This window comes from Balaenoptera physalus (assembly GCF_965194825.1).
Source record: "Balaenoptera physalus genome assembly, chromosome: 1".
Lineage (NCBI taxonomy): Eukaryota > Metazoa > Chordata > Mammalia > Artiodactyla > Balaenopteridae > Balaenoptera > Balaenoptera physalus.
In genome coordinates this window covers 95,022,993-95,144,888 of record NC_138882.1, presented here as the reverse complement: position 1 = coordinate 95,144,888, position 121,896 = coordinate 95,022,993, and the positions used below count along the sequence as shown (strand labels likewise).

Below are 121,896 nucleotides of genomic sequence, written 5' to 3'. Positions count from 1 at the left end.
AATTCTCTTAAAACCACTAACCATGAAAAAGACCTTGGGGAAACAGAGAAGGCTTTGCAAAGGGGTTCTTTATCCATTAAGAATGAGCAGGAGGGACTTCCCTGGTGGCGCAGTGGTTGGGAGTCTGCCTGCCGGTGCAGGGGACATGGGTTCGAGCCCTGGTCTGGGAGGATCCCGCATGCTGTGGAGCAACTAGGCCCATAAGCCACAACTGCTGAGCCTGCGCATCTGGAGCCTGTGTCCCTCAACGAGAGAGGCCACGATGGTGAGAGGCCCGTGCACCGCGATGAAGAGTGGCCCCGCTTGCCGCAACTGGAGAGAGCCCTCGCACGGAAACAAGGACCCAACACAGCCAAAAATAAATAAATAAATTAAAAAAAAAAAAGAAAGAAAAAAAGAATGAGCAGGAGGGACTTCCCTGGTCATCCAGTGGTAAAGAATCCACCTTACAATGCAGGGAATGCGGCTTTGATCCCTGGTCAGGGAACTAAGATCCCACATGCCACGGGGTAACTAAGCTCGTGCGCCACAACTACTGAGCTTGCGCATCTCAACTAGAGAGCCTGCTGTGCCACAAACTACAGAGCCCATGCTGTCTGGAACCCGCGTGCCACAACTACAGAGCTCATGTGCCCTGGAGCCTGCACACCACAACTAGAGAGAAGCCTGCATGCTGCAACAAAGAGCCCACATGCTGTAGCGAAAAATCCCGCATGCCTCAACGAAGATCCCGCATGCCGCAACCAAGACCCAATGCAGCCAAAAATAAATAAAATAAATAAATAAATAATAAATAAATCTTAAAAAAAAAAAGGAACAACCCATTCAAAAAAAAAGCATGAGCAGGAGTTGGATAAGATGTGGCATAGAATGAAGGATCAGGCAAATGTTCCAGATAGAAGGAATGACATATGAAAAGACTTGGAGGCAAGAAAGGATGTGACTAATCTGAGGAACTCATGCAGTGTGGCTGAAAAACATAGGAAGTGGAGAAAAGGTAGGGAAGATAGGGGGAAGGTGGGAGATGGTGAAAGATAAAACCAGAGAGGTAAAATAGATTGTGAGGGACTTGGTAAATAATACTAAGGAGTTTGGACTTTTTGCTGAGGGCAATGGGATATTCTCATTGAACTTTTGGCATATTACTTTTGTTACAGTGATGCAAATGGGTTAAAAGGGGTAAAATTGAGTTACAGCTATGGAATGGAGAAAAGTGTATGTTGGTACCAAAAATTCAGTAATTATTTATTCGTGCACTCCCTCAGCCATTTATGCATTCAACAAATGTAATAATTGCCTACTATGTACTAGGTTCTGTAACTAAATATTTTTTAAATAAAAAAGTTGAGTTATTATAGATTACCTACCATTTATTGAGCACTTATTATATACCAGACACTGTGTTAAATGCTTTACATAAACACTAATATTATCACTTTTTAAAATTTAAAAAATTTGTGAGCTAGTTTTTTTTTATTGGAGTATAGTTGCTTTACAATGTTGTGTTAGTTTCTACTGTACAGCAAAGTAAATCAGCTATATGTATACATATATCTGCTTTTTTTGGATTTCCTTCCCATTTAGGTCACCACAGAGCATCGAGTAGAGTTCCCTGTGCTATACAGTAGGTTTCTATTAGATATCTATTTTATACATAGTATCAATAATGTATATATATCAATCCTCATCTCCCAGTTCATCCCACCCCCCCTTCCCCCTTGGTATCCATACATTTGTTCTCTACATCTGTGTCTCTATTTCTGCTTTGCAAATAAGATCATCAATACCATTTTTTTAGATTCCACATATATGCATTAATATATGATATTTGTTTTTCTCTTTTTGGCTTATTTCACTCTGTATGGCACTCTCTAGGTCTATCCATGTCTCTACAAATAACCTAGTTTTGTTCCTTTTTCTTGCTGAGTAATATTCCATTGTACATGTGTACCACTTCTTCTTTATCCATTCCTCTGTTGATGGATATTTAGGTTGCTTCCATGTCCTGGCTATTGTAAATAGTGCTGCAATGAACATTGGGGTGCATGTGTCTTTCTGAATTATGGTTTTCTCTGGGCATATGCCCAGTAGTGAGATTGCTGGGTCATATGGTAGTTCTATTTTTAGTATTTTAAGGAACCTCCATACTGTTCTCCATAATGGTTGTATCAATTAACATTCCCACCAGCAGTGCAAGAGGGTTCCCTTTTCTCCACACCCTCTCCAGGATTTATTGTTTGTAGATTTTTTGATGATGGCAATAGTAAATATTTATACACCCAACATAGGAGCACCTCAATACATAAGGCAAATGCTAACAGCCATAAAAGGGGAAATGGACACAATCAATCACAGGGAAAAAAACATAAAAAACACAAACACATGGAGGCTAAACAATATGCTACTAAATAACCAAGAGATCATTGAAGAAATCAAAGAAGAAATCAAAAAATACCTAGAAACAAAAGACAACAAAACACAACAACCCAAAACCTATGGGATGCAGCAAAAGCAGTTCTTAAGAAACTGGTATTATCTTTAAATAGGTAAAGAAACTGAAGTAAAGAGAGCTCAAGCATGCTAAAGTCATATAACTAGTAAATGGCAGAGCCAGGATTTGTGCTCAATCATTTTGACATCTCAAAATATTTGGCCATTTACTTAAATGACTGTTGTTTCCCACATGTAAATTTTACTTATTATTTTTTAAATCCAAAGAAAAAACAAATATTTTGAACTAATTTTGGGGAGGTTTTAATCAGCAAGATGTATGCCAATTGTCCTGGATTACCATAAAGAAGTTACCTTTGCTTTATAGATGAGCAATAATTGTATATACCTCTAGATGAACATTTAGGTAAAATTTGGGGCACTCAAGCCCCCCAAAATTTTCATTCCCAAGACTTACTCAGATGATGTTTAAGGGTTTTTTGTTTTGAATTTGTTTTTTATCCTTCTGTGTTTTTCTCCTTTATTAATAAATATTAATAAAGGATATATTTACAAGGGTAATTTTATTTTGAAATAGGAGAAAAGGAAATTCATGCTGCAATAATGTCAGAGTTTCCAGAGGAAGATGTTGTGAAATTGTTTGTCTAAACACATTTTATTTGGGGTTCAGTATGAATTTTCAATAGATGGTTTTTAGATAAGGAAGCAGTAATTCAAACGTGATTATATAAACAAGAAGATCAGAGAGGAATTATCCTGAAGGGTATAAAATGAACCAAGAGCTTTTAGTCTGGGTCATTACAGCATCAGCTCCCCAATGCAAAGTAAGGTAGGTGTCTACACTGAGAAGGCATTGTGAAATGAAATGTTGTTATTCTAAATTATTTTCATTTTCATCATTTTAACGTTTATTTAAAAATGGCAAATGCTGAGGGACAATTTGCTTTGCTAGGCTCTAGAAATTCTAGTTATTGCTCCAAAATTGTTCAGTAATAGGTGAAGATGAATGAACTACATATGTAAGGATAAGAAAATATTCTACTGACTTCAAAGAAAAGGAAAAATTGGTCAATTCCCTAATGAAGGCTGATTGATATTCATGGCCTTCCCTTACGATTTACATGTGATTTAAATGTTTTAATCAGTTAAATCATCTGTGTATTAAATCCTGTCAATTACTAATGGTTATCTTTGATGATAATGTACTTTTGAGAAAAGTTGGGAATAAATTCAGTTTTGGGTACCTGCAGAGGTAATTTACTCTTTATTGTTTTAGTTATAGCTAAACCCCCTTGGATAGTTTCCAAAGCACACACCTGACTTATAGTACATTTTGCTCTCTAGAAAAATATATTGCTTTAGTGAACTTCCTGGAGTTCACAGGGTGGGCAATTGATTCTTTTCATAGCACAGTAAGGGATTTGGGGAGAAAAGATTGGTGAAGGCAATTAGCAGAGAAGAGAGAAATGTGCTTAAGAATGAAGGTAGTGAGAACAAAAAGATGAGAGAAAAGGCTGGGTAAGGGGCAAAGGACAGAGGATATCTTGGAATAAGTACAAATGTTGAAAGTGTAGACATAGTGGTCATGGCACTGAAAAGGGCATCTCTCATTATTTAGGGCCTAAAATCACACCTCTGTGTTTAGGTGCTCAATAAATCATTTATGAATGATTTTAAAAGAGGCAATTAAGTTGCAGAGGATGAGAATCCAGGTGACAATAAAGGAGAAACTGTGGCAGATCATCTAGGGAGGTATTAACTAACACTGATTTATATACTCAATATTATATAGTTACATAGTCTTCTGTAGCATTCCAAGTGCTTCACATGTATTGTTTTATACTTATTATGATTTTAGGAAGGAGTATATGGAAAAATGAAGGTCAAATTTCTTAATTTCTCAGTTACACACAATTGCAATAAAATCTGAAAGCATAATTCTAGATCACTATCTCTTAGACCAGGGACCGGACACTAATTTATCACATAGGATCATAGTCTATTTGTGCTGAAAAGTCCTTCCTGATCATCTTGTGGTTCTAAGCCTTTTCTTTACAGCTGAAGAAATTGAGCCCCAGAAAGATTCTTTGGGTGAAGTTTTACTATTTGCAATAAAGGAGAAAGAATAATTCTTACTTTCTTTACTAAGTTATATAGCTACTGCTGATGATGATTCAGCACTTTTAATTTTTCTTTTTGTTAATTTGGAGTTTTACATTTATAAGAGGAACTTCAGAACAATGTAAAGTGGCCATAATGAATATGACAACAATGGGTAAAAGTTCCAAAACTGTTTTTTATTCTACAGTTTTAAAAAGGATCAGGTGTACTTGTCTTTTTCTGTATTGCAGATGGGGAAATTAGGCCCAGATAGATTCAATATTTTAGTCGATTTCTCATAGATCCATGGGAGATCTTGAAATAGAATTCTGTTCCTTAACTCCAGGACCAATATTCTCACCACTAGGTCAGCACATATCTATTTTATATAGATCATAGAGCTAAAAGTTAAAATATGTGAAGTTAATTATTTCCTAAGGCAAAAATTCAGTAGCTGGCTGGCTAGATGGGCAAGAACCATATGATCATGACAGGTGAATATTTTATATCATTTACTCAGTCAATTTTTTTTGATGTGGACAATTTTTAAAGTCTTTAGTGAATTTGTTACAATATTTCTTCTGTTTTATGTCTTCTGGCCGCAAGGCATGTGGGATATTAGCTCCCTGACCAGGGATCGAACCCGCACCCACTGCATTGGAAGGTGAAGTCTTAACCCCTGGACTACCAGGGAAGTCCCTCAGTCGATATTTTTAAGATCCTGCAGAGGATCCTCTAAGTCTGTGGCTCTAAAATAATGGAACCAGCTCTATACCACAGAGGGAGCTCACATTTGTGAAGCACTGAGAAAACCAGACTCCATGAGCAAGGAATTCTTATAACTTTGCTCCGTGATTGGAATACCAAAAAACCTCCAAGGAATGCTTAAATATGCAAATTTTATTTGAAAGTATTCACCAGAAAACACTTCTTAATGGGTTAGTTCACTTCCTTGTCTATATAGGAAAAAAAAAATCTTTGATTATTGTGGGTGTCAGTCATAATTTCAAGTCGTTCAGAGCACTTAAAACACTACCTACTTTTTGTTAACATTTGTTCTTATTTATCTTGAGTGACTATCTAGGAATAGAATTGCTGGGTCATCAGTTAAGTGTATGTTTAGTTTTATAAGAAACAATCAAACTGATTTTCAAAATATTTGTATGTACCATTTTACCATCCCACCAGCAACATATGGAAGTTCTAGTTGCTCAAAATCATCACCAACATTTGGTGTTATCAGTCAAACAATATGTATTTTTATTATTAGTTTTCATAGTTATCTCCTTCACTAGACTGTCAGCCCTTGAGGTCAAAGACCATAGCTTATCCATTTTGTGTCTGTCAGTGCCTACTTTAAATGCTCAATAGATGTTTGTCTAATTTATCAGCAATTCTCATTCTCCAAATAGGAGACTGGTTGGAATGGCCACTAATCTCTGGAAGTTGACATTTAAAATAAATACCTGGTAGCTTGTTGTATGTGGTTTCATTTTTTTCTATGAGCTGATTAAAGACAAAAATTCTTGTTAACTGAGGCAGAGTCTATGAGATTTCAGTTAATGGAAGTTTCAGTGTATGTAGCTTAAAGATGCTCTTGGGATATAATTGATAGATTTGAGAAAAAAATTGAGAAAAATCTTGATACATTTTTCATGATTGAATAACAACATTTAATGAATTATAATTTATTTAATAGAATAATAAAACAAGTTTGTGTTCAAAGGTAATACTACTCCATTAAGATATGTATTTTCTTTTCTGACAATGATACTTGAGAAGGAAAAAAATCCAAATATGCCTAGCTAACTGTACAATCTTTGAAGTGATCAACTTACATCCAAAAGTCTGAAACTTGATTACCCTCTCTCAGTAGCAAAACTTAAATAATTATAAGTCATAACATTATCCAACTCATTACAAAGTCCAGTTGATAGTGAACACACTCTTCATCAGACAGGCTCTATAGAGATACGTGTTCTGCCTGAGGCACAGTGGATCCTCTGTTGTCTTCCGTGTACCCAAAACTTATTTTACTTTCCTGGCTAACTTACAGTGGACCTGTCATCCTTGATTGTATTACTCTCATTGTGTCAATCTGTATTTTTTGCCTCCACAATCTTTTTAAGATAATGAGTTCCATACAACTTCTGAGTAAAATAATTTTATTTTTCCAACTCTAATTCTTTCAACCTTAAAGGATATCCTAAGGGTTGAGAAGAAGGGTTTTTAGATTTCTGGGTTAGCCCCTTAACACCAGTGGTAGTTTTAGTTGACCTTTAGCCTTGTCTTTCTTGACAGGCATTGGGTAGAATCATATGCAAGACTGTTTGCATTGAGCTGGTACTGAAGTTTGATTATGCACTTCCTTGATTTCTTTGCCTTTTCTTATTATGACCAGTTTGTTGGCCTTTTAAGCTATTGAACCAAAGTTTTTAGAAAAGCACATTTCTGGGAAAGCCCTTACTGAAGCCTGTTAACTCACTTCTTATAATGATAAAGGCAGGTATTTTGATTGTTTCCATTGAATGAATTATTTTGTACTTAGTTGACATATGTGTCCCTGCCACTTTTCTGTTATAGTGTTTCAGGCTTGCCATTTCACTGCCCAGTGGAGCTAAGTGGCACTTGCAAGCAGGATTTTCACTATGTGAGCTCTGTCACTATGGGGTATGTGGATCATAGCCACATCTAAGTGTATAAAGAAAGGTTACTGAGAGTATTAACTATGTAAAAACACCTAATATAGGGCCTAGGACATAGTAGGCATTCAATAAGTATATATATTTATACACACACACACATACACACACATTATAGCTCTTTCTGAATGTCCCTTCTGAATGTCCTAAAGGATACATGTAATAGATTCTTTAATTTTATCTTTGATTTAGCATGACTGCTATCTTCCTGATGTCCATGCTTTTTGGCCTTGCATGTGGGCAAACAATGGCTTTTTGTATTCCAACTGAGTATATGATGCATGTCGAAAGGAAAGAGTGTGCTTACTGCCTAACCATCAACACCACCATCTGTGCTGGATATTGTATGACACGGGTATGTAGTTCATTTCACTTCTTTTAGCTGAAAATTAGATAAACCTAGACTCAGTCCAATTCTATCCAGAGAGAAAATGAGATAAAACACAACCTCATTTCCAAAATCTGATGGTTATTGGCTCTGTAGAGGTAGAGTACACAGGTTACAGTATCTACTCAGCAGAGTGGATACAGATAATTTTATAACAGTTTTACTTCCAAAATTTATTTAAAACTTATCTTGTTCTCATGATGTAAGGTAAAAGAGGGGGTGCCACTTTTGTCTCTATGGGATTTAGTGTGGATATGTTGAGTTAGTACCAGGGAATGGAACTAAGGAATCCTCCTCCAGTCCTGTTTGTGACAAAGGAATATAAGTGAATTGATTTGTATCTGTTTCCATTATCTATATATTTTCTAAAGTCCTATCACAGTATGCTCCTTTTTTAATTCTTTCCTCAGGACTTCAATGGCAAGCTGTTTCTTCCCAAATATGCTCTGTCCCAGGATGTTTGTACATATAGAGACTTCATGTACAAGACTGTAGAAATACCAGGATGCCCACGCCATGTTACTCCTTATTTCTCCTACCCTGTAGCTATAAGCTGTAAGTGTGGCAAGTGTAATACTGACTATAGTGATTGTATACATGAGGCCATCAAAACAAACTACTGTACCAAACCTCAGAAGTCCTATGTGGTGGGATTTTCTATCTAACTTCAATTGCGATGTAATTTGCAATTTGGTTAAATGTGTTTACCTGGAATAAAACTAATAAAATATCCATATATTTCACAACACCATGTGTACATTTGAGTATTATTTCATCCATACTCATACCCATTTATGCATTAGCGAGCTTAAGGGCTTTAGAAGAAAAAGTGAGTGAAAGAGAATTTCCAGCTCATATGAAGGATGGTTTCCACATGAAAGGGCAGAGTGCAGGTAAAATGGAGAACAGGAACATGAAATACTAATGAAAGACAGCCTTAATCAGGCTCTCTTAACAGAGGGCCACGAGGTTTGTCTTGACATAGAAAATGAATATGGGAAAGCTACAGAGTAATGTGATCAGCGGCTGAAGGAACATATGGCGTCAGCGTACTGGAGACACCTACTTCCAAAGGCTGAAACGGGGCTGGAGTAGAGAGGGAGAGTAAGGAATATATGAAATCTGCAATATACTACTTTATCCTGTCATTCAAATACACAAGATAAAACTTCACTAAAACTCAGTAAACAGTATATTTTAATCTATTTAATTTAATTACTCTGGTGGGCCTACTGACTTATGAAAGTTATACTCCAAAAGCCTAGAAAAGAGGCCACGATCATTTTACATGTAGAAGTCTAAATCCTTTGTAGTCTTTAAGGTAATTTGAGACACTTTCCAGCAACTTACCCTGTTTTGGCTTTTGATGTCATGAAAAACTAGTATGATTATGAAAGATTTTAGGAATAGTGGTAGAGTGCTAAGGGATCTAACAGAGAGGAATCATCCTAAATTCTAACCTAAACCTTCAATAGTTAAACACTGTTTTCCAGTAAATGTGCTTAGTGAGTGGTTTATTTTTCTCTTCCTTCCTTAGGTACTCTTTCATGAGAGTTTGGTTTCAATAGCTGTGTGAAGTGAGACAGACCTAGTGCCCTGCAGACTTGACCTCAAAAAAGATGACTTATCCTATATTTTCCCATTTCTCTCCATCCAAATTGCTGCCATTGGGTAAACATCAATTGTCAGCAGGGCCGGTTGTCTTTGTTATATCCTAGTCATTGGTTGCATTCATCTGGGCACATGTTGTAAATGCCTGCAGAGTGACAGTGTCCGGGGGGGATGCTAAGGTGGTGTAGATGGATTAGTACCAAACCCGTGTTCTGCCAATGGGGACAGAATAGTTGTACATTTATATACAAAGTCATGAATCCACATTATTCTTACCTTAATATCTGAAGTCAATGTTATCATGATCTCCAAATATTAATCTGGGGTTTTGGGTTCTCATATCACTTGACAACATGGACACTTAAATCTGTAGGATTAAAACATTCCCTCTGAAAACTGTATATCAAATATAGATTTTTGATTAATGAGTAAAAAGTCTAATGTTCAAACCTAACTGGCACTAATCACATATGACTTTCACAGAATCTGAAAAATGTTTTCCAAGGACTTGAGCTGTGGAAAGGCTATGGGGTTCAGTGAGGCCCCTTATAAACAGTCCAGCTCAGAAGACATTAATTAAATGGGCTTCCTCAACCTTCAGGGAGGAGGCTAGGCCTGGACATGGGTGTGGTGGCCTGTACCACCATGGAGCCCTAGAGTGGGTGCATTAGAGACAACTTGTTTCCTTCCACTGAAGGCAGTCCATTTGGATTAGATGCATATGTAAATTATATTAAACTACTTTTGAAAATGGAGTTGTCCAAGGCAAAGAAGCCTTAGAAAGGAGCTTAGGAATTGGCATGACCAAAAATTTACCTCAACTGGATCCAGAAACTTGGGTATATGGAAATGCTATTTTGGAATGTATTAGTATTCTTTGGGTTTAGAAGTGGGAGAATGAATAGAGAACTTAGAGATGGGGAAGTGAAGAATTATTGCTTGTGTGAGAAGAAAAAGATGGAAATTTTGGAACATCTTCTGAACTGGTCTTTAATTCAACCTGAAGTTTAATAAGTCAGTTTTGGGCAGAGGAAGTTTGAGATTCAGTTCTTTAAAAAGAGTCCCTCTTGTTTCTCATTTAACTTTGAAATATAAAGAGTTCTTTCATAACTAAGTGGATTTGGGATTGGTGCAGCAGCAATCTCTGCTTTTCTAATGGCCAAACTCTTTAGAAGTAAGTGAATGTACCAAGATGATATATTGGCAGGGAACTGTGTGATGCTTCCTGATAATAGGAACTTCAAGTAATAAAAGTTCTCTTTTAAAGGGAATGTACCTCAACATAATAAAGGCCATATATGCAAGCCCACAGCTAACATCATACCGATGAAAACTTTTTCTCTAAGAAGAGGAACAATACAAGAATATTCACTCTTACCAATATATTGGAAGTCTTAGCCAGAGAAAGTAGGCAAGAAAAAAATAAAAGACATCCAAATTGGAAATGAAAATGTAAAATGGTCATTACTGCATGATACTGTATATAGAAAACCCTAAAGACTCCATCAAAAAACTGTGAGAACTAATAAATGAATTTAGTAAAATTGCAGGATACAAAATCATGTACAGAAATCGGTTGCATTTATATATACTAGTAATAAACTAACAGAGACATTAACAAAACTGTCCTATTTACAGTTACATAAAAAATAAATAGGAGGTAAAAGACCTGTACACTGAAAACTATAAGACACTAATGAAAGAACATGAAGAAGACACAAATAAGTGGGAAGATAGTCTGTGCTCATGGATTGGAAGAATTAATATTGTTCAAATAAATGTCCATACTACCCAAAGTGATCTACAGATTCAATGCAATCTTTATCAAAATTCCAATGCCATGTTTTACAGAACTAGAACAAACAATTCTAAAATTTGTACAGAACCACAAAAGACCTCAAATAGCCAAAGCAATCCTGAGAAAGAAGAACAAAGCTGGAGCATCATCTGTCCTGATTTCAAACTATATTACAAAGCTATAGTAATCAAAACAGTATGGTATTGGCATTAAAAAAAGACACTAAATCAATTGAACAGAATAGAGAGCTCAGAATAAAACCATGTATATATGGTCAATTAATATACAACAAAAGAGCCAAGACTATACAATGGGGAAAGGACAGCCTCTTCAATAAATGGTGTTGAGAAAACTGGACGTCTACATGCAAAAGAATGAAACTGGACTACTTTCTCACACCATATACAAAAATCAACTCAAAATAGATTAAAGACTTAAACGTAAGACCTGAAACCATAAGACTCCTAGAAGAAAATGTAGGCAGTATGCTCTTTGACATTGGTATTAGCAATAATTTTTTTTGATCTGTTTCCTCAGACAATGGAAACAAAAGCAAAAATAAATAAACTACATCAAACTAAAAAGCTTCTGCACAGCAAAGGAAACTATCAACAAAATAAAAAAGGCAACCTACTAAATGGGAGAAGGTATTTGCCAACAATATATCACATAAGGGGTTAATATCCCAAATATACAAAGACTCATGTAACTTGACATTGAAAAAAACAGAAAAATGAACAGCTTGATTTGAAAAATGGGCAGAGGACCTGAATAGACATTTTTTCCAAAGAATACATGCAGACAGCCAACAGGTACATGAAAAGATGTACAATATCACTAATCTTCAGGGAAATGCAAATAAAAACCACAATGAGATATCATCTCACACCTGTTAGAATAGCTATTGTCAAAAAGACAACAAATAACAAGGAGAAAAAGGAACCCTTGTACACTGTTGGTGGGGTTATAAACTCGTGGAGCCATTATGGAAAACTGTATGGAGTTTCCTTTTAAAAAAATGGAAAATAGAGCTACCATATGATCCAGCAATTCCACATCTGGATATTTATCTGAAGAAAATGAAAATATTAACTGGAAAAGATACATGCACCCCTATGTTCATTGCAGCACTATTTACAATAGCCAAGATTTGGAAACAACCTAGGCGTCCATTGATAGATGAATGGTTAATGATGTGGTAGATATACATAATGGACTACTGCTCAGCAGACAAAAAGGAAATCTTGCCATTTTCGGCAACATGGATGGACCCCGAGTGTATTATAAGTGAAAAAGTCAGATGGAGAAAGACTGCCAATCACTGCCATTTGATTTCACTTATATGTGGGGAAAAAAACCCCAAAAAAGCCCATAGAAAAAGATAACAGGTAGGTGGTTGCCAGAGGTGGAGGGTGGGGAGGTAGGTGAAATGGATGAAGGGGGTCAAAAGGAAAAAACTTCCAGTTATAAAATAAATAAGTCATGGGGAGGTACAGCATGGCGACTGTAGTTAATAATACCGTGTTGCATATTTGAAAGTTGCTAAGAGAGTAAATCTTGAAAGTTCTCATCAGAAGAAAAAAATTCTGTAACTATGTGAGATGACAGATGTTACCTGGACCTATTGTGGTGATTGTTTTGAAATATTTACAAATATTGAATCATTATTTTGTACACCTGAAAGTAATATAATGTATGTCAATTATACCTCAATTTTTAAAAAGTTGTTTTTTTATAAAAAGAAATTACCTCTCCCCCCTTTATTGAGCAGCAAGTCTGAGTTTAAGTGCCATAAAAATTCTTATATCATGGTATCTTCCACTCTAGTTCTAATGTTCAGTGTTGGCTTCTTCCTTACCCTCTCATTTCTTTTAGCCGATTCTTACTTATATTTTAACACAACTCTGTCTCACTTTCTCTACTTCTATTACCCTCCTTTCACCTACCATTTTTGCCTGGCTAACATCCATGTCCCTTCTTTTGGTAGCTGCACCTTGATTTTCCTTTGGGGGCTCTCCCCCCACCCTTTTCCAAGTCAAATGGTTTGAGTGGAGCTGATGGAGGTAGGCATGCTACTTAAGCTCAACCAAGCCTGACTGATTAAGGGGGGGACATATGACCTAATCTCTTCCAGTAGGAGTCAGTCTCAGGGCTTTAACTGTAACTGTTGGACAAAGAGGAGTGCTTGGCCTGTTGGGGTTTCTAAGCTGCTAGAATGTGAACCTAGAGCCACTGCTAGCCATCTTTGGCATCTCCTAGAAACAGCCAGCCTGAGAATAAAGCCAACCCAGAGAAGAACAAGAGAGTGAGGAAAGGGAGACCTTCTGATATCAGTAGGTCTAATGTGAAGCCAGCTTCAACCCTTAAAGAAATCATAACTTTCCTGTTCTGCTTAAGCTAGAGTTGGGTTTCTGACACTTTTTCAACTGAAAATTACTGATTGCTTCAGCATCTTTTCCACTAGTTTCAAAAGATGCTCCTCATCCCATCCTCCATTTCCTCCAGGACCTTGCTGTTTCCTCTTCTATCTTCTCTTGCTTCCTCTTTATGGACTCCTTTGCTTCAGTATAAAGCATCCTTGAATGGCTTCTCATCCAAAAAAAAAAAAAAAAAAAAAGCAAAAGCAAAAACAAGCAAACAGCTCTCTCTCGACCCTGTGCAACCTTATATTTATTTACCTCTCGCTCCTTGAATTCTTATTCCAGGTTCTTTGTGAAATAGCCCTGTCTTTGTTTGGGCTGCTATAGCAAAATACCACAGATTGGGTAGCTTATAAATGACAAAAATCTATTTCTCACAGCTCTTCCAGCTGGGAAGTTCAAGGTCATGGTGCCAGCATGGTCATGTTCTGGTGAGAGCTCTTCCTGAATCATAGCTGGCTCCTTCTTACTGTGTCCTCACTTGGTGGAAGGGGCAAGGGATCTCTGTAGGGTTTCTTTTTATAAGAACACTAATCCCATTCATGAGGGCTCCACCCTCATGACCTAGGCACTTCTCAAAGACCCCACCTCCTAATACTATCACAATGGGCATTAGGATTTCAACATATGAATTTTAGGGAGAAACAATCAGACCAGAGCAAGAACCTTACACTAAATATTTACTTCCTCACTTCTCATTCTCTTCTTAACCCATTACAATTTGACTTCCACTCCTATCTTCCCTTGAAACTGTTTTCAGTAAGGTCAACAAAGACTTGTTAATAGTCCAATATTCAGGACAATTTTTAGTCCTGATCTTCCCTGACCTTTCTGCTTCCCTAGAGGGCCCAGTGAAGGTCACATATCTGGAGTCTCAATGTAATACATCCATGGCATTTATAACCAGTCCTAATGGTTATACATTAGGTCATACATATGACCTAATGAAGTCAACATTTTCTCCTGTCATGCCTTTATACCCCTTTTCTCTAAGATGACTCAAAATCTATGCTGTGGTGTTTAGCAGGCAACAGTAATATAGTTCTGGACTATACTTCCTTCTGGGAATGTAATTTTGCTTGGTGCTGTAGGGGTGAAGGTTATAAACTTTGTGAAGGAAGGGCTAGTGTTGTGATTATCTTATGTGTCCTGTTGACCTTGTGGACACTTAAATGTAGAGCATATGAGAAACTTCAATTTGTATTCATTCGACCTTGGTTGTCCTAAGGAATTACACTCATTGCATTAAAAGACAGTTTAGATGGCAGCTATTGAAGGAATGCAGGTAGCTAAGAGACACTCCAGTCTGAGATTAAGAAATGCATGGGGAGTAAAGAATTGTTTGGGGCTTTTATCTTACTAGAGTAGGAGATTATAATTTTTTAAACTTTATCACTGAAATCTTAAATATGAGAGGTGGCTCATATTGTTCAAATCTGGGCATTACTACTTTTATGTTGCAGATTCCTCAACTACAGTTCTAGTCTAGACTTCTTTCCTGAGCTTCAGAGTCATATATCCAGTGCCTGTTTATATATCCTCTTGGATGTCCTGTAGTCATCTCCAACTTGCATCATCACTACAATCTGCTTTTCCTCCTGTACACCACTATCTTCCAGCTGCCAAGAAACCTAGGCATGACTCTAGGTTCCTCTTTCCCTCAATTTCTCTTGCATCTGTCTACTACTTCTTGGTAGAATTTGCAGTTCATTAGTTAGAAATCCTCATGACTCTAGCCTTTGCCCTCCAATCATTGTTTATACTAAAGCTGAGTAATCTTTAAAAGGCTGAAATTTGATTTTGTAAAAATTAATTTGATTAAAATCAATTAATCAAATTAATTTGATTTTGTTTAAAAATTTCCCAAGGACCTCTGTACAAAACCTAAGACTCCTTAGCACAGTTTAACAGGGCCCTTTATCAACTCAGTTCTTGACATTCCCTCTTTGAATGTTTCCATGCTTTCTCTGTTTCAGGGCCTTCTTCATACTGTTCCTCAGTAATCCCCTTTTCTTTTCTACCTCTATTACTTTTTACTTGACTCATTTGTATGGGTTCTTCAGGACTCAGTGTGGTGACCTCAAAATTCAGGAAACCTCTTTCCTCTGACCATCCTTCCCAAGGTTGAATGGATCCACTCTGGGTTAATGATTATCATAGCACTTACCTCATGGTAATTATACTTGCCTTTTTTCCACTCTAACCTCCTTGAGGACAGAGACTTGTCTTGTTCATCTTAGCATATCAGCATTCTTATAGTTTTTTCAAGTGTACAAAATAGTAGTTCCAAAAAAAAGTAAGAAAACAATTCTAATATTAGAATGGGTTGCATCTTACAAGGCAGAGCAGGCCCAGAGAATTACAAGGCAGAGTAGGCCCAGAGAAAAATATAGGAACTGTAGCTATGGCTCTTGATATGTAGTCTTTAAATTAAAATAGAATTGGGAAATATATAAAAAACTATTCATTAATTCAGCAAATGAATGTGTTCAAATAGGTATTTGGTATCATGCAAAAGTATCTTTAGTTATACACAATTACACATGTTTGATTTATAACTAACAAAAACTCATAAACATAATAATTGTAACAATAGGTAATATTCATTAGTGCCAGGCATGCTAGGCACTTTGTTGGTTATTTCTTTTAATTTAATTTAAATTTCTTCTATTTAATATAAGTAAAGCCATCATAAATTATACAGGACAAAAACAAAAACAACACCAAAGTTTTGGAAGTGTTTCTGGCATATTAGCTAAAAACTTTGTGAAATCAGCATAGATTTTGCTTTGCAACATTCAGGACATATTACTTCTATTCTTCATGTATTCCATGTCTGCAGGAGATAGCCATCTGAATAGTGGATTCCTGAAATGTATTTAGTGGTTGTTGTTAAAATGAGAAAACCAACAAAATGATTAATAACAACATTTTGCATTGTAGTCTTTTTACCTTTCAAAAGACACCTACATACAGTACCTCACAAGTACATTTTATAGAAAAAAAAAATTCTTGTTGAAAGAAAATAGAAACCATTTGTCTGTCTTAAAATATACCTTAACACAAATTTGATTTTGATGAGCCCAAACTAAGATGATGTAGTTAAATGACTAGCTTCAAGGGTTCACTAGTGCTCCCTCCTAGGGGTGGGGAAAATGGGGCTGCTGAAATCAAGGGGCTGGTGGTTACATGGGAGTGGTGAACCGGGAAAGCTGGGGTGCACCTCCTGAATACTCAAGGGCTGCCCTTGGGGCCATGGAAACCACATTTTACCCATGACACGGAGGGGGTCTCTTCCTTTTAATCTCTGATAAACTTACTTCAGAAAGGAAAATATGCTATCTCCTTCACTGCCATCTTTCCAGGAGCCTCATTCTCACCACGCCAAACCTACTGGCACTGCTCACAGGGGAAAGAGAGCACCTGTCATTGATGACTGTACGGGCGGTTACACTGGCCTCTGTATCTGTGTGTAATTTTACAGGTTGTACTATGGATGACAAAGGAGCTACTCTGGGGAAAAGAGGTGTAATTCAGGTGAAACAATATCAATTGAAATATAACTATATGCAATAACTTTGTTAGAGTGTTGTTTTTAAGCCCAGCTGCTATTAGTAACACTATAGAAAGGTTACTACTCTTTCCTTTTTTCACCATATTATTTGGGTTGATTGATAGTTAGGCATTTAGATAAGTTGAATGAGTGTGTATAAAGATATAACAGGATTTTAAGATAAATCAAACAAGAAATTCTGGTACATAGAAAATTTAATTTGAAATAAGTTAAAATATTTCATCAAGAAGTTTTAATTCTGTGCCTTGGCACCATACATTTAAGAAAATCTTTGGGCCTGATCTCAAATTAGGTCAGGTAAAAAGATATAACCAAAACTTTATACGTGTGTGTATATATATGTACACATATATGTATACATGTATGTGTGTGTATATACATATATATACACACACACATATACATATGTTCAAGCTATATATGTATATATATTCAAGAGATATATATTCAAGATGCATATGTAGATTCAAGATATATATGTATATAATTCTACCCTCACTCAGAGATGAAATTCTCTAATTTTACTCATGGCACATATTTTCGAAAAATTACTCCCAAAAGTCACACTTTAATCACATATGGAACAAATCTCTACTCTTCCACTTTTAGCTAGACTTCTTTAAGGTTAATTCAGATACAGAATGAAACTCACTTTTGTTGAATCCCAGAAGATTCTGATCTGGAAGAAACCTAAGTATGCCCTTAAGCCTGTTTCCTGTCTTCAGGCAGACAGGTGAAATAAGCCACCAAGAGAGATGGTGGCTTTTTGTTCTTTACTTAAAAAGCTCTACTTCTCAACTACCAGGGTAGAAACATCTATTTCATGAAGTGAGTTTCTTAAAATAATCTTTCTGTTAGCTACAGACACAGCAAAGTAGCCATGCACAATTAAATTTTTGGCTTGCTTCCAGTCTGACTTTTTTTCTAGAAATCTTCCTCCACAGTTAGTAGCAGTAGCAAGTATGGCAGGAGAAATGTGGTTCCCTGTGGGAGTGAGATTATTTCAAATGGTTACGTGTTCTCAGCAAAATGTTTTGTAAAACTTTCTCGGAGTGCACACTCTCCTTTAGTGCAGACCCAAAGATTTGTGTTCTCACATGAGTACAAACTTACTTGGGGGTTTCCAAAAGTCCCCCATACTTTCATTTTTGTGTGGCCTTTTAAAATGTAATTTGAAAAAAATCCATGATTTACTAAATGTACCAAGTTGCTATTTAAAAATGGACGTATATGTCAATTTAGATTGTAAATTTGGGATTACAATGAAGCATCAAGACCATAAAGAACACAAACATTTTATTTTTATAGGAGACCTGCACAGAAGGAACATATTTCTGTTGTGTGTGTATTTTTGTTTCCTTAGCTTGTCTCTGTTGTGTGCACAAAACTAGGAGAGGATGTTTTTCTTTATTTTGGTTTGGCTAAGGATGCTCATGATATAGTATATTTTAAGTGGCAAAAACTGTAGTTCTTAATCTATAAAGAAGAATTCTCTAGGTGAATAAATAAGAAAAATACCAAAAAATTAGGAAAATATGTAAACTCAAGTTATGAGGTATTTCAAAGATACAGTGCCAGTAAAAATTCTCTTTCCCACAATTTGCAACTGCCAGATCTCTTGCTTTAGTCTTTCTATGCTTACATCTGAAGAAACACAGAAAAGTTGGAGATAAAAGCCCTTTTGTGTATGTGGGGGTTACAGTAGTTCAGAGAAGAGTCAGAAAAGGAAAGTCATAAAGCAATATTTAAATGTCTTTATATAAGAACAAAAATATTTCCTTAAAAAGTTGTTAAAAGATTTTCTTTCTAGTCCTAAAAACACTCAGTTTTATAGGGCATGTGATTGTCTGTGTGACACCTCTTTCCAGAGCAAGGTTTTTTTTGTTTTGTTTTGTTTTTTAAATACTAGGAAAGTATGACTTAGTCAAATTAGATTTTCCAAGCTATATTTAGTTTTACAGATGTGTTTAGTCCTAAATTCTGGGGAGAGTATGTATATAAAAAAAATCCCAGGAAACCCTTACACCTAACCCAAACACAGTTACTTTTAACACTGCACCATGATCTCTCAATTCCTGTAGCTTATTGCTTCCATAAACTAGAAATCCCTGAATTCTCTGTATCTAACTTCCTATGGCTAGAGTCTGAGAAACTGACCCACTATCATATTTTTTTCCTAAATAACCAAGTTTTTAAAGTTTATCAAAGCTCTTTGATCTTTTTCTGAGAGTTAAATATGTGTTTCTCTCACATAACAAGAATCAGGAATTCCCAGCAAACAGATTTCATTATGCATATACCAGAAACATGCAGATCACACATGAATATGCTTCAGTCAACATACATAGGCATTCACTCAAGGGGTAAACCAGTAATGAGCCAAACATACATACATGTGCAAATGTACAATTAACAGCAAATTATTTTAGATCCTAATGTCCTTTGAATATTAAAAATGAGCCAGGAGACAGCTCCTGTGACATTTGTATGCTCTAGATTACAATTTTCATGTAGAAGTAGCTTCATATGACATCTCGTGAATTTCGTATCGCACAGCAAAGGACCATGCTGAATATCATGCCAAAGATCTGAAACAGAAGGAACCACTTGTTAATGACTTTCAAATGATGAAAATTGATTTAAGAAAAAGGCCAGCAAACTGCTTGCATGTTTAACTCATGTTAACAAATAATTATAACCAACAATTACTGAATATAAGTGGCACTTTCATATGTGCTATTTAATTATGGCTACTGGTTAGACTTCTGTTAACTGCTTAAAATACATTCCTATTTTATTATTGTTAAAAAATAGCAAGACTCTGCTTTAAGAAAAGGGCTCTATTTCTAGCTTATAGGGCAGTTCTTAATAATTATAAAAGACTCATACACTACTGGTTTTAGAATTTTATATTTCAGGTTAATCCCAGATCTAATTTATATATATATATGTTTTTGAAATTTTGAATTTTATTTTATTTATTTTTTTATACAGCAGGTTCTTATTAGTCATCCATTTTATACACATCAGTGTATACATGTCAATCCCAATCTCCCAATTCATCACACCACCACCCCCAGCCCCCCACCACTTTCCCCCCTTGGTGGGCATACATTTGTTCTCTACATCTGTGTCTCAATTTCTGCCCTGCAAACTGGTTCATCTCTACCATTTTTCTAGGTTCCACATATATGTGTTAGTATACGGTATTTGTTTTTCTCTTTCTGACTTACTTCACTCTGTATTACAGTCTCTAGATCTATCCATGTCTCTACAAATGACCCAATTTCATTCCGTTTTATGGTTGAGTAATATTCTATTGTATATATGTACCACATCTTCTTTATCCATTAGTCTGTCGATGGGCATTTAGGTTGCTTCCATGTCCTGGCTATTGTAAATAGTGCTGCAATGAACATTGGGGTGCACATGTCTTTTTGAATTATGGTTTTCTCTGGGTATATGCCCAGTAGTGGGATCGCTGGGTCATATGCTAATTCTATTTTTAGTTTTTTAAGGAAACTCCATACTGTTCTCCATAGTGGCTGTATCAATTTACAGTCCCACCAAGAGTGCAAGAGGGTTCCCTTTTCTCCACACCCTCTCCAGCATTTGTTGTTTGTAGATTTTCTGATGATGCCCATTCTAACTGAGGTGATACCTCATTGTAGTTTTGATTTGCATTTCTCTAATAATTAGTGATGTTGAGTAGCTTTTCATGTGCTTCTTGGCCATCTGTATGTCTTCTTTTGAGAAATGTCTATTTAGGTCTTCTGCCCATTTTTGGATTGGGTTGTGTGTTTTTTCAATATTGAGCTGAATGAGCTGTTTATATATTTTGGAGATTAATCCTTTGTCCATTGATTTGTTTGCAAATATTTTCTCCCATTCTGAGGGTTGTCTTTTCATCTTGTTTGTAGTTTCCTTTGCTGTGCAAAAGCTTTGAAGTTTCATTAAGTCCCATTTGTTTATTTTTGTTTTTATTTCCATTACTCTAAGAGGTGGATCAAAAAAGATCTTGCTGTGATTTATGTCAGAGTGTTCTTCCTATGTTGTCCTCTAAGAGTTTGATAGTGTCCGGTCTTACATTTAGGTCTCTAATTCATTTTGAGTTTATTTTTGTGTATGGTGTTAGGGAGTGTTCTAATTCCATTGTTTTACATGTAGCTGTCCAGTTTTCCCAGCACCACCTATTGAAGAGACTGTCTTTTCTCCATTGTATATCCTTGCCTCCTTTGTCATAGATTAGTTGACCATAGCTGCGTGGGTTTATCTCTGGGCTTTCTATGCTGTTCCATTGATCTATATTTCTGTTTCTGTGCCAGTACCATATTGTCTTGATTACTGTAGCTTTGTAGTATAGTCTGAAGTCTGGGTGCCTGATTCCTCCAGCTCTGTTTTTTCCCCTCAAGACTGCTTTGGCTATTCGGGGTCTTTTGTTTCTCCATACAAATTTTAAGAGTTTTTGTTCTAGTTCTGTAAAAAAATGCCATTGGTAATTTGATAGGGATTGAATTGAATCTGTAGATTGCTTTGGGTAGTATAGTCATTTTCACAATGTTGATTCTTCCAATCAAAGAACATGCTATATCTCTCCATCTGTTGGTATCATCTTTAATTTCTTTCAACAGTGTCTTATAGTTTCCTGCATACAGGTCTTTTGTCTCCCTAGGTAGGTTTATTCCTAGGTATTTTATTCTTTTTGTTGCAATGGTAAATGGCAATGTTTCCTTAATTTCTTTCTGATTGTTCAGCATTAGTGTTTAGGAATGCAAGAGATTTCTGTGCATTAATTTTGTATCCTGTAACTTTACCAAATTCATTGATTAGCTCTAGTAATTTTCTGGTGGCATCTTCAAGATTCTCTGTGTATAGTATCATGTCATCTGCAAATAGTGACAGTTTTACTTCTTCTATTTCAATTTGAATTCATTTTATTTCTTTTTCTTCTCTGATTGCCATGGCTAGGACTTCCAAAACTATGTTGAATAATAGTGGTGAGAGTGGACATCCTTGTCTTGTTCCTGATCTTAGAGGAAATGCTTTCAGGTTTTAACCATTGAGAATGATGTTTGCTATAGGTTTGTCGTATATGACCTTTATTATGTTGAGGTAGGTCCTTCTATACCCACTTTCTGGACAGTTTTTATCATAAATGGGTGTTGAATTTTGTCAAAAGCTTTTTCTGCATCTATTGAGATGATCATATGGTTTTTATTCTTCAATTTGTTAATATGGTGTTTCACATTGATTCATTTGCGTATATTGAAGAATCCTTGCATCCCTGGGATAAATCCCACTTGATCATGGTGTATGACTCTTTTAATGTGTTGTTGGATTCTGATTGCTAGTATTTTGTTGAGGATTTTTGCATCTATATTCATCAGTGATATGGGTCTGGAATTTTCTTTTTTTGTAGTATCTTTGTCTGGTTTTGGTATCAAGGTGATGGTGGCCTCACAGAATGAGTTTGGGAGTGTTCCTTCTTCTGCAATTTTTTGGAAGAATTTGAGAAGCGTGGGTGTTAGCTCTTCTCGAAATATTTGATAGAATTCACCTGTGAAGCCTTCTGGTCCTGGACTTTTGTTTGTTGGAAGATTTTTAATTACAGTTTCAATTTCATTACTTGTGATTGGTCTGTTCATATTTTCTATTTCTTTCTGGTTCAGTCTTGGAAGGTTATACCTTTCTAAGAATTTGTCCATTTCTTCCAGGTTGTCCATTTTATTGGCATAGAGTTGCTTGTAGTAGTCTCTTAGGATGCTTTGTACTTTTGCGGTGTCTGTTGTAACTTCTCCTTTTTCATTTCTAATTTTATTGATTTGAGCCTCTCCCTCTTTTTCTTGATGAGTCTGGCTAATGGTTTATCAATTTTTTTTTATCTTCTCAAAGAACCAGCTTTTAGTTGTATTGATCTTTGCTTTTTTCCCCTTCATTTCTTTTTCATTTATTTCTGATCTGATCTTTATGATTTCTTTCCTTCTACTAACTTTGGGTTTTGTTTGTTCTTCTTTCTCTAGTTTCTTTAGGTGTAAGGTTAGACTGCTTATTTGAGATTTTTCTTGTATCTTGAGGTAGGCTTGTATTGCTATAAACTTCCCTCTTAGAACTGCTTTTGCTGCATCCCATAGGTTTTGGATGATCGTGTTTTCCTTGTCATTTGTCTCTAGGTAGTTTTTGATTTCCTCTTTGATTTCTTCAGTCATCTCTTGGTTATTTAGTAACATATTGTTTAGCCTCCATGTGTTTGTGTTTTTTACATTTTTTTCCCTGTAATTGATTTCTAACCTCATAGCGTTGTGGTCAGAAAATATGCTTGATATGATTTCAATTTTCTTAAATTTACCAAGGCTTGATTTGTGACCCAAGATGTGATCAATCCTGGAGAATGTTCCATGTGCACTTGAGAAGAAAGTGTAATCTGCTGTTTTCGGATGGAAAGTCCTATAAATATCAATTAAGTCTATCTGGTCTATTGTGTCATTTAAAGCTTCTGTTTCCTTATTAATTTTCTGTCTGGATGATCTGTCCATTGGTGTAAGTGAGGTGTTAAAGTCCCCCACTATTATCGTGTTACTGTTGATTTCCTCCTTTATAGCTGTCAGCAGTTGCCTTATGTATTGAGGTGCTCCTATGTTGGGTGCATATATATTTATAATTGCTATATCTTCTCAGATTGATCCCTTGATCATTATGTAGTGTCCTTCCTTGTCTCTTGTAACATTCTTTATTTTAAAGTCTATTTTATCTGATATGAGTATTGCTACTCCAGCGTTCTTTTGGTTTCCATTTGCATGGAATATCTTTTTCCATCCCCTCACTTTCAGTCTGTATGTATCCCTAGGTCTGAAGTGGGTCTCTTGTAGACAGCATATATATGGGTCTTGTTTTTGTATCCATTCAGCAAGCCTGTGTCTTTTGGTTGGAGCATTTAATCCATTCACGTTTAAGGTAATTATCGATATGTATGTTCCTATTACCATTTTCTTAATTGTTATGGGTTTGTTTTTGTAGGTTCTTTTCTTCTCTTGTGTTTCCCACTTAGAGAAGTTCCTTTAGCATTTGTTGTAGAGCTGGTTTGGTGGTGCTGAATTCTCTTAGCTTTTGCTTGTCTGTAAAGCTTTTGATTTCTCCATCGAATCTGAATGAGATCCTTGCCGCGTAGAGTAATCTTGGTTGTAGGTTCTTCCTCTTCATTACTTTAAATATGTCATGCCACTCTTTTCTGGCTTGTAGAGTTTCTGCTAGAAAATCAGCTGTTAACCTTATGGGAGTTCCCTTGTATGTTATTTGTCATTTTTCCCTTGTTGCTTTCAATAATATTTCTTTGTCTTTAATTTTTGTCAATTTGATTACTATGTGTCCTGGCATGTTTCTCCTTGGGTTTATCCTGTATGGGACTCTCTGCACTTCCTGGACTTGGGTGGCTATTTCCTTTCCCGTGTTAGGGAAGTTTTCGACTATAATCTCTTCAAATATTTTCTCGGGTCCTTTCTCTCTCTCTTCTCCTTCTGGGACCCCTATAATGCGAATGTTGTTGCATTTAATGTTGTCCCAGAGGTCTCTTAGGCTGTCTTCATTTATTTTCATTCTTTTTTCTTTATTCTGTTCTGCAGCAGTGAATTCCACCATTCCGTCTTCCAGGTCACTTATCCACCATTCCGTCTTCCAGGTCACTTATCCGTTCTTCTGCCTCAGTTATTCTGCTATTGATTCCTTCAAGTGTAGTTTTCATTTCAGTTATTGTATTGTTCATCTCTGTTTGTTCTTTAATCCTTCTAGGTGTTTGTTCTTTAATTCTTCTAGGTCTTTGTTAAACATTTCTTGCATCTTATTGATCTTTGCCTCCATTCTGTTTCTGAGGTCCTGGATCATCTTCACTATCATTATTCTGAATTCTTTTTCTGGAAGGTTGCCTATCTCCACTTCATTTAGTTGTTTTTCTGGGGTTTTATCTTGTTTCTTCATCTGGTACATAGCCCTCTGCCTTTTCATCTTGTGTATCTTTCTGTGAATGTGGTTTTTGTTCCACAGGCTGCAGGATTGTAGTTCTTCTTGCTTCTGCTGTCTGCCCTCTGGTGGATGAGGCTATCTAAGAGGCTTGTGCAAGTTTCCTGATGGGAGGGACTGGTGGTAGGTAGAGCTTGGTGTTGCTCTGGTGGGCAGAGCTCAGTAAAACTTTAATCTGCTTGTCTGCTGATGGGTGGGGCTGGGTTCCCTCCCTGTTGGTTGTTTGGCCTGAGGCGACCCAATACTGGAGCCTACCTGGCTCTTTGATGGGGCTAATGGCAGACTCTGGGAGGGCTCATGCCAAGGAGTACTTCCCAGAACTTCTGCTGCCAGTGTCCTTGTTCTCACGGTGAGCCACAGCCACCCCCTGCCTCTGCAGGAGACCCTCCAACACTAGCAGGTAGGTCTGGTTCAGTCTCCTATGGGGTCATTGCTCCTTCCCTTGGGTCCTGATGTGCACACTACTTTGTGTGTGCCCTCCAAGAGTGGAGTCTCTGTTTCCCCCAGTCCTGTCAAAGTCCTGCAATCAAATCCCGCTAGGCTTCAAAGTCTGATTCTCTAGGAATTCCTTCTCCAGTTGCCGGACCCCCAGGTTGGGAAGCCTGACATGGGGCTCAGAACCTTCACTCCAGTGGGTGGACTTCTGTGGTATAAATGTTCTCCAGTCTGTGAGTCACCCACCCGGCAGTTATGGGATTTGATTTTATTGTGATTGCACCCCTCCTACCATCTCATTGTGGCTTCTCCTTTGTCCTTGGATGTGGGGTATCTTTTTTGGTGAGTTCCAGTGTCTTCCTGTCGATGATTGTTCAGCAGTTAGTTGTGATTCCAGTGCTCTTGCAAGAGGGAGTGAGTGTACGTCCTTCTACTCCACCATCTTGAACCAATCTCTCTCATTTATATGTTTATTTTGGAAAATGTGTTTGTAACCACTTGTTTAAATACACTTGTGGTCTAAATAGTTTTCTATTGCTGGCAAAGCTGTGAATTTTTGCAACAGTGACCACATATTAAAAAGTGGAGCATCTCTTCATTCCCAGTTCATTTTTAAGTGTACATTATGCTTTAATATTTAACTCAATAGTTTTACCAAAGCATAAATTGAGGTGTTTGTACTATGGTATTACTGACATTTTCTACCACTTGGATGCTTCTTTGAAAAGCCAAATATTTAGCAAAATTAATAGCTACTTAAATGGTTTGAATAGAAGGATGGCAAAAAATCCTTCTTGTCCTCAATCTCTTCCCCTATTAATTTTGCAGAGCCTATGATATGCCATCTGTAGGTGCGTTGTTCATAGACTACTATAATGTTTGTTCAAAGAAATCAGTACCATAACTCTCTGATTCTCTACTCAATCCCATCCTACATTAGACTAGGATCTGTAAATGCTGAATTTAAAAAGGCATGTGTTATCAGTTATTGGAAGGGAAGGGGCAGACTTAAGGGAATAGCTGGGATCATGGCTCCAAGCTTTTGGCTGACAGAACTCAGTACCAGTGTGTGGCAGGGGAGACACCTAATGGACATTTTGTTAGCTGATTACATTGTAAAACTCTTACCTTATGAAGAAAAGAATTAAAGAAGGAACTCTGGGGGTTTCTTATGAGTCAAGATGGCCAACACAGGGCCTTCCCCTTTTCTGTGGTTGTAAGGTTGGATGCAACCCCTGCTTAGACCTCTTTGTACCTAAAGGGATCCCCTCAGACAGAAACTTTTTCAGTCTCATCCTGCCACTGTCATGAGTCAGGGATGACCACTTCTAGAATGCTCGTTCCTTGAGATTGTAGAATTGTTGGGAGGGTCTATTTGATACCTCTGTTAATGCAGAATATTTTCAAATCTTCTGCCTCAGAATTGTCCTTGGGAAGCTGCAGACTGGCCATCAGGCTAGCCCCAGGGCGGGTGGGGAGGCCCTGAGAGAAGTCCCTGGATTGGGAGATCCTCAGCATAGTATTTTCACCCACTGCCCCAGTCCTCTGTGCTCTAAATACAGAAAGGAGGGAAGATGATTGTGTGTCCCCTGAGAACTGCCAATTCATTGATTTCCTCACAATTCCATTGCCCCTGCCTCAGCTTAGGCCATGAATTAATTTACACAGGAGGGCTAGAGGGTAAGTACTATCTTAGCATTAGCTATTATCACTCAGCCCCTGGACAATGGGAATCACCTCTTTATGGGCTTACCTGACTCCAATCTTACTTCCCTCCAACTTTATCTCCACACTGCACTACAGGTCCTTCCAAACCTGGGTGGCTCCCCTCTACCTTAAGGATAAAGCCCAACCTATCAAAAAGGCACACAAAGAACTCAATTATGTGGACCCTCATAACCCTCTCCAGTGTCATCTCTTGCTACACTTACCATAGCCTTCTGCCCCTATGAACTCTTTCACACTCTTCTTTTGTACTTTAGAAGTACTGAGCTACCTACAGGTGCAAGGATGCACTATGCTTCATACTTCCATATATGGTTTGCCTGGGTTCTGGGTTTGGGAACACTCAGATTCTATGTAGAGCTAGCATTTATTGAGTGCTATGTTCCAGACCCTTTATATGAATTAATTCCTAATAATACTTTATATGTATTATCCCACTTAATTGTCACAACAATTTTCTGAGGTTGGTATATTAAAATCCCCATTTTGCAGATGAGGGAATTGAGACATAGAGAAATTAAGAAACTTTCTAGTGACCCCAGGGCTTGTAAGTAGTGGAGCTAGCAGTTGAATCCAGACAGTGTGATGCCAGAGTTTGCACTGTTAATCACTACACTGTACTACCTCTGTAAATCATAGGTGAGAGAGTTTAATCTATGTTATCTTAAATATCTAACAAAGGAAGAGACCCAGAATTAAAAATCACTCATCTAGTTTAAGCTTGGTGGCCTTAAAATGGGAAGTTACTGCAATGATAAACTCAAAGTCATAATTAGCTTAAAACTGAAATTTGTATCATATTTGAGAAAACTAAGTATTGATGTATTTAATTAGCTTTGTTCTTAGATACTGTCAAAAACATCTTTGTCTTTTATGAAAAATCTCTCGTAAGATACTGCCATATCACACTTGAAGAGAAATAAGATACAAAGGTTCAAGGCTTCTTAGGGGTCAAAGAAGGTATGTTCTGGAACTTTCTCACCGTGAGACCTGCGATTCCAATACCGACAATTCCGATGAGGTGGAGCTTAACACTGATTATGCTCTCAATTTCATCAATGCAATTCTGTTTTGGAAAAGAAAAAGTCAGGAGTAACAACTGATGGTATGTGTGAATCATCACCCTGATTCAATCCTTTCCCTCTCTACAGAGCATCCTGTGAGAGTTAACCCATGTCAACTTCTGTTCATATTTAAACCATTCCTCCCAGATATCACTCTCCTAACTTTAAAGCAAAAATGTTGTTGGGGGGGGGCTTCCCTGGTGGCACAGTGGTTGAGAATCTGCCTGCCAATGCAGGGGACACGGGTTCGAGCCCTGGTCTGGGAAGATCCCACATACCGCAGAGCAACTAGGCCCGTGAGCCACAGCTGCTGAGCCTGCGCGTCTGGAGCCTGTGCTCCACAACAGGAGAGGCCGCGATAGTGAGAGGCCTGCGCACCGCGATGAAGAGTGGCCCCCGCTTGCCACAACTGGAGAAAGCCCTCGCACAGAAACGAAGACCCAACACACCCAAAAATAAATAAATAAATTTATAAAAAAAAAAAAAAAAATGTTGTTGGGGGAAAAATGATAATACTTTCCTTTTGGTGGAATTTTCCTATTTAGGCCAATGGCTGCTTCAAAGCCCTGAAACCTGGCTGGATGAAGCTATTCTGGGATCTGAGGCATTAAAAATTGGGGGCCTCTTCTTACTTTCAGCAAATAAAAAAAAAGTAAAATATCCCCAAAATAATAGCCCCTTGCTTTTGGATTGTTATTTATAGTTTAAAAGACTTTCTACATACTTGGTCCAATTTACTATGCAAGGTAGGCATCACGTAGTAAGAAGCTATAAAGTCTGTATAGGTTCAAATTTAAAAAAGGAAAGCCAAGTGTTGGGGGCTGGAGGACTGTTCTCTTCTATGGCGGCTGGGCTGGGTGGCCCTATTCTTTCATCTGTGTCCCATAGAGACTTGTGCAGTGTAGGTCCAAAGAACCTTCATGGATGGAGGAATATTGGACAGGGGGCAGAACAGATCACTTGTAATTGCAATTAGTTTCTCCAACTTCTATTTGGTCCTCTTAAATACAGAGGTATTCTCTCAACCCAATTTTGTCCTTAGGCTGCCCAGGTCCTTTTACTTGTCAATGGTCAGCTCTCTCTGATACCCACCTAAGCAGTATGCAACTCTTACTGCTATCCTCACATCTCCTGTCATACTTCATTCATTCATCATTCATTCATTCAACAAACATTTCTTGAGCATCTGCCTTGCATTAGTCACCAGAATGGCATGGTGGATATGGAGAAAATAAGACATGGTTACTTTTGCCCTCAGGGTGCTCATAGTTTAGAGAAGGACACAGACTCACAAAAATAATTACAATACATTCTGGTAAAAGTTGAGAACCACTGCTCTAGATAGTGGCTCCCTTACTTATTGGAGTCAAGCCGTAGAAATTCTTCCAACCTTCCTCACCTGTACCTATAAACTTACACACTCCATTCATCAGGTGCCAGGTACTGCTGTAGGCAGCGAGCATGCAGATGAGAAAGGCACACTGCTTCTTACTTCCCTCTCTCTCATTACAGCCAAAGAAGTGCCCTGCTCTGTTGAAAGTCAACCTCTTTACTGGCTCTGGATCTTATTCTCTCATCTCCTCAGGAAGGCTGTGCTGTCACTTATCTCCTTTCCTTCCTACACACTCAGCCTCTCCTTCTCTGTAGCCAAGCAGGCATCTGAAGTCTTAGCTTCCTCCCTTTCACTCCCCACTCACACCCAGTCAGTCACCTGTGCCTGTTGATTCCACCCCTGGACGTCTCTGAATCTGTCGCTTCCTCTCCCTCCCCACGGTATGTGACTTGCTCTAGCTCCTCATCCTCTCTTACCAGGAAAAACATAAGTGCCACCTAAGCGGCCTCCCTCCATTGGCCTCCAGCTTTCTGTTCTACCAGTCACACCCAGCAGCCTGAGTGCTCTTTCTACAATGCAAAACGGATTATGTTAATCCTCTGCTAAGTGCAACGGCTTCTCTAAACGTCCAGGTATAAAACCATGCCATTGCCTGCCTTTTCAAAAATGTCCCTCACCATTCCCTCTGGACTCCCTATTCTCTTTCAGTCCTGGAATTTCATGCTTCTGTTCTTGCTGCTTTCTGGGCCTGGAATGACCTTCCTTTGTCAAAACTCGGCTCAAGGATTCATCCTCCGCAAGCTTTCCTGACTCCACTGTATTCTGTACAGATACTCTGCTCTGCCGAGCATCAGCTCCCTTGACTAGTCTGTGAGGCCACTGAAGCAGGGACCATGTGTTTTTCACCTTAGAGTTTCCAGAACCTGGCATACTGCCTGCCATGCAGCACTTAATAAAGGAAGCATTTATCAGTGTGATGACACCCATGGAAGGGTACGGGGCAACATCCTTAGAGTGCACACCTCTGGCCCTGGTGAGCTTAATTAATGCCACTGCATTTGCATCATTACTGGCAAGTCAGCACACCATTACTCCCCAGGGTACCAGGAGACTGGGACTCATCATTGCTTCACTTATTCTACATAGAATAAAGCTGAGGCTAGAAGCCACTGGCAGAGGGTCTCCCAGAATCACCCCTCCACCCCGAGGGCAAGAACCATCTTAACACCACAGGCAGGATAGGAACCTGGTAGAGATTACCTTGTGTCCTAGGAGCTCCTTTGGGCAGGTGGGTTGGACCTGTTCAGAGCTTTCTTTTCCACAGCACTGAAACTAGAGAGTCAGAAAAGAGATTTTAGGACAAGGAGGGAGAAGCTGCAGCTACAAGTCTGGGTATCACTGCTAAGGACTGGGTGTGCTGAGGCCGGAAAACAGCTCTGAGGCCTGACACTACAACCCAGTGGCCATTCTGGAGACAGTATGAAGAGTCACGTAGTCATGCTAGCAAAGCAAGAAATGACTTCACCAAATTTGTCCAAGTTTTATAACAGGAGGTAACTGAAGGCAATCCAAACAAGGCAAGAAGCTAGCTGACAGTGTCTGTGTAACTTGCTGTTTTTTAGACAGGAGTTGGGTCTTTAGACTCTTTCTCTCAGCCTTGCTGAGTAGCTAAAGTTTTATGAGCTTCAGGAAAGGCTCATTAACTGAGGAGAGCCTGGGACGGACAGGAGAAGTGGCCACAGCAAACCCCAGGGGCTAAAAGACTGGGGCTTGAATACTGGCCAGCCAACAGGTGTCCTGCCTTAGGGCTACCCTTCAAAGACAAAGGAACCTGTGTGCTGTCTGATGTCCCTGGGGCAGCTGAAGCTGAACAGGATAAATGGTTGGTACCTTCCAGGACAGACCTGTGACAGACAAGAACTGGGCTACCTGAAAACACCCGGCCAGGAGTTCATAGCTACTTCTCCATATCACGGTGGTTGAGAAATCAGGACGACACTGGCCTGGCCCATCTCCCCCGGGGAGCCTTCCTTGATTAACTGCCTGTAGCTGAGAACACTGCACTGACAGCAGGTTCTCACAGGATGTCCCGGGAGAAAAGGAGCGTGCCTGTCTCATGTGCCCCTTCATTTTACAACTGAGGGGGCTGAGTGAGGATCAGGAAGGCAAGGAACTTGCTTCAGGTCACCAAGCTGTTCCATGGCACAGCTGCAGCTAGAGATAAGCTTTTCTGACTTGAAGGTCACAGTTGTTTCTGTTACACCACAAGGCCACTCTTGAGAGAACCTGATATTTACTTGGGCGGCTTTCTCGATGTTCTTGTTTGTGTGTGCTCTTTTGTCTCTTTGGGTGCGTGTCCTGACTTCCTCCTGTCGACTCTTTCTCTTCTAGGTTCTACACATAGTGCAAACCATGGCTCCTACGAAGGCAGACATATAGTGCTGTTGCCTGGCTTCACTCAATTTATTTTTATGTTTAATCTAGGTGATTACAGAGAACCTGGCTCATGTATAATCTTTAGAAGATTCAATTTTAAGGAAGAAGTAAAGTCACTTACTGTTGAGTGGAAGGTGATGAGAGTCCCATTTCCCTTTTCCCTGTCTCTAAGGTAATCGTTATAAGCTTCTTCATACATGGTCTGAACATGTCGTATAGCCTGAAAAAAAATACCAGGAAAACAAGAGGACGTGAGTGAGAAGTTTCAAACGTTCTCCTTTCATCAAGAAAAAGCTCCGCTTCCCTACCCTTCAAAAATATGGCCTTTCCATATGTTTATCTGGATTTAAGGGTAATTCTGCCTATATGGAACAGATTATAGATTCTGGAGTTTCTAAGATGCTTCTGAAGATGGAAGGATAGATTAACCAAGAATAATTTTCATAGACTAGAAAGATTTCTTAGAGTGGAGGTTCTCAACCTTGAATTGACATCAGCAACAGCTTAACCTCAGTCAGATTCCTGGGCCCCAGTCAGGTGATTCTGGTGCACAGCCAGGGTAGAAACCTATGTATTCTTGGGACTCCATTGGTTACAAGTACTCAAGTCTTTTCATGACATGGTTTAAAAGGTGTTCACGACCAAGGAAAACTGCTTCAGCATTCAAATATCATAGAAAACGTAGAGAGTGCTTTTTCTAGTATTATTGCACGTGATCCCCAAATCCATAGGCTCTCAAGAAGTCATAGGATCCAATTCCTCTAACCTACAAATATAACCAGCTACTTCAGAAAAATTCCAGAGGAGGTGACATTTACTTATTCTACATGTTTACCGTTTTTAAAATCTAAAATAAGTTCATAAGCATAATATTGATGGCACATGAATTTATGTAAAATACAGTAAACTTAAGATTCCATTCTTCCTCCTTTTCCATTTCTCTCCTCTCTTCCCCACTGCATGTTTACACCTAAAAAGGCCCCTTCCTCTGTGGATTCTCCTGATAACCTATTCTGCTCACCTATAGTTTGAGCAAAAATCTTAACAAACTGGCTTCACTGGCACCCAGGAGGCTGGCTATAGCCTTTGAGGATGACCTGGCCTCTGCCCAGGCCAAACCCTAAGGACAAAGGACAGGCTAACAAGGGATGAGAATGCGAGTTCTTCCCCATCCTTCTTTCTCATATCTGCAGTCTAACTCCTCCCACATTCCAAACGGGATCATCTTAAATTAGAGATCCTTTTGTTACAAAAAAACATAGGCCCCTCTATATATCTAATGAAAGCTATGAACTGTCTCCCCAGAAATATGTGTGCACCTATATGCACGCACACACATACACACATATGCTAAAGTCCACACCACACTCCTAGGTTAAAAAGTTCTGCATAAATGATTATTGTGGGGGTTATTTGGCTTTGGAATATCACTGTGGGTACCAATATTCTCATGTCCTTTGCCATAAAGAGAGCACTTTAACCATCGTTAAAAAACAATTATAAGTAATATTTACTTACTACATCCTTGCCTATAAAAGCAAATACTCCAGTGGTTATTTCAGCAGCAAATATCACCAATAGGCAGGTAAAAAACTGTAGAGGAGAGAAAATACTAACTTCATTAATTCAGCACCTTTTCAGTTTACTTAACCTCTTTGACTCTAGTTCCTTTTGCAAAACACTAGGCAAGGTTATTAGTTTGAACAGATCTAGCAGGAAGCATTTGGCCCCTTAGTTCATTTGTAGTTTGTTCATACATTCATTCACTCATTAATTCATTCAGCAATTGTTTATTGAGCATTTGCTCTGTGCCAGGTACTGTCCTTGGTGCTGGGTATACAGTGGTGAATAAGATAAGATCTCAGTGCCTCTGCTCTCAGGGACCTTATAGTAGAGAGAGGAGGACATGATAAATGAGTAAGCAATAAAAGAGTAAGTTAATTTCAGAGAGTGATATAGAAATCCCACAACCTCGAACAGTGCCCGGCACCCATATGTTCAGTGACTACTTGATGAACAAAAGAGATTCTATAAAGATATAAAATAAGACCAGAAGATAGAGGGTGGCTGGTGGGGCTGGGTTTGGGGAGGGGGGTGACCTGAGACTGCGTGGTCTGGATGGCTTCCCTGAGGAGGTGGAAGTGGAGGTGAAGGGTGTCCTTCTGGACAGATTTCTGTTCCAATCTCGGGGTCTGCTCTGATTAAACTAAGTTCAGTGATAAACAAGACCTGAGATGCTCAGCAACAGGGGAAAGAGAAAGAATAGAGAACTGAGGGAATGAGTTAGAAACCTTACATGGCAAGAGATCAGGAGAAGGGCTTCCCTGGTGGCGCAGTGGTTGAGAATCTGCCTGCCTAATGCAGGGGACACGGGTTCGAGCCCTGGTCTGGGAAGATCCCACATGCCGCGGAGCAACTGGGCCCGAGAGCCACAATTACTGAGCCTGTGCGTCTGGAGCCCGTGCTCCGCAACAAGAGAGGCCGCGACAGTGAGAGGCCCGCGCACCGCGATGAAGAGTGGTCCCCGCTCGCCGCAACTAGAGAAAGCCCTCGCACAGAAACGAAGACCCAACATACCCAAAAATCAATCAATCAATAAATAAGTTTATTAAAAAAAAAGAGAGAGAGATCAGGAGAAGCAGCCACAGTTCAAACACCAAAGGTTGCAATGAGTAAGGAGAGGCTGCCTAATAAAAACTGCCATTCCTCCTCATGCAGAAACGCAACAAGTTTCTTCCTGCTCCTCTTCTTTCTCAGGTCACACCGGCACTGGATGTAGAGCAGTTAACGGAAATTATTTCATTTTTTTTTTAAAAACCAGAGGCTGCTAAACTACATAGGCTTAAAATAAACCACAAGAGATATGTTTGTTTAAATTGCTGATCTCAAACAGCAGTACTTTTCTTATAGATAACAGTACTTCCCTGACTATGGGAATCTTGTAGCTGCCTCACTCACTGTGAAATATTATTAGGCACTTTTTCTCCCAAAACATCTTCACACTAATGACCTATTTTTTTTGTTTGTTTTCACATTTCCCACAGAGGTAGGGACAAAGAGCACGTCCAGCTCCCTTCAGGCCAAGCCCCTCCCCACCTCGCCCCACTTACAGATCCGAGAACGCACTGGGACTCCCGCGTGGCTCCACAGCACCCGAAGAAGCCCACGGCCATCATCAGGGCCCCCGCTCCAACCAGCACATAGAGCCCTGGGGGGAAGAGGCCAGAGAAGATGCTGACTACTCGGGATCGGCCCTCTCCCCGGCACCAATGCTGCCAGCCCAGCCTCTGCCACCACTGCCCCAGGCGTCCGGCCCGGCAGGGCCTTCAGTTGTTAATACGATAAAGGTAACCCTTGTGGAACGCTTCTGGCTGAGAGCTTCATACCCCTGACTTCATACATCCTGCACAAGGATCCTGAGAGGTAAGGGCTGCTGTAATCCCTAGGGAACAAAGAAAGTCCATGCGTACAGAGGTGAAGGAAGCCGCTCAGGCTCACACAACCAGCGAGGATCGGAAATCGCCTCTGTCCCCCAGCTTACGCTCTTGGTCATCTGCAAGTGCCTCCTACGTGCCAGGCACTTCACCTGCCAGATCTCCGCCACCCCTGTAAAGTGGGAGTTAATACCATTCACAGAGATTGATGACAGTGGGTCCAGGGGCGGTGAGGAGCCAGTGCCAGAGCTGGGACGTGAACCCCTACCGTCCTAGGAGCCCGTGGCCCTCGTGGCACTCTGGAATTAGTGGCTGTCCCCATCTCATGAGAGGCCCTGAGGACAAAGTGTCTGGGAGGGGAGGGGGGCCGTTGATCTGCCCAGGCTCAGATGGAGAAGCAGGGAGGGGGTGGAATGGAAGAGGGGAGCTTTTCGTCAAGGAGAGGGGTGGAGGACACAGCGATAAGACAATAAGGTTTTGTGTGAATGATAAAGTTTGGAAGGCAGTACCATATATACTGGATGCACGCAAGGTGGTAAGTGTTACAAGAAAATAGCCAGTGAGGGGAGGTGATAAGGTAATATGCACCAAGTAATATTCTTATTAATATAATATTAGCTACATTTATTTTAAGGGCTTATTTTCTCCAGGCACTGTTCTAAGCACCTAGCACAGATTTATTAATTTAATCTTCATGAAGCAGGTACCATTATTATCTCCATTTTTTTAGACAGAGAAACTGGGCCCCCAAAGGTTAAGTGACTTGCCCAAGGTCACAGAGCTGGGATAAAAATACCCGTCTGCCTCTAAAGCCAGCTTATCACCACTATCCCATCCTGCCTCTCCAACAATAACGGCGGCCTTAATTCGGGCGGTCGTTTCACTTAGTTCTGAAGTCAAGCCACAGGAACAGCTGTTCCACAGAGAAGGAAAAGGGCAGAGATGTCTTGCTCTGAGAGAAATAAAGGCAAGCCAGGTTCTTACTTCCTTTTCTGATCCTGAGATAAGTTAGAACACAATATGGGGCCTGGCACTCTACTTGCTTAGAATAATGCCAATCACCTCAACTTTATTTTCTGCATTTTATTCACATGAGTCACCTGGGAACCACTCCCATTCATGAGAGGGTGGGGAGCTGGCATCCCACCTCTGTGGGGAAACCCTGAGGCTGGCCTGCAGGGCGCCTCCGGGGGCCCCTCTCGCTGCTGACAGGGGTTTGTGGGCAGACCTCTCTGTTCCCTGACAGACTAGGCGGCAGGCTGGGCTCTTCTGCTCCCTGCACCAGCCAGGCTGTTCTCAGGGCCCTTTTCAGGGTCCGGGAAGCCCTGCTCTTCCGAAGTCCTGAGATGGGTATTTATTTATTTCCCAATAGGCAGGCTCAGCCACTTCCTCCCTTTTCCTTTTCTCTAAAAAAATAATTTCATGCGGAATGGAGGTGGTAATGAGAGAAATGATACCATATTAAAAATAATACTATTGTTGGTCCCACTGTCGAAATACCTTATTGTTTTAACATTTTTCTTTATTTTTCAAAGCTCTTTTATTTCCATCATCTCTTTGGCTCCTCAAAACAGCGCCACTAAGTAAGGCAAGTATTATACGCATTTCTATTTTACTAATGGGGGTCAGAGCGGCAAGAGGGCTCCAGGCTGGACACACAGGCCTCGAGCCCCGATTCCCACCCACTGGAGCAGTTCCCTCACAGAAAGTCTCCTGGGTGGGCCACCTTCCTGTATTGATTTCCTACTTACAAGGTTCATTGCCTCTTCACTGCTACACGATACAGTCTACAGATTCTGCTTGGAGTCACTAGAGACGGACCCACTGGGACCCTTATCCATCCTACACTCCAGCCACATAGGAATTCACTATGATGTGACCCAGCCTACTCTTTTCCATTTTGTACCTCTGTGGGTTCTCATCTATGTCTCTCTCTGTAGATGTTAGGTCCTTAAACAAACCTTATTCACCCTACCTAGAATATGCTAGGAACAAGACAGAATTCTCGGTTAGTGTTTGTTGGATAAGAGGATAAAGAGAGAGCAAACTAAATCTGAAGTTCTGGACTGGCTGTCTACTGTTGCCCATCTTTGCTTAGAGATACATGCTGGGGATACATCCCAACAAGCATCCGAGAAGCCACCAGAGGGCTGGGCTCTCCCAAGTCAGGTAGCTGAGGGCATGGCTGCACACCGTGGGAAAAGCCTCCTGAGAGTGTGGAGTCTAGGAGAGGGGGCTGCTTCTGAGGAGGCTGGGGTATGGTGGACAGAGGCACCGGGGTCTGAGGAGGACAGACCTGCTCCCCACTGCGAACAAGCTAACTCAGCCCCTTGCCCTTCTGAAATAAGAGCTCCCCAAGAAAATTCACTTATTGGTACAATATTCCATTCTTAGGCTATCAGAATTCCAGAACTCACAGCAAACACCCTGAAAACTGCCCCAGGGGCTCTGATTCCTGAGGCCTCTCCCCAGCAGATCTCCATGTGCACGTGTGGCCACAGGACTCAGTTCAATACCAGATGAACACTGCTGGTTGGAGCTGATGGGAAAATCAGAAGAAATTCTACACATGGCAAATTTCTTGGGCCTGCTGATTTCAGTTCCAAATCTGGTTGTAATACTCTGCACACCACAAGGCCACTTGTAGCTTCCAAGCATACCTTATCCTTTTTTTTTTTTGATCTGGCCCTCAAAACATAGTTGTTGAATGAATACATTTAATTGGCAGTCACATTTTAATTCCAAGATGGTTTCTGTAGAGCCCTCTCGCCCCCGAGGCAGCTTTGTGACAAGTGTATGACCTATTTCCCAACCCCCTGTGCTTTCTGAGTCCTATTTCCCTTGATTTGAAAAAGAGAAAACACTTTGATATTGCATTTTTAGCATTAGTAGCTGGGTCTTGCAATGCCAGTGATCTCCAGGTGACATGCTACCACCAATTTCCTGACGATTCCATCACTTGTCTCTGGTTTCCGATCCTTCTTTTGAAGCTAGAAGTATCATTTCAGTTAACACAGAAAGGAGACAGTGACATCCTGAAAGCCTTGTCTGCATCAACTCATTTTTAAATGGCTCCCCTTTTAAGGACTGGATAGTGACACGTTCATCAATTTCAGTGGCTTTTTGGCTGCAGATGATTTTACATACCCGCCTAATGACCATTTTTCATCTGAAAATATTTCTCTCTGCCTCTGTGCAACTTTCCCTCCCTCCCAGCTTGCCCTGGACACACATAATTATATATGTATTTAGAATATTGGATGGGACTTAGTTTATGGGGAAGGTAAGGACTAGGGTCCTTGCTAAATAACAGCAGCTGTTAGTTATTGAGTGCTGTTCTAGGAGCTTAACATATATTAGTCATGGAATCATTCAACAGTGAGTAACCACCACCATTCCCAGTGCCTCAGCTGCTCTATGCAGCATCTGTCCTTTGCCCTAGACAGGCATTATCTCAGGAACCTGCCACCTGGAAGCCTCAGTGCTACCAGTTGGTGTCTCACCCTGACTACATGGCATCTAAACCACTCTTTTATCTTCCCCTCTCTTACTCTCCCACATCATTGTGCCTCTCACAGGCTGACTCCTTCCTCAGCCTACCCTCACTGCTGTAATAGCAGCTGACATTTATTGAGGGCTCGCAACACAAGAGGTACTGCGCTCAAGCACATTCATAGGTTAAATCATCTCACACATCAACCCTATGAGGTATGTAGAAGTGGTATTCATATTTCACAGATTAGGAATCTGAGACACAGAGAAGTAATTTACTGACGATTGCACAGCTAGTGAGGGGGGAAACTGGAATTGAACCTGGGGTTCTATTCCAAAGTGCACACCCTCACTCCTATGCTGCACTTTCAGTAGGAACTCAGAAGAAACGTGATTTTCTTAGCTAGAAATCTGTGAATTTTGCAATTTACAAATGGCAGGAGGGTTCTTTTCCTTCTTCCTTCAGAAAAGTGCCCGAGGGGTCTATCATTGATGATTTCTGGGTTTTCCCTTCAAACCACATTGGTGGGAGCTAGAAATCCAGGCCTGTCAACTGTGCCTTTAGGTAAGTCCTCTTATTCCTCAGTTTTGTTATGTGCAATATGGCAATAATTATCTCTTAAGTTCTTGTAAAAATGCTTTGGAGAAATTGTCTCAACAATGTAAGCTATGGCACGTGTCTGTTCTGCAACTACTATGAATCTCAGGTACAACTAAAAATTGAGAAGTAAAAAAAATATTACCAGAGTGAGTCAGAGTTTTTAAAAAGTCAAGCCAGCCCCTCAGCACTCAGCACTGGAATGCTTTCCTCATGCATAACGTCCAGCCACCATCAAAGCCGGGCTCTGCGGCTGTGGATTCACAGGGAGGGACGGCCACAGGCAGCCTGCGATCCCGGAGAGTGAGTGGCCGCAGTCTGTGTGGGCAGCCCCTTCCCCGTCGTGGAGAAGCCCGATGACGTCCTCTGTCCCCTGCTCACAGACATGACTTCACGTGCTCCAGCTTTCTGAGGGCCGAGGGGATCGCGCCTCTCTCTGCCTCCTGGAAAGAAGACCCCTGTGCTGCCTGTACCCCTAAGGGGCAGCCCCAGAGACAAGTTGTAACAGGAAAGCAGAGGGGCACATTGGTGGAACCTGGAAGACACTGGGGCCTTCTCCCAAGAGTTCACTGAAGGAGACTAATGTGGAAAGGGTCTGGGAAACACCAAGTCACCCAGCCTTTCTTGCTGCCAGCTCCACTCTTGCCAGGCTCTCCTTTCTCCACGATAGCAGCCAGTGGACACGACAGCCTGGGTCAGCCTCCAGGTCTCGACCTGAGCTCAGAGGTCCTTGAGAAGAGGCGGCAGGCGCAGTCGGTCTGACTACCCTGGCTCCCTGGCCTCATTTCCAGCTCCCCACACAGCTGGATCCTCTCCACGCTGGCCCCTGGCTGTTAAGTCACCTCCAGATCTTTATTATAAGAAGGGACTTTCTCTCCATCACCAAGGAGAAAGACCCAAGGGTCTCAGAGAGGAAAGCATCCCCCTAGAGGCGGCAGTCATCTGCCCAGAAGCAGGGAGCTAGACCACGTGCCTTCCTGAGGTCCCTCTCAGGGAGAGGTGGTATTTCTTTAAGAGTGCTTCAACGGGCCAAGCCTATTCTCCAGGGCTCTTTAACAATGGGGTGATAAGAGTTTAATGGGCTGATTGCTCTGGAACCTATTCTGAAAAGGAAAACACACAGATCAGTGCACAGTACCCTGTGACATGAAGTGAGATTTTCCAAAAACTGGGCCTGCTTCTTCTTTAAAGTCCTGTTACCTCACACTGTTGGCTATGCAAGTCCATAAAATGGCATCCTGGTGTACTTTTCTTCTCGTTTTATTGCTAGAGAACTGGTGTCTTTCCTATTTGGAAAATTCCTTATTGAGGAAAGAAACATCAATTTCTGTAAACATGTATATTGCTCTTTCTATTTATATTATAAGAAATATTTAAAGTGGAGAAAATGTTCCTGACTTCACAAGGACTTTTTCTTGTTGGCACTCTCCAGAGAGACAGCACAGGGAAACAAACAGAACAAGCACAGGCCTGGGCGTTGGCAGACCTGGGGTGCAGGCTGAGCCCCACCCTGAAGGGCTGGAAAACCACGGCTGGCTGTCAGCACCCCTCCTCCTCTGCTTCAGCCCCTGGTCCTCAGTTTCCTTATTCTGTCTAGTGCTAAGACTCTATGATAATCCACTTCTCTGGACTTCAAGCACTGACCGTGAGCATTCTCACCACCAGCCACTCCAGGGTGACTCAGAGAGGGGAGGAAGAGCCAAGGGTGGGCAGACCCACGCCCACGCCCCCAGGCTGCCAAGAACAAGCGGGAAGCTTTCAGGCCCTGCTGTGAGGGCTGTTGTTTTCCCCCCCGCACAGAGTTCACTTCCTTTTCTTTTCTATTAGACAAAGAACCCCCTCCACTCTCAGTCCATGTGGTCTGAGAGGGCTGACTCGCCTCAGCTCCAAGGCAGGTGTGAAGCCCGGGCTTCAGCCAACAAGCCCGTCCCAAGCAGCTGGCCACGGTGACTGGTGTGGGAACGGGCACTGGACCCAAGATTGCCAGTGACAGTGAGACCCAGGACTTCGGTTGGATCAGTTGGAATGAAAGAAGAGTGTACTGTTGCTGAGGTTACCCGGGAGATGGCGCCTGGACCATCTCCCGGGTGCGTGGAGATGTGCGTGGACATTTTATCACGTCTAAGGGGAACCTGCTCCAAACTGGAGCCACAAGAAAGTGGAGCTAAGAAGTGGCTACAGACTGGATTCCAATCACATCACTTGTGTCCCTGAGATGAGAACTAATCCTGACTTTTCAGTTATGTGAGTCGAGAAAGTTCTGTTTTGCTCAAGACAGTTTGAGTCAAGTTTCTGTGATTTGCAATTAAAAGAGTCCTGACCGATATGTCCATAAATATATGATATTTCTTGCATCTTGGGCTGTTCATATTGCTTTAGTTTAGATTAGGAAATAGGATCAGGAATGTCTGTATAGAGCTAGTTCGCTCTCCTATTCAATGCAGGAATCTCCTGTATTGATAAACGCTCCATTCTGATTTTTGGTTAAATACCAAGGTATCAGGAGGGATCACTTTCATCTGTAGAAGTCTGCTCAGCTTCTTTGATTTACCAAGTCATTAGAAAGCTTTTCTTATGTTGGACCCAAATCTACACCTGTGAAATTGCTATCAGTGCTTTGTTTCTGGAGCAACACAGACAGAGGCTGCCCCCCAGACTGGCTTCCATCTTTCCTTCCACATACCCGCCCCTCTCTCTAACCGAGCAGGGCCCCTTACCTCCGTAACTCAGGTTTCCTTCTGAAAACCATGAGTTGTGACGTCTAGGCTTGACTCTGTCTATCATTGATATCTTTTTTGTTTTGATTCCTTCTGTCCCTGAGTTCAACGATGTTTAATAATAATATTTAATAATGCTTAATAAAGTTTCTTGTCTTTCTGTCCTTTTCTTTACAATTCCTACTGCAACCACCATGGGTTATGCCCTTATTTCTTCAGGCCTGACTATATCAATAATCTAGCATGGTCTTTTTCTGTCCTCCCCTCTCATTCCAGAATAATCTCTTTAAAATGCAGTGTAGGTCGTACCCTCCCCCAAACCCTAAATTATCCTTCTATTGTTTATTAAACTAACTAGCCCTGACATTCAAGGCCCTCTATACTTGTCCTCCGTCCCTCCCCAACTTTTCTAATCTTAATTCCTACCATGCCCACATCCTTTACATTCTTGTAAGAGTCCTCTGCCCAGCCTAGGCTTGCTAATCACTATCCTATAGACACACCTTGTGCCCCAAACCTCTGCAGTCCCTATTCTTCCTTTTCTCTCTTGATTATGGTTGGTCTTTCAAACCTAACTCAAATCCTTCTTGCCTCACCAGTTTAGAATGACCCCTGATGCACCAACTGCAAATACCACTAAGTCAGCACTTGGTTACACACTAGTTTCTCATCCCCTACTTAGCACATGGCCTCAGAATTGGAGGCTACGTCAGCCTCCCACTCCTCACCCCTTTCCCACAGTTGGAGGGAGACGGCTATTACCCCACACACACTGAGGCCTCTCTCCATGGCAGCCCTCCCTCCACCCCTCCCTCCTCTCCCCACCCCCCTCCTCTCCCCCTTCTCTCTCCCCTCTGCAGTCCCTAGTCATGGAGGGACTGAGATTGACCCCTCCACATCTTGAGATGTCTCTCTTCATTTTGAATTATGTGTCTCTCCTAGACAATTTAAAATACAAGATCACAAATACACAAAACCAGACCCTGACTGGGCAGGGGTCCCCTGTCACCCCAGATGGATGAGTGAATAACTGACTTTGTGGTGTACCCACTTCACTCAGGGGGGCAAAGGGGCTTTTCCAATTCTTTGGAAATGGATTGTGGTTACATGCTGGGCTTCTTTTCTGGAAGTGGCTGAAAGAAGCACAACAGTTCAGTCCCACCTGGTCTTCCTTGCTTTTAGAAGCAGAGGGATGCACCATGTGTGGGGTGGGCAGGGTAGGGGTGGCAGGGCCCTCTCCTCTCCGCTTGGACCACACATCCCTACCCCAGGGCCAGGTGGGCATCTGGGGCTCACGTTTGCCTCCTTTCTCTCCCTCCATCCCCCGTCCCAGAAGTCCAGGTGCAGGTTCCACTCGAAGCCGGGGCAGCCCCAGCTAAGGCGGACGAGAGCTGAAGTCACTCACCCATGTAGAAGTACTCTGGGGAATTGTCCTCCGATGAGAAATCCTTCATGGTGCCTCCAAACCGAAACCACAGTCCAAAAGCAATGACAGCCGACCCTGCCAGCTGAAAGGTAAACAGCCTGCATTTTACAAGGGAGGGTAAAGTGTGTGCAGGACCTGGGAGGCCTGAGGCCACAGAATCTGAGGGTTGGAGGGGGGGCCCCTAAGAAACCAGCCCGTCTCCTCTTCACACTTCTTATAATAGGAGTGGAATGATGTGCTCAAAGCCCCCAGCCCACCCCAGGTCCCTGATGTGATATTAAAACTGGGGTTTCCTGATTGCAAGCCCGGAGTTTCTCCCATTCTGCCAGGCTGCCCCACGGTTATGGGACATACACAGCACAGCCCAGAAGGCGTCTCAAAAAGGGTATTCCCACAACAGCCCCCCGGGAAGGTATCTGGTTCCTGCCCTATTGTCCCTTGCTGGGCACTTGGGATTTCCTCACCAACACCACAGTGAGAGGTCACCAAGAGCAAGATGAACTCCAAGACCGGGGGAAACCCACTGCTTTAAATGGGAAGAAAACACGCCAACCTCAGAACCTGCCCACACCTCCTGAGTGCGCAGTGCCCAGTTAGAAAGCCGTTTTAGAGGCGTCTAGAAGCCGTCCTAACCCCCAGGCTGCCACTGTCACTGCGCCGCACTGCCTGGGGATGGTTTTGCAGGCAGTGAGGGAAACTGGCCGGGGTTGTTTTGTTTCTTTTTTTCTTTTTTTTTTTTTTTGGTTGCTATTTTGGGTTTCCATGGAAAGCAAGAAAGGAAAAAGTAATTTTCTGAAAAAGCCTGGTCTGCGTGCTGTGTGGCTCAGGGAGAGGCTGAGTGGCCGGCGCAGGCAGCGGCTGGGCAGGCTGGCGGCTGGTAGACTCATTGCCCTCTTCTTCCCCGCCACTCTGAGGGCTTCTGTGAGGCTCCGCACCTGAGCTGGAAGCCTTTCCTTCGCAGGACTGTCACAAAGGCCCGCCAGCAGGCTCCAGCCATGGTCTCCTCTCTCTCCACAAACACCCATCTCGAATTTCATTGTATCAGTCAACAGATGTTCACTGGCACCTTCTGGACTCAAGGCACCACAAGTGAGCAGAGATGTAAAAAGAGCCTCCTGGTTCTGCCAACCCATCCAGTTAGTGTTGGGCTCACCTAACCCATCCCCAGACCAACAGTTTAGAGGCTGCCCCTGCCCCAGCAGGGAAGAGCAGACCCAGATGCTGGCAAAAGGGAGACAAGCACACAAGTCAGAGAAGTAGAGGTTTAATAAGGAAAAATGATGTCAAAGTCGGGGTCAGACCAGAGGCCTGTTTATACAAGATCCTTCTGTCTGTGGGCTATTTGTAAAGGGCCGGGGCTATCTGTCTGAATATATATGAGGACTTTGTCTTTCTTCACCCTGCATCTCCCCAAGGCCCATTCCCTCCGTGGCCGGCTTCTTCAGAAGAGCGGCATGACTGCTGCAGGGGGAATTGGAGGGGCAGAGTTCTACCAGCTGGACTCTCTAAGGTGGAACAACTAAAAGTTTCCAGGACTTAGAGGAAAGCACTAATTAGATAATGTGAGGAATAGCTAAAGGAACTGGGTTCAACCAGCTTTAAAAGATTTTTGCATTTTTTAAAAGGGTAGCAAAGCATGGAAAAATATTCAAAGAAGTCATGTTAAAACATTAACGATACTTTTCTTTGAAAGGTAAAATTACAGGTGACTTTTCTCTTTTCACTATACTTTCTAAGTTTTGTGCGTGAAGCAGGTATTACTCTTGTAAGTTTAAAAGTGTGATACGGTAGTTTAACTGATCAGTCCAGAAAAAAAATGGGGAGAGTTTTCTTGGGCTGTGCTTTAGTTTGGGAGGAAATCAGCTTTGAGGTCATTGCTGTTTCTGGTGCAGGGAAGAGGTCATTGTGAGGTCATTGCCGTTTTCTGATGCCCTTGGGAAAGCCCCATCCTCGGAGCGCTAGGGGCTGCCTGGGACAGATGTGCCCAGCAAAGCCTCACAGGCAGCCCTGCCTACCCCGCCTCTGCAGCAACTCGGTGGAAAGAGTTTCCAAGTACAAAGCAAAAATCTGTTGACGGAGGCGTCAGGCCAAGGCCTGTAACCACCGAGCAGACTGTGGAGGAGGTGACTGGTCCCAGGGACACCCTATCACGAGGCCACATTTTTGGCATCTCTGTACACAAGCTCTAATTTATAGCTGTCTGGGATCATCCTCCCAGACGGAATTCATGTGTCCATTTCTGGCACAGATGTGTTTGATGCATAATGGAAAATTAGAAGAGAGGTTGCCTTTTAAAGCCAAGGGGCAATGAGGAAAAATCTGCGCCTGCTTATCCACACCCCCCAGCCCAAACCCAGGCTTTCCTCCCGGGTCAAGGAAACCGTGGTGTAGCTGAATGTCGTCACTGCGGAGGGAATCCTCCCAGCGTGCCGCCGGATCAGGAATACTGTGGGCGCGGGCCGGGTCAAGCCCGAGGCTGCGCCCGATGACAGCCAACACCGATTTGGAAAGTGGCATCAACAGAGACAATGAAGTCCTTTGGTCCTTTTTAACTCACTGTTCTTTCAAGACTCTTGAAATACTCTGTGTTCGCTGGACTTGGGTTGCTCTATCACACACCTGAAACTGCTTGAAAAAAATTCACACCAAGTCCAGTCCGGTCAGGGGCAAAGAGAGCAAGTCTGGTGTCAGTAAGGCCCATTGCTCTGTGCGTCCCATACCCGGGAAGAGAAGTCTCACTGAGTAGCCTCCAGTGCTAAATTTTAACCCTACTAGACCAACCCCCCAACCCCACCCCATGCCCCCATTCTCAGCCCCTCCTTTGCATTCAGATACAACACTGTACCTCTGGTTGCACCTCAGCACTGCAGCCAACATGAGAACAAGTAAGGATGGAGAGGCCGCCCCTTCATGTTGCTTTCCTTCTCGTGCCCCTGCCCGTCCTCATCTGCTTTCCTTCCTCCCTTTCACGGAGGAGGTAACTATGGTCCTGATTGGGTACCGCGTTAAGCATTAGGGAAGCAACGATGAAAAAGACATGAAAAGTCTGACGTGGAAAATCCCGTAAACTAATAAATGCCACAGGACGCAGGAAGTGTGCTCCGCGGAACTGCTTCACTGCCCAGGGATTAGAGCAAAGCATGATAACCAGTGTGCAGCAGATGTTCCATTTTGACTTGCAGCTTGAAGAATGAGTTAGAAGTGTCGGAGCAGCGAGGGACAGGAGGGAGGAGTGAACGCCAGGCAGAGGGAACAGTGTGGGTAAGGGCTGTGCTTCCTTTCGTGGAACACTGTGCCGGGGAGAGAGAGGAATCTGGGGAAGGTCAGAGTCTGGGGCTTGAAACAGGAGTTAGGGCACATGGCTCACAGCTTGTACTAAGCTTGCTACCATTGTGGAAAGTCCATGGCAGGGCCTTGAGGAGAGGGGAGGTGGGAGCCCTCATTCTGATGGGGACGAGTGCTGCCTGATGCCAGACACGATGAGAAGCCAAAGGTAACGACCTGAGTGGTTGAAGGCCAGAGGGGGGATGTTGGGGGCTGGACGCGGTGATCGGCGAGGACCATGATGGATCCACTCTACCAACCAAAGAACTTTGCTGAGGGCTACTCTGCATCCGCGACTAGTACCAATCCCCATGCCTTTGGAACAATTACCATTAGAAATACTGTTTTTCCAGGGATGGACTTTTTCATACAACAGCATGAGTAGGGCTTTGATATTAATCATTTAATAAACATTTGTTGAGCATCTGTCGTGAGCCAGGAGGCAAGGATTCATAGATAAGGAAGATCCAGTTCCTTCTGCAGAGGATCTCAGGGGCTAGTGGAGAAACTGATCCCGCCTCTGTGGCCCAAGAGGGACGCTAACGATGCAGGTCAGAGAAGCAGCCCCTGAGAAGACTCCAGATGTCATCATTCTTTGCGTCACCATTTCTCTCCTGCGCACCAATTGTGCGTTAAGCACTCAGAGAATGTGATGCAACAGGATTTTGAGGGCAAAAGTGTGTACACTATTTATAAAGAAGAGAGAAGTAAAATAGAAAAAGAAGATAGAAGTGAAAGGAATAGACAATGACATTAGATCGGGGATTACCCGGTACAATGACATTATGCATTTTCATGGACAAGTCATTTCAGCAGCTAACCATATTCCAGAGAGTCTGCAGGACAAAGCTGCAAACTGTAAGCATATGTCCATGGAGAAGACTGTGTGTGTTCTAAAACTAAAGCAGCAGAAAAGGGGACTACAGACCCAACTGGAAAACTTTTAAAGCAAAGTGGATGAACAAAAAGTTTCCTTTAAGTAATGCCTATCTGCCAGAAACAAGTCATTTAACATGAAGCAAAGCTTGTTATTGGATTTCAATTTTATTGTGCTGTATTTATTTCCACTTTCCTGGGACTGCTGATGAAATGTTGTATCTTGAGGACATATTCTTTTACTTAAAAAAATTTTTTTTTCATGAATCACAAACGTGGTTCTTAGGAAGGCACCAAATTGGAGGGAGGTGAGTGCTGAGATACACAAAAATGCGAAGATCACTCCCCAGGCCTGGGTCCTCAGCTCCCCCCACCCCAACCCTTGCCTCCAGCAGAAGGTAGCCCACCCTGATCACAAAGAGCAAATACGTGCTACTCTGCTATCTGATGACTAAACCCACCAGAAAGCTCCCTTTCTGGGTAAAAAGCATCACTTAGGGATGTTCTCAGGCAGCTCACGTGCTTTTCCCTAGATAGGAGACCCAGTTAGTTATCCTCAGAGGCTCTAGCCGCACAGTTTCAGTTCCTTCTCCCACTTGGGGACCCTGCTCTTGCTATTTCCTTAGCTTACAAAGTTCTCCTCTGCTCCCCCTCCACCTGGCTCACACCCACTCACAGCTGTCAGCTCTCATGTCACTTCCTCTGCGAAGCCTCTACCCTAGCCTAGGTGTGTGTCTTCCTCCATGTCTCATATAACCACTTCTGTTTAAATATTTCTGTAATTAAAAAAGAAAAATTAAGTCCTGAGCTATGTGAGGGCAGGGACAGGGTCTATACTGCTGTGTCCCAAGCACCTACCCCTCTGCCTTGCACAGACATCTGTTAAATGAATGAATGGAGGGCCTTCACAAAGGTACAATTTAGGCTGTGCTGTTGACTGAACTGTGTTCCCTGCCACAATTCATGCGTTGAAGCCCTAACCCTCAATGTGATGGCATTTCAAGGTGGGGCCTTTGGGCGGTGATTAGGATTAGATGCGGTCATGAGGGTGGGGTTCCCATGATGGGATTCCCTCATAAGAGACACCAGAGAGTGCTTTCTGCCATGTAGGACACGGGGAGAAGGCAGCTGTCTGCAAGCCAGGAAGAAAGCTTTCACCAGGAACTGAATTAGCTGATACCTTGATCTCCAGGCTTCAGAACTGTGAGAAATAAATTCCTGTTGTTTAAGCCACCCAATGTATAGTATTTTTTTTTTTATGGCGACTTGACCTAAGACAGGCTGATAGAAGCAATTGTGAACAAACTCCTTCACAGCCCTCCAAGGGAATACTTCCCAAAGTACTGATTTCAAATTCATCTGCACCTGGGAAACACTGTGCAGACACCTCAGATGGCACTGTGTGAATACACTGTTGAATATACTCAGCAAAACACTTTCCCACAGAAAAACAAAACAAAACTAGATGGAATCATGTAATGAACACTCACAATTCTTGATCTGATTGCAAATCACATTATGATACCATAAGGGTAATGGGAGTTTCATCCTTTTAGCAGGCAAAAGTCGGAAGCACATTTGCTCTAGAAGATGATACTAATTTTCTCAAAGAGGTAAGCCAGCTCCCAAGATTTTCATCCGATTATGCAGTGAAAGCGAGGCAAGGATTGAGATGGCACTTTCTCAAAATCAAGGATTTTGTCAGAAGAAATACAAGAGCCAAATGCCATATGACATCCAGGTGAAACCACCTCTGAGGAAGCTCGCTGTCCTTGCCTCAACATCAGGACCAGGTGAGGTGGAATTGGGAGGCAGGACTATGGCAGCACATGATGAGATGGCTGCTAGGTTGGAAATGCATGGCTGTCAGTCTGGAAACGCACTGGTTAGATGCCAGTGTTTCTGATTTCCCCTATTATTTTCCTCACAACAATTTCATAAGAATAAGCTCATGCTAAGAAATTCCTGAAAGACTTCCTTCAGGTAAGGATATATTTTAAAAATCAATGCTTAATTCTCTGCACTAATGGACGGGTTCTGCAATTCAAACCACAATAGAGCAGGAGCGTTCTATGCATCTCCAGAAAGATAATCGGGCTACATATTTGTCCTAATTATACCTTCTGCTGTTTGCTTAGGTTGATATAGTTAACTTGTGTGGATCAATTGACATTGCTGGGGGGTGGGGGGGGGATACTACAAAAGTGCTGGGGGGATACTAAGCTCAGGGGAAGGAAACTGAGCCAGGATGAAAAGCTTGCTCTGAATGATAAAGCAGATAAATATAGATATGGAAAGTGTATGTATTTATTCAGTGGTTGTACACAATGCCTTTTTCTAAAGGAATACAGGGAAAAGGAGAGGAGAGATCAGTAAGAATTAGGAGAAAGATGATGGCTGTATAGTTTTCTTCATACAGTAAAACAAATGCCACAGACTACTGGCTAATGATTCCAGTGAGCAGACAGCTTTATCAAATGAAGATCAAATACAACTAAAGTAAAATCCAATCCACCAAGTTATCAAAGTGATTTAAAGCCAGTGTCTCTCTCACCTGACCTGGGGGACGAGCTCCAGGAGGACAATAATGGTCTTTTCTATGATCTCTGAACTGCCCCCTTGCAGCATCCAGCTGGCTCTTCTCCCAGGCTTGCCCTCTGAGTAAACACTCCTTTGAGGGCTACCCTGACTTCTATGACATCTCAGCCATATTGAGGTTTTACATAAGCAAAGATGGAATATTAAACAATATTTATTTTACAGCCTAATATTTTTGAAGGTAGTTTGAGAGAACTACTCTTGAGCAGATAAACAGGATTTTTGAATATCAATCAATAATAACGATCTTCACCCGGTTTTAGTTGTTACAGACAGACGATGGGAGAAAAAAAATGTTTCAGGTAAAACTCAGGTTAGATTGGAACAAGCCAAAACACTTTGTTTATTAAAAAGTTAGCTTGAATGGAATCCTGAAAGTCTTGTATTCTAGAGAGAATTTTTCTTACCAGCAATTTGACCAGAAATCATTTGGGGTCAGGGAGGCAGGCAGCACTGGGCCACTTACAGGGGACGAGACAGGTACAGGGAGACCACGTGGGCTTCCTGGATGAGCGGCAGCAGCTTCCAGGCCCCGACCCTGCCCCACTGGGGGGCTCTGTTGTCCCTGCCCAATTAATTCCCTTGCCCTGGTTTATAAGCTGACTCTTTCCCAGTCACCATTACAATGGGGAGGGCAGACACTTTGGAGCATTCCCCAACTGCTCTTGTAGAAAATTTTACCTCTTCTGAGTACTCAGACTGAATAATGATGCTCTTGGACAGGATAGTAATAAAAACAATCCAGGTGTACACGCTGCGTTGTCGAGGAGTTGTAGCAGATAAAAACGGGGGTTCTAGGCATCCCGGGTTTGAATCAGGCTCTGCCACGTACTAGTCCTGTGATCTCGGGCAAGTCCCTTAACCTCACTAACCTTCAGCTTCCTCAGCTGCAACGTGGGGGTAATAATGGTGCCTCCCTAAGAGATTAAATGAGTTCACCTTACACACTTAGAACCACTCAGAACTGTGATTGCCCAGCACTTATTGTTATTATGGTGGTAGACTCACTAATGTTATATTCAAACTGAAAACTTAATCCCACTCAAGATAGGAAACACCATGGCCATGATTCTAATGACTTAGTCCTCTGCTGCCTTCCTCTACTAAGTTTTATTTTAGCACTACACTTTTGCCATGACAGCTGGGATTCCCTTGAGTTTCTAAACCTCTATACTAGGTATGTCGGTTCCGCTTTCCAGAAACTCGTTCCCCCCCTCTCTTTAATTAATTAATTTATTTATTTATTTTTGGCTGTGTTGGGTCTTCGTTTCTGTGTGAGGGCCTTCTCTAGTTGCAGAGAGCGGGGGCCACTCTTCATCGCGGTGCGCGGGCCTCTCACTATCGCCGCCTCTCTTGTTGCGGAGCACAGGCTCCAGACACGCAGGCTCAGTAGTTGTGGCTCACGGGCCCAGTTGCTCCGCGGCATGTGGGATCTTCCCAGACCAGGGCTCGAACCCGTGTCCCCTGCATTGGCAGGCAGATTCTCAACCACTGCGCCACCAGGGAAGCCCCATCCCCCCCCTCTTTAGTTTTAGTTTTTATAAGACCCAATAAGAGAAAAACAGGAAAAGATGACTTATGAGAGAAAGAATAACTATATTTAGGCTAGAGCTATCCAAAAGGACTTTCTCCAGTGATGTAAATATAAATGTTCTCTGTCTGTGCTGTCTAATACTGCAGCCACTAGCCACCCATGGTCACTGAGCACTTGAGATGTGGCTAGTGCAACTTAGAAGCTGAATATTAAATGCCTTTTAATATAGATTAATTTAAATGTGAAAAGCCACATGTGGTTAGTAGCACAGCCGCCATATTGGAGAGTGCAGGTCTGGAATTCACGTGCTTATCACAGCTTCAATCTTCTCTTCTTGTCAGTCTGTCGACTTGGAGTGGTTAAGAGGACAGTTTCTGGGGCCACGCACAGAAACCCAGCTCTGCCACTGGCCAGCTCTGAGGCCTCGGAAAAGGCTCTTAAACTCTCTGCACCTCTGTTTCCTTATATATAAACTAGGGGTGACAATAGCTGCTATTTCAGAAGGTCATTGTGAGGATTAAGGAAGTTAATATACAAAATGTGCATGGGAAAGCAGCCAGCACGTATCTTCCATTTATATAATGCTTAATGTTCTTCTTCAAGTTTTTGCTACTGAAATTAATTTTAAATACTGTCTCTTGATACATACCCTTTCTCAATTCCCATCTTGCTTTTCCTCTGCCTTAAACTGATCAGGGGTGTTCACAACCTTTCTCTTCTTTCTCCCACATGCCAGAGCGTTATGCACCTCTTTGCACCTGCATTTCTGGAATGCATCAAGACAATCCAACACTGGATATAATCTCCCCGGCCATAAATTTCACGTTTTCTAAGCCAGTAGCATTTATTATACCTTATATTCCATGTGCCCTCATAAATGTGTACAATGAAAAGAACACAGGGTTTAAAATCAGAAGACCAGGGTGTGAATCTTGGCTTTGCTCCTCCCTAACTCTTTGATCCCAGACATACTGTGCCTGCCTTTCGGCTTTCACATCTGTAAAACGGGGATTACATTATTTCATGGGATTGTTGTGATTCATGATCAAATGGGATAATGTATGTAAGAGCATTTTTAAACCAAAGCATCATATGAATGTTATTTTTGTCCCTAATCAAATCCAAAGAGGATGAAAAAAGCAAGCCAAGGTAACCCCTATTTGTCTGTATCATGTGCTCTCAGCCCATCTGGTCGTCCCATCTTATGGGCCTCTTTCTCAATTCCTTATCCTTAATTCCTTTGCAAGCATGACATGATGGTTAGTATAGTGTCACTTGCTTTAGGAGAACAGCCCTGTTGTGATATTAACTATCAGTGTTAAGGTGGGGGATGGAAGTTATGTTCTCTTTTGTCACACATGATTGGAGACCCAAAGATACTAAATATTCTGGAATAACACGGTGAAGCATAATGGGCAATGGACAGGTGGCCTCCTGGTGATTGTAGAAACCAACAAGTCTCAATGTAAAAGAAAAGTCTTAGAAGAATAACGGTAAAGTGGTAAATGGAATTAAGAGAACTGACACAAGGAAGCCAGGTGAGCAGGCCAAAAGGAAGGGCACTCCCTGCCCCATTCAGAAATGAGAGCCACCAGTGGATCTTTGACCCCTTAAGGCCATGTCTAAACCGGTGCTTCTCAAAGTGTGTTCCCTGGACCAGCAGGGCTTCTTAGAAATGCAGACCTACCAAATCAGAATATATATTGGAACAAGATTCCCAGGTGATTTGTATTCACATTAAAGTTTGAGAGGCACTGATCACCAAAGGTTTTCCTATTTCTACCCACTGGCCTCGTCTCGGCAGCACAGAAGCAGGGCGGGGAACAAACAAACAGCTCCAGCGCTAGGTTCTGTTAGCCAGAGCTGTGCCAGTGACCGCTGAAGCTATTCTAGGTGCTGAGAGATGGAAGAAGGAGGATACCAGCACAGCACACTCCCTGCCCCGAGGAGCAAAGACATTAGAGAGACAGTAAACTATACTCAAAGGCACAAAGGAGCACCAAACAAAGGTCTTTTGAGTGCCTCAAGATCAAGGACTGTGTCTTAACCATTTCTGAATGCCCAGCATTTGGTAGGGTGCTGGGCACATAGTTGGTGGTAAGCACATATTTGCTGAGTGACTAATTGCAGAGGAAAGAACCTCTCCTTTTGACTTCAGGCCTTTGATAAGCTACAAGACTCTTGCCACTTTGCTTGGTTGGTTGGACTTAGGACACCTGTTTCCTACTTCTCCTTACCTTTATTAATCTCTTGGATTCTAGATTCCACTTGTTTTCTAGTGTTTAAATATGACTACCAGTAATATTTATGTTACTGAATATTTACTATCTCATGTACCATACTTAATACTTTACATATATTTACTCTTTTATCTGCACCAAGGTCATACATTGATGTTGGTACTTGATTATGTCCATTATATAGATGAGAAAATGGAGGCTCAAAGAGGTTAAACAGCTTACTAACCAAGCACCCCTGGTCAGTAAATACTATGGCCAGGAATAAACCCAGGAAGTGAGATGCCAGTATCCACCTTCCAGGCTTTGAATTCGTGGATATGAATTGCCACGCTGCCTAGACCTGGCCGAGGTCTACCAGACTCCTGGAACCATAGCTCTGGCTTCTGCAGGCTGGCTCCTATCATAGAGTCCTTGCCCCTCCCAGCACCACTGGGTCCCTCTTGTCCAAAATAGGGGAGGCTGCCGCTCTCTCCCCACCTTGACAGAAATCAGAAATGGAGACTATCCAACGACAGGGCCAAGGAAATTCCTATCTTCTGCCTTCTGGGGTGGTCTAGCTTTTGGGTGGACCCCATAGAATACTTTCTTCAGGTGTTTTTTTAAACCAGTCTTTCTGACAGGTGGTAGCTCTGAAGCTACTGTTTGAAATGAATTTGGGAAAGAGGAGTAGACAAGTCAGACATCTCGTAAGCCCGCGAGACACGGTCTTTCCTAAATGCACCTGTTAGGCATCACCAAGTGAAACTCCAGAGCTGCATTCATAACAGTGAGAAGGAAAGGAGAGCAACTTCAAACAAGCCATATATGGCATCTGACTTTCAACAATGAACGGTCCTGCTTCCTGTTGGTCGGCAACCCTGAGCAGCTCACACAGCACAATGATAGGAAAACGCTGAGTACGCAACAACAAACCAAGGAATAAACAGAGCCCAGGTTTTTTTTTTTTTTTTTTTTCTTTAAACCAACATATGTGGCTTGGTAGATTGTGGTGTTTTATTTATATTACTATGCAACAGAGGGGAAAAAAAAAAGGTGATCGCAGTGAAAGGCATGGGACCATGCCATGCTATCTGACTGTAATGTCCGAATTTAGACATGACAGATAGTGGGAGGGGTTTCATGTTAGACATCAGCCATGATAACGGAAAGTAATTTAGTGGGGCTTGGGGCCAGGCTTTACTTTTGTTTTGTTGAGATTCAATAGTGAGCACAGTCAGCAGCTCTGGGCCGGGGAGAGCTCTGCTGGCTCTGGCAGGCTCTAGCTGAATGTTTATAAAACCAGGAGCACAGCCTAGGGAAACTTCACCCAGCTGCCAGAAGGAGGTCGCAAATCGATTTGCAGATCACAAAACATACCCCACCCCGCCTCTGCGGCTGCCTTCTGGTGAGTTCCTGACAGGAAAGGAAGTGCTGTCACCCAGGGGGACCTCAGACCTCAGAAGGGCAGGCACGCAAGCATCTAAGAGTGTGTGTAAATAGAATGCTTGAAGTCATGGCGAACGCCTGTCCTTCCAGGAAAACTGTCCCCTGCCCTCTCCCCCTTCCCCAAACTTCCCACAAACCCTCTAACCAGGAAAAAAACAACTTCAAAAACTAGGGTGGGGCTTTTCTGGAATCAGGTTCCCTCAGTTACAGTGAAGGTACATATGTAGACAATTTATCCCAAACAACTGCTTTCCTCTAAATCATTAGGAGCCCGTTTCAGGTCGCCCCTTTCCCTTTGGTTGTACAGTTATAGACATGGGAGAGCTGTCTGTGGCTGTTGCTGGTCCCTGGTCCCCATTCCCCGTGGAACTGAGAGTGAGGAAGGCCCCATATTCTCCTCCTGGGCCCAATCTGTACAAAGAACAAATCGACAGGGAATGAGCAGGAAGAGACCTGCTCAGTCCTCCAGAGAAAGTTGACAGTTGATTACCTTCGCAAATCGGGAAGGCCATTTGTATCAAGTTCTCTAACCTGCAGATTCATCAATTCTTTCTACAGTAATTTATGGAATGCCTTCTATGAGCTGGGTACTATTAGGCGCTAGAGATATATCCATGAACAAGACAGAAAAAGATTCCTGCTCTCAGAGTATTCTAAGTTCTAGTGGGCAAAATCCACAAGTACAAACTGAGAAGCCAGTGTGTAGTTATCCTGAAACAACGACAAGCTGCAAGTTACTTGGCAAATATATACACTATTCCCCGATATTAAGGGACTCTGGGGAAAGAGCGCTAACTTTTATTAAATGCTTTCTATGTGCCAGGCACTTAATAATAAAAATAATAATTAAAAAAATTTGAGGGGCTTCCCTGGTGGCGCAGTGGTTGAGAGTCTGCCTGCCAAGGCAGGGGACACGGGTTCGAGCCCTCGTCTGGGAGGATCCCGCATGCCGCGGAGCGACTGGGCCCGTGAGCCACAACTACTGACCCTGCGCGTCTGGAGCCTGTGCTCCGCAGCGGGAGAGGCGGCGATAGTGAGAGGCCCGCGCACCGCGATGAGGAGTGGTCCCCACTTGCCGCAGCTGGGGAGGGCCCTCGCACGGAGGCGAAGACCCAACACAGCCAAAAATAAATAAATTAATTAATTAAAAAAAAATCTTTAAAAAAAAAAAAAATTTGAGCACTTACTACATACTGGGCTCACAGGAAGGTGAAGTCAGATACTTTACATATTTCCTTTGAATCCTCTCAACAACTCTTTTACCTCAATTGTTCAGCTGAGAAAACAGGGCTAGAAGTAAAAATAACTTGCTCAAGCACACTCCGCTTGCTATCTCTGCACTTGAGCCTGATCAGATGGTGGTCACACTCACCCTTGCTCTGTTCCTCTGCTGGTGGGTGGCATGTCACCCCCTCACCCTTGTCCACCTCCATCCTACCAGTCCTTTGAGCTTCAGCTTAAACATCCCCTTCTTCAGGAGAACTGTCCCAACTCCTCACTATTGCTGTGAACTCCTTAATTAGATCGGATATATAAAAGGTCCTGCTTAACCCCAGTGGCTAATACATGATAGGCACTCTAACATTGCTTTGTTCCTACTTCCCTTCCTTCCTGTGTTTAGAGTCAGAGGTGTGAAATTTGTCACTTGATTATATGCTGTCGGTTTTGTTTGTTGTTGTTCTATATTCATTGGTCATTTCCTCAACCAGATTAGCAGCTTAGGGAACAGTATTTTTAATTTATAAATTATATATATATATACTTTTGTCAATATAAATTATATATATTTATTTATATTTACATATATAAGTTATTTTTACAATTCTTGTGCATTAATTCTTTAACAGAGTGGTTCTCAAACCTGAGCATGCATAAGCATTTCCTGGACTCGTTTAAATAGATTGCTGGGTCCCTCCTCCAGAATTTCTGATTCAGCAGGCCTGTGATGGGGCTGAGAATGTGCATCTCTGACAGGTTCCCAGGAGGTGCTGATGCTACCGGCCCAGGACTCACACTTTGAGAACCACTGGTTAACTACCTGTACCACTGTGCTTAGGAGCATGAAGGCTGAGTTTGAGTCCCACCTCTGCCACTCATTAGCTGTGTGACCTTGGGCAAGTGGACCTATTGGAGCCTCCGTTTTTCCTTATTTGTAAGAATGGGGATAATAATAGTATGCACATCAGGATTGTTGTGAGGATTAAGTTAATAATGAATGCAATGTGCATAGCACTGTCCCTGACACATTGAAAATGCTCAATAAATGTTCCCTGTTATCTCTGGAAAGGCTGGCACAACATCAGGCACTAAATAAGCACTGTACCCAGCCTAAGAATTCCTTCTCAGACTTAGATAAAACCTCTTTTGAATTTGTAAGCAGTGAGAGTGAAAAGTGTCACTAAAGCATGACATTTATAATTAACAGCTTTTGAAATTAAGCCAGACTATTAAAAAGCACAACATAAAGGGCCTTTAGAAATGCCCTTCCCGATAGTATGCTGGATGTAAATGCCCAAGTGTACAAAAGCCATGTGTATTTTTAAAATTCAGGGCTGTCTATGGGGTACCTCCTTCACACCTTCCCCTGCTGCAGGATGCTGAGGATGGCAACCTGACCTCTGAGAGCTTGGAATTGCTGGAGTCACCCAGGCATCTGGGCTAATGGGTTGGCAGACACAAGCAGAGACCATCCTTCAATAATTAATTAGTTGGAGTCACGGGAAAACAAACTCCCCAGAGCAGATAAGACAAACAGCACCCTCCTCTATCCTAGTTATTTTAAAGCACCCAGCCCCCTGCTGCTCCCTCCCAGCTCTAAGAACTTCCTCACCCAAAGCAAGATCTGTATTTTCCTTCAGGGTCTGTCTGAGCAGTTATAGTGACTGACATTCCCTTGAGGAAGCCCAAGAGGGAATGCGCAGACAAGACAATTTTCAGACCTTGTCTCCCAGTCCTTCAGGGCCTGAGACAGAATATCCAGGGATCTAGGGATGGTCTAGCCCTAATCTTGTCCCAGTAATACAGGAGACAAGGGTCATGGCCCTACCAACCGGCGAACCACTAATCCTGGGAATGTTGTTCATTCAATGCAAAGTTGAATGAGATCATCTCTGGGAGCAGTAGGATTTAGCAAAGGCTTCGAGCTGGGGGTTGTGGGGAGGTGCTGCTGCCCCTTGGAAGCCCCTCCCTTCCGCCCATTCCCTCACAGAAGAGCACCACCTCCTCCTTCCATCCAGCGGTACCCTCCCCTAATGCCCAGAAAAAGGCTGACCCCCGCAATACCACTTCCACCGCTACCCCCAATTTCCTACACAAGCCCGCCACAGCCAGGTGATGTCTCTGCACACGCCGGATGGGGCACCACCTCTGGCAGTCCTGGCGCCCTGGCGGGCCCCTGCTCCAGCGGAAAGACAGAGCGAGAAGGGGGTGTGTGCGCGGAGAAGCTGGTGGCCCCGCACCTGGTGTTACCAGGCTCCAGATGAAAACCGAGGCAGAGAGGTTCCTCAAAGGGAAGAACCGCACGGGTCTCCCCCCTTTTCACCATTTCTCATTGCTCAATCTCTCTCTCTGTCGGTTCTCTCCCCCTCCATCTTTCCCTCCCTCCCCCCCCTCCTCACCCCGCCCGCTTTGTCTGCCTTTTTCTTACCTCCGTCTTTTTGAACACCCTGCCTTCAGGAGCCCGGCTGGGACGCCGCAGCGGTCAGCTCCCCGGGGACCCCTGCCCTGCGCCCCCGCCCGGCCCCCTCCCCTGCCCGGCCCTCTCCGCTCCGGGTCTCACCCAGAAGAGCAGGTTGAAGCCGAGCAGCAGGTACTTGATGCACCGCAGGCCCCCGCCGAAGCGCCCCATGCTGAGGCCCCGGCGGCGGGATCCCGAGTACCCAGGCCCGGGCTCGGAGCTCCGGGAGCGCCGGGAGCCGGCGGGGAGGGGGCGGAGCAAGAGGGGCCTTGGGCGGGGCCTGCGAGGGGTGGGGGGGGGGGCTGGAGCCGGCGCAGGGTGAGAGAGGGCCGGGGAGGACCCCGAGCCTAGAGGCTGGCAATGGGTGGGAGCGCCGCTGGGTGGGGGTCGAGCGGCCAGAAGGAACAGGTATCCCGCTCACCCCCGGAACGAGAGGCCGCCTCCTTCCCTCCCCAGGCCGGGCGACGCGCCCCGCAGGCACCCCGCTCGCGGTGGTTATCGGAGCATCTGCGAGGAAGGAGCGTCCACTGGGGACCCGAGACCCATTTAATCAGCGCTCTGTGCAGAGACTCATTTGAGGCCTGCGGTGATGGTTGAGAATAAGGACACGGCCCTGGTGGCTATGGAAACTAGGAAGATGGCCTCGGGTAGAAGAGATAAGTAGGACCCAAGGCCGCCCAGGAGCTGGCAGTACCCGTCGCGGGACACCCGGCCCGGGGCACCCGGTCCCAGGTTGGGACTCCCCAGCGCCTTGCGAGCGCACAGGCCGCGGAAGCAGCTTCTAGGGGACCCTCCCTCGGCCCCTTCCGCGCGACTCCAGCTCTTACCTTAATAGGCAAGAAGTGGGAGAAGAAGGCGTGGGATGCGGCTTCCCTGCGCCCAGAAGGCTGCGACCCATCCTGCTCGGCCTGGCCAGAGGAGGGGAGTCAGACACCCCGGGTCCTGCTGTATTCGACTGATGGGAGAGCTAGGAAAGGAATCCAAATCCTCGGGGATTATTGTGATGTGGAAATGGGAGAAAAGGGGGGAAGGTTTTGTTTCGCTTTGTTTTATTAAGTTAGGGGTCTGGTGGGGAAACCAGGCTCCCACTCCCATTGACTAAGTGTCTGCAACACGTGGTGCCGGGCAGTACGGGGGCGACAAGAAAGTGTAAACTCCAGGGAGCCTATGCATTAATTCAGTGAAACTTTAAGTGCCCGTTATAGGCCAGGAATAGTAGCAAGCCCCAGGGACTCACAATGAGGAGACAGCCAGGCCTGTTGCCCTGGGTCTGGTGGTAGAGACAGATCTATGAGCAAATTATAGCACGGTGAGGAGGTGGGGCAAGGCTCCGGGGAGCACCGACTGCCCTCTTGGCACCGGGCAGGGAAGGCTTTGCTGAGGAAAGTGGGCCTGAGCGAGTCCTGAATGAGTCTGAGCAGAGGGGAAGAGCAGACGGGGCTGCACGTGCCAGAGCACAGGGCTGGAGAAGCCAGGGCCTCCTGGGGGGCCTGTGAGAAGCGGAGCAGCCCAAGTGGAGCAGAGGGAGGTGAGGGGGATGGTGCTAGGGCGCAGCTTTCAGTCTGCTCACAAAAGTGCAAAACTGTCCTGGGGCCTCAGTTTCCTCATCTGCAACATGGAGACACTAGTACATACGTCGTGGAGTTGTGAAGGTTAATGAGTTAATATTTGTAAAGCACCTAGAACAGTGTCTGGCACAGAGTAAGTAAGTACAATATAAGGGTTAGCTGTCACCGTGTTGTACTCTACCAGTCAGTTGCTACCATGTTGCCGTCTTTGCCATCTGTGTCTTTGGACATTTGTTTGAATATCTCATGAATTTTACTTATGAAAATGAAGAGAAGACAGAAAAATGAACGTGTGGATTCTGGTAATAAGCATAAACCCCAAATAGTGAAATAGAGGCAGAGATGGAAGTCATTAGGAATGCAGAAAGAGGCACATCTTTAGTTTCAGTCAAACACTTATTGTCCTCTCTGATCTATCAAAAAAGAAAAGAACTAAACTAGAGTGTCTAGTACATGGTAAGCATTCAGTAAATCTCTGAACTAAATGAACAACAATGACATGATACTTTAAATATATTGTTGAATTTTATGTCTCTAAGACAAAATACATTTAGAGACTATATATTCTCGACCCTCTGGGAACAGAACCCCTATTATAAATCTATTATTCTTTCACACTACAATTTTAGCACACATGCACTAGAGATAGAGGGCTGCCTGCCTAACGTAACAGATATAGATTTTTGAGGGTAGACTTCCCCAGCCACCCACCCTCCAACAAGGCTGTGTCTTAGGGGAGCTGACCCTTGACAGGACTAGGGTATCCTAACTGATAACACATGTTCAAGAGTACATCATTATATGAAAGTAGGAGACTACATTAAATGAAATAAGGAAGTTAGCCTTTAAACTAGACGTTGTGCAAAGCCAGAGACAGGAGCTAAAGCAGGGCGTAAGATGGTTAGATTTCTATTTTTAGTCAAATTGGGGCTGCATGGAGGATGCTTTGAAGTTAAGGCTTGAGACTGATTAAGAGACTACTATTGCAGTTCAGGTAAGAAATGAGAACCTGAACCGAGACAGTGGCAATGGGTATAGGAAGGAGGCTCAGATCTGAGAGGTATGCAAAAACTTGATGAAAGATCAAGACAGATTGGAATATAGGGATAGGAGGGGAAAGAGAGGAGAGGATGACTCCTGGGTTTCTTACTTGGGTGAGTAACTAGGCAGATCATGGAACCATTAACAGAGATAGAGCTTATAGAAGATGGAGCAGGTTTTGGGGAGAATGTTACAGATACTGTAGGTGGGCTCACCTGTCACCCAATCCTATGTCCAATTTAGAGGATAGGAAGGTTAAGTACTTGCTTCCTGGTATCCTTTGCAGGTAGGGGTGGTAGTTGGACACATTTCTGATTAATGGGATTTATGTGGAAGTCTGTTGGGAGGTTTTTTGGAAAACCCGAAATTGTCTTGGTAAATGGTTCAGTTGTGGGACTTCCCTGGTGGTGCAGTGGTTAAGAATCCGCCTGCCAATGCAGGGGACACAGGTTTGAGCCCTGGTCCAGGAAGATCCCACATGCCGCAGAGCAACTAAGCCCGTGTGCCACAACTACTGAGCCTGTGCTCTAGAACCCGCGAGCCACAACTACTGAGCCCATGCGCCACAACCACTAAAGTCTGTGCACCTAGAGCCTGTGCTGCACAACAAGAGAAGCCACTGCAATGAGAAGCCCGTGCACTGCAACGAAGGGTGGCCCCTGCTCGCCGCAACTAGAGAAAGCCCGCACGCAGCAACGAAGACCCAACGCAGCCAAAAATAATAAATAAATAAATAAATAAATTTATTTAAAAAAAAAAAAGGTTCAATTGTCACTGGCTTTGCTTCCTTCCCTTTTTTCCTGTCTTGAACTCAGGCATGATGCCTAGAGCTGTAGAACATTTTGTGACTATGAGGAAAGGCCAAGAGAATTGCAGACCTGCCAGCCAGGATATCATTGAACTGCTGAACCAACACCAGCAGGCACCTATCTCCAGGTTTCTTGTTATGTAGGAAAAATAACCCTCATTTTGTTTGACACTTATATTCTGTTACTTGTAGCTGATGATATTTTAACTGACATATGAAGACAATCAATTCACGTTTAGATCTGTTGAGTTTTAAATGTGATGGGAAATCCAGATGATGTGTCCAGGAGACAGATGGAAATATGATTGGGATTCTGGAGAGAGGTTTGGACTGTAAGTTGTTAAAGATTCATCAGCAAATGATAATAGAAACCAGTGGTCTCCAAACTTTTGCTCACATGTTCCCTAAAAGAATTATGAAAAAATATATTCTCCCTTGCACATTTCCCCCAATATTTTATTATGAATATTTTCAGGCATACAAAAAAGTTGAAAGAATTGAGCAGTGAACACCATATACTCGCCACCTAGATTCTACTATAGCTGATTCACTTTGTTATAAAGCAGAAACTAACACACCATTGTAAAGCAATTATACTCCAATAAAGATGTTATAAAAAAAAATTCCAATCAGAAATTTTATCATGATTTACAAGAATCAATATCTAGTGATGTATAACATTTTTGTATATTTCTATTTTTGTGACATACTGTCGGTAGGGCATATGTCAGTCAAGCACACCCATACATAACTTATTTCCAGTTTATTAAAAGTCATATAATTCCATCGGCATCCTCAAATTACCCTTAAGGCATTTTAGTAGCATAGTACGCCCAAAAATGTAATATACCAGCATTTTTACTCATAACAAATCAGATTTAATATTATACTTTATCAGATTCAATCTTCAGTTTGTATTATTGCAGATATTATTCTACTTTAAGAAATAAGCTGCATTTAAAAATTTAAAATTCACACCAACTATCAACTCCGTTTAGCAAATGTCTGCATACATCAAAGAATATAGAAAGCCTTCTTCACGTAGCCCTTATTGCGAAAATCATAGCTTTTTGGAACTACAACAAATAGTTTGAATTAATAAAAATGTTTGAACTTAAAAAAATGTTTTTTGCTTTAGTTACATTACTTACCTCTACATCTGTCCATTTGTCAGCCTATCTTATTTTTTATGCATTTCCAGATAAATTTTAGACATTAATACATTTTACCCCTAAACTCTTCAGAATGAATAACAGTAATGAGTTCAAATATTTGCTTATAGTCTTTCTTTTTTTAGATAAAATTTATCTGAATGAAATGTTCACATTTTAAGCATACCCTTTGATGATTTTTGACAAATACTTTTGCCTTTCTAACTCCAAATCCTATTAAGGTGTAGGACATTACTATCACAACTGAAAAGTTCCCTTGTACCTTTTCCCAGTCAATCCATGACCCCACCTCTCTTAGAGAAAACTACTGTTTCGATTTTTTTTTTACTATAGATTAGTTTTTCTTGTTACACAATATTATATAAATGGAATTGTGCAGTATTTACCCTCACACATTGTTGACATATAAAATTGTTTATTATAAGTTTGAATACATGCAAAAGATGTCATTTCTGATGTATTTCAAATTTTGACATTTTAAAAGAAAATGGTCACATCCCTCATTTTAATGCATTCAATAGAAGCTAAATACCAGTGTGATCGGCTACCAACCATCATCCATTTTTTTCTTTTATCAGATTTGATATTTGAAATGACAACATGAAATTTTTGATCAAGACTTGTAGATGATGGTGTCTTCAATTTTTAAACATTCCTCAATGATGAGAAACTTAATTCAAAATAATTTTTTAAATTGAGGTATAATTGACATGCAACATTATATTAATTTTGGGTGTACAACATAATGATTTAACAGTTGTATATATTCATCATCTATTTTAAAAAGTACATGAAAAACTCCTCTTTAATACGGTGAAAGTTTTATGTCTTTCTTTTTTTTCCTCCTTAAACTTGTATTTTATTTCACTTTTTCCATGAAGTGTAATCCTAAAGCAATGCATTTTTAATGTGTGAAAGATTTTTCTTGAATGCTCTTTTATACTTGTTCAAACAAATATTATTATATGTTTATTAAAAGAAATTAATGTTTCCTCCTGAGACCATAAGGCTCTGAGTGTTAATTAATTTCTTCTAGGCTGAGTTATCATTAAAATTATTCTTAGTATACAATTAATTAAAATAACAAATACAATTTAAATAAGCAATCATTAAACATAAAATATTACTGGAAATGCATCTGTTAGTGAGATTGGTAGGGTTGGGATTTTTTTCTACTAGTTCATGTATCCATGAATGAATATTCCTTATTGCTAGAACAACACAGGGCTCAGTATAATTTCCCTTAATATTTTTTATTGCTTTGATATTAATGCTAAGAAAGTTTGTTTAGACAAATAAGTAGATGAGGATGGAAGGAGTTGTTACAGCAATGCCAATCAATTCTTTAAACCCCTTCTGAATTGTATGCCCCAATTCACATATTGATCTATCATCAAAAACTATTTCTAATGATCAATCAGCTGACAACTTTAGTGTTTCTTCAATTTTATTGAAAACATAGTTGGAACCCTTCTAACTGACAAGAGCATTTGTTACCCATGTTATAGTCATTCACTATATTAATGTCGTTGTTAGTGGTCTCAGTACCTAAGGAATTTTTCAAGTTGCTGGCCCAAAGATTTTTATATAAACTCTGGAGAAATGTACTGTAATCGGATTTCAGATGAGTGAGAGGTAGCTTGTGAGGGAAGACACCTTGATCACAGGCATATTCTCAGGCAGATTGATTCTAGGAAGGAATACACGTGAAAATTGAGGATCTGGAAAATTGATTCTTCTAGAACTATTCACGTGGGAGTACCCTCTGGAAAGATTTCTTACATTGCCATTATATGCATGCCCCAGAGATAGAAGGCTGTTTTAGGCCACGAGAATGGATGATATGGCCAGGGAGAATGTGAAAAGGGTTGAGAACAGAAACTTAAGAACAACAGCAATTTAGGAAGTGGGCAGAGATGTAACACTCAAAGTAGACTGGGAAGAAATGACCAGAGAGGTAAGAGAAAACTCAGAAGAAAGTGATGTCACAGAGGCCGAGGGAGAAAAGAGCTTCTGAGGAGGGAATGGCCACCGTACAAATACCTCAGCAACAATAGGTGGATTATAGTCCATTGGAATTGGTATTATGGTAATTTAGGGCCTTGACAACTGGTGTAAGAGCTATTTCAGAATAGTGGAGGCAGCTGTGCTGGAGCCAGACTGCAGTTTAGGAGTGAAAGGACAGTGGGGAGCTCATGATGATTGCTCTTTCCGGAAGCTTAGCTAAAGGGGTGAAGCAAGATAAGGGGGAAGCAAGTTTTCCTTTTTTCTTTCCTTCCTTCCTTAATGGGAAAGATCTGGACATGTTCTTAGTCCTTGAGGAAGATGTCTATGGAGAAAGAAAGGCTGAACAAGAAGTAAAGCAAGGGCAGAGTCTCGGAAGAAATAGCAAGTGGCTGAGAGCCAGAGCGCTGGTGGGGATTTACATCTGGAGACAGGAGAAAATAGGTAAGCGTGGAGTTGTAGAAAGATTTTGTTTTCTGTATCTCATAATCCCAATATTTGAACTCTCTGTCATCTGATTTTGCTGGCTGTGGAATATGCTGCTTGGATTTTTGTGTCTCGCCTCCTTGTGTATTGTGTGATTTCTTTCTTCTTTCTTTTCTTATTGTAAGCTGCTCATTTTCCTTGGAAAATTGTAGAGATTCTTTGAGTCCTCAGTTGAGGTTTTATTCCTCCAGAGAGGGTATACTTTGACTTCTGCAAAATCATCTTAAGGCACTACCACAGAGTATTAATTCAGATAACAAGTGCATTTACAGGCTGGCTTTACAAGTTCCCTGGGGAGATTTCCCCCACTCACCATGATCAAAATACGTACATATCCTTTTGCATGATGGGGTTATTTCCTATCTACTCGTACCTTGAAGGTGTAGCCCTTGGGAGGGGGCACGAGGTTTGGGTGGGGTCTCCTAATAGACTCCTTACCTTAGTGGGATCTCAGGCTTTACTTCATGAACCCCAAGCCTTTGCAACTGTTGAAACAGAAACTCGGGGCCAAAGCTGGTCTTGGTAGCTGCTTACTTCCTCGGGTTCTTGCTTTCACTTCATTTTGGCCTTTGTAGATTCCCTTCCTTTTGTGCTAGCTAAGAAATGTGTTTTTTAAAAGTTGCTTAAATATTTTCTCCAGTGCTTAGTTTCAATGGAGAAGGTAGTTCAGGATATCAAGTCTGCCCTAGTGCTGGAAAAAGAAGCCCAATGTGCCCACTGTTGTGATTTTGGTTTTGATAAGCAGGACATGAGCAGTGCTTTGACTGCTGGGTTTGCAGCATATTAATCCTGTTGCTATGCAGTTGTTACTGGAAAATAGTCTGTGGGCTCAGGGTTTCTAAACCAACCATGTCTTGGATACCCAGAGAAGGAAGGAAGGTGAGGGCCTTGGTTTGCTAATTACAAACTATCTCCATGGTCACAGGTTACTGAGCTCTCCTCTCACAATGTTTTCCCAGCAGCATTCAGGCAGCTATGGCTTCCTCTCATTATTTTTCAGCTTCTGGTGTTTGCTGGTGAGAGGAAGGAGTGTATACGTGCTTGTGCAGGCATGTATGAAGCAAGAGAGGACTATGAAACAGGAGAAGGGGGCAAACTCAAAGGATAATTGATTGTTTCCACAGGACAACCTTAGGAGTAGGGAATAACATACTCATTTTAATTTTCACTTTTATAGGGGGATGGAGGAAGGAGAGGAACATAACCAATTCAGGTATAAGTTCTAAGTCTGAATGTTTATTGTGTCTTCTAGATGATCCTCATTTGAATCATCTGAATTAGGAAATTAATTAATTAAAATTTACAGAATAATCATCTGGTATTATTTTAATGTGACTTTTCTTTTTGTTTCTAAGTTTCAACAGAAGTCCCAAAAGACTGAGGGCAAAGTCATAGGTACTTAAGGACCCTTACATTCTAAAGCAAGGTGAAAGATTATCTGCATAGGCAGGGTTCTCTAGAGAAACGGAACCAACAGGATGTATGTGTATATATAGTATAAGGAGTTGGTGCATGTCATTTGGAGGCTGAGAAGTCCCAAGATCTGCAGTCCTTAGGCTGGAGACCCTGGAGAGCCAATGGTGTAGGTCCAGTCCAAAAGCTGGTAGGCCCAAGATCCAAGAAGATCTGATGTTTTCAGTTGGCGTCTGAAGGCAGGAAAAGACCACACAGCTCAAGGAAGTCAGGCAGGAGGAGTTCCCTCTTACTCAAACTTTTTGTTCTATTCGGGTCTTCAACTGATTATACGAGGCCTGCCCACATTAGGGAGGCAAATTGCTTTACTCAGTCTACCAATCAAATGTTAATCTGAACATAGACACATCCTCACAGACATATCCAAAATAATAATCATCACACTGTCTATGTAGGACTTGCAAAAAGATGGAATGAAACCTGGTTCTGCCACCCAAGGGCATCCCTTATCATCTTGGCTAAGAGAAGGCTAAGAGTACATTGACAGATGGAAAAGAGAGGGTCAGTCACACTTCACCAAGGAGAGCAGTGAGGGAGGGGGTGCTTTCCTTCCCCAACTTCAAGTCAGCTGTAAGAGGCTTCAAGAAAACCCCTGGAGGGCTTGATGTATGTCCGCTGGAGTTTGAGGAACAGAAGAACTGGTCCTTGACTCATGATAGGGCTACAATGAGAGTGACAGGACCTAATGACACAAGTGTTTCCTGTGGACCAGACATGGGTCCTTTGGAGAGACCTAGACTTGGGATGTCCTAAAAGAGACCTTGTGCAAGAGGAGTTCCCAGCAGAGGTGGGGACAATTAGAAGTCAGAGGCTTAAGAGATATTCATGATTGCATGGCTGGAAGGGGCCTTACCCAAATCAAGAGAGCTAAAGATGGGGAGGGGGCTTCAGAGACCTTGCAAAGTGGCCCTTGAGAGAAAACAACTAATGTGGACATGTGCTACCTCTAGGGGTCAAGTAAGACCATCTTTCTTTTGCTTGCTTTGCGTACTTGACCCTGGAGAGTGGGGGAGGGGGAGGATGGGGTAAAGAGATGGGAGTTACCACAGTCTCTTCCCTTCAGGCTTCTTAGTGTCAGATAGGCCCAGGCTACGGCTGGGGGAAGTCTTAGATGGAATGAGGAGTTGGAGATTTGAATTATTCTGGACTGGGATTCTTATTAACTGGAAGGCACCAGGACAGCTTTGGGAACTGCCTGAGATTTCATGCAGGGGTGGTGAAGATGACTGCTGCAGAGCAGATATCCTCGGTACGTGGTGAGAAAGGACAAAGTTGCTTGTTTGCACCCTTCTGAGTGTGGAACGATACCTTCAGTGTCCTGAAAAAAATAACTGCCATTCTAGGAATTTGTACCCAGCAAAAATAACCTTCAAGACTACAAGAAACAAAAATATTTTCAGGCCAATAGAAACAGTCTTTGCCACCAAAAGACATGCATTAAAGAAAATACTACAAAATGTATTTCAGGGGCTTCCCTGATGGCACAGTGGTTAAGAATCCGCCAGCCCTGAATGCAGGGAACATGGGTTCGAGCCCTGGTCTGGGAAGATCCCACATGCTGTGGAGCAACTAAGCCCATGCGCCATAACTACTGAGCCTGTACTCTAGAGCCCGTGAGCCACAACTACTGAGCCTGCGAGCCACAACTACTGAGCCCACGTGCCACAACTATTGAAGCCTGCACACCTAGAGCCTGTGCTCCACAACAAGAGAAGCCACTGCAATAAGAAGCCCATGCACCGTAACGAAGAGTAGCCCCCACTCACCACAACTAGAGAAAGCTGTCGCATGGCAACGAAGACCCAATGCAGCCAATAAATAAATAAATAAATAGATAGATAAAAATGTATTTCAGGCAGAAGGAAAATGGTCCCAGCTGGACAGTCAGAGTTGCTAGGAGAAATGAAGAGCAAAGAAAACAGAAAATATATGGGTACAGTAAGTCCCTTACATATGAACCTTCAAGTTGCGAACTTTCAAACATGTCCCTGTATGCCAGCTGCTGTACTGTACTACTATACTTTTCAAGGTACTGTACCATAAGATTAAAAATGTTTTCCTTATCTTTTGTGTTTTTTTAATGTATTATTTGTGTGAGAAGCATTATAAACCTATTACAGTACAGTACCATATAGCCGATAGTGTTAGTTGGGTACCTAGGCTCACTTTGTTGGACTTATGAACAAATTGGACTTACAAACACGCTCTCGGAATGGAGCTCGTTCGTATGTAGGGGACTTACTGTATATCTGAATAAATAGGCAACCATAGTTTTCCCACTAAACATGGAATGCAAGCTTAATCAGTTTAAAAATAATATTAAAGGAGGGTTGACAGGGGAACTCTTGAGGCAAATGACGCTTGGTTTACTCTTATGGTATCTGGTAGTTTAGTGGTGTTAAGGGGTGAAGACATGAGGGAACTAACTAGAAAGCCTTTTAAGATTCTTTTAAGGAGAACATAAGAGTTGGAAGGGACCCTAAAGGTCAATCATTCTAATCTCCTCTTTGTACAGCTGGGGAAACTGAGGTCCAGTGAGGTCATGTGGTTTTTTGGTGGTTAAGGCAGGGCCAGATCTCAGGTGCCCAGATTTCTCACCAAGGTGCTTTCAACTCATAAATGCCCATTGTCTTAGGTGTGTATATTGAAATACTTCCATCTTCGTGCACTCACATTATCACTTTATCCATAATGAATCTCATTTGGCCATGTTTCTTCTTCTTCACCCAACTTCTAAAGACTTTTTAGGCATTTAGCAGCAAAAATTTACTGTCATTTACAAACATGGAAAATTCGTGGGGCATTCCATGTTCAAGCTAGCTACGCAAGAATTACATGAGACTCATCCGGTCGCAGAGTTTTTGATGGGAATAATGTAAATAACAGACTTTATTGAGCATGTAATGTGCAGAGCTCTATTCTAAGCTCATTACAGTTATTAATTCATTTAATCCTTAAGACAACTGTATGAGTTATTACCATTTTAAAAATGAGGAAACTGAGGTACAGAGGAGTTAAGTAACATGCCCAAGATAAACAGTGACAATGTTTGGTTTCAAATCCCAGAGGTCTGGCTAGAGAGCTTACATTCTTACCCTTGCATTGGTCATTCACCAATGTTGAGTACCTACTATGTGCCAGGCATTGCGCTAGGCACTGGGGATATTGAATAAGATACCTGCTTATGGGAGCTAATGGGCCAAAGGAAGCAACAGTCTTTTAAAGGAGAAATTCTAATATCATTGACAAGTGCTTCAATAAAAGGGGAGGGGGAAGGGTAAGCTGGGACGAAGTGAGAGAGTGGCATGGACATACATACACTACCAAATGTAAAATAGATAGCTAGTGGGAAGCAGCCGCATAGCACAGGGAGATCAGCTCGGTGCTTTGTGACCACCTAGAGGGATGGGATAGGGAGGGTAGGAGGGAGACGCAAGAGGGAGGAGATATAGGGATATATGTGTATGTATAGCTGATTCACTTTGTTATACAGCAGAAACTAGCACACCACTGTAAAGCAATTATACTCCAATAAAGACGTTTAAAAAAATGTATAGAATGATTTGGGAACACAGAGGAGAGCTAGGAAAGGCTTCAAGGTAGAGAGGCCATTTTAGCTAACACTTGGGGACTGAGTTGGAGTTTGATAGAGAGGAAGTATGTTTCATGGGCTGCTGGTAGGGAGACTAGACAAAGAGATAGCAAGGAGTTGGGTGTGGCTAGAGACAGACTGTGTGTCTGGGAGGAGAGCGGAGAGATAGCAGAGTGGATAAAATGACATTTGGGGCCAAATTGTGAATGACATTTTCTCTTTATGTCTGCTAAGTTATTGGAACTTTATTTCGTGAGAAGCAGGAGAATGACGTCAGATTTGTGTTTTACCAAAGAGAGGACTGAATAGTGAGGGGGGATACATTCATTCAATAAGTGTTAACTGAGCCAGATCCTCTGTAAAATGACCAGCTACGGCCTCAGAAAGCCTGCAGATGTTCTGAAAGAGGAGAAGGCGTCTACCCAAACCTCCTATTTCAAGACCAACACTGAGTCCTAAGTGAGAAGTACCCAGTGCTCCAAGTGCAGGGAGAGTTCAGAGAGGCGAGACGCCTTCAGGCCGGGAGAGTCGGGGAAGGCCTCAGGAGTGGGGGGCATCGGAGGGCTGGGCTTTGAGTGATTAATGTGATTTGAAAGGCAGAGAATGGTGGTGGGACAAACATGGGCGTGGGCAGTGTGTGCAGGGAAAGGTGAATCGTCCCTTTTGGCCGGAGTGCAGGGTACGTGAAGGGCGCCTGGTGGGAGCCACGGGCAGGCCTTGAATCATGTTTCCCAAAGTGTGGTGCCACTAGGGGATTCACAAGATGATTTCTGGTGGTACATGATGGACGTTTTAAAGTTAGGTGTTTAAATTCATGTACACTGAAAATATGTAAACAGTAATTATAATATTGCTTACAGTGATGCAAAGTAAATGAGGCAATTTAATCAATATTCAGGAAGTAATAATATAGATGGTACATTGATATGACAGAATCATCAAGGGAATAAAGATTTGGGAAAATTGGGCTAAGGAGTTTAGAATGATTTAGGAGGGTAGGTGCACCAGAGTGGTGATTCAATAGAAAGATCAATCTGAGAGTTGGTGTGAAGTGGATTAAATTGAAAAAAGAGATCTGAGCTGGAGAGATCAGTAAGGAAACGACCATAGTGCATCAGTAATAAGAGTTTCCTCTTTCAGGAGCCTGTGCTGCTCAAGTTCTTATTGTAAATTCATCAGCTTGCGGCACATGGAAGCCACACGTGCTGTCGGAAGTGGCCACGATCTCTCCTACCGCCTTTCTGCAAGAGAGGCATCTCTTGGTTTTGGCAGTGGTGTTTTGAAGATTTGACAGATTACACATCACAGTTTCATCTCTAAGCTCCTTTCCTTGGAATCACTGCCACTCTTTTTGCACCAAAAAGTTCATCTAATGCGATGGAAGAAGTCTGTGAAAGAGGGGAAAAAACAAGTCTTTCAGAAACTGTCAGGCCGATGCCTCAAAACTGCACAAGAACCTCAAGCTCTATTCCAACGAAGCAAAAGAGCACGAAGGCAAGCCAAGGCTTCCCGTCCCACCCCAGTGTCCAACTCTTGTGCAATTTTTATCTTTAGGCCTTTTGCAATGTCTTCTTAAGATACTGCAACCCACATTTGAAATGTTCTTCCTGTGAGAAATTATGCGTTGAATTTACGCATTTTGAGCAAAGCTTGCTTGTCCAGGAAGGAAACCACAATGTTATTCTAACAGACAGATCTCTAGTAGCAGGGGAAGTGGCTCTGCCCATCTTGGGTGCTTCCTGCCTGCAGGTCTGTCAGCAGGTGCCATGACGTATTTTCCTTTTGTCCTGCACACCTGGGGTCTCTTCAATAGGTAATGCTTGTCTCTTCCTTCACCCTCCAAAGCAGAGGAGCCTGTCAGAGGCAGAGGAACATGCTTATACATAAGTGTTGGTAGAATGAATATATTTCTTCTCAGTTTCCTCTGTCACCTCTCACTATGCTTGGTGGCTTATTTGTTTAGTGGTTACCTTATCTCTCTGAATGCTATAAATGACTCAGAGAATGAGGCCAGGGGGAGGGTTTTGTGACGTGTGACCTGATATGAGTTGCTGTCTGGTAGCTCCTTTCTCTACTTCCTATCTCCCAAGCCTCCTATACGGTCCACACCCTTGACACGATGCTGTCTGAGTTTGTTTCCTGGGCAAAACCATAGGAATCCAGTTTGTCCTTAATGATCCTCTTGCCTTTCTTTCAGAATCTGTGGTAGGTCTCTGATTTTTTTTTTCCAGAATCTTTTCCCACTTCTTTGGGAATGTCACCACATTTTTTGGTGATTTTCCTTTGGGGAACACTCATCCCTCCTTGGAAGCTGTTTTACCGAGAGACTGCCAGTCTAGGTGTATTGTCTTGTGGCCAAGCTGAGCCCATGAGAGTTGGGCAGATTCCTTCTGATGGTGGTGACCATCCCTTAGTCCCTGCTGCCTGCATCTGTGGCACTTCCTTTGTTCCTGTCCTTTTCAAGGTTCAGTTGTTCCGCCTTTCCTTTGATGTTACAATATCTGCTTGCAATAAATTAGTTTTTTTCTGAAGTAAATCAGACTGTTACTGTTGTTTAAGATCAAAGAACCCTGAAAAGGCCACTCCCTGCTCCCTTTTCTCAGTGCTCTTCTAGCTCCCCCTCTGCTTCAAGCGCTGTCGTGGCTGCACACTTTTGTTAGACCAAGACCCAAATCCCAACCACAGCCTGCAGACACAGCCTGTCCCACTCTTGGTGGCCTCTCCACCCACCTTCTCCATCACTCTCTCTGCCGCCTGGTTCACTGTCTTTCCTCATCTTGAGTGTTCCATGCACTATCGTGTGGGGAATTCACACACGCTATTCTCTGCCTGCCTGGCTCTTGGAGTTGGCCTTCCCATGCCCTTCCCAACTCATGGCCAGGTTTACTGGTTAGGTGCTCTCTCAACACACCTGGTACCTCCCCATCATAACACTTGTCTCAATTTGTATACGTATACACATATAGCTACTTGTGGCTTATGTGATCATTATTTGTCTCCTTCACCAGGTGACAAGCTCCATGAAGACAGGAACTATGTTTTTGTCCCTGACTGTATGCTGATGTCTAACACGGCACCTGCTATGCGGTAATAGTCCAAACCATTTTTGTGGAATGAATACATAAGAAAACGTACAATCTGACCTTGTCAGACAACCTGAGATGTGAATTGTGCTCCCAGCCTTCCTCTCATCGGGGTTTCTGAGTTTCATCTGTCCTCTTTAGAGCTCCCATCTGCACTGGGCAATGGTGGATGCAGTGGTTCAATCAAACACATAAACATAGTTTCTGCTAACAAGCTTTCCCACAGCTCACCTTTCTCCAACATTCTCTCATACCCCTGCCTAATGTCCACCTTATACCACCAGATTGTATTCTCCTTTGGAGGCTCATTTCATGGGAGGATTATTATACCCGTGAAGGCAGGAACTAGGGGTGTAAAGACTAATTCTTTTTCTGGTTCTGCCAAAGTAGCAGGGTGGACATTAGCTAATTCATTTAATCACACTGAACCTTAGTTTCCTCATCTTTAAAATGGGGATAATACCTCTTCTACTATATCATACAGTCAGTCATCTCTTGGTGTCCACAGGAGAATGGTTCCATACCCTCCCCACTTCCCACATCTACCAAAATACAAGATGCTCAAGTCCCTTATGTAAAATGGCATAGTATTTGGATATAACCTCCCACATCCTCCCTTATATTTTATATCATCTCTACTTATGGTACTAATACAGTGTAAATAGTTGCCCATGGGGCAAATACAAATTTTGCCTTTTGGAACTTTTTTTTCTAGAAATTTTTTCCCTGAATATTTCCTATTTGTGTTTGGTTGAACCCACAGATAGGAAGGGCTGACTACCTGGTGGTGGTGAGGATGTGAGGAGATGATGAATGTCAAAGCACTTGGGAAAACTGCTCAATGGATATAAAGTATAAGAAACATTATCACCTCCATTTGGCACACTCCAAATACTACAATGCCTTAATCTCTCTGCACTTATTTCATCTAGTAAGTGAAATAAGATGTGCTACTAGTTGCCACTGAGTACCTACCAATAGCCAGGCATGGAGTAAAAGGCTTCGTATATGGGATCTCATTTCATCCTCACAAGATTATGAGGCAGACAATAGTTTTCATCATTTGGGGAGAAAACTCAGGCTGAGAGAGGTTAAGCAATTTATTCAAGGTCACACAACTTACAAGTTGGGGAGCTGGGGTTCAAATCTGAGCCTACTGACTCCAAGGCCAGTGCTCTTCACCAGGACCCACAGGGCCTCCCCTGCAAATCCCTCAGGTGGCCAAAAAAAGGCCCCACTCTGCTAAGTGCTCCCATGCTCTGGGCACTGTGTTGGCTGATAGACATCCTTCCTTTCCCTTAATGTTTACACTATCATCATCATTTCACAAGTGAGGAAGCAGAAACTTAGAGAGGGAACCTGGACTTCCGCTCCTGGGTAGGATAGAGAGAGTTGCAACAGGCCACCACCACTATCACTGCAATAACACAGTAACAAGAAGAAAACTGGGTAAGTTGTCAGGGTCATGTACTGAAACAATGGAGAGCAGTGGAAGCAATGAGCAGGAGGAGAACTAAACTAGAGAAGGAGCCTTTCCTAGGCCAGCTAATCCCTACTCATTTTCTTCCCTGGGGGTACTTGCCTATTCTGAGCATGGGTGTGGACTTGACCTGAGCAAGCAGACTCCACAGAGGGAAAGAGAAACCACAGAGGTTGTGGCCATCTCCGAGGGGCTGGTATAACAGATGAGAAACCACAAAGGCCAGGCTGGTTTTCCCCATGGGACGTTGGCTGAGCTCTGGAGAAGCTGATAAGAGGGCTCAATAAGCCGGGAGCTAAATCTGGGACTGATTTGCCTGCATCACAGGCTAGTTTTGTTTTGAGTTTCTTTTCTGGGGCCCATGGGGCCCAAAGGATCCTTGCCACTTCCTCCCTTTGGCATCTGTATTCCTCTGCACCAAACCCGTCTAGATTTTCTGCGACAGGTAGTTTTTCGGAGACATTGGCGCCCCCTGCTGTCAGAGAGCAGCTCTGCAAGGACTTGGAGCCTGCCTTTAGCATCTTCTGTCCTGATAACCATTCTCCCAAGAATCAGGGGTTTAACCTTGATGATCATTTCCAAAGTCTGAGATTTTGTCTCACTGGTCTCCCTTGAGTGCTGACTGTCTAGATTGGTAGATGCCCGTGGCTGTCATTTCCTCGTCTGTAAAACAGTCAACAGTGACCACTTCCCAGGTTGGTTGTGCATTAAGGAAGGCAGTGGATAAAGTTCTTAACGTTGCCTGGTATACAATTAGTGCCTGGTAAACAGTAATAATAGCAGTGGTGTTTGCTAAGGCTGCCTTAGGTTCTTCTCAAAGCTCCTCAAAGCAGGCAGCCCCGGCTGTCCCTCTCAGTGGTGGTGAGAGCTGCTCTGACTCTGGATGTTCTGGAACGTTCAGATGTTCTCAGCCCTCCTCGCAGTAGGACACCAAGGACCTGGAGGCTGGTGCCCAAAACCAGGAAGAGGAAGACCTGAGCTGTGGCAAGGTGAGTGCCAGGCAGTTCCCCTGACTTCACCCTCCAGTCTGTTAACTGGGTAGCCTTGGCAATTCTCAAGCCTCAGGCCTGTGGGAGCTGAGGTTGCTAAAACTGGCTCTGAAAAACTGCCTTTCTGAAGGTTGCATCTTGGACCCCTCTTAGAAGATGAAACCTCCGACTTCCCTTACGTCTGAGTTGACTTCGCAGGGAGATCAGGCCTTCGGAGTCTGTGGCTTTAGCGCTGGTTCACGCCGTTTCCTGTTTTTCAGTTTCTCCAGCTCTCAAGTTCCCGTGTACCGGTACCCCTCACAGCGTGGGTCTCGCGGAGGTTTCTTTCCTGGCAACAAAGAAGACTTCGCATCACTCTTCATTTTGAAAGCGCACACCGTCCCTTGGGCACCCCTCTCCGTTCCCTAGATCTTGGCACCACCTCCCCCGAGGCCCCGCCCCTGACCCGCCCCCTCCCAGGGTGCTTTGCGTCAGCTCTGGTCGAGCGGACGAGTGGACGCAACTGGCTGCAGAGTCGCGGGACTTTTTTCTCCGGGTGTCACGCGGCCTACGACCCAGGGACGGGGACACAGCCAGCAGCAGCCTGCGGGGACGGTCAGAATCTGAGGTATTCCAGATAACCTGGGCACTGCCGGGCAGCCCCCTGCTGACTCTGAGCCACTCTTTTATTTTCTGCCTTCTCAGCATTTTGACGCTATGACTTTTAGATTTCTACCTGCTCACACATTGCCGCATACACGGACTTAGGTTTGGGCCTTGTGATTTTGTTCAGTTCTAGAGTTGCCAGATACAAGATATCTAGTTAAATTTAAATTTTAGATAGAGAAGGAATCCTTTTTTTAAAAGTTTAAGTATGTCCCACATATTGCACAGGAGATACACTAAAAAAAGTTTACTTGTTTATCTGAAATTGAAGTTTCACTAGATAGCTTCTGTTTTTATTCAGTAAATGCAGTAACTCTATTCTGGTCTTTCTTGTCAGGGGCCTCCCTGCGCTAAGGAACTTTCTGGAGGAGGCTCTTTAGCTGACAGCGGGGACTGCACCACTCTTCAGATTAGGAGCGTCACCGCGATGATTTCTTCCTTAGACTGGGAGCTCCTTGGAGGCAGGACTGGCGCTCTCCTCCTCCCACTACCGCTTCAGATGCTCTGGGTAAACCTGTCTGCGTGCAGGGTCTCGAGCTACGGCCCGAAGGCTGGGCCCGTTGTGAACCATTTGGGTGAGGGGCTCCCTTTCCTGAAGAGGTACCGGTCAGGCTTAAAACCACCCGTGTCCTGGTGCTGCCTACCTGCACGGGGACTACATTTCCTGAAAGAGGGACTGGCTTGTGAGCAGCAGGGAAACCTGGAGGGGGAATTCCCATGGTCACAGGTCTGGTGATGTCTGCCGGGCTGGGGGATGTGACCTGAGCTTCCACCCAGTGGGCTTCCTCCAGGTGCCTTGTGCCATTTTGCAGGACACACAGGTTCATTTGATACTTTTCTGCGGCATGTGGTTTAGGATAAAGGGCAGACCTGGACTCCCTCCTCTACGCAGTGGCCTTTCAATTTCCTGGCTTGTGCTTCATCTCAGAACAAGGGGAACAACTCCTTTGTTATGTGCATGAGGAGAAACAATTTGAGCAGAATTCGGCTCTTTTGGCTCTCAGTCCAGTGCTTAGCACTGGCTGTCTCTGGGGAGTTGGCGAAGGAGGGTGCAGAGGAGGATGGCTTGGGGCAGGAGATTTACCCATGCCCCAAACTCTGGCAGCGGCGACTGGTTGTTGCTTCTCTTCTCAGCAGAGATGACAGAAAGTGTCAAAGCCACATATTCACTGGAGGCAGAGTCTGAACACTTGAAATAAGATTTAGTGACTCATTCGGTCCTGGGCTTGGGACTCTGAGAATCCCTGCGGGTTATATACACTGATAGCTGAGCTAATCTTAGGAAGGTGGACAGGGGCATCTTCTGGTGTTTATATTTTGAAATTTCCCCTTTTCTCCTCCATTCAGGAAAAATAAGTTTTATCTTTGTGTTGTGAAGCTGAGGAGGCCTCTGGAAGCCTGTCATCAGTGAATGACAAAGTCAAGGTCTGAACACTAGTGACAGAGAGCCTTGGGCTCAAGCAACCCCCTTCCCTTCTCCCTTATTCCTTCTTCCTCTCTGCCCTTTGATGTCCACTCATTTCCAGTAACCTGTGCTGATGTGCAGATCAACCAACGCAGGTTCTCTTACAGGCACAGAGGTTACCCCTAATGTCCCCTGCCTCAGTGGGGCCCATCTGAAAGGGTGTCTCTTTTTTTAAAAAGTGCAGCTGTTTCTGCTTTAGCTGGAGCTCTCCTTAGTTCATTACCCCCACCTCCCATCATTATCATTGTCTTTTGCTACATTTCACATCTCTAAATGCCCCTTAGAGTCCTCTGTTGGGACTTGCCCAGTCCTCTGGTGGGGGAGGGCTACTCCTGCCAGTTGGTATTTCTAAACTGCAATCCCTTCCCTTGGGCTCTTTTCCACTTCCCCACAACCTCTTGCCCACCTGGCAGCTCTTAAGGGTGACTGATGGTGTTGTCTCCCATTATGTTGCCAGAGGGGAGAAGGTGAAGAGGCTGAGTGAAAGAGAGGGGCCTGGGTCTGGGGGTAGGTGGGCTTGTTTCCCTAAAGGGGCCTGGAGGTCCTTTTTTTTTAAAATTAATTAATTAATTAATTTTTGGCTGCGTTGGGTCTTCGTTGCTGCGTGCGGGCTTTTCTCTCATTGCGGCGAGTGGGGGCCATTCTTTGTTGCGGCGCACGAGCTTCTCATTGCAGTGGTTTGTCTTGTTGTGGAGCACGGGCTCTAGGCACGCGGGCTTCAGCATCTGTGGCATGTGGGCTCAGTAGTTGTGGCTTGCAGGCTCCAGAGCACAGGTTCAGCAGTTGTGGTGCACGGGCCCAGTCGCTCCGTGGCATGTGGGATCTTCCCGGACCAGGGCTCGAACCCGTGTTCCCCGCATTGGCAGGCAGATTCTTAACCATTGCGCCACCAGGGAAGTCCCTGGAGGTCCTTTTTAATACCTTAAATTTCATGCATGGACTCTCTGTGGTCAATGACGTAAGTTTTTATTTAAAAACCAAGTTTTAGAAAGGACTTCTCCCCCTCCCCCCAGCGTTGATGTTCTGGCATGAGAATAGTTTATCCTTAAACAAGACATAAAAAGAATTTACCGTAACGTTGATTATATTAAAATAAAGAATTTATGTTTATTAAACATCTTAAAGACAAGTTGTACACTGGAAGAAGATATTGGCAATACATGTAACTTGCAAAGGATCAGTATCAAGATTATACATGCAGAATTCTTGCAATTCAATAAAAAGAGAACGAACAACTCAATAGGAAAGGGATAAATGACATGAACGGGGGTTTTACAGAAAAGGAAATTTATATGGCTAAGAAACATGTGGAGAGGTATTGAGTCTCATTAGTTATCAAGGAAAAATAAATTAAGACAACAATGAGTTAACATTTATCTGATTGATTGGCAAAAATTGGCTGTGGAGGTGCTGGTCTGTTAATACAGGGCATTGGAAAAGATGTCAACATTCATTCATTTACTCAATAAAAATTCATCCAACCCTACTTTGCACTAGTTACTCTTTTAGGTGCTCAGGACATAGCAGTGAACAAAGAGACAAAAATGCCAGTTCTTGTGGTGGCTTACATTCTTCTGGGAGGAGATGGACAATAAGCAATAAATATAATAATTAGCTAGTTATATAGTATGCTAGAAAGGGAGATGTAGAAAGAGGTGAGGATAATTGAGCATGATGGTGGGGCTGGTGAGGTTAATTTCAATTTAAATGGAGTAAGTCAGGGTATACCTCATTGAGAAAGTGACATTTGAGAAAGATTTGAAAGGCGTGAGGGAGTGAATTGTGCAATGCCTGGGGGAAGAGCATTTCTGGCAGAGGGGATAGCCAGCGTAAGAGCCCTGAGGTGAGAGATAACAGGATTTCTTATACCTTGTCAGTGGAATGTAACTTAGTACAACCTCTTTGAAAAAACGGTTTGGCATTATCTTGTAAATTTGAACAGCAATTCTACTCCTAAGTATATACCCAAAAGACACTCTTTTAGATGTGTGCTGGGGAAATGTACAAGAAATGTTCATAGCAGCAATGCTCACAATTGCAAAAAAAATGAAATAACTCAAATGTCCACACATGGGGTTTTAAACCATACTGTCAAGGTATAAGTTCCAGTTATATACTGCTGTAAAACAAATCATTGTTTAGTGGCTTAAAACAATGAGAATCATTTTGTTATCTTTCATGGTTTCTGTTGGTCAGAAATTTGGATAGGTCATAGAAGGAATGGCTTGTCTCTCCTCCACAACATCTGGGGACTCAGCTGGAAAGACTTGAAGATTGGGGTGACTCAACAGCTGGGATCTAGAATTATCTGGAGATGTCAGGAGTCACATAGTTTGTGGTTGATGCTGGCTGTTGGCTAGGATCTGAACTGGGCTGTTGGACAGAAAACCTACACATGGCCTCTCCATGTGGGATAGTTTGGACTTTCTCACAGCCTGGTGGCTGGGTTCCTAGAGTGTGTGCCCCTGAAGAGCAAGGCAGCAGTGCATGAACTTTTTATGATTTAACCTTTAAAATGACAGTGTTACTTCTATCTCACTGTATTGATAGAGGCAGATACAAAGGTCCACCTAGGTTCAAGGGGAAGGGACGTGGACACCACCACTCAATGGGAAGAATATCAGGACAACATTGTAAGAAAAGCATGTGGGATGGGAGATACTGTTGTGACTATCTTTGAAAAATACAACTTGCCACAGTCTACCCTCTGGCCACAACAATTCAAATCGCTCTCATACACAAAATACACTCATCCCCTCCCCTGAGACTTCCAAGGCTTATCCCATTATAGCATCAGCTTGAAGTCCAAGATCTCATCATTTAAATCAGGTTCAAATGTGAATGAGGCTACTCTGATGAGGTCCTTAAGGATCAACTTGAGTATATTCTTCTCAGTCTGAAGAACTGTGGACTAAAGAGATGTTTTCTGCTCCCCACATAGGCAACATACGATGGTAGGTTAGGCATATGTTCTAGACCCTTTTGTTCATAAAGAGGAAAATAAGAGGCATATAGCAGTCACTGGTCCATAGTAATTCTGAAATCTATTTGAGTGCATACTGCAAGTTCGTTTCACAATTAGGGCTCAATTCTGCTCTCTGGGAATTATTGTGCGTAACTCTTGGCTCTCCCCTCTGGGATCTTGGGATTTTGATCTTCTGAGTCTCTTCTTTTTACATGTAAAACAGCTCATGTTTACAGCCGAGTGATTTTCTGAGCCTACCTTCGGCTTATAGAAGTTTGGGGGTTCAAAGCCCTCTTCATTTTGTATTGTCTGTCTCTCTCAATTGAAACTGGTATAATCCTTTGAAAACTTTGTGGCCTTTTATGTATCAGTTTATAATTCACTCCATTAATCAAAAGCCATGTCCACAGTGATGTTTGAGATAAGGTCTTCTCTACATTGGGCTCCCAAGGAGGCTGCTTTGAAACAATGCCTTTGAGATATTACAAAGCTCTGTTTTTTAACAGAGAGAATCTGCAAGACATGCCCTTCGAATCGTTATAAGGGAGGAGGCATTTTGGAATGGTGGAATAAGGACCTCTGAAAATCAGTTCCTCTATAAAAGCAGCTAGAACACTGGAAAAGAAATGCCGTAATCAGTTTTTCAGAATTCTGGAAATTAACAAAAACTTGTAACAATTAGATGATTGTTTATTTTAAGAAACCGTCTTGGCAAGAACAGCAAGCTTTGTGGTATTTTAACTTGCTCTTTTCCCATCCACTCTCCCAAGCTCTGTGGTAGCCTTGAAAACCAACAGCCTTGGAACTGTGGAACCTGTGAAAACCAGTAGCATAGCAATCACTGAAGGGGGCAGAATGGGTTTGCAGTGCCCCAAGAAGCCCCATCTCCATGAATGAATAGAGAATTGTCATCACTTGACCAGTCTGGCAGCTTCCTGGAAAAGTCCCATTCATAGTGCTTATCTTGATTTGCCTGACTCAGAGTAGACTTAGTGAGGAAAGCTCTATCCCTTGAGTATTTGTTAAAAACAATCAGCTGCAGTTGTTTAACATCAAGCTACTTGAGGCAGTGATACCACTTAGGGCAAGAGACTGACCAAAAACTTGAAAGAAATATCTGAGGAATAAGGTGTACATAGAGGGCTCCATCCAAGAAACTCAACAAGCTCCAAGTAGGATAAATTCAAAGATATCTACACATGTCATAGTCAAACTGTTGAAAGTCAAAGACAAAGAGAGAATATTAAAATAAGAGGGAAACAACTTACCATATACAAGTATTCCTCAATAAGATTAACAGCTGGCATCATGTCAGAAACTGTGGAGGCCAGAAGGCAGTGAAACGACATATCAAAGTACTGAAAGAGTAATAGTGTTAACCAAGAATTTTATATTGAGCAAAACCCTCCTTCAAAAATGGAGAAATTATGGCATTCCAAGAGAAACAAAAAATTAATAAAAAAATTACTAGAACTTCCCTACAAAAAATACTAAAGGGAGTCCTTCAGGCTTAAATGAAAGGACACTCACCAGTAACTTGAATCCACATAAAGAAATAACATCGTAAAGGTAACTACATAAGTAAATATAAAAGGCAGTGTAAATATATTTTTGTTTGTAACTCTGTTCTTATCTGATTTAAAAGAAAATGCATAAATCAATAATTATAAAATTGTGTTGATGGGTTTACAATGTATAAAGATATAATTTATATGACAGTAATAGCACAAAGGAGGCAGGGAGTGAATAAAACCATATTAGAGCAAAGTTTTATACTATTGAAATTAAGTTGGTATTAATCTAAATGAGATTGTTTTAGTTAAGATGTTAATTATAATCTTCCACCACTAAGGCAACGACTAAGAAACTAAGTAAAAAAATTAAAGGAAACAACAAGGGAATTAAAATGGTACACTGGAAGATATCTATTTGACATAAAAGAAGGCAGTGATGCAGTAATAGAGGAGCAAAACCCATAAGACATATAGAAAACAAATAGCAAAATGGTAAGTGTAAATTCTACCTTATTAGTAGTTACATTAAATATAAATGTATTAAATACATCCAATCAAAAGGCAGAGACTGGCAGATGGATTAAAAAGCATGATCCAAATACTCAAGTCTACAAGAGACAAACTTTAGATTCAGTGACATAAATAGTTTGACAGTAAAAGTCTGGAAAAAGATATACCATGTGAACAATAAACAAAAGAGAGCTGGAGTCACTATGCTAAAATAGGCTTTAAGACAAAAATTGTCACTAGAGATAAAGAAAGGCATTTTATAATGATAAAAGAATCAATCTAGCAAGAAGAGATAACAATTATAAACATATATGCACCTACATGAAGAAAAAACTGAAAAAATTAAAGGGAGAAGTAGACAATACAAAAATAATAATTGGAGGATTTATTTAAAGATGGCGGTGTGGGAAGATGCAGAGTTAGTGTCTCCCCACAACTAGGGCACCTGCCAGCCACCGGTGGGGGACTCTGATGCCCAAGGAGATGGGAGGAACCCCAGAGTGAACCGGCAGGATGTAGTGGGACTGAGGGGGGAGGAGAAGTGGAGGCCAGACAAGATTGGCACCCCTGAGCCTGGGGAGGTCAGGAGAGGCAGGTGGGAGGGACTCTCCGGGAGGAGCGGGAGAGGAGCGGAGGGCGATCACCTGGCTCACTGGGGCTGGGGAGCCTGCTGAGCTCCCAAGCTGGTTCCCCCCCACTCCAGGGCCCCATCCAGGCCACGTGGGTCCTGGGGGCATAGGAGGGAGGCCGGGGAGATCAGGAGTGGCAGGCGGGAGGGGCCCTCCAGGAGGAGCGGGAGAGGAGCAGAGGGCAATTGCCCCACCCACTGGGGCCTGGGGAGCCTGCTGAGCTCCCAGGCCGGTCCCCTGCAATCCAAAGCCCCCTCCATGCCACGTGGGTCCTAGGGGCATAGGAGGGAGGCAGGGGAGATCAGGAGAGGCAGGTGGGAGGGTCCCTCCCAGACCCCAGACTGGAGGAGCAGTAGAGGAGAGGAGGGCATTTGCCCAGCCCACTTGAGCCCAGGAAGCCTGCTGGGCTCCCAGGTGAGGTTCCCTGCCCTCTGAGACCAGAGGGGGCGCGCATGGGATACTTCTGTCCCTTGAGCCTAAGCCCCACCCCCACAGCCCCTAGGGCCTTTTCCAGCCCTGTGGGTCCTGAGCGTTGGCCCCGCCCACTGCCCAAACCTCACCCTTTCTTAGCCTTGCTCTCCACAGCCAAGGCCATCCCCCCTGCTTTTTTTTTTCTTTCCCCTCCTCCTTTTTTTTTTTTACTATTGTGATACTGATGTACCTTCTGATTGTTGATTCATCTATATTTTTATTTTTACATTCTTTCTAACATATCTGTTAATTTCCTAGTCTAATTTTATTTTTTACTTTGTTATTGTTCTCTTTTTTTTTTTTTTGGCCACCCCAAGCGGCTTGCGGGATCTTGGTCTGTGAGCCTGGGGTCGGGCAGAAGCTCCTGCAGTGGGAGCTCCGAGTCCAAACCACTGGACTAACAGAGAACCTCAGACCCCAGGGAATATTCATCAGAGTGAGGTCTCACAGAGGTGCTCATCTCAGCACCAAGACCTAGCTCTACCCAATAGCCTACAAACTCCAGTGTTGGAAGACTCAGGCCAAACAACCAGTAAAACGGGAACACAATCCCACTCATAAAAAAAAAGAAAAATGAGATGGCAAAAAAAATATGTCACAGATGAAGGAGCAAGGTAAAAATCTACAAGACCAAGTAAATGAAGAGGAAATAGGCAATCTACTGGAAAAAGAATTAAGAGTAATGGTAGTAAAGATGATCCAGAATCTTGGAAATAGAATGGAAGCATGGATTGAGAAAATACAAGAAATGTTTAACAAAGATCTAGAAGAACTAAAGAACAAACAGAGATGAACAACACAATAACTAAAATGAAAAATGCACTAGAAGGAATCAATAACAGAATAACTGAGGCAGAAGAACGAATAAGTGAGCTGGAAGACAAAATGGTGGAAATATCTGCCGAGGAGCGGAATAAAGAAAAAAGAATGAAAAGAATTGAAGACAATCTCAGAGACCTCTGGGACAACACTAAATGCACCAACATTCAAATTATAGGGGTCCCAGAAGAAGAAGAGAAAAAGAAAGGGTCTGAGAAAGTATTTGAAGAGATTATAGTGCAGAACTTCCCAAACATGGGAAAGGGAATAGTCACCCAAGTCCAGGAAGCACAGAGAGTCCCATACAGGATAAACCCTGGGAAAAACACACCAAGACGCATATTAATCAAACTAACAAAAATTAAATTCAAAGAAAAAATATTAAAAAGCGGTAAGGGAAAAATAAAAAATAGCATACAAAGGAATCCCCATAAGGTTATCAGCTGATTTTTCAGTGGAAACTCTGCAAACCAGAAGGGACTGGCAGGATATACTTAAAGTGATGAAAGGGAAAAACCTACAACCAAGATTGCTCTACCCAGCAAGAATCTCATTCAGGTTCGATGGAGGAGTCAAAAGCTTTTCAGACAAGCAAATGCTAAGAGAATTCAGCACCACGAAACCAGTTTTACAATAAATGCTAAAGAAACTTCTCTAGGCGGGAAACACAAGAGAAGAAAAAGACCCACAAAAATGAATGCAAAACAATTAAGAAAATGGTAATAGGATCATACCTATTGATAATAACCTTGACTGTAAATGGATTAAATGCCCCAACCAAATGACACAGACTGGCTGAATGGATACAAAAACAAGACCCATATATATATATGCTGTGTACAAGAGACCCACTTCAGACCTAGGGACACATACAGACTGAAAGTGAAGGGATGGAAAAAGATGTTTCATGCAGATGGAAATCAAAAGAAAGCTGGAGTAGCAATACTCATATCAGATAAAATAGACTTTAAAATAAAGAATGTTACAAGAGACAAGGAAGGACACTACATAATGATCCAGGGATCAATCCAAGAAGAAGATATAACAATTATAAATATATATGCACCCAACATAGGAGCACCTCAATACATAAGGCAACTGCTAACAGCTATAAAAGAGGAAATCGACAGTAACACAATAATAGTGGGGGACTTCAACACCTCACTTACATCAATGGACAGATCATCCAAAATGAAAATAAATAAGGAAACAGAAGCTTTAAATGACACAATAGACCAGATAGATTTAATTGATATTTATAGGACATTCCATCCAAAAACAGCAGATTACACTTTCTTCTCAAGTGCACATGGAACATTCTCCAGGATAGATCACATCTTGGGTCACAAGTCAAGCCTTGGTAAATTTAAGAAACGTGAAATTGTATCAAGCATCTTTTCTGACCACAGCGCTATGAGAAAGGAAATCAATTACAGGAAAAGAACTGGAAAAAACACAAATACATGGAGGCTAAATAGTGTGCTACTAAATAACCAAGAGATCACTGAAGAAATCAAAGAAGAAATAAAAAAATACATAGAAACAAATGACAATGAAAACATGATGACCCAAAATCTATGGGATGCAGCAAAGGCAGTTCTAAGAGGGAAGTTTATAGCAATTCAGTCTCACCTCAAGAAACAAGAAAAATCTCCAATAAACAATCTAACCCTACACTTAAAACAACTAGAGAAAGAAGAACAAAGAAAACCCCAAGTCAGTAGAAGGAAAGAAATCATAAAGATCAGATCAGAAATAAATGAAAAAGAAATGAAATGATCGCAAAGATCAATAAAACTAAAAGCTGGTTCTTTGAGAAGATGAACAAAATAGATAAACCCTTAGCCAGACTCATCAAGAAAAAAAGGGAGAGGACGCAAATCAATAAAATTAGAAATGAAAAAGAAATCACAACTGACACTGCAGAAATACAAAGGATTATAAGAGACTACTACAAACAACTATATGCCAATAAAATGGACGACCATGAAGATATGGTCAAATTCTTGGAAAGGTACAATTTTCCAAGACTGAACCAGGAAGAACTGGAAAATATAAACAGACCTATCACAAGTAATGAAATTGAAACCGTAATTAAAAATCTTCCAACAAACAAAAGTCCAGGACCAGATGGCCACAGGCGAATTCTATCAAACATTTAGAGAAGAGCTAACACCCATCTTTCTCAAACTCTTCCAAAATATTGAAGAGGGAGAGGAGAAACACTCCCAAATTCATTCTGCGAAGCCACCATCACCCTGATACCAAAACCAGACAAAGATACTACAAACAAAGAAAATTATAGACCAATATCACTGATGAACATAGATGCAAAAATCCTGAACAAAATACTAGCAAGCAGAATCCAACAGCGCATTAAAAGGATCATACACCATGATCAAGTGGGATTTATCCCAGGGATGCAAGGATTCTTCAATATATGCAAATCAATCATTGTGATACACCATATTAACAAATTAAGGAATAAAAACCATATGATCATCTCAATAGATGCAGAAAAAGCTTTTGACAAATTTCAACACCGATTTATGATAAAAACTCTCCAGAAAATGGTCATAGAGGGAACCTACCTCAGCATTATGAACGCCATATATGACAGACCCACAGCAAGCATCATACTCAGTGGTGAAAAACTGAAAGCATTTCCACTGGGATCAGGAACAAGAGAAGGATGTCCAATCTAGGCATTCTTATTCAACATAGTTTTGGAAGTCCTAGCCACAGCAATCAGAGAAGAAAAAGAAATAAAAGGAATACAAATTGTAAAAGAAGAAGTAAAACTGTCACTGTTTGCCGATGACATGATACTATACATAGAAAATCCTAAAGATGCCACCAGAAAACTACTAGGACTAATCGATGAATTTGGTAAAGTTGCAGGATACAAAATTAATGCACAGAAATCTCTGACATTCCTATACACCAACAACAAAAAAATCAGAAAGGGAAATTATGGAAACACTCCCATTTACCATTGCAACAAAAAGAATAAAATATCTAGGAATAAACCTGCTTAAGGAGGCAAAAGACTTGTGCTTAGCAAACTGTAAAACACTGATGAAAGATATCAAAGATGACATAAACAGATGGAGAAGTATACCATCTTCTTGGATTGGAAGAATCAATATTGTGAAAATGACTACACTAAACAAAGCAATCTACAGATTCAGTGCAATCCCTATCAAACTACCAATGGCATTCTTCACGGAATTAGAACAAAAAATCTTACAATTCGTATGGAAACACAAAAGACCCCGAACAGCCAAAGCAATCTTGAGAAAGAAAAACGGAGTTGGAGGAATTAGGTTCCCCGACTTCAAACTATACCACAAAGCTACAGTAATCAAGACAGTATGGTACTGGCACAAAAACAGAAATATAGATGAATGGTACAGGATAGAATGCCTAGAGATAAACCCACGCACATATGGGCACCTAATTTATGACAGAGGAGGCAAGAACATACAATGGAGAAAAGACAGCCTCTTCAATAAGTGGTGCTGGGAAAACTGGACAGCTACATGTAAAAGAATGAAATTAGAACACTCCCTAACACCATACACAAAAATAAACTCCAAATGGATTAAAGACTTAAATGTAAGACCAGACACTCTAAAACTTTTAGAGGAAAACATAAGAAAACACTCCTTGACATAAACCACAGCAAGATCTTTTTTGACCCAACTCCTAGAGTAACAGAAATAAAAACAAAAATAAACAAATGGGACTTGATTAAACTTAAAAGCTTTTGCACAGCAAAGGAAACAATAAACAAGAAAAAAAGACAACCCTCAGAATGGGAGAAAATATTTGCAAATGAAACAACAGACAAAGGATTAATCTTCAAAATATACAGACAGCTCATGGAGCGCAATATCAAAAAAACAAACAATCCAGTTAAGAAATGGGTGGAAGACTGAAATAGACATTCCACCAAGGAAGACATACAGGTGGCCAAGAGGCACATGAAAAGATGCTCAACATCACTAATTATTAGAGAAATGCAAATCAAAACTACAATGAGGTATCACCTCACGCTGGTCAGAATGGCCATTATCATAAAAGCTAGAAACAATAAATGCTGGAAAGGATGTGGTGAAAAGGGAACCCTCTTACACTGTGTCAATGTAAATTGATACAACCACTATGGAAAACAGTATGGAGGTTCCTTAAAAAACTAAAAATAGAACTACCATATGACCCTGCAATCCCACTGCTGGGCATATACCCTGAGAAAACTATAATTCAGAAAGAGACATGCACCACAATGTTCATTGCCACACAATAGCCAGGACATGGAAGCAACCTAAGTGTCCATTGACAGATGAATGGATAAAGAAGATGTGACACATATATACAATGGAATATTACTCAGCCATAAAAAGAAACGAAGTTGAGTTATTTGTAGTGAGGTGGATAGATCCAGAGTCTGTCATACAGAGTGAAGTAAGTCAGAAAGAGGAAAACAAATACCGTATGCTAACGCATATATATGGAATCTAAAAAAAAAAAAAATGGTACTGATGAACCTAGTTGCAGGGTAGGAATAAAGAGGTAGACAGTGAATGGACTTGATGACATGGAGTGGGAGGGCGAAGCTGGGATGAAGTGAGAGTAACATCAACATATATACACTACTGAATGTAAAATAGTTGGCTGGTGGGAAGCAGCAGCATAGCACAGGGAGATTGGCTCTGTGCTTTGCTATGACCTAGAGGGGTGGGATAGGGAGGATGGGAGGGAGGCTCAAAAGGGAGGGGATATAGGGACATGTATATTCATATGGCTGATTTGCTTTGTTGTATAACAGAAACTAACACGATATAGTGAAGCAATTATACTCCAATAAAGATCTATTAAAAAAAAACAAATAATAATTGGAAACTTCAATACCATATAACAATTAGGCAGAAGAGTGACAAGGAAACAGAAGACTTGTATAAGATTATAAACCTACTTGACCTAACAGATATCTATCTATAGAGCACTCCACCTGACAAGAGCAGAATACATTTTCTTCTCAAGTGCACATAGTACATCTCTAGGATAGACCATAAAACAATACTTAATAAATTTAATAAGAGTGAAATAATACGAAATCTATTGTCTGACCACAATGGAATTAAATTAGAAGTCAATAATAGATGCAAATTTGGGAAATTTATAAATATATGGAAATTAACGCACACTAATAAATAACCAATGAGTCAAAGAAGAAATCACAAGAGAAATTAGAAAATTCTTTGAGATAAATGAAAATAAAAACACAATGTACTCAAACTTATGGGTTACAGTGAAAGAAGTGCTTAAAGGGACATTCTAGCTATAAACAATTAATATTAAAAAAGAATTAAGATATCAAATCAATAACATAACCTTCCATCTAAAGAAACTAGGAAAAGAAGAACAATCTAAACCCAAAGCTAGCAGAAGGAAGGAAATAATAAATACTAAAGTGGAAATAAATAAAATCGGGAATAGAAGAAAAACAGAGAAAACCAATGAAACCAAAAGTAGGTTGTTTGAAAAGATCAGTAACTAAGGCGGGGTAGGGGGAGTGAAGAAGACAAATTTCTAAAATCAGGAATGAAAGAGGAGACATCACTATTGACTTTACAGAAATAAAAAGTGTTATAAGGGAATACTGTGAATGACTGTATAAATAAATTGAATAACTTAGATGAAATGGAAAAATTCCTAGAAAGACACAGACTACTGAAAATGACTCAAGAATAAATAGAAAATCTGAATAGACCTGTAACAAGTAAGGTGATTGAATTAGTGATTTAAAAACGTCTCACAAAGAGCCCAAGCCCAGATGGCTTAACTGGTGAATTCTACTACATATTTAAAGAGTTAATACCACTACTTCAAAAACTATTAAAAATAATAGAAGAGAAAGGAGTACCATTCAACTCAGATTATAAGGCCATTATTACCCTGATACCAAAACCAGACAAAGACATCACTAGAAAAGAAAACTACAGGCAGGATATTGATCCCTTATGAATATAGATATAAATATCCTCAACAAAATACTGGCAAACCAAACCCAGAAACATATAAAAAGGATTATACACCATGACCAAGTAGGATTTATCCCAGGAATTCAAGGTTGATTCAACATATGAAAATTAATCTATGTAGTATACCATATTCATAGCCTAAAGGGCAAAGATCTCATGATTATCTTAATAGATGCAGAAAAGCATTTGACAAAACTGAACAGCCTTTCATGATGAAAAACAGCTAAGATGACACTTACAGTGAAAGACTGAAAGCATTTTCCCTAAGATCAAGAAGAAGACAATGATCTCCACTCTTTCCACTGTATTTAATATTGTACTGGAGGCTCTAGCAGAGCAGTTAGGCAAGAAAATGGTAGAAGTATTTGAATACATGTTTCTTCCAAGAAGATATGCAAATGGACGAAAAGCACATGAAAAGATGCTCAAAATCATTAGTCATTAGGGAAATGAAAATCCAAGTACAATGAAACAGCATTTCATGCCCACTAGAATGGCTTTTTTTTTTTTTTTTTTTTTTTTTAAACGAGTAACCGATCCCGGGAGGGGCGGGCCTTTTTTTCTTTTTTTTTTTTTTTTTTTTTTTTTTAATTGATGACTTTATTGCTCTATTTTTTAATTTATTTATTTATTTATTTATTTTTGGCTGTGTTGGGTCTTCGTTTCTGTGCGAGGGCTCTCTCTAGTTGCGGCAAGCGGGCGCCACTCTTCATCGCGGTGCGCGGGCCTCTCACTATCGCGGCCTCTCTTGTTGCGGAGCACAGGCTCCAGACGCGCAGGCTCAGTAGTTGTGGCGCACGGGCCCAGCTGCTCCGCGGCATGTGGGACCCCCCCAGACCAGGGCTCGAACCCGTGTCCCCTGCACTGGCAGGCAGATTCTCAACCACTGCGCCAGCAGGGAAGCCCTAGAATGGCTTTTTAAAAAGACAGACAAAGCAAGTGTTGACAAGGATGTGCAGAAACTGGAACCCTCATACATTGTTAGTGGGAGTGTAAAGTGGTGCAGCCATTTTGGAAAACAGTTTGGTGATTTCTCAAAAAGTTAAACATAGAGTTATCGTATGACCAAGCAATTCCACTCCTGGATATATACCCAAGAAAACTGAAAATATATGTCTACACAAAAACTTATACATGAATGTTATATATAAGTATATGTTAAATATATATAGCAGTACTATTCATAATAGCCCCCAAAATGGGAACAACCCAAATGTCCATGAACTGATGAGTGGATAAATAAAATGAGATCTATGCACACAATGGAACATTATTTGACAATAACACGAAATAAAGTACAGATACTATTAGATACCGTTAGATACCGATACTATTGTCTTTTTTTTTTTCTTTCAGAGTTGGAAACTAGGGCATAGAGAGGTTAAGTAAGCTGCCTAAGATCACACAACTAGTAAGTGGTGAAGCTGCGATTCTCACTGAGGAGGAGGCCATCAAGGCTGGAGTTGGTGGGTGAGGATAAGAATAGGTAGGAGATGGGGCTGGAGGCATGTGGAGGGTCTGGGTCATGTCTAGCCTTGTAGGCTATGGGAAAGGAGTTTGAATTTTATTCTATGTGCATGAGAAACTATCAAAAAGATTTAAGCAGGAGAGTGCATGATTTAATGCAAACGTAAAAAAGCAAGTGATGAACTTTGTTTTCTTAAAAAATTATATTTTATGAGTTTTTTAAAATAAATTTATTATTTTTATTTTTGGCTGCGTTGGGTCTTCATTGCTGCGCGGGCTTTCTCTAGTTGCAGTGAGCGGGGGCTACTCTTCGTTGTGGTGTGTGGGCTTCTCATTGTAGTGGCTTCTCTTGTGGTGGAGCATGGGCTCTAGGCACATGGGCTTCAGTAGTTGCAGCATGCAGGCTCAGTAGTTGTGGCTCGCGGGCTGTAGAGTGCACTCAGTTGTGGTGCACGGGCTTGGTTGCTACGCAGCATGTGGGATCTTCCTGGCCCAGGGCTCCAACCCGTGTCCCCTGCATTGGCAGGCAGATTCTTAACCACTGCGCCACCAGGGAAGTCCCATATTTTATGATTATAAAACCTAAAATTGTTCATTTGGAAAATACAGAAAAGCATGAAGTCAAAAATAAAAATGACCTCTAATTCCACCCCTTGCAGACGATAGGTAATCACTGTTAACCTTGGAATATAGTAACCTTGGCATGTAGTTTTCCAATCATTGATAAATATTTATATTTTAGCATAACTGGAATGATCACCCTACACATACTGTTCTGCCAACCAGCACTTAGGAAAAACGGTGTGTCAAGGGGTAGTTTTGTTCCAAGGTTTTGCAGGAGGAAATGGGCATTGGCGGGAGTGGTAGGAGAACCTGAGGAGTGGGGTAAGGGGATGGAAAGAAAGAAGCCCATTGTGTTCCAGGGGGATTAGCCCAGCAGCAAGATGGATCGTGTCTGGGGCATGGGTTTAGGTTGTCAGATTGCAAGGTTGCTTTTGAACCACATGTGATCTCACTGAAAAATCCAGTTTCTTTGAGTTCTCTAAGAGCCAGGCTAGAGACTACCCCTCTTCTTCCCCACAGGCCTTGGCCACAAAACCCCAGCTATCCTGTGCAGCTCCTAAAGTGGAGAGATTGTCCTTCTGTGCTGTTCTGTGTACCTCCCTCATCCTCACCTTCCCCTCTGCTTTCACTAGATCATAATTCTGGCGTGAGAGGGTGGGTATGTCGTATGCTTCAGCCTGCCCCTCTTGTTCACAATTGCAGTACATCACCAATTCCGTATCAGGCCCAGTGATCAGTACTTTTTATATATATTGCTTAAATTCATCCTATCTCCTCCCGTTCTCTGAGGCAAGTCATATTAGCTCTTTCACTGGTGAGGAAACTGAAACCCAAAGAAGTAACAACAGCTAGAAAGTGGCAGAGCCAGTTGAACTTGAGTATGTCAGACCCCAAATTCCATGTGTTTAACCACTTCTTCATACAGCCTATGTCCCCTCCAAACCCTCTATCATCAGTCTGTCTTGTTGGCGGCAGAAGTTCACTCTCCATCTCATGCTAGGTTGGGGCTGGCCTGAGGTATGAGCACAGGTTACTGGTGGGGCCAGCCAGCCCTAAAGCCTGGGGTATTTAAGACGTGCAGATAATAACCCAGGCTGAAGAACTACCACGCAGATCCAGCAGGGAGAGGGAGCCGGTTTGGGGGAATCAGGACCGCCTCCTGTTTAAAAATCAGGGCTGAGCGAGCCACAACTACTGAGCCCGCGAGCCACAACTACTGAAGCCTGTGCGCCTAGAGCCCGTGCTCGGCAACAAAGAGAAGCCACTGCAATAGGAAGCCCGCGCACCGCAACAAAGAGTAGCCCCCGCTCGGCGCAACTAGAGAAAGCCCGCACGCAGCAACAAAGACCCAAAGCAGCCAAAAATAAAAATAAATAAATATCAGGGATGAAAGTCTGAATGCTCACACCCATCAGGGCCTCTGCCACAGCTGGACTGGATCAGGTTGGAGTAACTTCCCCAAAGCCAACTGGGAAAATCCCCAGGATGCCAGGCCACCAGGCAGCGTTCCCGGGGAAGCCGACCCTGCTGCGGTCCCCTCCCTCCATTCATGGAAAAGTACAGGCAGTGCTGGTGCCCCGCAAATGTCTGGCTGCACTCTGGACTCACAACTGCAAGCTCTGATTGGTTTGTCCTTGGTCCAGGGCTGGAGGAAAATAGTTTCCCAAAAAAACAGTTTAAAAAAAATGTGGAAAATATCCACAGTCCAAGTGTCTGAGAGGGGGCGGGAAGTGTTCTAGACAGTCTTGCAGAGAAGATTCCGAGGTCCTCCTGCGAAGAGGCAGGAAGGAATGTGAAACCCTAGCCCGCTCTAGGAAGGAGTCAGGGTTGTGGATCATGCTGGGAAGTCTTGGCTTCCTGAGAAACTGCCTCAGACGGCAGTGGTTCAGCGGGTGGGCCAGGCAGGATACCTGCCTGTGGAGAATCACCCAGGTGCTCAGTGGGGACCTGGAACTCGCATCAGTTTCCTCATGGACGCTGGGGTTGCCCAAGCTTCCCAGTGCTAACCTAACTCTCTGTTATCTCTTCCTCACTTCCTCCCTTATATAGGGATTCACAGTTTTACATATGATCTCATTTGACACTGCAGCAAATGAGGAAGTGGGGAATAGATATGGATATTACTGGACGTATTGCACCAAAGAAGAGATAAAGTTAAGGGAGGCCATCTTCCTAGGGCCACATAGACCTCAGTTTTCTGTGAATCCAGTGTCCTCACGCTAGACCATGACGTGCCTCATAACCTTGTGTCCTAGACGCTCTGTGGGCCCCTGCTGTTGTTATTTCAGAAGCAGGAAGTGCTGGGGAGTGAGTGCTCTGTAGTCAGGAGGCTGACCTTCTGTGGCATTGCACCTGACCTGTAGTTGGCTTACTGATTGTGTGAAAGAATGAATGTGTGACCTTGGGCAAGGTACTTCACCTCCCTGTGCCTCAGTTTCCTCACCTGCACAATGCAAGTGTGCAGTTGGGTAGCCTCTAAGTCCCTTCCCATTCCAAAGTTTTGAGGTGCTCGCTGTACTTTCTGATGAAACACAAACTTCCTAGGCCCTGCCAAGGGTCTTCGTCCTGGTCCACTCAGCCACGTTTCCCAGCACAGACTCTGCCGTGACCTTTGCTCATACCCACCTTGCCCTGGAGCAGCGGGCAAGTGCGGACTGAAAGCTCAAGGCCTGCTTTTGCCTCTGTATCTTGACACAGAGCCCAGGCCAGGTTGCACACAGATGCGTGTTTGATGCCCTGAATGACTCAGCCCTGGGACTCCAGAGTGAGGCTGGGGCTTGGGTAAGAAAGTGAAAGGTGTGGGAGAAATCCATGTGTCTCAGTGCTGGGGGCGGGGTGTGAGGCATTCAGCCGAGGATCAGGGTGAGGGGCTGAGGTTTTGACCAAGAAAGGGAGAAATGCTGTGACTCCATCACCCTGAGTCACATGTCTTCTGGATCTAGACTGCATGTTGGGGTGTGTGTGTATTTCCTTTTTGTGGTCTTAGTAGCTGGGTGCCCTTGATGGGACTAATGGTATGGGGCACAGAAAGGCAGGTGATGGGCTCCGACAAGTGTCAAGGAGCTGAGTCCCTGAAGTCCCTGGGGTGCTCAAGGGCCTTGGAGGGCTTGTTTTTCACACCCTGTGGTCGGCTAAGCATCGTTCGTCTGGAGGTTCTGTGGACAAGGTTCCTCTGCGTCCTGGCCTGAGCTGGTCCAGTGGTGCTGGTGGTGTGGGGAGAGCATGTAGAAGCTCCCTGGGAATGGGAGGACTGGCATGGGGCTGAGGGTGGGGCTGCCTTTCTGTCTGGGCTGGAATGCCTACTTCTGTGTGTGCGCGGATGGCAGAGGGGGTGGAAGGCGGCAGTGTGGCTCCAGGCTTCCTAAGCCCGGCCACCATGTTGGAAATCCAGTTTATTGAATTTACAGTAAAGGTTTTATGGGGCTTTCCTGGAAGCCTCTCAATATGGAAACTCTTGTGCTGGCAGTTTGGTGGCTGGTGTCTGGTTTGCTTGGGAGAGATTGAGTCAGGCCTTGTTTGATGGAAAGTTCCTCTGCCTGGGTCACTGGAGAGGAGCAGGCTGGGGGCCTGAGCGGGCCTGCCAGGTTCTCGGAGGGGATGACTGTCTTGCAGCTTGGTCCTGAATGGGTCCCCACTTGTTTCCTGTCTTCTCAGGGGAAGCTGTGATGAAAAGTCACCCCAGTTAGTAAAGCCATTTTCATTATTTTCCACATGTTTTTTTTTTTTAACATCTTTATTGGAGTAAAATTGCTTTACAATGGTGTTAGTTTCTGCTTTATAACAAAGTGATATATATAGCTATATATATACATATATCCCCATATACATATACATATACATATATCCCCATATCTCCTCCCTATTTTCCACGTTTGAAAAGCATGAGGTGCTGGTCCACCGAGCAAAAATAAGCCAACTCCATAAGAATGGATTTACTGATTATATACAGCAGGAACATACAGACACAGGGCCACATCTGGATTGAGAGTCCTTCGGCCTGGCATGAAGTGCTTGCTACCCGCTACACCTTACCAGCTTCTTTGGCTTTTCCACCATCCTCTTGGACTCCCACTTTATGCCTTCCTCTCCACGAGGCGCCCATTCTGACCCCAGGACCCCTGATTTCATGGGGAGAAGATCAAGGGCTTGGGCTCTAGGATCTCTGAAGGTCCAGAAGTCCAGTCCATGAGTGTGGGTGGTTCCATCCTGCCAAGGCCCTGACATGGAAACCGATTCACAAGTCAACAGCCTTCCTTTGGCTTTTCATGAGACTATTAGGTCCTGCAGTGCCAGCTCACTAGTCCTTTCCCATGTACCTTTTGTTTAAGCATTGATGTCACTGATGTTCTGTTCTTTACATTCATAAAACAGGACATGCTGCCTGGCAGTTGAATGACAATTGTGAAAATCAGTTAGGTTGTTAAGGTTTCTCTGGGCACTGACGTGTGTCCCTTTCTGTGAAGCTGTCACGGAAGATTCTCTAGGAGCGGATGTTGTCCCTCCGCAGCACTAGTGGTCAGCCATCTGTCTGATGGTCCCAGCTCCGGGACCCAGCGAGCTGCCCACCACCAGAGAAACCAGCTGTGGTTTCCATGACTGCTCTGAAGGGTGGCCGGCCTGGATCATCTCTAAGCTTCCTAACCTGAGGTTCAAGGGGGAAGCCATTTGGAGTGAACAAGTATCAGCTTTGGAGTTCAAGTCCCAGTTCCCATACATACTTGGTTTCCTTCTCTGCAGAAAAGGAGGTAATAATATCAAGGCTGCTGTGAGGAAGAAATGAAACAACCTGGAACTGGGATGGCAGTTTCCTATTATTCTCTTCTCTTCATTTCGAGTCAATCATGTGCTTAGGTTATGGGCTCCACACTGTAAACAATCCTGCATTTAAAAATAAACAACCGCTTAGCTTCATTTGTTACATGATTATATACACACACGAGTGTTCTGCATCTTGTTTTGATTCTTCCCCACTGTCTGTGTTTCCGGCACGTATGTCTGGGTGAGTGTGTCTGTCCTGGATGGCAGAACCCCGAGGGGCTGACTCCGAGCCACACTGGGCACAATTATCTGCCTCGTGATGGTGACGATGCTAGTGACACCTGTCTTATATTTGTGATTACATTTGACTTTCACAGTAACCCTGGGAGGAAGGAAGGACTAACGAGGTGAAGGTCACAGTTGATTAGACTGCCTAAGGACACACAGCTAGGGTAGCAACAGGACCAGGCCTAGAACACAGGCCCTGCTGTGGATTGAACTGAAGAACTTCTTAGGATTGCCTTCTCTTTGCCACCCTCCAACCCCTTCCCAGACATTCTTTTTTTTTTAATGTGCTCTTGACCCCCTTTTTTCTGGGCTTGGCTTGAGTTCCAGTAATCAAATAAATGGCTCATTTCCCATGTGGGCTCTAAGCAGCATAATCTAAAAGACAGGGGAGACTTTTCCTCAGACCCTCCAGGCCTGGGTGTCTGGGGTAGCTGAGGGTTAGTTGCCTGCAGCCTGAAGGCCCTGGGGAAGCAGAGCTGTGGGCCCTGAAGCCAGAACAGCGCAGAGGAACATGGCCCTTTGTCCAGGGATCTGCAGGCTAACTGCTTTAGACAGTGATGTTCAGCAGGTCAGTCTTTTTTTCTCCCTAAATTAATTAATGTGTTGGTTCATTCACGCCTCTGGCGCGAGTGGCATGTTATACTCAGTGTTTCGTCATTCACGGGAAAGGTGAGGTCCTCCCCGGCCTTGAGGATTTTGCAGTCGGTTGATGAGTCAACCAAACAATGGAAAGAGACAAACAGAAGCACCAGAGAATAAAGATTTATAAAGAAAAACATTCTTGGCAAAACCAGGGTTTAAATCCTGGCTCAGTGTGGGAAGCAGGGATTCGGCTGAGGGGCTACTGGGAGTCCCGGGTGTGAGATACCAAGGGCCTGGCTTCTGGTCACCTGTTTGGGGGAAAGGCGAGGTGAGCGTGAGCGATTCAAAGCTTTCAGTTGTGTGCCAGCCTGGCTCCTGATTGGACGGGGCATCTGCCCTAAGTGCAACTAACCCACGGGCCTGCCAGTGACTTGGTTGTTTGAAATGGTGAGCCAGGCCAAGTGAGATGCCCCTCTAACTGTTCTGAACCAGAAAACACCGAGAGAATGAAATAGCCACGGGAGCTGAAGCTGCAGATTCACGACATGCGAGGGGAGGGCGGCCAGGCTGGCTGAATGCGAGCCTGCATTCAGGAGAAGCAGGTGCTCTGACGAGCAGGAGCCGTGAGGTGGGGAAAAGCTCAGCTTCGGGAATCAGAGAGCTCAGAGAGGAACGAGAGGAAGGCACAGAAGGAAGTGAAGCCATGTTAATGGTGGAAAGTTAGATGGGAGATGTATAGACTCTGCTGTTGAGGGCCCCAGGGCTGCTGCAGATCCAGAACCAACCTCCAGGTGCTGCGCCCACCCCCGATGCCAGGCTGCTTGGCCTCCCTGGGTCCCTGTGTCCATGGCTCTGTCCAGAAATCCCCACGACCGGAGGAAACATTGGTCAGCCTTAGGCTCATGCAAACGAAAGATACATTAGCCTAGATAACATCTTAGACACCTGGAGAATGAGGATCGGTGGAATGGCCACGGGTGCACATACACACATACTCATGTGTGCACACACGTGTATCTTAATTTAAATGGACTTGCAGGCTCAGTTTCGAGATGGAAGTTCTGTGAGTGTGGAGCGGCCAGGCTGTGGGGAGTGCCAAGCGGTGGGATGTGGGCTGGACCAGCAAGGGAAGCCAAGCGTCCCGTCCTGGGGAGTCCAGTTGGAAGAACTAATGGGTCATGGCAATAGAAGCTGCCAATTTTAGTTTCCTTCAGGATGTAGATGTCATTTAAAGTCAAACTATTTCCTAATACTTGTGCCCAGAAAATGATTTATTGGAGGATGCTAATGCTGTTCTCTGCATCCGACGTGGGCAGCGTGATGCTGTCCCAGAGCGGAGGACATGTGGCCTGATGGGAAGCAACTCAGTGCTGTCCCTGGAGGCCATTTCTAGGCGGTGTTTGTCTTGTCCGCCCCGAGACCCTCCACTGTGGCCAACTCTCCCTCATGTTAATTCTTCAGATACCTTCAACGTGTGTCATCTGTACATATCCTTTTGGTACTCATCACCTACAATTTTGTCTATTGCCCTTAGAGGTTTGTGTTTGGGGGTTTATTGTTTCCTTTGCTTCCCTGAACCCTGGATCCGGGGTCAGGATTCCCTGTTCTGGCACTCTGTGCTGTGTGACCTTTGGCAAGGCACGAACGTCTCTGAACTGTAAAGTGGGAACAATGATATCTCACCAGGCTATCTTAAAGGGACAGGGATCAAATGCCAATGTTTGAGAAAGCTTTTGAACTCTGAATTATGGTGCTAAGTGAGGAACTGATATTATTTTCTTCTTGTAAGGCCTGTGCTTTATAGTTTTTCATGGTTTTCTCACACCCCAACCCCAATCCCCACAAAATAAGCACACCGATGAGCAAATAGGAGGAGCTCAATAAATAATTGTCGAATGTGATCATCACTGTTTTCATCTTCACAAATTCCTTATTATGCCTATCTGGTGCTGCACAGAGAACTCACCCTCCCCGCGATGCTGACAGATAAGCATGGACACACACAGGACCATGGGAAGGCATCAGGAAGTTACATAACTTGCCAGTAGAGAATAAACATCAATTACACATAAAGGTTAAGAGTACTTTGGAGGTTAGGAAAAGCAGTGAGTGAATAATTGAGGTAAGAAAGTAGCTTGTGGGAACAGCTTTAAGATACAGATTGAGGCAGGGTGGAGCAGGGGAACTGCTCTTATGTGATTAATGTAAGAAGACCTTCCAGAGGAAGTGGGTTCTCAGGAGCAGGTAGACTGGAGGAAGGGATGGGCTCAGTGAAGAGGTGGCCAGGGAGCATTCCAGGCACATGAGTGTCACTTCTGCAGGCTGAGGTGCTGAGATAGCCTCAGGATGGCTCACTCCTTTCCACAGGTTGGAATGTCTAGAGGTGTGTATGCATGTGTGTGCACATGTATGTGTGTGCATGCATACGTGTGTTCGTGTGTGTGTGTGTAGATGCTAGGGTAGGAAGAGGGCAAGGGACAGTGAGAGGGGGTGAAAGGAAAGGAGGACTTGGTGGGAGAGTTGAAGAATATATGAAATTGATAAGCCGTAGGTGTGAGATGTTAGAGGAACCCCATAAAGAGATTTCTTTACACTATATCCAATAAAGATGCCCCACCTTCTTTGTTTGGGTTCAGAACTCGGACTTGGGACCAGATTAAAATCAGAGGAAGGGATAAGGTTAGGGATGATGGCAGAGTAAAGAACTCAGGTCCTGAGATTCACACGGTGATGGGCAGACCTCACCAGAGTTTAGTTGAGCCTTGGCCAGTTGACCTGGCACCTTTCCTTTTGAAGGTTTATCATTGGAATTGAGCTTTTATTTACTTGCTGCTCATTTTGGAGAACCGTTGTCGAAACCCCCAAGTTCCCATTTGTCCTAGGCCTCAGGCATGAGTGATGTGATCAGGCAGGCGCCGTGCTGTTGGTCTGGACTTTTGAATGTGCACGTCCCCTTGAGGTGAGGAGGAGGGCTGGGCTTCCCTCTGCCCAAGCCAACAATCAGATATGATCTCAGCACGGCCACTCCTTAGAGGGAGGGGAGAGGCACAGGGCTATTTCATCCCATTTCCAGATGGAGAAACTGAGGCCTTGAGCAGTGAGAGGAGCTTCATAAACACGAGATAATGAACTAGCTGCAGAGCTGAGAAAAAATTGGGCTTTGGCTCAGGGTGTCCAGTGCAGTTAATGGGTGTGGGTGTACCTGTTCCTCTCTGGTCCTCCTAAATCTTCAGATGGAACATAGGAGATGACTCAGTTTAAAAACAGACACTGTTTCCTAGGAAAGAATGTGTGGCACTGGGAGAATTACATACTCTTTATAAGCCCAATGTCCTCATCTGTAAACAGGGAATAATGGTAATAGCTACCTCATACCACTGTTGTGATGGGTCATTGAGGTCAGAATGGATCTAAATCTCAGGATCCAATTTCTGACCCCCTCGCTGAACACATGAGGCACCACAATGCCCACTTGGTGGAGATTATGTCCACTTGACCTGAGCCCACTCTCGGTTACCCAGTTCAGTGGTGGGAGCCATGACCCAGTCAGCCTAGACACCAGCTGACCTAACATAGGTCTGTATCCTGTTGGATTTACTTTCCTAGTTATGTTATCACAGTACAGGAGGAAGCTAGCTTTGAGTGTCTACTGTGTGCTGGGCAATTTCTAGGTGCTCTCCATAAATGAATTTATTGAATTCTTATCACAGTCCTGTGATGGGTGTTGTCAAACCAAGGGTTTGCATTCCCCAAGAAATTTTTTACCTGGGTAGTCCTGGATGCTGAGTGGTAGAAAGAAAGACTGATATTTTCAGAATCCACATCGAAGAGGCCATGAAGCCGAGTGTCTGTAAAACCACACTCCTTTTCTCAGCTCCACATACTCTTCAACTTACTGCAAGACTTGTAGTCTTGGTACTCATGGGAGGAGGTTGACCACACCCTTCTTGAAGCTCTCTTCCATGGCTTCAGTTCGTTTCTGGTTCTCCTTCCACCTCAATCTTTCCTCTTAGTCTCTGTGGGGGGCAGCTGTTCTTCTGCCTGCCCCTTACAAATTAGCTTTCCCCAAGGGCCTGCCCTCAGCTTTCTCCTCTCTTCATACTGAGTGCTCACCTTAGAAGACATTTTCTCTTCCAATGCCATAGATTGCTCATAACCCCACATTAGTTCCCAGAGCTCCAGACTAAACAGTCAGCTGACAGTCACCTCCCAGAATTTCCTCTCGGTTGTCCCTCAGGCACATCCAATCCTACATGCTCAGAATTGAGCTCACTATCTTTCTTCCTCATCAGCGCCTTCTCTTAATTTCTGGTTTGATGAATGACATCACTATCAAGTTAGCCTCTCAAGCCTGAGGCTGGGAATTAGTCTAGATTCCCCTATTTCCTTCAGTCTCCACACCCAGTCTGTAACCCGGGCCTGGAGACCCTCTTGCCTTCACATCTCTTCCTCCTTGCCATCTTGATCCTCAATTTAGACCCTCAGGTTTTTGTTTGCAATTCAGCTTCTGTTCCCTTTGCCAGAGAAATCCTTCTAAATCTGTAAAACAGATTTGTGCCTCCGTGGCTTCTTTCACCTTCAGGATGGAGGCCAAACCCTCCATGATCTGACCCAATTTACTCCCCTCCAGCTAGCTCTCCGGCCATGACCCCATCTTCCCTCTCTCTCCCAGATGGGGCGAGAACACTTCAAGTTTGTGCTATTCTGTCTGGAAGGCCTGTCTCCCACTTATCTGTCCGGCAAACATCTCGGCTGGAGGGTCACCTCTCTTGGGAAGACCTTCCTGACCCACCACTTCTGCTTCTGCACGCCCACCATCCTTGACACACACACCACGGCTGGTGGGACTTCCTCAACCAAGCTGAAACTCTCTTGAGAGAGCGATCATGTCTTAGCCACACGTCTCCCTAGTGTCTGTCGTGGTGTTCAGCACATAATGGGAATCCAACCAATATTTGTTGAATGAACGAGTGTGGAGCCTAACGGAACACTGAAATCCGTGCGGCTCTACGCAGACGTGAGGGGCGGTGAGCGCTTGTTCCTGCCGCTAGAGGGCACCCTCGCCGTGCGCTTCGCTGGAGGCCGAGCCAAGTAGGGCTCCTCCTCGGGCGGCTTCTCGTTGCGAGCTACGAACCTGGCCACTGAGTGCTGCCTGTGGGCTGTGCCGTCCCCTTACGAGGCTCCTGCCATTCCCTTTAGATGTATCCTTTATTTCTTCTCATTACGCCCCCCCCCCCACCTCATGCTCCCCCTGGACGTACAGCACCTTACACTGCGGCAAATCCACGCCTTTCCGTACTTCCTTTAGCGGTAGGCAATAAAGTCTCAACTCGAGCTAAGACACTGATTAATAACAAGTTCTGAGGGTATCATCTTCCTGGTGACACAGCTGCGTCTTAGCAACTGCTTTTAATGCCTTTGAGTAACATGTTATGTGTGCTGGTGGTGGGACATATTTGGTGGGAGAGGTGGGGATGCCCTCAGAGCCCCTCAAATCACACCGTTCAGGGGCTTGCCTGTGAGTGCGCAGCCCCGGCTTGACGTGCTAAGGCACACATCCATCCTCATGCCACTTACATCACACCTCACCCACGGGGTGTAGTGGCCACCTCTGGAAGTGTGTCCAGTTTTGAAGTGGGCTGTACTTTCATTTTGTAGAAAATGTTGTAAGAGTAACGCATTCTTCAGCTTCATTAGTAAAGTTTCTTCCTCATGGAAAGTTTTACCGTGCTCTGTGTTGTGAAACCACGCTTGAATTATTGTGTTCAGTTATGCGCACCTCTTTTTAAAAACAATGGGAATTATCCAAGAATAATATAAAAATGGTGAAGCTCTGGGAACTGTGCCATTTGAGGGTCAGATGAAGAAATGGGGGCTGTGTAGACTGGAGAAGAAAAGATGTAGGGAAAGTGTGATGGCTTCCTGTCATGTGGGTGCTTCTGTTTCCACCAACGTATAATAAAAGAATAAAAAATAGGTTTTCAATACCAAGGAAGCTCCTGGGCCTTCTTTTGTAGTGCAGAATCTGGGGAGTGAGGTAAGGGAGAAAATAACAGAAAATTTAAAAAGCTAGAAAGGCTAAGATTATCCACAAGAGTTGTACAATCAGAGAGCAAGTGGTGGTGGAGCCCTGTGGAAAGAGACTGCTGTCTGCTTGCAGGCTTGATTGGAAGTGGTTAAAAGAGGGAAAGTTTTGGGGATCTCTGCAACTGAGTGGAAGGTCAAAAGAGAAATATGGGGAAAGAGCATTGTGAGAAGTTGTCTGTAGTTTATTATTTGATTGCCTTTTAATAATATTTGAGAAATTCCAGGACATTTTTGAATTGCATCTTCACCTATTCTTGGTTGTTAGACTGTTTAATTAGAATGAGACATTATTGAGACAAGAGCACAGGGAATGCTGGGATTATATGGGTAAAATGAGGAAGCATTTTCTAACAACCAGTTGAGAATAGGATAGGCTCCCTCATGCTGTGGTGAGTCCCACTGAATCTGGATGAGCAGTGGTCAGGGTTGCCATGTTGAGATGCTCTGCCCTGGTTGAAGTTTGCAATGGCTTCTAGGATTCCTTTCAATTCTGAGTCTATAACTTCATGAAAATGACATTGCTGGGCAAGTTTGAGAAGCCCATCTTTATACCTGTCCTTCCACAGTCTGGTGTGGAGTTCATGAAAAGTTGGGAATTTACAAGGAGATGCCAGTCCTCCAGTCTATGCTGGACAGTTCTTTTCTGGCAGCTAATTTAGCTCTAGGAGACCCTGGTTCCCAAAACACTGTTGAGGGGGTCACAATCAGAAGACTTAATAAAATGCAAGTGGTCAGCTTCACAGACATCTTCTGCAGACAGTCTGTGTCCGTGTACAGTCCTAGGATCTGGGGTACAAGAGTCACTGAGACACAGTCCTTGTTCTCGAGAAATTTACCTTCTGTCGGGGAGAGTCCCATAAGTCAGTGGCTACATCCGGTGTCCCAGGCATGGAGAGAAGTATGCACGAGGAGGGGTGATGGGAGACGAGGACAAGCTTTGCTAAGGAAGGTCATTCTAGAGCAAGTTTTAAAGGGTGAATAGGGGTTTGCCAAGTGAGCAAGGGGAGGGAAAGGGCATTCCAGGCAGACAAAGCCCCATGGGCCAAGGAGCAGATATGTGAGGTTACACGATGTAGTAGGGGAGTTGGGGCCAGGGAGACAGCGGCATGGCCAGGGCCTGAACACCTAGTTATAAAGTTTGTGATATGAGACTGCAGAGTTATGAAGGTCTTTCTCTTCCATGCTGAGGACTTTTAGCTTTATCCTACAGGGACTGTGGATCCCAGAAGCATTTCAATCCTGTCACCTTTTGGTGGGCAAATGGAGGATGGCTTGGAGGGGTGTGATAGAGTGTGCACGCATGTGAATACGTGTGTATGATGTGCATGGCCAGATGCACTGAATCAAAAAGCCCAAGGATGTGGGGCCTCCCCCAGCAGACAGCCTCACAGTCTGCTTTGAAACCACACTTCTATCCTCAAATTGTTTCACTTGCCTCTCATGGAATAAAAAAATCATTCAGCTCAGTTCTCTCATTTGGCAGAGGAAGAAAGGGAGACCCTGAGCAGGGCAGTCCCTTGCCCAAGATCACAGAGCTAGGAAATGGCAGATTCCTTGGTTTCTTGGCTCTTAATCCAGTGCTCTTTTCATGGTGTCATTCTGCCTTCTGAGAAGCTCCAATACCCACAGGGCAGACCTGGAACTCTGGAGAATGGTAAATAAAGCTTTGGCAATCAAGACACAGCTGTCTTTCCTTCCCAGCTAGGTCCCCAGCACATAGAATGCCCGGGGACACCTCTCTGCCTCACTTAAAAAGCTCCTGCTTCGGGGACTTCCCTGGTGGCGCAGTGGTTAAGAATCGCCTGCCAATGCAGGGGACACGGGTTCGATCCCCGGTCTGCGAGGATCCCACATGCCGCAGAGCAACTAAGCCTGTGCGCCACAACTACTGAGCCTGCGCTCTAGAGCCCACGAGCCACAACTACTGAGCCCGTGAGCCACAACTACTGAAGTCCGCACGCCCACTGCAATGTGAAGCCCGTGCACCGCAACGAAGAGTAGCCCCCACTCGCCACAGCTAGAGAAAGCCCGCGCGCAGCAACGAAGACCCAAAGTGGCCAAATAAATAAATAAAATAAAATAAAAAAAGAAAAGCTTCTGCTTCCCACTAGCTATCTATTTTACATTTGGTAGTGTATATATGTCCACGCCACTCTCTCACTTTGTCCCAGCTTACCCTTCCCCCTCCTTGTGTCCTCAAGCTTTGTGACCACCTAGCGGGGGGTGGGGGGGTGGGAGGGGAGGGAGATGGGAAAGTGGGAGGGAGATGCAAGAAGGAGGAGATATGGGGATGTATGTATATGTATAGCTGATTCACTTTGTTATAAGCAGAAACTAACACACCATTGTAAAACAATTAGACTCCAATAAAGATGTTAAAAAAAAAAAAGCTCCTGATTCTCTTCTTCCTAAAGAACTCCTACTCCTTCTTTAGGTCCCAGCAAATGTCACCTTTCATCTGAGGGAGTCTGTTACCTCAACGCCTTTGGGCAGAACCAGTCATGTTTCCTCTCTGTTTGCACAGCACTTAATATGGCAGGTTTACAAGCCTCCTGCCCCACGAGTCTTCAAGCTTCTTGAAGGAAGGCACCATTTCTGTCTGGCTTCTGGTTGTAGCTTCAGTGCCTGGCATGGTACCTGGCACAGAGTAGATGTCCACAGAATGTTTGTTGGATGACTAAATTGATGAATGTATGAATCAGGAGTCTGACCCTGAATCCTTCTATGTGGATCTATTGTGAGACTCTCAGGGGTCTAACAGAGCACATAGTTTTCTTATGTTATAGTGGCTGGTGCTGGTGTTCTAAGCAGAAATGCATTAGGGCTGGAAAGTTTTCTATGTGTTTCTTTTTCCTAAAGCAAAGTGAAGGTGGTGACTCTGCGTTCATTTTTCCTTTGTAATTCCTCTGTATTACATTGACCCCAGGAAATTAATTTCCCCTGGACACTTTCAGCCTGGAAGATTTATTTGTTTATTTTTTAGCTGCTAAGAGCTAAAGCTGTTCTTACAGTTTAGATTTGTTTTGTGTCTTTTGGGAAGAAAAATTCTCTTGCCCTTCTAAAAAAATTTTTTTCTTCCTTCTCCCTCTCAAATTCCATGCTTGTTTAATCTTGTTTAAACAATTAGATTCACCTTAAGGGAGCCAAAAATGGAGCCACTTTGGGGAGGGGGCTGGGGCTTGGCCAGCTTTTCTTCTCTTTTCAAGAAGAGCCTTTCCCATCAGCATTCTTCTGCCAACTGATTAACACCTTGTGATGAAGCACCAGGCTGTGCATCTCCAAGGGGTTAGCTCTTTCCGTGTGGAGAAGACTTGTTCTTTGTTTAAGGAGAACTATTTACATTTTTTTTGCATTTGATTAAAACTCCTGGGCCTGGTGCAGGCAAAGCTGTGAGAGGGTGACCCTGGGGCCAGGGTGGACTGCATCTGGAGAGCTCTGGCCTCTTTACTTTGGGGGAACTGCAGGGTTTGGCCTGGGCAGGAGAGACCCTCTTTGGTTGTAGGTGTACAGATACCTTCTCTCTCTCTCTCTGGCTTTATTTTCGCCTGAGCCTCAGATTCCTGGGGCTTTCTGGGGGCTGTTGGTGGCTATTGTCAGCTGGTGGCTCTGGGCAGGAGCTTACACACAGCCTTGAGGCCAAGTGGTGTGAAGCAGGGGCAGATGTGTCTTCCTGCAGCTCAGAGAGGTCTGTTATGGAGTAACAGCCCTCTGGGATATTTGGAGAGTGATTGGAAGGAAAGTGAAAGGAAGGGCATTTGTGGATCATCTTGCAAGTGTGAGGAATTGAGCTAGGTATATTTAAAATGTTTGCTCATTTAGTCCTGGGAATAACAATCACTAAGTGTACCGAGTGCCTGCCTCACGCCAGGCGGGATACATACACGATCACGTTTAGTCCTCAGCATGTTCCCCCATGAAGTGCTTACTGTTATTTCTCTTTTACTCATGTGGAAACTGAAGCTTGGAGAAGTCAGGTGAGTTAAAGAAGTTGTCCAGGAGTGAGAACCAGACCTGACTCAAAATCCCCTTCCGCAGTGCCTTGTCATGGAGCCTACCAGGGTTGGGGGCTGGGGCCTGAGAGTCATGAGGCTTTTTTCAGAGTGCCATAAAATATGATCTATTGAATTTCCTCAAATGAGAAAGGAACAATTTCCCCAGCAAACAAATGATCATATTAAACCACAAACATAAGCAGCCCAGGCCAGGAGAAAGCAAACTGTTGAAGGATGTGTGAGTGTTTGCTTCTGAGTTTTCTCATTAATAATTTCTACTCATTCATTTATTGTGTTTTATGCTATCTCTGGCTAAAAGGCAAGTGGTAACAGGCAGTAAGGGCGGAACAGAAATTTATGGAAGAAATGCCTACAAATTGAGAAAAGGCTATATGTTCACATTTTTTTAGTGTATTAGGAAAGCTGCTAATATTTGATTTTAGCAGTACACCCCCCCAGGCATGCTTCCAGAGCACCAGCCTTCACAGAAGCATTGATTCTGAGCCATACTGAAGATGTGTGGTGGACACAGGTGTGTGCAGGGGAGGGCTCACCCCCAAGTATGGATCTGCTCCTTTGAGCCCTGAAAGATGTTGCCTACCATTTTACAGGCAGACAACTCACCTTCCATGTCCTTTTTGCTTAGGTCACCATCAAAATGATTGGAAATGCTCAAGTCACTGGTGGGCCTGCGAACTTGACCTGAGTGTGCTAGAGCAGAGGTGGGAGTGGGGAAGGTGTATTTGCTTAGAATTTTAGAAACAAGGATAATGCTGTAAATGGGCCACTGCCCCTCCGAAATCACCTAAGTGATTATCCTCTTCCTTCCAACAGGCGCAGACTCACGGACCATCATTCTCCCCAACTTGCAAACATTCTCCACAAGAGAGAACGAGAGCTTTCTGTGCGTCTTCTCATAATCATCCCTGACTGGGGCCTGAAGGTGTGAGTACCACAGATTCCCACACTCTTTAGAAGGATCAGAGCTGTCTCTGCTTTTGCTGCACTAAGTAACTGTGACTGTCATGCACGAGGTCAGCTCTTTTAACAAAATCTCACGTGGATCTTTGACCAATCCCTCCGTTTGGATGGCAAGGATGGGTGGATGGGTTGGGTGGGGGCAAAATATCAAGCTACAACAATGCCAATAGATTTCTCCAACTCACCTCTATTTCTAGTCTCTGCAGGGAACAGGGACTGGGCTCCAGATGATAAGAAACTAATGAAATGATTACACTGTACTTTGCACTGTAAAAGAGAACAAATGTTAAATAACAACAACAATAGTAGTAATAAGATTTTGATTTGGGGCTGGGGCCTCAGAATTTCAGAGATGGAGCGCATATGGAATACATTCGTAACTCTGTGTAATGCCCTGTAAACTGATTGGGTTCAGGTGAGAAACATTTGTCAGCAAAGTTCCCATTATGGGGCGTGGTGGGGTCTGGCCTGGGCTCTTACTGGAGGGGCTGCCTTAGGAGACCAGATGCTGTTGTTAGCTGTGGTAGTGGGATATGTTCCGCAGGGAATTCTCCTTATCTTCTTGTAAGCTCCAAGCCAAGGAATGGTTGATCTGGCTTGAATTGCGCATTTCAGTCTGTTATACAGAAGGTATGATGGATCAAACAGGAAATGCTAAACACACAGGAGGAGACCTGCTGAAGTCATAGGCCATGAGAATTTCAGATTTCAAGTTCATGCTCTTAAGGCACTCACTATTCTGGTACCAGTAATGGGATGTTATTGGTGAAGTTATTGCAGGTTTGGATAATCTAGAAGACCATGGGTGATGAGTCCCAACATACCAGTAGCTGTTTGTGGTACACTGCAGGGCTGCTGGGGTAGGGCATACAAAGCCCCTGCCCTTCTAGTATTTGGGCTGGGCACCCCTTTCATGATAAGATAAACCACCAAATGACTATATTTTTGTTCTGGAAAAGAGGAAGCCAAAGGTTTTCCCAGAGGGTTCTGTCCCCGGAGTTTCCTGGTCCTCTGTGGTTTGGCTTCCCCACTTGGGTGGCCTTAGTGGTCTGCTGTTTTTATCCAGTTTCCTTGCTGCTATTTTGATCATCGTTGCCTCTAGTCACTGTTGCATGTTCTAGTGGAAATTTTACAAATATTTAAAATGAGACTGAGTTAGAGGTGTATCAAATAGAGATCTTCACCACACTTAGGGAGTAGTTCTAACATATGGGGAATATTTAAAAAGCCAAAGTCTATTTTAAGAAAATTTCTCCTTTGAAGCATAAATTGGTTTTTTAAGTTTTGTTTTATAAAACTCAGTTTTTGCTGGAATTTATCAGGGGTATGGGTAGATGAGAGAGCTTCAAGGAGCTGGGGAGGAAAGAAGGGTGTTGGGATTTGGGTCTGAGGAAGGAGGTGACAGTGGGAAAATGGGCAACTAATGGAGGGGAGTTGTTCAGATGGATGATGGAGCAACCATCAGTATCATCAGAAAATAATTATTAAGTGCCGATGTTTGCCACTAATAGAAACATGGGGATGACCAATATGCCCAAATCTAGGAACCGAGGCAGGTAAGCTAGTGTTTCTCATCTTATCAAAACAGGAGGGCTTCCTGAAGGAGGTTGGGCATTTGGAATGATGCACGGGAAGAATGCTGGCTGAGCAAAAGGGCAAGGGCTGGCCTTGCCCCTGGGGGTAGCCAGTGTGGACTGCTGGTCTTGTCCTAGTCACTTTTTCTATTTTTAATATCTTTGCCAGTCCTTGGTCTAGGTTAAATATTCCAAGGCAGTGGGAGAATTTTAGCACAGAGCCATGCTAACTTCCAGCAAGGCAAGCTCTGGCTCCACAGCTTAAACCATCCCCTCTCTATAGACTCTAACCTCCACTCCTGCCTGAGTCCCAGCTTTACATTTCACCCTGCTTGTTGGACTTCTCCAAATGTGTCCAATTGGTACCTCACATTTGAAGAGTATAAAATGTAATTTTCTTATTATTCCTCTCTTTTTTCTCTTCCTGACATCCAATTTTACTCTGAAATGCATTCCACATTTTTTCCTATGATTTTCATTCCTATCACCACCACACTCCTCTTTTCAGACCAAATTACATCATGACTAGTGTACTAGCATGGCCATATTTCCCATCACCGTGCCCCCATCTTCGCTCTTCCCTCATGTGCTGATGCTAGAGGTGCCTCCCATATATAGTCCAGCTTAATAAATATTGACCGAGTGCTTAATATGTGCACAAGGCCTGTCACTTATAGACCTCGATAAATATGTCCTGAATTATACCAAACTGAAATACTTTTAAGATGCATGTAATTTCTTTCAAGAAGAAAAATACAAAGTCATTAATCAGAAACAACTGAACAAAGGACAGGAGAGATTTGTATAGAAGAAGGGGATGGAGAAGAACTTTCCAGGCAGCATGAGACAGTGGACTATGTACTGAAGGAAGATCCAGGAGCCATTGCTGGTCCGTGATAGACTTGCAATCAAGTGCAACCCTGTACTTACTAGTTACAAGGCCGTGGGCACTGACTATCTCTGGACCTGTGTTTTCTCATTTTCAGGGTGATAATTTTTTTTTTTTAAAGTTTTTTCCTTTGTGATGAGAACTCTTTTTTTTTAAATTATTTATTTATTTATTTATTTATTTATTTTTGGCTGTGTTGGGTCTTCGTTTCTGTGCGAGGGCTTTCTCTAGTTGTGGCAAGTGGGGGCCACTTTTCATCGCGGTGCACGGGCCTCTCACTATCGCGGCCTCTCTTGTTGCGGAGCACAGGTTCCAGACGCGCAGGCTCAGTAATTGTGGCTCACGGGCTTAGTTGCTCTGCAGCATGTGGGATCTTCCCAGACCAGGGCTCGAACCCGTGTCCCCTGCATTGACAGGCAGACTCTCAACCACTGCGCCACCAGGGAAGCCCCAGGGTGATAATTAAAAACTGTCATCATTAAGTTCCCTTTTGGGGGACAATTATTTGATTTTTTTGTTGACTTTTGGTCATTTTCCAGTTCTGTTCAAGGGCTTAGGTTTGGGGTGATGACTGATGATTTAGTTCTGAAATAAGTAACTCAGTAACCTATTTGTTAGCATGGGTCCTGTAAATACCACAACAGGCCTGCCAATTTACGTTGAGCCAACAGACAGAGGCACATGTGTGATGTGCTCCTGGAGGACTTTCATCTGCATCGCCCTTCTTTGTGGTGGGGAATGATGCTGATGGTTGTGGCTGTGCACCAGGGTGGGTGTGTCTGCAAGTTCCCCACCTGCTGCAGGACTTAGTCACCAACCCCTGCTCCTGTGAGAGTTCACCTTACTCTTTACTCTCTTAGCCCAAAGTCCCACTATAGTCCTTGTTTATAATGATCTGAGCTGTGTTTCAAAAGACCCAGGCACTACCACATGCTGGACCACAGGTAAATCCTGGCATCTCAGATACTTAAGGTCTAGTACTAAACTGTATGGGATGCAGGGAGGTTGATGTCACTCTGAACACAGGCTTCTGAAAATCTGGTTCCAGAGTATATATTAACTCAAATGTTAAAATGTCAGGAGAGAAATTATGAGATCAAAACAACTCCAACTTTAAATATTACTTAGTTTTTTTTTTTTTTTTTTCAATTGGCTAATGTGGAGCACATGGCCTAATCAATGGAATATTACTCAGCCATAAAAAGGAATGAAATTGGGTCATTTGTAGAGATGTGGCTGGACCTAGAGTCTGTCACACAGAGTGAAGTAAGCCAGAAGGAGAAAAACAAATATCGTATATTAAAGCATATGTGTGGAATCTAGAAACATGGTACAGATGAACCTATCTGTAGGGCAGGAATAGAGACGTAGATGTAGAGAACGGACATGTGGACACAGGGGGAAGGGGAGGGTGGGACAAATAGGGAGATTAGGTTTGACATAAATACACTACCATGTGTAAAATAGATAGCTAGTGGGAACCTGCTGTAAAGTACAGGGAGCTCAGCTCAGTGCTCTGTGATGACCTAGATGGGGCGGGGGGGAAGGGGGGGAGGGAGGTCCAAGAGGGAGGGGATATAGGTATACATATAGCTGATTCACTTCATTGTACAGCAGAAAGTAACACAGCATTGTAAAGCAATTTTACTCCAATTAAAAAAAATAAAAATAAATGCCAAAATATTAGCTTGAGAAGCAGCACTGTGGGCCTGGGAATGATCTCAGGAAAAATATATCATATATATTTTAATTCTTCCCAAATCTGGGAAGGCTTATTGTCATCAAGGGTAATACATTTGGTCAGCTTAACAAGTCTAGGAAAAGATTAATTTGGGTCCAAGGATAAGATTAATGAAAGGAAATCATTCACCAAATGCATTCTTTGCTTTGCCAGCCAAGCTCATTTGCTCTCAGCGTCCTCTCTGTCCATGCAGCTTTTCATTCCTTCACCTCTATCAGCCTGTGACTCTTACCTGTAATGACCTTCACCTTCTCTCTGTAGAATTGTATCATTGGAGTCCTCCCAAACTCATTCCTTCTAGAAGTCTTCCATTATCAAGACATCCAGCTGGAGGATCACAGAGTTGTGTGGTAGCGGGCAAGACTCTAACTCCTGTGCCTCATTATTTTTTTAATCTTTGAAATGAGTCAATAAAATATCAAGCATCTGTCTAGCTCTAAGAGCTATGGCTCAAGATAACCTGTCTGCATTTACCTTTTTTGTAAGAACTAGATTGCAGATCCAGGTATAAGGAGAACGGAGAGAGATCTGTGGTTCTGTTTGAATAGAAATAAAACATGAAAAACACATTTTATCCCTCTCTGCAAAGCTGATTTTCCTCCTCTCCAGATTAATGTTATCTCCTCCCTTCCTGACATCCACACCGTAGGGACAGGCTTATTTTTGATTCTTCCTGCTCCTGTAGTCCTCCTTCCCATTTAAGGTCATCATAGTCTGAATCCTATTATTAGGTTGAACCACAGGAAATTGCCTTTTATTTTTTGTATGTCAAAGAAATGGTCTAATATTGGCAATTTCATATGGTCAACCTAATGCAAAAGCATTTGTAGAAGCTGTTCCCTCAGTCTTGGCACTCTTGTCTCCCCCTCACCTGATCATAACCCTGTTACTAACTGACAAGCCTTTGCTCCTCTTTCAAGGCTTTGTCAGGTATGAGCTTTATCTCTGCAGCTTTCACGGATCACTTAGGCTCTCATAGTAATTTCCTTGTGCTCCATGAGGTCAGGGTACCGGTGAGAAATAGGTGGCATGTTCAGGTGGGGAAATCAAGGAGAGCCTAATGAGGGTACCATTTATGAAGTTACGGGCAGAATGAAGGAAAACCAGACTGGACATTGAAGCACCTGGGGCTGGTGACAGCAAGGAGCCATTACCCACCCCAGGCCTGAAGAAGCAGGGGAAGGAGGGATTGCTGCAGCGCCCAGAAAGAGCCACAGGGGAAGCCGGTAGAGGCCCACACTTGGAGATGTGGCCTTCAGCAGAGAAATGCATCCACTTCCAACCTGTAGGCCAACAGGGAGGAAGCCATTTATTTAAATACCTGGTCCTTTCTTTCTTCATGTTGGGCCATCTCTGCTTCTGCCTCCCATTTGCCAAACCCAATCAGAAGCCAGAATCTGGAAGCTGTAAGGACCTGTCGTCCTTACAGGTGAGCTTCTCGGGGCATAGGGCAGGGTGGAGGGGGGATGTCTACTGAGGTCAGGAACGGCCTGGAGGAGAATGAGTGACCCTACTGCCAACCTTTGTTTAACATAAATTTCCATTTGCATCTTGAAGAAGGAGGAAAATCTGGCAGAATTAGACAAATTATCCTTTGTGAGGGAGGCAGGAGCCTGGAGAATGTTTTTTTAATTTTTTTAATTAAAAAAATTATTATTATTATTTTTAAATTAATTAATTAATTTATTTTTGGCTGCGTTGGGTCTTCGTTGCTGCGTGTGGGCTTTCTCTAGTTGCGGCAAGCAGGGGCTACTCTTGGCTGTGGTGCGCGGGCTTCTCACTGCAGTGGCTTCTCTTGTTGCGGAGCATGGGCTCTAGGTGCGTGGGCTTCAGTAGTTGTGGCACGCAGGCTCAGTAGTTGTGGCTCCACGGCATGTGGGATCTTTCTGGACCAGGGCTCAAACCCATGTCCCGTGCATTGGCAAGCAGATTCTTAACCACTGCGCCACCAGGGAAGCTCTAGAGAATGTTTTAAGAGAAGTAATTCACATTTATTTTTTTTTCAGTTGGATAATATTTCAAATATTAGAAAGCACAATCATGTAATAGACACTCGATATACCCACTACCAGATTTAGGTAATTGTTACTATTTTATCATATTTGTTTCAGATGCTTATTTTAAAAAATAAAATATTGGAGATTTGGCTATAGCCATCTCCCCCAAGTCCCATCACCTTCCCTTCTCGTAAGTAACCACTTTCCTGAAGTGTGTCACGTCTCCATAATTTTGTCACACATCTGGAAACAACATGCCTGGTCTTGTATGCTTCAGTGTACGTAAATGGCATCCTACTGTACATATCTTCTACAACTGCTTATTTTTACTCAGCCGCATGTTTTTGAGATTTATCCATATTAATAAATTAGATCTAGTTCATTCATTGTAATAACTGCTTGTCGTGTGACTGTTCCATATTGTGTTTACCATGCCTGTGTTGATGGATTCTGAGGTTGTTCCAGGTTTTTCCCTTCTTTCTCTTTATGCTGTCACCAATAGTGCTACATGAAACATCTTTGTACCTGTGTACTGTACAGGAGCGCCTCTGAGATATCTATCTACAAGTGGAATTGGTGGGTCACAGGGAATGTGCACCTTCCACTCTACTAGCAGTGCTAAGTTATCCTCCAAATTGGTTGCACCAGTTTACAAAGTTGTGGAGCAGAAAGTAGGGCCATGTGAGGATAATTGTGAGTCCTCTCTTAGTCTTGGTCTGGTGGAGCAATGAAGGACTCTGCTTCTGGGTCCCTTCCTATTATCTATAACCTTGGTCCCAAAGGGAGAGGGAGCGGAAGGTCAATAGTTGCCTGTGACAGTTTGTAATTTTCCTTGGAGAGCCCTTTGGGAGAAGAAAGTCTGTTTTATGTGCTCAGGGATGAGAAGGGTGCTTAGTGAATACTATTTAATAGTGAAGACTATTTTCTAAGTGCTTACTACATGACAGGCACTTTAATTATTTTGTTTATTTTTATCTGTTTTTGGTTAAGAAATAAAACCCACATACAGAAATATATATATATATATATATATATATATATATATATATATATATATAATAAATGTGCTTAATAAATTATAACAAAGCACATAACTGTGTAACCCCCAGCCAGATCAAGAAAGAGCACCTCCTTCATGTCCATTCCTCTGTCTCCACACTAGACGCTCCCTCAGAGCTAATCATCATTATTTGACTTCTATTGCTATAGTTTAGTTTGGGTTGTTTTTAAAGGTTATCTAACTAGAACTACACAGTAATTTTTCTTTTGTGTCTGGTTTTTGTGGCTCATTCATATTGTTAAGTGTACCTGGAGTTTATAAATTTCATTGCTGTATAGTATTACATTGTATACATACACCATAATTTAGTTATACATTTTTACGGTCGATGGACATTTTGAGTTGTCTTCAGTTTTGATTCTTAAAAAGAAAATAACTATGGACATTCATGACCATGTCTCTTGGTGCCCACATGCATGCATTTCTGTTGGGTATGCGTATGCCTGGGTTACAGGATATGCGTATCTTTTTTGTTTTTGGCTGCACTGCGCGGCTTGTGGGATCTTAGTTTCCGGATCAGGTATTGAACCCAGGCCCTCGGCAGTGAAAGCGCGGAGTTCTAACCACTGGACCGCCAGGGAATTCCCAGGATATGACTCTCTTTAATACTTAACGTCAAGCTATTTTTCAGAGTGACTGTGGCAATTGATGCAATCACCACTAGTGGATGAGAAATTCCATTGCTCTAAATCCTTACCAGTGGTGATTATTTTCAGTTTTTAAAATTTTGGCCAGGCTGTAGAAATGTAGAGCTACTCATCTCACTATGGTTTTAGTTTGCTTTCTTTCTTTCTTTTTTTTTTTTAATGACTAATGAGATTAAACAACTTCTACTTACTGTCCATTTGGGTATTATCCTTTGTAAAGGGCCTGCTCGAATCCGTTTCACGTACATCTATTGGGTTGTATTTTTTTTTCTTTTTGATTTATGGGAATTCTTTATATTTTCTGAATGCAAACCCTTTGTCAGCTGCATAAATTGCCAATACCTTACTCTATTTTGTGACTTACCTATGTATACCTTGTTATCTTAATTGTGTCTTTTGGTGAACAGAAGTTCTTAATTTTAATGTATTCCATTTTATCAATCTTTTTCTTTATGTTTTGATGCATATTTACCTCCTGATTAAGAAATATACCCTCTTCACAGTCGTGAAAATATTCATATATGTCTAGAATCTTTATTTTACAAACTTTTAACATTTAAAGCTGCATTCTTCTTGGAACTGATTTTTGTGTATGGTGTGAAATAAAGAGTTCAGATAAGACTTTTTTTCCATATGGCTAGCCAATGAACTTAATACCTTTTATGAAATATATCATACTTTTTCCACTTCTCTGTAGTGCCACTTTTGTCACAAATATCATGTATCAAGTGACATATATGGATTTCTGAAATTGCTCTTTTGTTCAGTAGTATGTCTATCCTTGCACAAAAACCACTCTCTTAATTTTTGTGGTTTTAGAGTAAGTTTGATATCTGGAAAAACTTCTCCCTCTTTGTCTTTGTCAAGAGTGTCTTGGCTATCCTTGGCCGTTGTGTTTTCCTACATATTTTAGAATTAGCTTGTGAAGTTCCACCAAAAAAAACCACAACTCTACTGGAATTTTTATTGGAACTGTGTTGAATTTACAGATTAAGTTACAGAGAATTGATAACTTTACAGTATTGGGTCTTCCAAGCCATGAACCAAGCCAAGTTTTCTTCAATTTATCTTGAAAATTCATATTTATTTTTTTCCTCTGTGAAAGATTTACACATTTTTATTAGAATAATTTCTAGGTATCTGATATTTTTAATGGTTTTATAAATGATATCCCCCTTTTAAATTGGGGTTTAATTAATTAATTAATTTTCTTTTAATTTTTTTATTGGAGTAAAATTGCTTTACAATGCTGTGTTACTTTCTGCTGTACAATGAAGTGAATCAGCTATATGTATACCTATATCCCCCCCTTCTTGGACCTCCCTCCCCCCCTTATCCCCCCCCCCAATCTAGGTCATCACAGAGCATCGAGCTGAGCTCCCTTCCCACTAGCTATCTATTTTACACATGGTAGTGTATTTATGTCAGACCTAATCTCCCTATTTGTCCCACCCTCCCCTTCCCCACCGTGTCCACATGTCCGTTCTCTATGTCTACGTCTCTATTCCTGCCCTACAGATAGGTTCACCTGTACCATTTTTCTAGATTCCACATATATGTGTTAATATACGATATTTGTTTTTCCCTTTCTGGCTTACTTCACTCTGTATGACAGACTCTAGGTCCATCCCCATCTCTACAGATGACCCAATTTCATTACTTTTTATGGCTGAGTAATATTCCATTGTTTATATGTACCACATCTTCTTTATCCATTCATCTGTCATTGGACATTTAGGTTGTTTCCATGTCCTGGCTATTGTAAATAGTGCTGCAGTGAACACTGGGGTACATGTGTACTTTTGAATTATGGTTTTCTCAGGGTATATGCCCAGTAGTGGGATTGCTGGATCATATGGTAGTTCTATTTTTATTTTTTTAAGGAAACTCCATACTGTTCTCCATAGTGGCTGTATCAATTTACATTCCCACCAACAGTGCAAGAGGGTTCCCTTTTCTCCACACCCTCTCCAGCATTTATTGTTTGTAGATTTTTGACTGAGGTTTAATTTATAAACCCTAAAATGCATAGATTTAAAGTGTACAGTTAGATGGATTCTGACAATTGTATACACCCATACAACCAAGATATAGAATATTTCTATGACCCGTGAAGGATCCCTTTTCTCTTTTTGAGTCAACCCCTACCACCTCCCTGACTGGAGGTAACCACTGCTCTATTGTGCTGATTTCTTTCACCATGGATTACTTTTCCCTGTTCAAAATGTCGTATAAATGAAATAACGCAATATGTACTCTGTCGTGTCTGGATTCTCTAACTCAACATATCTTTTGAGAGTCACCTATATTGTGTGTACCAATAGCTCTCTTTTATATTGCTAAATGATATTCAATTGAATGAACATACCACAATTTGATTTTCCATTTTCCTGTTGATGAAAATTTGGGCTAGTTCTAGTTTTTGGTTAATATGAATAAAGCTGCTCTGAACATTTTTTCAAATTAATTAATTAATTTATTATTTATTTATTTAGGCTGCGCCGGGTCTTAGTTGCGGCACGTGGGATCTTCGTTGCGGCATGTGGGATCTTTTTTTAGTTGCAGCGATGTGGACTCCTTAGTTGTGGCATGCGCACTCTTAGTTGCGGCATGCATGTGGGATCTAGTTCCCTGTAGGGATCGAACCTGGGCCCCCTGCATTGGGAGCATGGAGTCTTGCCCACTGGACCACCAGGGAAATCCCACTCTAAACATTCTTGTATAAGGCTTTGTGTGAATGTATGTTTTCATTTCTCTTGGGGAAGTACCTAGAAGTGGAATGGCTGAGTCATAGGGGAGGTGCATGTTTACCTTTATGAGAAACTACCAGACTTAGGTCCAAAATGAATGCCCCATCAGTAATGTCTGAAGTTCTACTTGCTATATATCCTCACCAATATTTGGTATTGACATTCTTTTAAATTTTAGTCATTCCAGTGGGTGTATTGGTATATTATTATGGTTTTAATTTTATTTCTCTGATGATTAGTGATATTGAGCATCTTTTCATGTATCTATTGTCCATTTATATATAACACCATTTGTCAAGTATCTGTTCAAATTTCTTGCCCATTTAAAGAAAAGTGGATTGCATTTTTATTTTTGAGTTGCAAGTGTGTTT

The 121,896-nt window shown here is 42.9% G+C and overlaps 2 protein-coding genes and 1 long non-coding RNA gene across 6 annotated transcripts; 2 read left to right on the top strand and 1 right to left on the bottom strand.

The window, feature by feature from the left end:
• Positions 1-3,299: 3,299 nt before the first annotated feature.
• Positions 3,300-14,379, top strand: TSHB (thyroid stimulating hormone subunit beta). Its single transcript, XM_082467436.1, has 2 exons — positions 3,300-7,608; positions 8,052-14,379. The coding sequence occupies exons 1-2, from the start codon at positions 7,447-7,449 to the stop codon at positions 8,304-8,306; spliced, it is 417 nt and encodes a 138-aa protein (XP_082323562.1). The 5' UTR covers positions 3,300-7,446; the 3' UTR covers positions 8,307-14,379.
• A 42-nt stretch (positions 14,380-14,421) lies between these two features.
• TSPAN2 (tetraspanin 2) lies at positions 14,422-59,635 on the bottom strand. 4 transcript variants are annotated; one of them, XM_082460287.1, is made up of 9 exons: positions 59,490-59,635; positions 43,694-43,796; positions 35,158-35,255; positions 33,566-33,640; positions 32,169-32,267; positions 30,872-30,943; positions 28,197-28,280; positions 19,546-19,632; positions 14,422-16,338 (listed from the first exon to the last, which is right to left on the bottom strand). In XM_082460287.1, exons 1-8 carry the CDS (start codon positions 59,556-59,558, stop codon positions 19,567-19,569), a joined length of 666 nt encoding a protein of 221 aa, XP_082316413.1. In that variant the 5' UTR covers positions 59,559-59,635; the 3' UTR covers positions 14,422-16,338; positions 19,546-19,566. The 4 variants fall into 4 exon arrangements, 3 of the variants coding, with proteins under 3 accessions (XP_082316413.1, XP_082316412.1, XP_082316414.1); XR_014263073.1 differs by lacking the exon at positions 14,422-16,338 and adding an exon at positions 26,872-27,041 and having other exon boundaries at positions 19,557-19,632; XM_082460286.1 differs by lacking the exon at positions 14,422-16,338 and having other exon boundaries at positions 17,221-19,632.
• A 60-nt stretch (positions 59,636-59,695) lies between these two features.
• On the top strand, positions 59,696-113,441 carry LOC309660174. The gene is made up of 3 exons (XR_014263235.1): positions 59,696-77,690; positions 93,505-93,634; positions 110,721-113,441. It is a non-coding gene; the product is annotated as an uncharacterized lncRNA (long non-coding RNA).
• Positions 113,442-121,896: the final 8,455 nt, after the last annotated feature.

Excerpts from the sequence above, each read along its gene's own strand:
- TSHB (XM_082467436.1), top strand. The coding sequence starts at position 7,447 with ATGACTGCTATCTTCCTGATGTCCATGCTTTTTGGCCTTGCATGTGGG. Across the intron at positions 7,609-8,051 it reads CTGGATATTGTATGACACGG|GACTTCAATGGCAAGCTGTT; the intron begins GTATGTAGTTCA and ends TTCTTTCCTCAG.
- TSPAN2 (XM_082460287.1), bottom strand. The coding sequence starts at position 59,558 with ATGGGGCGCTTCGGCGGGGGCCTGCGGTGCATCAAGTACCTGCTGCTC. Across the intron at positions 35,256-43,693 it reads CCCAGAGTACTTCTACATGG|GGCTCTATGTGCTGGTTGGA; the intron begins GTGAGTGACTTC and ends TCTTCCCCCCAG. Across the intron at positions 19,633-28,196 it reads TTGGAATCGCAGGTCTCACG|ATCTTTGGCATGATATTCAG; the intron begins GTGAGAAAGTTC and ends CTTCTGTTTCAG.